The 135,701-nt window shown below is 41.5% G+C and overlaps 1 protein-coding gene across 1 annotated transcript; it reads left to right on the forward strand.

Annotated features, from left to right (window-relative positions):
- The first annotated feature begins 27,424 nt into the window (after positions 1–27,424).
- On the forward strand, positions 27,425–100,838 carry LOC139207718 (glutamate receptor 3). The gene is made up of 16 exons (XM_070837466.1): positions 27,425–27,503; positions 27,997–28,155; positions 51,233–51,472; positions 66,615–66,802; positions 76,485–76,538; positions 77,570–77,731; positions 78,468–78,635; positions 79,062–79,166; positions 81,170–81,274; positions 83,127–83,333; positions 85,480–85,853; positions 86,381–86,579; positions 93,399–93,646; positions 94,430–94,544; positions 98,973–99,220; positions 100,701–100,838. The coding sequence occupies exons 1-15, from the start codon at positions 27,425–27,427 to the stop codon at positions 99,216–99,218; spliced, it is 2,649 nt and encodes an 882-aa protein (XP_070693567.1). The 3' UTR covers positions 99,219–99,220; positions 100,701–100,838.
- The last annotated feature ends 34,863 nt before the right edge of the window (positions 100,839–135,701 follow it).

The raw sequence follows: 135,701 nt of genomic DNA on the forward strand, positions 1-135,701 counted from the left end.
AACAACAGTGTTACATAAATCTCCAACGACAATATCACAGCCACTACTTGCACTTTATCACTGCTCATTTGATTTTTTACTACTATGCGATACTTGCAATATCCCGTGCAATACACACATATATATATATATATATATTTTTTTTTTTTTTTCACATTTTTATGATTATATTTATTTTTAAATTTGTTATATTCCTTGATTTTGCACTATTTTTGTTACTGACACTTGTCTTGTTACACAGACAGAGACATGTCTGTGTAACAAGTGAATTTGCTGGCTGTGGGATAAAAAGAAAAAGTCTCTCTTATCTCTTATCTTATCTTATGTTTATATTGATATACAGTATATGGTATATATTTCCTTCCAACACTCATTCGTCTGTCAGCCATGAAAGTCTGTGATGTTGGTACAATTTTTAAAACATTGCTGAGCCCCCAGAAAGGGACATGTCATTAGAGATCAGACTTCAAAAGAAGTCACAGGTTTTATCCTTCTCTCTATCTAGCCTCAGTGTTTGAGCACGTATGGGAAAAAATGGAAACCGAAGTTAATAACACCAGAGAAGACTCAAGAGCTTACTTAATCAAAATGACAGGTGATCGTGCAGCGTTAAAAACGACAAAGCAGAGAATGGCACCAACACACTCCTCAGAAATTAGACTGATATTGTCCCACCTGCCAAGGGCTTTATGAGTCGTTGCAGACACTGGTTATACGGTGAGTGTACTGTAAGCCGTATTAATCACGCATACATTCCCATAGGGAGTATATGCAGTTCTCAGCTCAACTCTGTATCTTCTTGCTGATAAGCAGTTTGCTTTGCCAGAGGTGCAACATGTAGGAAAATCATATAATCATATAGGCTGCGCAGTTTTCAAGCCGCATCAAACATGCATTTGCAAAAATCAAATGTGCTGTACTATCATATGACTGTTAAAATTGGATAACTACTTATCAGTCAGTGTATAATGTTTGTGAGATACATTTCATGATTAACAACACAGCTATGAAAATGAAAAAAATATTTTTGAGCAAGAAAAAGACTTAAGAATTGATGAGTTTAAGGTTAAATGTGATACTGATGATGATGTTAATTTTATCAAAACAATGTAAGCCATTTTTAGCTGAAGTACAAAAATGTCTAATAATAATTGTTATAATGAATATAGGTGCATTGTTACTACTACTTTATGAGAGAGCCTAATCTCAGTGTTCACTGTTGCCTCTCGTGCATCAGTTAGTTATCAAAGAGGGCTCTCAGCACTGAAATGAATTTTGTGGCCAGTGTGCTCTAATTGTTAACTTTAACCTAACCTTTGTGTGTATTCATACATTGTGATTTTTTTACTGATTAAGTAGTTTTGATATTCATGCCCATACTTTGTTGACTGTTATTGCCTCGGGTTCGTGTAAGTTTAATAAATGAAGCTTCATATTCAGTGTTGCACGTTGTTTACAGTGACAGTGCCCTCTAAAGAGGTGACACAGAGAGAGAAAGTGCAGAGGGAGGCAGCTATAAAGAACAGACTGCTTCCAAAGCAGCAGCCAGCTAACATGTGAATCAGCTTGATATGAAATATGAAAAACATCGTCTCAGTAATTATTTAGGATGTTTTTATGGACTGTAAAAGTAACATTAACTATAATGTAGCTGACGTAGCTTTTATTTTTTGAATCAACAGTTCTAGTCTGTAAGGGGAAATATTCTGTTATATATTTGAACCTTTTTGAAATGATCTTCCTATGAGCTTGTGAGAAGTGAGTGTCCACAACCAAACACAAAGGATAGATTATTATTTGGGAAAGAGTTGTTTAATTGCTCCATCAGAGCATTAGAGACTTGGAGGATCTATGAAAAGGAGCTCAGCAGATGTTCTTGAGGCTCACTGTGGCACCACATTCAGACACTTTATGTTGGCTCTTCCTGTAATTAGTCACCCATCTGCACAAAGTCTTGCAACCACTAGCTGAGGTCAGATGTTTTTATATAGGCTACCCCACCTCTTCAGGACAATCGTCTGGGAAACTGGGACCTGACAAGGGATTGGGACGAAGACAACTAACAGTGTTGGGATGCTAGTGAGTGACGACAGACTGGAATGTTGGGGTGCACTTCTCTTATTACCCCTTCTGAGATGCCCTTGAGAAAATTGCTGAACCCCCAGACTGCACGAGAGAAGCCGCTCATTTGACAGCACATCATATGTCGTCATGCCGTGGCTGTACCGGGGAACCTCTAGTGTGTGTGACTGCTGACAGGTGTGCTGGGACATGCAACGCTTCTCCAGTCAGGACGTTTTATAAGACACTGTATTATGTTCTGTGAGCATTTCATAACAACATTTTGTGTGATTGTCTGAGTGTCTATCACACTGGTGCATACATACAGTATATTTATCTACAGGGTAGTTAAATAAGCAGAGAGTCATGCCAAAGATCATCTTAAGCAAATTGCAATGTAATATTTTGGATCAGCCTCCTAGCTCCACAGCTCCGAAGGTTAAACAGAAACTGAAACCAGGGCCTAACTCATTCAGCTCTCAGATGAACTTATGGCTTATTATCAAATCAATTAACAAATGTCACACATCAAATTAATTCATCATTAAATTACGAAAAAAAGGAAAAAATCTCTGCAAATAATCCAGTACGGTCACCCTGGTTGGTGTACAGTGTTAAACTGATGTTCAACTGATCTATAGCTCATATCATATCTTTTTTTAGCCAGCTGTGGGAATAGTCAAAGCAGATGAGGACTTGTCAGACCGGATTCAAATGTGCTGATTTTCCATACAGTGATTGACAACAGCTCCTAATGCCCTAGGATATTCTGTCCTCCTACCATTCCAGGAAGATAGGATTGAATGACGGCTTTTCTCTCTCTTCAACAGCATTTTACTTATTAATCACATTGAGAGTATGAACCGTGAAATGAAAGCCATCCCACTAAACTACTGCGGCCTTGACTAAATAAATGGTCCTCCAAGGGAAATAACTTTTCATGGGATTGGTTTGGTGGCAATACTCCGAGACTATGCAAAATACCCCAAATATGGTGTAAATCAAATGCCGACATAAACGTCGAAGAGAATTAAACAAGCTGCTCCTTTTGCACTGATTTAACAAAACTTCAGATTACTGGAGATAATTTTCAAAATAACCAAAAACAGTCAGTAGTCAGTTTAAAAAAAACAAAACTTTTTCATTAATAAATGTTGAGCTGGTGTGTACCATCTAATATGTGTGTAAAAATATGCTTTTATTGATTGAAGGATTAAGCAGATAAGACTACAAAAACTGACTTTAAAGGCAGAATAAATTGAATTTATATGGGTACTTCTGGCTACAAATAGTTTCTAAGAAAGTAAGCAACACAAAAGTAACACACCAAATCCAGTAGATGCAAAATGTTGAATTTCTATGGGTATAAAAAGACCTACATTTGAAGCCAGACTTTCAACACTTAAAAAAAACCCTCCCCAACATTTTTCCTGATAATGTAAATACAGTAGGGCCTAATACTGAGCAGAGCTTGGCATGTGCTTTGCTATACTATATGAAAATGAGTCAGTTGCATCTTTTGATTCATTTAAATGAGCTCAATGAACTGTGAAAAATGTTAATTTTCTTCATGGGGGCCTTTTGTGTTCCACATCCCTAAGGAAATGGCAAGAATACATTTCAAAAGTTGGACCACCTCAGACTTGGTTCAAATTCAAAAGTGATGTCACTCTTCGCTTCGCTTCACCGATCTTACGTGGCACTTTGGGTCCAACATAAAAGCAACTGACTTTGCCCATTGAACACATGGAAATACTCACTTCAAACCTCATATACAACACCAAACACCACTGAGCTGCACATGTTATGTACATTGTAGAATTTCACCAGATTCATGTTTAATAAAGTTATTCAACTGGTTGTTTTTGACAGTATTTTATCCAAATTTGTCCTCCTATTCAATACCCATATGCAGTATGGTGCATAATTTTACTGCAGATCAAAGACTTGTTTTCACAAGATTCAAAGTGCCATATATGCCCCTCGGTATTTCATGGACATTGTAATGCGCAAAGTGTTTAAGCTGTGATTATAAACTATGCATGTCCATAATCAACTCTGACATCTATAATTATCATTATATAATCCATCAAAGAAAACGTGACTGTGCTAAGACCTTTCATCCTTTAGTTCAAAGAAACAGTGTCACCCCCAATTGATATGTCTTCCATTTTATCTGATGGCTACATTTGTACAAGGCTTTAAAGCTATGTAAAGCTCACTTGAGGGATAATGACACTTCTCACTTAGGGCTCTCTTCTCATCACAGTCCTGTGTCCAAACTATTGTACTGTTCTGAACATATAAAACCCACATTATCACACTCTGTAGCCTTTTTTACGAGGACAGTGAATTGTAAACAGACTTAAGCAAAAAGGCTGACGTACATATGGATGACTACTTTATTTGATACAGTGATTGATGGTCCCATTTACTGACTTCCTATAAAATGCCACCACAAATATGAAAATGATTGCTTTATAGTGTTGTTAAGTTTGATAGTCACCAGGTGTGCTGCAGACAGTGATGCTACCATGCGTTCAATAGTTTCATATTGGATACTTTATGAGTCTTACTAATTTCCTTCATTGGACAAAGAGAAGGGACATACAGAAGTTATGGCCATAGTTGGTATTATGAGACATTTCTAATCTGTACCCCCATCAGGCTTGTGACTAAATTAACATGACCAGTAAAATCATAAATCATTTCATTAGGAATGTTAGGTTTTGATCCGTATTAATGAGGCACTCTGTAAAATAGACTGGCCAGACAATGCAATGGCTATGCACTGTTTTCTTTCTTGCCTACTGGGCATTGCAAGAAGGACGTTGCACACATTCATCATGGACATTCACCACAGTGACCGCAGTTGGTCATATTTTGATACATTACAATAGTGCCTTGTTCAGACAAATTTGCAAGAAAATCCAAAGACATGTTTGAAATTATCTCACAGACGAGGCTTTCAAATTAAACTCTAAATAACCAAGAGAAAGACTCCTACAGATACAGCTGCCTCTATAGCTCAGTAGCCTCTTGTGAATTATTTGCAAATTGACAATATCCAGTCACCAAATCAATTTTGTGTTACACCAGGCCCATTTCAGAGTTTTATTGCATATGGGCTGGGTGATATGGCAAAAATCACAATCATTTTCTTTTTATATTGATCAAAATCGGTATTTAGCACAATATATAATGTTATAATGCCAGTTTGAAAAGTAGAGAAACCTCAGGGTTCACGTGTAAACTATAGAATATAGTTCATTAACATAAAAAACAGAATAACATAATGTAAACATTTAACAGTGCATTTTCACACTCGGTGTGGTTGCTCACCTTTTGAGGTGATGTGTGATGAAGGTGATGGCACCGACCAACAACATACTTTGCATACAGTCTTCATCTTACCTTCAGTGCTTTTGACATATCCAAACCATATCACTTTTTCTCGTCAATGATTGCCTCAGCTTTGGAGGATAATGCAAGTTCACTTTCCTGCTCCTTGGTTCCTTTCATTTTCCACCTCCTTTCCACAGGACATCCACTTTCACCACCAGTGGCTCAAACAATGCTTTGCAGTAGGAAATGTATTCTGAAATACAGGGTGCACGGTCATGGTGTGACACATCTGCTGTAGCACGCCTGCAGCAGAGTGCATCCATTATAATCAACTGAAGCTGCTACGCTGACCACTGAAGCTGCACGCATTTACATGGGCATCGTGCTGCTCATTCCTATTTGTACGTGGCTGGTCACTTTGATTTAGCTGGCACTGTGACTGTGACTCAACAAACAAGCAAACTATTTTGTAATTTAGCAAATATATAGGTCACAGAGAGAACAATATCTAGGGAATAAGTGTACCTCTCTTTGCAGTAATATGGGTATGGCTATCATATTTGTGACATTTTGGAATTATGGCATCATGTGGCAAATGAGTATCACGCTTTTACATTCATAATGAGTTTAAGACTTACATAACCCCTACAAATCAGGTTGACAATATGTTTATAATCCTGTGGTATTACCTCTTGGACTATGTTGAACTGGCCACATCCAAACTATGTTTTCAACAAATATCCTGCAACACGACAAAACAGCCCTGTGCATCAGAGCTTTCATCAAACCTAAACAGCTGGAAATAATTGTAAGTCATTAATTTTTTGAGGACAGTTTCCTTTTAATGGAAAAAAGACAAATGACCTTTCCTGTCTGCGAGAATATTAATGGGAATTTATACCTTTAGGTAACTTTGAGTCCGGGAGTCTTGATGAATGTACACCAGAAAGCAACTCAGGAAGCCGTTCTGAAAGTCTCAGGTTTGTGCTCTTTTAGGCTCCTGTCACTGTGGATGAGAGTGGGTTCATGCAGTGCTGTCTGTGACAAGCCAAGGCATTGATGAAGGAAACAGTGGGGGCCACACACTCTACGCCCCATCTCCATGGTGCAACATATTAAACTCTCATTTAGTGACAAAATACATTCAACCCTGCTGTTAGTCACGCTAGTGCTACAACAAGTAGTGGCAGAATGAGAGATGGCCTCTGTTTGTCTTAATCACTGTTCAACATGTCTGCTGTCTACTTTAAGCTTTTCAGTGGCTTGAAGCCTAAATATGAAGTGCAGAAAGGCCACGACATATCACAAAATTCTTACTGAAAGACTTGCAATAACCCACAGGAAGGTACAGTATGCTGCTGAGCACTGCGATTGTTTTTTTTTTTGCATGTTTCACATCCAGGAAATGTAAATTTGCTCCACACATTTTGGTTCCAATGTTGATAGAGTTGCTATTTTCCATTTCAAACGGGAATTAGAGAGAGAATCCTTTTAGCAGAGCAGTCTAAATTCCTACAGTAGAGTAAGTGGTTTAAAAGCTGTGGACGGGGATAAAAAAAAAGTGACTGCCTGTTTAATGGGTGGATTTTGACATAGAAACGCCCTAATCTGCTGTTACCTCTGTTGTAAACAGAAGTATTGAAGACAGCTTTGTCAAAGGAGGCACCATCATTTAATGCTGCTGCTTCTATAACTGATCAAAATGCCTGCTTGCCTGCCCGCTATTTTCCAAAATGCATGTTGTCACAGTGCAATCGTTTTAATAGCAGAGGTTCTTTGTATGTTCTATCTTCAAAGCTCTAGTTATTAACTCTGAAAGGGCATGTCAAGACTCATGTCGTGCTCAACTGTCAAAAACACACGTCACAAAACAGTCGACAGTCAGAAAACATTCACTTACAGATGAGAGCTGTCTTTTGTCATATTTCCACACAGTGTGAATGTTCAGTGTAAGAACTAGAAAAACAATCTGGAGCACTGTGTTAAAGCCAAAACGCATGGGGCACAGGCACGATGTGTCACCTGCACGGGGCAGACAGACGTGCGGTGCCCCGTCCATGCCGTGTTTTATTTTGCCTGTAAAGGAGCGCCGATTCTTGAGTGTTTAGAAATACATTTTCCATTAATGTGCAATGAATATATTTTTACAAGATACTACAAAAGTGTCTTTGTTGTGGTCTGGGCTGCTTAGATATAGTATGGAGGACTTTTAAGTTCAAAGTCCACAGTAAATGCTGTAATATTGTATAATATTATTGTTTTCCAGTATTTTCAGAGGGGAGTTTTACTCACATAAGGGGAGAATGTATTACACTCATGTGGCAGAGGAGGTATGCAGTGGAGGAAGTGTAGTGTTTATACTTTCACACAAACATAAAACTATCAGCAAAATATACTTACAGTATATATATAAAAAGAAGTAAAAGAGCTCATTATGCAGCATGTTGCGTTCCAACATTATACGATATAATACAGGATTATTATTACTGATGCATATAGTGTAAGCAGCATTTTACAGTTGTAGTGGGTAGAGTGTCACGATTTTGATTCTAAATTGAAAGTTGAAATGAGCTCTCAGTTTCAATTTTCAAAATCCTGATAGCCGTTAGCTTGCTAACCCAGAGCTCATCGTTTGTAGTTTTACTCTCCGAATAATGTCATCGTCAACTCAGTAAATTCACTAGCAAGTGGCAAGAAGTATCATCTGGTTTCGTTTTTGTAGGCCAAGTTCTGTAAGTCTCAAATCTTCTCCCATAAAGGCAGGCTTCAGTATGTGTTTTAATATACTTGCTTGTATGTATTAATAGGTGTTTATTTATGCGTACTAATCAAACTATATCACAGTGTAATCATCTTTTTTTAACGATGACAAAGAATGTAAACATAAATGGCAGTTGTCAGGGTATGAAACCAATGATCGGTTGATCTTTACAAATCAGGACTATATAGTCTAACAATGTCATAACCGTCAGTGCTGAAGAAGAATTATTTAAGAATTATTTTATTATTTATTATTAGTTTTTGTGGATCATGATCATTAGCCCTGTTAGCAGGATAAGATGAAGCTCCTTTTAACAACTTTATATACTGTTTGTTACTCAAAAATCATATTTCATCATATTTATCAACTGAATACATTTTTATATAAAATGCACAGTTAAGATAACAGTAACAGATAAGTAAGATAACAGATAAAGTAGAATAAAGTGCAAATAGACACACTTTTTTTTTTTTTTACCTCCATGATTTCAAATTGTTTGACTTGTGCTTTTTGCATTTAGTGAAATGTTCAGATTATTTTTCCACTGAGTTGGAATAAAGCTGTCATTGCTTTGTTTTTCTTAAACCATGGCAACTCATTTAATTATGCCCTATACATAATATTGTTATTTCAGTCAATGTAAAACAATACTCACAACACACGCATAAACTCCCACATGCCCAGTTTGTAACCATCTTATGCTGAGGTGTTGGAAGACAAGTTTTCTTTTTATACTTTAATCAAGAGTGCTGTAGCAGTGCTACAGTTCTCCTGAGGTCCATAAACTTCAGGACATTTTACTCTCCCAGGGAAATCTATCTTTTAGATTACTATGTATAGGAATGCTGAGGCGAATTTTAACACAGACGAGCAGCATAGATTAAGGAAATTGTTTGGTTATATGGACTTTAAGATTACAATTGCTGCATAAATGTGCAAATTTAAAAAAAAAAAAGAAGAAGAAAAAAACGACCAACAAAAGTAGCAACAACAAACATCAAAATGCTTCTTTTGCTGTTTGTTTGCACCACTCATACAGACCACGGAGGAGACTCTGATCATTCAATAGTTTATCTTATCTTTCCTCATGCAGGCTTAAGACTGCAAGGTCTGTAATTCTGCTGAATAGTGCAACTCCAGTATTTTAAGACTGCCTTGATTCAACTGAGTCTTTTTTTTTTTACAGCATGACCAAAAACTTTTAAAGAAACCTTCGCAGAAACAAATGTTTCTGCAAGATAAACAGACACAATAGACAAGTTCAACAATAACAGGCACTGGTTCCCTCACTATGCCAATAGACTACTGCTGCCTAATCAGGGAGGAGGCTTTAAGGAGTCGTCGTAGAAGAAAAATTAAAAAGGCAAAAAATCCACACAAAGAATGACAAGGAAGAGGAGACTATTTGAACACACATTTCTTAGCTAATGGTAATGTACAAGTTTGCCTTCAGGTCCTTTGAATGTCACATATTGTTAAAAAAACAAAAGCTCTGCTGTGAACAAACTGCCCATTCACGCCCTACGCCACACTGCGTTTATGTAACATGACATTATAATTGGAGAGCAGCAGGACTAGTGATGAGACTCTCTTTATTGCAAAAAATTAAATGCAATTTCAACATTTCCATGATTCAAAGCCCAGTGTGTAATCTGTATTCTAGGCTAGAATGATTCAGTGCTATTGCCTTGTCTTTACTCATTCACCTCGTTCACAGCGGCTGTGGGTGACAAACCCCAAACAGAGCATAACACACTGAGGAGTGCTGGAGGAAGAGGGATCAGTGCCCAGGGAATGAAAGCTGTTCGCCTTAGACACGCTTATGTCAATGAACTGTGATATCTTAAAGACATGGCAGCCCCACTGGACACAGTTTGAACTGTGCAAGACCTCAAGGGGAAGCCATGCCTGATGGCGACGCTGCCAATTGTCATTTAACGCTGTATGTAAAATTCATACACACGGATCCTTTTCTGGAAGATTTGAAGCAAAAAGCACAAGATAAGCTTGTTTATTACCTGAACATATTTGTCCAATGCTGATTGGATTATGGGACTAGACAATGAATTTTCACCTGTTTGCCAAATAATTGATTAGATTAGCTAACTGCAGAGGTTGAGGGAGTAAACATTAGGGATTCTTTCATTAGGGTTAGAATTGATTTTACACAAATTAAGTGTTCATCAGGTCTTGTTTCATGGCCATAATAAATACATTTAATAGAACAGCCGACGTTGGCTTTTGAGGATAAATCTCTATACCAAGCAGTGGTGGGCCGTCAGGGCCAGCAAGGCCTTCTCTGCTGGCCTAAACTCAGAATCACTGATTTACTTTTTAATATTTTCCCATTAATCTTTTTAGATTATTCCTAATAGTCTATGCTCTTCATCTCATAGTGTCTCTGTGTCTCTGGGCTGGGGGGCTTCCAGCAGTGTATGTCTATATTAGAGCTTTTATCCAATCATATTTCAGCCATCATGTGTTGCCAGGGTCAAAGAAATCTGCCCTGAGGCCTTCAGAATCAAAAGTGCAGGCACCCGTAGCTTAAAATACATCACAATGAAACTGTTGCTTTAACCAATCAGATGTCTAGTTGGTGACCCCAGGGCCTTCTAGCAGGTGTATGATGACGTCAGTATTTTCACGTCCTCTGATTGGCTGGTCAGAGAGCTTAGCCAAAGCTAACGATTCTTACCTGTAGCGACCTGCACGAGCTAAAACTTTATCATCATCGTAAGGATTAATAGCAGTTTTTTTAACCCACAATGGCTGACGGAGGAGAAGATGTTCATTTGGTCACAGATCTACTTAGAAATCCATTTTCAAGGCGGACTTTCCAAGAAAAGCTGGACATTTTGAGGAAATGCCGGCCCACCCCGAAGCTAGCGAGCCTGTCCCAGCCGGGAAAAGGGTTCGTCCGCCACTTTCAGGTCAGCAACTACGAGCGGTACCTTTGGTTTACAGGCTCCGAGGAGCAGATTGTGTTGCTGAGAATTCCTGGTGTTGGCAACTGAACGACTCTGTGTTTGGAGCCGAGTCGGTGGTTCGAGTGTTTGCATTCATTAATGCACCACTGTTACTGCAAATGATAGGCAATGTTTAGCTGAATGTTTGTACATTTCTATTCATACTGTTTAATATTTTGTCTTCATACAACATAATATCACCTGTTGTTATTGCACCATTGGTTTTGGCCTTTGGTGGCCTTGCTCTAAAGTTAAGCTAACCAGCTGTTTGCAGTAGCTTTACATTACATGTGCAAATGAGAGCTATTGACCTTCTTACCAATACTTGTCTTAGCAGCGTTGCCATCAGGCTTCCCCTACCTCTCTCCATTTTTTTTTGTTGTCATTATGCAATCACAGTGCTGTGTATTCTTCATCCAACTGTGCTCATATTACAGTATTCAGATGGGATTACATTATATTTCTAAGCTTCGGATGACAACATTTGTCTCTGTGAGACAAAAAAGGTTATTTAAAGGTTATTTAAAACACAACAGAGGATGAGACAATAATTTGTCTTTTTTCCTCTCTTTAACAGAGAATGGAACATTTTTACCCACTGATTTAACAGCCTTAAATCTGGTCATTTGGAATAATGCACTATTTCAGTGCACAGCAGTGGGTGGCTTGTGTCATACAGTTTTGTGTTAATTCAGTGGAATAAAAAAGGTTTCACAATTGGGGTCCATGTAGAAATAAATGGTGTTATAGCACATTGGTGTTTGACTATGCCTTTAGAGCTCAGTGAAAATCCCATTACCAATTATTGTAGCTGCCTGACAAGTTACCACATGAGAGTAAAGCCTTTATTGTAATGCAGGTTCATTTTTCAGACAAACATTCTGTAACAACAACTAGGGGCAGCCAATTTATATAAATTATATTTCTTATTAGTTTTGTGAAGCAAGAGCCACGTAAAGGACAGCAACACTTTAACAACAAGTATAAACATACTTGTGATTATACTCTGTTGGTTGGATTTGTTAGGAGCTGATGGGACGTGTTTGTTTCCTGCAGAAACTCAAACACACAGCTTTTTATGTAAAAATTAGGAAATATTATTATAACAATTTCAGAGTAAACTGTACTGTACTAAAGTACATTTTTTAGGTACTTTACTTTTAACCATTTACTGCTACTTGATACTTCTACTCTGATACACTGGAGAGGAAAAAAGTTTACTTTTTACTTCACTACATTTAGATTTTTTCTTAATTTTTATTTACATTCAAAACATCTGATCAGCTTATAGTACACATTGCAGTGATTTAGATTAAACTACCTAATAAATTCCTAAACATACATATGAAGTACTTAAAATGGATCTCATCTCCATCAGCTACAACATTAAAATGCCTCTCACAGGTTAACCCTTTATCGGACAAGGGACCATATTTGGTAACTTAAGTGGGAGTTCAAAATGCCGCCCCTTGCCTCACCGTGATGCAGTAGAACTACCAGATTTCTCCAAGACAATCAGCGACAATCAGGCTACATGACAGACCGGCAAGAAACCATATATGGTAACTTCACTGACCTTGATTTTCAACATTAAATTTAAGTTGTTCTTTTTTTTAAAAACTCACAAAAGTAAAAAAGTCTTGTAATGACGACCAGTAATGGTCTAGGGTTGAAATTTTGAATTTCTAAGTATTTCAATGAGTGCCCTATAAAGGGTTAATGCTTTAAAAATTATTAGAAAACTGTAAAAAAAAAAAAAATTCCCATCACAGTATTCTACACTTCATCAAATATATTGTTGGACTCAATAATAAGACAAAGAAAAGCAGCAAATATTCACCTTTGACAGTCTGGAATAGTTCTGTTACTGTTTTTGCTTCAAAAATCACTTGAAACATTAGTGGATCATTAAAAAGCAGTAGATTACTTTTCTGTACATGAATCATTGAATCAACTAATCACTAAACAAGAAAAACCAGTGACAGAAGTTCTAATGATTATAGTCATACAGTAAGACAAAAGTCTTACTATACTGTAGCCTTCAAGCCTTTCAGACTCGTCTTTGCCAATTTTCCTAAAGTTTCATACTGTTAATGCTGTATTCTGTACTTACTGTGGTCCATCTCTGAGAAGTCTCTAGAGAGTCTGACTGGAAAACAGTCGCCAGCACAGTATTCTGTTCCACCTGTTTCAGATTTCATCTAGATGGACAGATTTTCTGTGGCAAGCTGTGTATTTATAGCGAAGAGAAAAACAGCTCAGCCGGGACGCAGAAGCAACAGCATAGACTAAAACCTCCACATATTTACTAGCATTGTCGGTCCTCGCCAACAGTGCTGCATCATACAGTTGACTTCACACACAGTGTACAGCCCAGACTGCAGTCACTTCAGCCCAGTCAGATAAGAAAATCAAGTGATACAAAGGTTTGTAAAGAACTTCAGTGTTTGGTTGAAGCATGGTGTTAGGATGCAGGTTTTTAATCTGGCGTAGAACTAAAATCTGAAAAATAAAAGCAAAAGTCTCACATAACACTTAGAGAGGGTAAAGGCTCATGTTTTTTGACCAGGAGTTCTTGTGACATTGTGTGATTGAATAATTACCTTCATAATTTAGAGATGTATTATTACATTGCTGTGCTATCTTGTTTTCCAACTTAGTGACACCAGTCTGTTTTTGTCAACATTTTCTAGTCGCATTAATGCAGAATAGACCATGTTTACGGCCGACATTTTGACTTATCATAGTAGGAAGAGCACAGGTTTTACTAATAACATTAACAACGGCTCTGTTCTGTTCAAGCGTGCCAGTTTGTTTCTCTTAGGACGGAGCTGTAGCGGCAGAGATGAAGGCAATTTTTTTTTTTCTTGCAAGCACGCCCTGCTGGGAGGTTTATGTGGTCTGCTGGCACCTGAAGGGCTCTCCAGGCCAAAGTACATACATACAGTACATCTGTCCACACTAATCAGCAGGGGAAATCTGTAGAAATTAATATCAAATACTGAAATGCATGTATATGAGATGTGGGACTCCAAACTAGTGCCCGGGTTTATCCTAATGAAGATACATGTCACCCATTTGTGTGCTGAGCTCTAGGGAACAGTCTAAGATAAGAAATGAGGACTGACATTTATCTAGTACAATCAATTTCATTGTTAGTTTGGGGGATTTCTTAGGATTTGACTATAAGAAATGTATAGAATCATCAGAATCATTGGTTTTATCCTTTAAACAGACACTGAGGTATTTTCATTTTCTAGTGAAAACCAGAACATTTCTCGCTGAAATAATGTGAAAAGTGAGGGAGCTGTGCACAAAACAAACAAACAGCTCACTTGGTCTTTTCTAAAGCTCACTGTACACTTTTACAGATCTTTTTTTTTTTTTTAGTGTTTCCAAGTTTTAAAGTCTTGGTGCATTCTTTAAACTCACATAATAATCAACCTTTTCTTCTGCTTCACTCGCGTTCACGGTCACTTTTCTGCCACTCGCTCTCTCACTAACGCTTCACCACTCACTCACTATGTAGATGTCATTTGAAGAATGAGGAGAGGGAAGATATTAGCGGCCATGCTTAGAATTCTGCAGTGGTGGTGGTGCACCACTGCTAAATGCACATAGTGGAAACACTGCAATGTGACAGCGAGCCAGCATTCACACTAAGGCTGTACTATGGCTACTGTGAGCTGTGGTAGAGTGAACGGCAGTCATCAGTGTTGTCTTGGCTTTACCCCCTAAATAACTTATTTTATTTGAAATAACGTAATTAAAAAAAACAGTAAGAATGTACTGGCAAGTCACTGAATTACTTTGAAACCTGTTATCATATGTTATCAAACACAAATGAAGATGAAAAATTAAATAAGAATGTTATCATATTGAATGGTACATAACTTTGTCTGTGGTGTGCTGTCATATCTCAGCATTTATCTCCTGCTGATCTTCACTGCTGAGCGGGAACTCACAGACAACCCAGCTACTGATGAAGTGGAGAACTTATTGCATATGGTAAGATTAATATTGAAACACTGAGGGGGAAAAAATACACACTTGGAGAAAATCCCTGTTTATTTCTGCAGAAAAGTTAGTAAAACACGTAAACACGACTGTCTTTAGTGAGAACAGCTACCATTCGCTGTGCCTGCAGTCTTCCCAGTGTCTCTCGACAACATCAGAAGGCTAAGCTGAGCAAAATCTGTCTGCTTTCAGTTTCAGGACATTTTCTGCAGGCAGGTGCCCACTCTGAAGTTGCAACAGCAGCCTCGATGGTGCTCAGGGCCAGAGCATGGGCAGATTATATAACGTTTTAATACTGTACAGCGAGGCATATGAAATCTCTCAGTGATTGTTTGTTTACCCCTTGATGTAGATAGGAGATGATAGCTAATAAAGCTAGACAAACAAAAACAACAAAAAATTCAAAAGAAGAAAAAATGCCTACAGTGCGTAAAGTCATATTATGTTAAACATGTGACTTCTGAATTTGATGAATTATATAATGACAGACCAACATGATCAGGGGCAACTAGTTAGAGCATCAGATTCTTTACTTCCAATCATCGAGTGTTCCTGCAGAGAAGTTTTTTTTTTTTTGTAGCATCTCTGCCACCAGCACTTTTCACTGGAAACACACACAAAACACACAGCCAACCACACACACCCTCAACTCCTGTGCTCCAAATAGTCAACCACCAGCAGTCTGCAAGGTGACAAATGAATACTGTCACTTGGCTAAACACCTCCTTGCACTTTTATTACAGTTATGTACTGTACTGCAGTGTTTTGTTTTGCTGGATTTTTTGTGTGTGTAAAACGCTCAAAATAAAGCTGAGCTTTTTCTTTCTCATACAAAATCCTAACCATCCTAATTCTTACACACCAAACAAGACAGATAAAAATACACACCCTGCCCTCAGCTACATGAAGAAAAGGTTTATTTTGAATAATAGTAGGACCTTGTATCACTGCTATCTAAATGCGAACACTACAATGGTAGAATACATTTGACTCGATAGAGAAGCGGTTGAATAAACCTGTAACCCCGTGCCCTTCATGCCATCCAGTTTTACACGTCTATCTGAGGGCCATTAGGGGAGTTGCTGAGAGAGCGAGTGTCACTCTGCATTAGTCCACCGGTCTCATCCGTCCATTCCATTCTGTCTGATAGGATACAGTCTTATATCATAACCCGCTGTGTCAAATCTGGAATCACGTAGACTGCACCGAGCATTATCGGCCCTGCACTGATCCTAATCACGCTAATGCATTCTTTTATGCAAAGGCAAGGCCACGATGTCTTGGTGAAAATATCAAGATGATGTCCATACACAAGGATCGTGGTAAATCACCGTATCGGCAGCTGGTGCTTGTTGCTCATTGTCCAGACAGCAACCTGAGCCCCAGTTTGGGAAATCACAATTTATCTTAAATTGAGTAGAAATGGCAGAAGAGCAATGGCTCTCCCCCTGATTGACTGAGAGAGAAGCAACATGAAATGTACCAATTTACTGTAATAATTCTGCATGTGTGACAGATAGAGGGGCAGTTCCGGTGTGGCCTGGGGCTCAGTGGCCATGATTACTGGGGTTTGTTTGTGTGGGTGATTGTGTTGAAGGCATGAGGGCACATTGTTACTCGTAATGAGATTTTCTCCAGTTTTTAGTCATGTCAACAGCTAATGTCTAATATGAGAGCAATCTGCCGAACAAACCTCTTGAACTTGTCACTTCACTGCATTGTGTGAGTGTCTTATCAGTAATGTGATTATTATGTAAGATCGCACCACTCAAATTAGATCCTCTGGAGATATAATGGCATAAAGCAACCTTACAAGAAAAACAGCCTTTAGGATGAGGGATAACTACTGTGTTTGGCCTTCTTGGATAACAACCTTTGCTGCTGTTCCTGGAGTGTCAAATCCAACAGTTTTTGTAACGGAGCATCTTTAAATTGTAGTTACGATCAGTTCTTGAGTGACTAATTCAAAAACGGTTTCATGGAATCTTCTAGCAAAGATTGTCAAACTGTAAACAAAACCGCACACATCTGGCTAATATTACAGTATTCCCTCCGTCTACCACTGTATCTTCAATCCGCTGAGCTGCCACTGCTTCCTCTAAAGTGCCTCTAAATGATGATCTAATATTTGTGAGATACGTCTCGACAGTGATTAGCTGATATTTTCTCTCTTTGAGAAGAAATTATTTAATTAGCTTGACCTTTCTAGAGAGCTTAACCTTTTGAAATGTCAGGTAAAGAGATTTTAAAATAAGTGTGTCATATTCTCAGAAAATTCCTGTTTTAGGGCCTTAAGATGACCTATAGAAGTGTGGCAAAAAAGGGTCTGACAGTGATGAATCTTACAGCTCAGAGCAATTAGTTATAGTTCAGACATGTTCCTGGAAACCCCTTTTAAAGCAGAACTCCCACTGAGCTGGACTGACCTGTCTGCGAGCTTGTATAACAACCACCTGTCCAGACTTTTTAAGAACTCTGAGATGAAGAAATTTGTCATATTAGATTTGTGCTCAATACGGCGCTTTACTTCTACATAACGTTAGACAAAAAGCTGGGTTTACTAGATGGGCAATAGAGGATAAAGTAAAACTATTCCCCTCAGTGACAAGGCCATTTGTTTGCTCTAAGGCAGATCAATCCAGCTCTATCTTCTGTGGATTTCCTCTGCCTTTGTTGTCACCACTCTAGCTGTCTTTAGTAATCATCAGCTTTCATGTCAAATAAATGAGCTGTTTTATTGCCAGAGTTGCCGCAGCTCCACGACTGGTCAAAGTAAATGGAAATGAATAAAGGTTGTATTGCTCGAATATATCGTACATGCAGAGTTAAACGTGGCCAAGCAATAACGGCTTCTGCCAAGACGCATCCGATTACGTGGATGACACATCTAGTGCACTTTGCCATTAGAAGAAAAGGAGAAAATATGTGAAAATTTAATGACTCTAAGAGGAATATGGTGTTCAGGAATAGTGAGATGAGAAATGTGATAAACTGCAGCTTGTCGAAGAAATGTCTCGAGCACAGGATGTTAAAAACAAAACAAAAATTGTGGCCAAAAAACTTGAGATTATGGTTTCAGTTTAATTTAGCTGTTATTAAAAACAGCTCCATATTGCAAGTAGATCGTTTTTTATAAAATCCTCAAACCACAGCACGCACACAAACCAAGACAGCTTTGTGGTTATCAGTTAAACTGCAAGCAGTATTCTTAATCTTAATGAACATTAGAAGTGCTTACAGAATAACCCCTCCAGCTGTCAGGTATATACTGCATGTTCTAGACATACAGTAGAGCAACTGCGTTTCCTCTGCTGGCATCAGTAAATAATGCACTCCTGAGCATCTGCAGCCTGACTTAATATATAATTCACACAACGTATGCAGTGAGGCAACCCTTATGCCATTCACACTAGGGAAGGGAGCACTGCTTAAACCCACTGCAATATGTTGCTACTGACTTTAATGTGCTCCTTAAGATGCTTCGTGGCAAGTTTGTTTTGGGTTTTTGTCGATAGAACCATTACCATCAGCTCTAACACTCACCTATTTACCCATCACTGATTTGTCTTCACATAAAATCTTAAAGGTTCCATATTGTGCTAATTTTAAAGCCCCTGCTTGTATTTGGAGGTCCTACTAGAACAGGTTGACGTGATTTAATGCTCAAAAAACATTCTTATCATAGCAGACATGGCTGCTGAAGCTCTTTTTGGAAGAACAAAACAATCTGGTGCCTCCGACATCTTCATGTTACTTGGAGCTGATGTTAGTGAGGAAAAACAACGGCGGACAGCGAGGTGGAGTCGGGAGGTTTTCAGTGGACGGCTGAAGGGCTGGAGGAGGTCACATGATTAACAGATCCCCTTATGACATCATCGTCATCAAATCTAAACAGCATTTTTGCAGACACGTGCACTGAATGGATGAAAATGGAGCAGGAGAATAAGAGAGAGGATGGACCGGGATGCATATTTATGTTGCAGAGTGTAATTTGCATAATATGGGGCCTTTAATACAAAGATTCAGTGATTAGTGCTGAGAGTCACGCACGCTGCAGGTGTTTAAAGGCCGTGTTTGCTGTTTCTGGTTGTTACTGTGTATTTCATTTTTTCCCTTCACATTATTTTATATTGCATGAGTCACCAAATGATGGAAGCCTTTCTGCTCAAGCTCTGCCACAGTGTTTCACAGAGTCACACGAGCATGCATAGATGACTTTGAGGGCCTTGTACTCCGCAGGTGGTGTTTATAGGCCTACGATGGCCTTGCAGATGCCCTAATATAATTATAGCAATAGTCGTCTGCCGAACTGAACAAACACTGAAGCCTCTCTGCGCTCCACCGCCACCCGCTGCGGCCACTGACAGCACACAACATGAGAATATGCAAATATGCATCAAAACTGAGAAAATTTCCATTAAACTTCATCTTCCAGGGTGATGTTTTCAAGGGTGATTTGTATTTGAAAAATGCCTCATTCTCAGTGGCGCGCAGACAAGCTTCCTGGGCTTGGCCTTGTCAAGCACTCGTCAGTATCATTCATGAGTGTGTTGCAGTTGAGACTTGTTGGGCTCTGTTCAGTCGGCCAAAAAGAAGTGGTTTCATTTCAACTCGCGCCGCTTAACTATCCCGTGGAGAGCATTGCATTAGCTTGATTACAGTTTTATCTGTCAAATGAATGCACAGAAATAGCTGACATAACATTATGTTGCAAATCCAATTTCGTATTGATTGACAGTGCGAGATTCACCAAGCCCATGTTATGGCTTTCCCGCACTATTAGAGCATATTGTGGTGTTATTTGCATTGGAAAAAGAGGGCATTTGCTGGGAGTAATTAGTTAAGCTCCTCTGACTCTGGAAATTTAATTGCAGGTACAGTAGAGCAGGCTAACAATGGGATAACTGAAGCATTACAGTCTGTGAGGGACTAACAAACAGCAGGAGCCTCCCTCCTGAGAGACAACACTGGAACACAGACACACAAACATACACTGACAAATACACATATACACACTTAAAAAAAGCATACATCGCCTCTTGACCTCTTGATTCTTTGATCCATTAATGACATGCAATATTCATTTTTCCAGCTACTGAATGTTTCATTAAAACTGCAGAGATGTGGAGCGCATTATTAAGAGGTATGGCACAGACTATCTACAGAATGTTTATCATCTATCATTTGCTGCTGGCTTAGTGTGCCGTTCTTGTGAAATGCGTGACCTTGAATGCTGTTTTCATGCATCCCTCAGTGTTGGATATCAAGGCATAAGGGACTACCATTAGGTTAATATCGTGTGGTAAATGTGCCCGAGAACCTGCATGCCTGTTGTATAAAGATAAATATTTTCCTTGCTCTTCTAACATCCCTGTGGTTATCAATATTTCCCTAAATTTATAAACATGTACACTTAGTGTTGCTCATCATGTTTGCTGTTCAGCATACACAGAAACGTTATGTAACGGTGCTGTTAAATCACCTTAAACTGTAGCGTTTACTCACCAAGAATATCTATCATACTTTATAATATGTAAGATTGATTTCCTTTTGCATTAGCAGGTTTATCTTCATACCCATAATGGCTGAAACATCAATCACGGGAACAGTGCTGGTAACGTGACACAGTGGACACTGGTAATTATTTAAAAGGATCACTGACTATTAATGGTATTTTGCCTCACCTTTCCCATTATCTGTGGCAACCAGTTTGTTTTCCTCTCAATTAGGCACGCAGGCAGTGAGCAACACCCATCTCCTATTACTGCGATATGGTAACAGAGGCCGTGGGGGAAGGGAAAATAACAGGCTGCCGTTGTTGTTTCCACTGCTGCTGCTGCTGCTTGTGCTGCTGCTAAGGGATTGTTTTTAGCATTTTCTTGGCTGCATTTCATTTCTTTCTTTTTTTCTCGCCATCATAACTTGCCTCCACTATTAAACCTTTGTCACTCCCCTTTGGAGGTGTAAAATGACAGGGTCACTGAAACCAAACCTCAGAGTCAGAGCGTTTTTTTTTTATGCCCCTTTGCAGTGCAGAGAGCATCAAACTGAGAAAAAAAACCAAAAAACACAAGCCTGGGATATAATGAAGGCATCTGAAATTCAGCCAGTAATAGAAGCGTCAGATTTGACATGTTCCTTTAGCTGAAGCTTTTACAGGTAGCCCTGTTTGTGCTTTGGGAAATGGGCATTTACATCAGACAGGTCTTTAATAGGCACATACATGATTACATGAAGTAATACAATATGTTCAACCATCACCTGGTCCTCTTAAGTGAAACAGCAAAGAATATTTCTATATTTTTATTTGTTAAACAACAGATTTTTTTATGAATCAAAAATCAGTTAATCTATAAAATGTTAAAAACAGTCGATAGTGTCCACTTAAAAATCACCACGATATTAATTTATAAGGATGTGAAGATGAGAAAGTTAGCAAACTAGCTAAAACTAGTATTTTTTTTTTTAGCATTTTCAGGATTTAGGCATTTTAGCATTTGTGCTTTCGTAAACCCATTAATAACATAATCAACTAGTCATAAAGCACAAGACCGAATAACCTTCTGACCGACCACACTTCTGCACCCATAGCACGATTAACCAGAAGCACTCTTTGGTTTACCTTGTGTGCATAAACACGTTTGTCCGGCACTTGTTTGTGTGTTAAGCGTGGGGCACCCTTCTGCGTGCAGACGGCCTATTCCGTGTAGCTCAAACCTCATGTGGTGAAGATGTCTTCCTGCCACGCTGCGCTGACTGCTGCGGCCGCATGGTTCTGACTCTGCAAAGCCTGAGGCGAGAGAGTGAAGTGTGTCAGCCTGTGCTGCTGATAACACCGCCTCTGTCACACTCAGGCCAAAGAGTGTTTGCTGGGGAGCCGAAGCGCGTGATGGGTTTGTGACGCAGCACCGAGCGGCATTCAAATAGTGAAATTGGGGCAGGCACTTTTTTCCTCATCCCTTGAACTATGTCACGTCATTTATCTTATGCCACATGATACGTTTTCATTTTCCTCATGGGGAGTTCACAGCAATTTCTCCCAAACATCTTTTCCATCAGAATGTTCTGCCACATGACACGCAGAGGTTTATCCCACTGGAGATTTTTTTTTTTTCACACTTTGTTAACCAAATGTGATTTCCACATTGTACAGTGTTTGCACAGAATGTTTTATTCAGTTAGATTTGTTGTTTCTTTACATCTGCGTGACACTCTACCACAATGCCAAGTGCTCCTCTATCTCCTTAGGCCATTGCCTTCCCGGAGTCTCTTTCATGGGAAGAGGCACTGACAGAATAAAGAAGAGCTCCTTGAGAGCAGAGTCTCTTATCAACCTCCAACATCTGGCCAAGACTGATGGGCTTTTGGAATAGCTCTCCAAATCATTGAGTTTGAGCCGTATAATGCTTGTTTAACTGCATCCTTCCTACAATACTAATTCAACCCCTCTCATTATGTCTTCCACCAGAGGAACCGATTTCTATGATTACTAAATTTCGTTCCTCGGCAGGGTGGGATTGATGTGAGGCAGTACGCTAACCGGTAAGAAGAAGAGAAGCTGAAAGGTGAGTCAAGTAAATCATGTGAGCAAAAGAGGTCACACTTTGATCACTGAGCTCACATCGCTAGTCAGAAAAATACAGAGTTTGCAAGCTGTTAAGTGTTAAAAGCTTTGACATGAAAATCAATTTTCTCTAATATGCACACAATTTCTGAAGAAAATAAGTCTTGCTAAATTTAAGTCATCATTGTAGATTTAAAACATACGGCCTTGATGCATTGCAACCCATTAGATTAAAGCTCCAAGGTAATCTGCAGCAGATTTAAGAATTTATCCAAGCACCTGGTTCTGTATCTGGAAGTCACTGGATGCCAAGCGTCTGATCATACATGAGGAGAGCATGAGCAGATGTGTCACATCGAGCCAGTTTTGCTCTTGTCTCCGGTGCGACTTGAGCAGGATGGACCAATCAATTAAATTCATGTGTGTCGGTTTCTCTTGATCACAGAGGAATTATTTTGTTATCTCTACAGAACACGCTTTGTTTTCTTGTGATCATTAAATAATTAGTTCATAACCCAATGACCAAAACTGCTTGTGTGTCCCCTTTATGTAAAAAGATGAATATTCTGATGCAGTTAACAGGCCACTATATTATATTCCAGTTCCTAATGGTCACCTGTAGTGATTATTTATGGCTGTGACAGGAAGTGTTTGGTCAGTTGCAGGCTCTAACAGTGTAATCTGATCATGTTTTTTTTATCTAGTGGCTTTCTTTTATGCGTTTTTCTCCCCTTTTGTGAAAGCCAAATCTCCATGTCCCACAGAACCTGCTGTGGTGACACCCACTGCTCTCCTAGGGTGGGAGTACACAGCCACGCTCTTCCTCCAATACACATGGCGCCCCCAGCTGCTTCTTCTCACCTGACAGCCAGGAGCTCCACCGGGAGGGTGCTGCACATGCAGAGGTTCAAAGAACCTCGTGCAAATCTTAACACAACCCCACAAAGACGCCCTGACCACCAGACGGTAGGAGCCACCGGTGCAGCTACAAGGAACGCTGCCAACCGGGATTTATGGAGCTGGAAACACTGGAGCAGTGGATTAAAAGATGAATGCTGCAGGGGTGTGCAAGTATTTTCACTTAATTTAGGCAATAACATGGGCTTCCCTTGGACTCACAACACTGTGTTTTTTGATTGATGGCACTTGTACCTGATGATGAGCCAATTTTGTGCAAGCCAAATGTTGTGCTTTTTTAACTGTAATGGGAAAAAAACACTAAAGGAAGCATTTTGCAGTGTTGTGAGTTATTGGGAAATTGCTGTAGTGGCACAGTTTTTGGACTGGACAAGATAAATGTGTGTGTCTTGTGCACACTGATTTCTTGAATATCATGAGCTCCCAAGATAAATCGGAGGGGTCACAGGATGATTCAAGGAAGGACAAAGAAAACCCAAATATATCTGTTACACAAAATAATTTCAATTTCATCCAATATGTCTTTAATTTGTGCTTTTCTTCTTGCCAAATACTAGATAGATACTTTCATTTCCTTGGGCCACTAAAAGTCTTTCAAATTAAACAATCTGACAATGGAAAACTACTGCCTGGTTATTTTGTATCTATTTATCTTCATCTGAAAGTAACACTGTAGAGAGAGGCAGAAAATGGGAGGATGCTGCAGTTATACAGCGTTCAGTGCTCTAATCATCAGGCTACATTCACGTAAACACCAGGAATCTTTAGACACTACTTCATTTCAGAGAGCCATCACCACATTTTTACTTGATTTGTCCACTGTGTTACGGCCCCAGAGCCTCAGCTATAAAACGTCCCTCTCAGTATAAACCTGGGGCCGCTGAGGCTACGGAGGTGAAGTGAGGTGTCCACTAATCAGAAGATCAGAGGTTCGATCCCCGGCTTCTCCAGTCCACATGTGGAAGCGATGCTGAACCCATACTGCTCCTGAAGGCTACACATGTGGTGTGTGAGTGTTGCTGATGAGCACGTTGGCACCTTGCATGGCAGCCTTTGCATTCAGTGTAGGAACGTGTGTGTGTGTGTGTGTGTGTGTGTGTAGGTGCCATGGCATGAAAAATGCTTTGAGTGGCTGGACGACTAGAAATATGCAATCTAATCTAAATGTAGTCTGTTTACCACGCACCATGGTCACAGTTCTTTAATAACCACATTTTATATGGGCCGATAAAGCATTATAGAATAAGTCTCAGATTCTCAGATATGGACAGCATAGCATCAGTGACAGTGAAAGGCTGGGAATCACTGTGATCAGGCAAGCTGTGGCAAAAGTGTCCCTCCATCTGCTGATTACTATGATTACCACATTATACATGTTTTTACCATATGATCACAAGAGGACAGTTTGTGTTAAATCACTATTTTGTGGCCACGAGAAAGCACAAGCTTGATATGTCAAGGTGACAGAATAATTATCTGGTAATCAAGAGCAAATCAAACCAGAATATCATTACATCTGTGTCTCCTGGACCCCACATAGCGACAGAAGTTCTCCTGTTTTTTAATAAATGTTATAATTTCTGACTTATTTGCTCTCATTTCGTCAAAGAGGCAAAGATGGAGATTGCGCCCTGTTGTGTTGAGAGCAGAAAGCAGAGAGCAAATGAATAATTCTTGCTGGTGAAGCTTGCACTGCTCAGAGCTATAGTCTGTGAATCATCACCATCATGAGATAAAAGGCAACATCTTTTCATCTATTTTTCAGTCTTTTCATTTTGCCCGCTTGAGTAACACTCTTGTGACTGTGCTCAAATCCAAAAAGGCATATCATATAATTATTTGTTTTCATATAGATCATATCTGTGAATTTTTACACTCAACCAAATTGAATTCCTGCAGAGGTTGAGCCTTGAGGATAACGTAGCATAACCAAAATGTCCTAATTGCAAATAATGCAGCAGAATCCTCACCATTTAATATCAATTATATCAAAGCCTTATCTCCACTCTGGCTCCCCTTGTAGTGAATAATGTTTATTCTTTATGGGTTTTGTTTTAAATGATACATAATTAGCTCAGTTCACACTGAGAGACAGCGTGCTACTGTAAATTACCAATTAAATGGCTTCTTTGGCATTCTTTCAATTAATTCTTTTATATAACATTTGGGCAAATCACAGTTGTCTTCCTACTTCCACTAAAACAGCCATCAACGAGTCACATGTGAAGCGATGAGAGTTTGTGGAAATGGCCGACCAGTCAGAAGGTCACAGTTTGACTTTGGTCATTATGACTTCAGCCACTGAGGTCAACCAGTCGACGTCCTGCGACTCTGACACAGAGGCTGCAGAGACCAGAGAATCAATGTGATGTCATCCCAGATTCATCCCCAGAGAGCCGGTGAGTTGTGGGAGTATAGATCAACTTTGACCCCGAATGGAAAGGAAATCTGCTCCTCTGATGACGAGGTCATACCACAGCATTACTTGATTGACAGGAATGATTAAAAGCAAACCTTCAGACACACAACCCCAGTTACAGTGGTGTCATTCAGTCAACGTATGTGTGTCTATATATATATATATATATATATATATATATATATATATATATATATATATATGTTCATCTGTTGATGTGCGGCTTGTTTGTCAGTGACGTTTGATCAGCTGCATCACTTTGTAGCAGAGCTCTTATTTCTACCATTCATTCCATTTTTTCTTCAAGATCAAGTTACACTCTGTTACAGTGCACATCTGTCAGTTCTACAAAGTTGAAAACAGGACACACAGTCTGTCCCACGTTGATGGGAACTCAGTGCATTGCAGTATCAATAGCCAAAGACTTTGTCATTTGCAATGCAATTAAAAACTCAATTTTCAAAACGCTTTGCTGAGGGTGATAAATGGGCCAGTAATCCTGTAATTGTTCTCTCTTAGGCAGAATCACAGGAATGACAGATGTTTCATTAGAGACAGAGTAAAAGTAAATAAAATGAGATGCAGGTTTACAGAGTAACATCAGACAGTTGGTTATGATCAAATCTCCAAAGAAAACTGAAGGTGTTCTTTTTTTTTTTTTTTTTTTTTTTAATATGTTTGTATCATTTCTGGTGAGACAAACAAAGTTCCTCCAGTCACTTCCAGGCTTCCCACGATCACTTTCAGGACCAGAGACAGCTCTGTTGGCTGTCAGCCGCCCTGGATAGAGTCAGGTTGCAGAATGAATGAAAAAGAGACAACACGGGCGCTTGAACACAAACTTTTCAGACCTTCCTTTAGCCGCAGTTCTCCGTGATCGCTGGCACGGAGCCTCTCCGCAGGTCCTCCTGATATGCAGCAGCTGGAAGTGTCCAGGCTGCTCGGAGCCATTGGCCACCTGAGATTGCAGTGTTTCCATTGATTGGGCCAGCAGAAGGCTGATATTGACAAGTGCAGCTCTCGTTCCGACTTGTCATAATGTAACGGGCCGAGGCTTTTTAATTTAACGTCAGATCAAGTTTGACCAACACTGGCCCGCCGCGACGGGTCCAATCGGAGTTCAGATCAGCTCCCTCTCCCCCAGCCACCCCTCCCCTCTCTCTCTCTCCCTCCCTCTCCCTCCCTCTCTCTCTCTCTCCCCCTCTCTCTCTTAGTTTCTCTGCAGCTGGGCTGCACCTCAATGAACCTAATTGGTGCACTGTGAGCGACCATCATCTTTCCACTGGATTTCCATCGCGCCCGGTTTCCATCTAGAACATATGAATCTGCTGAGACAGACCCTTTCACGGAGTTGAACAGATAGGTCGGAGAAAATGGCACAACGCGTGGTTTTGTTTCTACTGTGGCTCTTTGACAGATCATCCGCAGGATTCCCAAATCAGATCAATATCGGTAAGTGTTTGCCATGTTCAAAGGCTGCAGATTGGAGGGGGTTTGTGTGGAGTAATCAAATGCAAGAATGCAATTTTTTTTTTTTTTTTTTTTTGTACCGGAGAGACCCGCATGGAGCGCGGAGCTCTGCGCAACCATACAACTTGATTTTATATGTGCTGCAAGCGTGAAGCCGCTGATTGTGTAAAACTATGCAGATTAAAGCTCCATTTAATGCTGACTGTGCCACTGTAATCATTGTCTGAGAATAAGTGGAGTGTAGCCTTTAATAAGGGAGACGACCAGGTCCCCCGTTTGATCCGGAGAGTTACAGACAGGCGCGCTGGTCAGAAATGCACGATAGTTCTCTGAAATGACAACCAGCCTGCTTTATGTGACAATGGCACATATGGAGTTCTTCCCTGCTGAATAAAATGTGGTCCCAAACTGGACCAAGTGGCACGGATGCGGCTGTGAAAGCGTTGGTACTGATCTTGGTTTTCATCTCTTTAAGGGGGACTGTTCATGCGTTCCACGGTGCAGGAGCACAGCGCGTTCAGGTTCGCCGTCCAACTCTACAACACCAACCAAAACACCACTGAAAAGCCTTTCCACCTCAACTACAATGTCGACAACCTCGAGTCGTCCAACAGCTTTTCAGTCACCCATGCGTGTAAGTGTGCTCCTGTTTCAGTCCTGTCCACATTCCCACCACTTGTGTCCACGCAGAATGAGCAGAATTCTTGATGTCACACTCCCACAGCTTATAGAGGCTCCATCTCAGTTCCAGGAGAAGCAGGCAGGTTCATCCCACTTCACTCTGGTTCCCTAAAGTCTCACTGGAAATCATGAGAACACTTAAAAATACTGACTTTTCCAATCCACACAATGTTTGTCCCCTATTTATTCTCTATATATGTCTAAGGTGTTACCACAAAATGCTTAAATCCTTTCTTTAGAAATATTTATTTATTTTCACAGAGACAGGATCCATGGTTGGACACCACAGGACTGTTGTCACATTTACGGCACTTGTGTCCAGCTTGAGTTTTACAGAGGTGATATTTTGCATATCCATGAAATCCACAATATAAAATGTGTTTCTCCGGCCACATGCTGCATACATGCTGGCCTTGAGGAGAAAATGCTGCCATTTGCGCAATGTGTCAAGGACTCGGCAGGAGGAGATCACATGTTGAATTACGGAACAAATTGGATGGAAGCGCTGGATTATAAAACTTGACAAGTGTTTGATACATATTTTCATCACATTAAAGATCCACTATTCAAGATGAAAGGATATAAATTGGTTTTATAGCCACACTTGAGTTTCTTCATTCCCTCTCAGTGGGTCTGATTATTTGGTTGTGGCCCTATCCCATGGTGCTACTGGTGCAGTGGCATATCCAACAAATAACCTCTGTTTTCTATACCCCCATCTGGCTGCAGTTGCAGAGTGGACAAAAGATGAAGAAACAGGCTTGAGAATGTCATTTTGCAAACTCAGTTTAAATGATGAGTTCAGTTTGCTGCTCGTCTCCAGCTGTGGAGACACGGCTCAGTGTGACTGGTGCGGCTGAGTCCCTGTAACCCCTCTGTGGCACACTCATAATGGCCTCTCTGACTCTCCTTGTGGCAGAGTATCTCCGCCTGCTCCGTCCTCTTACTCCCCCTGTGTTACAGAGCATCTCCCCCAGCATTGCAGAGTCAGCTCATTAGCACCCAGCCCTCATAGCACCTCAACGCGCTGTCATTGGGTGAAAGGGGGGAAAAAAAATCCATAGCTCCCCAACCAACGCCAGCAAATGAGTTGGGCTTAGACCTGCAGAGGAGGTGGGTCTGAGCTGTGAGGGAGATGAAGAAGAGCGTCATATCACAGGCAGCAGAGCTGCAAGTGCCCTAACGAAGGCATCCTTAAGAAACAATAAGCAAATGAGAGTGAATAAATAATAGATAGTGCCATGCAATTTCACGCATGTTGAGGAGGAAGGGAAGCATAGGAGAAAAAGGCTTGATATCAGAATCTAATTAAATTCAGGGGCAGACAGAGCTTTAGTGAGAGGAAGGGGTTCCTGTGGGAGCAGTGGCCCCATTTCTTGTTTCTTGCTGCCATGTCTCAGCATCTCCATCAAGAGCACTGTCTCAAGACTGCCTTGAACTTCTGGTGCAAGAAAAACTAGGAGATTTTAAAATGCAAAGAAGAGCTTGGAGATGCAAAGATAGGAGAGCGATTGCCAAATGTCATTCGAATGTCTGATGAGAGCGTCTCTTTTGTTTTGATGTGCTTATTAATAATTTGTTCAGCTTGAAATTTCTCCTCTGTGCCGAATGTTTAGCCTGCCACATTATACAGGAAGAAGTTTTATACCTAACGCTCTAAAAGTCCTCCACTTAATTGAAAAACAATCAACAAACTTTGAGTACAGGCTGGTCTTAGAGCAGCCCGAGATGTGATTTTCTTTCTAATCTGTTTTGTGTAATATGCGATCTGAGACTTTTTTCATGGTAGTGCCCTGAGACTCTTGTCAAGCTGAGCTCGCAAACTGCAGACAGCTCATGCTGAGCTCACAACAGTGCACAAGCACCTCAGATTGTCTCTACCAATGTAGTGAACAAAATAGAGATGACGGTTATTAAATATCACTTATCCGCTGACTTCCAGGCCTTCCAGGCTTTGCCGCTGGTGTGTGAGGACCTCCCGTGCTCTGGGTTTTAGATTTGTCAGCGCTGTTGTTTGTTCTGCAAGCTGTCACAATTATTTAGTGGACATTCAAATTTCCTTTGTCATCAATAGCCCCATGTGGATGACTCAGACCTCTGTCAGCAATATCACACATCTATTTTATGATCGGGAGCTCTGAACTAAGATTTTACAAAAGCGGCATTTATGTGGATTTGGGGAGTAAATCTATTTTGAGGCAAGCTCCATTGCTTTGATCAAGATGAGATGTGGCTGCCTAAGGCCTCGCACAGTCGTCAACATGACAGCATTTCTCATGTTCTATTCGGACTCCGCTTTCCTTTAAGCTGATGTTGTTTTGCTTTAGTGTATTCGCCCTTTACTCTGGGACACTTACTGTCAATGCTCTCTCCTCTGACTCATCATGTAGATCACTCCCCCTCATTTGCTGTACACCCTCTTAAAAGATGCAGAGGAACAATGGTATATGCATATAGTCATTCAGATTAAACTTTCTATAAATATGAAAATCCTTCGGCATGTTGAAGGCACAGTCCTGTGTCAGAACAATTTCTTTCAACTCAGTTTAAAGCTGTATGCTATTAATTGAATTAGTGACCGGCAGCAAAACAATGTGTGACTTCAGTAATCCTTCAGGCTTGGCTTTGTACTGCAGAGGCATGGTGTGTGCTTTGGTGGCAAGACTGTTGTTGCTTTGAAGTGACATCAGAAATTGTGAAATGTGTAATTACCAGTGCAGGGTCCATAATAGCTGTGGAAGCTGGGAGTCAGGTATGCTCGCAGAGAAGACAGGAGGAGTTCAAAGCAAAGGGTACTAGTTTGAAGAAAGCAAAGCAGACAGCATTAATGTTCCTGATGGTCACGGCTAGCCAGTTTAATGACACCGCCATCCTTTTCTCTCCTGTTTACCCTTCTTCTTCTTCCTCTTCCTTTACCTGAGGCGAATAAAACATCAAGCCCCCCTCCGCCTCTCCTTGCCACGCTATTTATTAGATTACTCGCCTTGATTCCTGTTAAAGGCAAATTTTGCAATGCTTGGCTTTTGAATCTCATCTCCCTATTCCTCATTCCTCATTCTGTCATTAAGCTAATGGTCTGTGTCCTCTTTGCCAGCCTTTTTACATGTGCCTACCCCCCTTTTATTGAATCCTCCAGGTCCTTAAGCCCTGGCAGTAGCAGATGCTTCTTTGGCTGTACTGTTCAGCCACCATCTCCCACCCCAGTTAGTTACTGGGAACGAAAGTTACTGGGACGAAACTGCTTCGCTCCAAGAGTATGGATTAAAAGACGCGCTAAAACAAGTCACTGTGACTGCATTTTTCATTTAGAAAGAAGAACAAGAGATAAAAGTGGAGTGATTGGAAGGTGCAATGTGTCTTATTTTAAATGGAGATAAGACAAGGTTAAAGGAATAGACTGACATTTTGGAAAATACGCTTATTCGCTTTATTGCCGAGATTTAGATCAGAATATTAACGACACTCTTACGTTTGCATCTGTCTAGCCTGGCACAAAGACAGGGAACGATGGGAAACAGCTAGCCTGGTAGCTAGAAAAGTTACAAAATCTGCCTACCAACACCTCTAAAGCTCCCCAATTAACATGTTACATCTTATTTCTTTAATCCAAAAACTGGAAGTGTAAAAACAACAATACGACCCCTCCGGCCCCTTATTTCTGGGCCAGAGCAGGCCAAGAAACAACTGCCAGGCAACCCATCAAGACTCCAGGTATGCACTGATGCCGGCCAAGAAATAGTTGGGAACATGACCCCCTATTGACCAGCAAAATGTTGTTTTCATGGGTACAGTGTCCGGATCAGACAATGTGTGGAGTCTGTATAGACGATGGCATTTCTTTTATCTGTCAGGAAGAAAATTCCAGCAGCAGTTTATTTACATGGTTTATTTACATGTGGGATATCCACATCACTGATTAGGATTAGCATGAACACTCAGCAGCGTAGGACACAACACAGTTTTACTTAGACACAACACATCCTCTGAAACATCTTCTTCACTGACCTTTACGCCCACCCAGAGAGTGCTAGCTCTGCACATGTTGCCCAGAAACACCAACAGTCTCTTTACTCCAGCGGCCTGCACTTTGACTGAACTCATGTGGCAAATGGCATATGTTGCAAAGCACGGACGAAAGGGCCCTTACCAAATCTTCACATGTATTGTTGTGCATAGCTTTTGGGGCTGTTGTCGGTGGTGGTGGTGTGTGAATGAATGGTAAACAAAGCGACAAGCAGACATGTTTTTTTGCAGACGGGCTATGGTTGAGAGAAGCTCCTCAGGTGATTGTAGTAGCACCACACTTCTTGTCCTTGCAGGCTGTAACTCAGCTTGAAAGGTGTGACCGGGGAAACGTAGCAGGAGAAGCTCGCAGAGAGAGAGAGAGAGAGAGAGAGAGAGGGAAAAGTGAGTGGTAGGAGGATAGAGATGAAGACTGCAGCAGGAGAAAGCAAGAGAAAAAGGAATTTGATTAAAGAATGTTTTAAAGCCTGCTTATACAGAGAGTATGTGTGTGTATGTGTGCAAGTGTGTGACTATGTGTGACTGAGAGAGAGAGAGAGAGAGAGAGAGAGAGAGAGAGACTTCTCCGGGCTATGGGGGTTGTACCAGGACATGCCATCACAGTCCAGCTGTGTTGGAGGCACAGATGGAGTTTTGTTTATGGCATGTGCATATGCATGCATGTGTGTGCACATATGTACAGAGGAACACGCACACAGACATTGTTGCCGTATATAGTCACACATGTACAGGCAGAGACGTCCCACCTCCCTTCTTCACATTTTTTTCCTGCGTTAATCTCACTGTTTTGTACTCCCATGACACACTTCATCATTCATCCAAAGTAAAGGTCAGGGTAAAAATAATACTGGCTCACCCTGTGTCTCCTTGTGCAAACAGCTAACACAATTTTGGAAAATACCATTTCTGAAATATACTATATCCAGGGTTGCATTTATGTCAGATGCAAAAAATAAACGAGCATCGAGTGTATTTGATAGTCACTGTGACTGTGCAAAAGCCTCTGAGAGAAACATGAGCCACTGTACAGTAATGTAATGGCGTGATTTCGAGGCCAGCAGGCCAGGCGGTCTCAGAGGCCTGTTGAGGTAGCTGGATGCAGGCCTCAGTCAGATGAGTGGTACAGTAACTGCCCTGCATGAGGTTATATGCTCTGGGAACTGCAGGGCCTCTGAGACGGAGCCGGACGTCAGCAGAATGGGGGGTGACTGACAGCAGAGTTCAGATGAGGCAGAGGAATAAAGGGTGGAGTCACACGTTATGATCTGACCTCTGGCAGAGTTATTACTGTTTCTTTAGGAGCACTACAACACAACTAATAGCAATTGTTACTAGAGGTGCTACACTAAGTGTTACTACTTTACGGCAAAACATTACACGTCTCACTGAAGCTTGGTAGTGATAAAATATCCGACATTTTCTACCGTTTTCTTGAAGTCTCGCTGGCATGATTACCATCACTGGTACAGTTTGTTGTGGCCACATGAGGTTAAAGCTTTTCATACAGCAAACACATATAAGGCAGGGAAAAAAAATTCCCAAGGCCAAACCTCCAATGGGAGCATTATTTTGACCTAATTTTCTGGCCACGAGATGCCCTCTGTTGCATTTTTATTTATTTATTTATTCTAAAATCAGCCACTCAGCTGAAGCTGTAATGAGATTCAAAACAGAAAACATAGAACGCACTCCAAGGCAGATTCAACACAATGAATTTTTAATCAGTATATCAAAAGATCCTCTTAAACCCAACCTGAGGAGTGTTGCTGTCGGAGTGTTATTTGTCTTGGAATCAATGACGCTAGCAGATGTTGTTTGATAAAATAACAGCTTTCTCCCCTCACTGCTGTGGTGGCTTTGAATTTCCATATAGTTTTCACAAACACTGGGCATTTGGCCATTTCAACAGCTATAGATTATAAAAAGCATATAGGGTAGGGACAGATTTTTGATTTGGAAGATTACTAAATCACATTTACATCGGTATTTTGAAAGATTGCCCCAGCTCTGGCTGTTATCAATTTTTTGTGGTGTGTTCAAACCTACTGTGGGGATGTTGGGGTCTTTGAATTTCTTATTGATTTCCTTTATCTATCTGCTCAACTTTCTAGGGCAAAAGTGATGAATTGCAAGTGAGAAGAGGGATTAAGGTGAAATGATTATGGATGAACTGTCACGGCTCCTTGAAGATATCATCACCTACAGCCCGCAATTATTTCTAACAGACAACACAGCCGACGTAGAATTACTGTATATAGTATTGTATGAACATGATAAATGATGCTTCTTATATCATACATGCTGCAGGAGTTCAGGGACGCCAAAGTGGGACATACATACAGATTGCTCATAAAGCTTTAACAATTGAATAGACTTTGTAGATAAAAAGATTTCCACAGCTATAAACAATTTACGCCACCGCCGAGCAATAAAAACCATGATGTCACCATTAACCGGCCAACCAAGGATGGGTTTCACGAATAATGTGTGCAACACTGACCCATATGTGAGCTTTATGGCAATCCCATGAATGCCAGACGTACATCAAGCCCCTTTTTCGTCAGCAGACATGATGCAACATGACAGCCCATCCATGCTCCACACATCTGTTCACCACTGTTCAAATAATAGGCTGGTTTCTGAACTATAAGTCAGCAATGACAGGCAAAGTCTGTGTTCAGTTATTGAAGATGATATCAGCACTGCGTTGTGACGAACAAGAGGAGCTGGCTGACCATATAAAAAGCAGCAATAAACACTGTGAGGGACCACACAGGGGGAGATACACAAAATATTAGTGGGGCATTACAGACATTCTTTGCTGTGCTCCATGCGAGGAAATGCTGTTTATGATAAGAAAAAGCCTGTACATGTGGTGCATTTCAAATTTAAAATGAACAAGGGGCAGGCTGCTATTGTGAACTATTCATCTCAGGTGCATCGGGGATATGTCTGCCAGCAGCTCAGCTCCACGTGATGGCTGCTATCCCTTTTTTTCCCTCAATGAGCAAAACCTCTCAAGGAGAGTGGGATATGTCGTTTGTGGCACGGATTATTTTTCATCTCAAAATGTCATTTAGCCTCATGCACTAGTTGTGAAAAGGCAGGAACTGGGTAGGTAAAGGAGAAAAAAGGGAGAGCATTTTCAAAACTTGTCACCTGTAAAGATCTCTCAGCATTTCTTACGTTCACTCCTCCTCTCTGTCTTTCTCATTTCCATCTCTCTCTCTCTCTTTATATATATTTAATCTCTCCCTCAAAGCCCATTACAGCCCATGTTCCTGCAGCGGTTGCAGTCACACTCAGCTAGCTATTGGCCATTCACTAGACTCCCCTAGAATACCCATAATCACTGAATCAGTAATCCCCTACTTGAGCCGGAATAGCACATCCGCATCGTGCCTCATCGGAAGTTGCTGCATGGGCCTGGCTTCACTGGGTCCAAAAGAAAAAGAGCGTACTCTGTAGTCTTCCTCAATAGGAGGTGCTGACTGCATTGTCCTAACCAAGGTCATATTATTAAAGAAAACACTTTTGAGCCTTTTAATATTTCTGAAGAACCCAGAAAAAAAGTATTAATTGGCACCTGTGTGCTGTCAAATCTTGTTGGTCCACTTCGACTGCATTATTGTCTTCCTTAGTATGCGTGTGGCGAGGTATGTTTTCCGTGCTAAAAACAGTCAAAAATGAAGGGGGACTTCAGGGCGGCGTTGTGATGAATACAAAACCTCAACAGGGAGTGTCACAATGTACTCCCCCAACTAGTAAATATTGGATCACAGTGCGACAGGGCTTCCAGCTTCCAGCTCTCCGTCTGCCGACTGAGCAGATTGATCCGCACGTTTCTGGCCTGTTTCAAAAGAGGCAGTTGCTAGCAGAGCCCTGCCAAAGCTGCATGTCTGTGCAGAAACAAGGGCTCCATCATTACTGATTGCTTGTGACAGTTCACAGTCGCCGGGCCACTGAAGCATCATAACCTTGTGAAACTAGAGTATGGGCACTCTAGCATACAGGCTGAAGGAGAGGAGGAAGGGAAAAATTGATATTAGCATATTCTTTGCAGTGAGACAGAGATAAGACATGCTGCACCATGAATAGCCTCCGTGGTTAATATTCACATCTTATGTAATGAAAGACATAATGCAGACCAACACCTGTGGAGACCGCGTGGACGTATCGACAATTACGGCAACTGTGATTGCAGTTGTAGATTGAAGACCCCAGCAATGCCAGAGCAGGAACTGTAGTTGTGTTGAAATAAACTGCTGATGACACTTGAATAGAAGTATCTTCTGGCAGGCGAACCCCAGCCAGTCAAATCACTTAATCTGTGTTGTCATCATCACAACAAGCGCCAGTATATTTGTGATTGTTCACTGATTCACATTGAATGCACGAGGTTAATCAAATCTGCATGATTGCTATTAAGGATAGAATTACAATCAAATGGCCATGAATAACATGCTTGGAATTCGGTTGTAGGCGACCATAAAGCTCCAAGGTGCTTTGAGTCATCCGCTGCTCGGCCTCAAGGAGGCGGCTGCCATCGCTGTCCATCAGTTTGTCCAACTTAAATTAAGAGGACATATTTATAGACGGGCAAGAGGAAAACATTTAATCGTGACGCAGTGGTGTGGTCTTACTTAACATGCTTCTTACCGCGATTCTCCTGTCCTTAGTGCTGACTATCCCCATGAGTGAGAATTAAGTGAACATGATGTGCTCGCTCAACCATGACACTCCTCTGTTTCTCCCTCCAATGGTTAATTCGGAGAGTGCTGTTGTGTGGCTCTTGCCATTTCACACATGGCTACATAAAACCTGTGGGCGGTTGCTCCCAGGCCGCTGTCCGTGTTTGTGTGTCCATGCATGACTGTGTGATGAAATATTGAAGTGTTCTATCATCGACCATTGGGTAGCCGCCGGCACGATTCCCGTCCCTTAATTTTATTTTTCTTTCCTTCTTTATCTCGGTGGCGTGGCTTTATTTTCTCCGGCATGGCGTGCAGATCAGGAAGGCAAACCTCATCTGGACCCATGACAGAGCTAATCCATCGCAGCTGCAGAATGAAAAGGCCGTTTGGAGTGAATCCATTCCAAAGGCCTCAATGGGAAGCTTCTCTCAGATGCCGGTGCCCTTTGCAGCCCTGACAGTGCGAGAATATGATGAAAAAGGCCTTGGGAGAGTTCAGTGGCTTAGCTATGTTTATGAGAGAAGGGAAGAGTGAGAGCAGGAGAGCGGCGCGCTTCTGAAGATGGAGAGATGAAGTGACCAACCACTGCGTTCGTGTTTGCCTGTATGTGTGATGTGAACTGGATTGTAAGTACATAGCGCAGCAGCTTTTCCCTTCTCTCTCTCTGCATACCTGTCTCTTATACTGAACTCAAGCAAGTTAAATGTCCACTGTATGCCGTCTGAGGATGTGTGAGGTGTTACGGCTGTAGTGGAGCTGCACACTTTCAATAGCATAATGGTTATGAAATGGACAGTGGCCAAAAGTAGCCTAATGTCCACTTTGAAATTAAAGGAATGTGAAATATATGTGAACGGTTGAAGAGACATAGCACCTTGCTCTTTCTAGTGTAAATGGACAGTGAGACTGAATAACATTCCTTTCTTGAATATGTCAAGGTTACAGACAAGTCTCATCAGTTCTCTTGCTTTCTTCTGAGCACTTTGTGCAATGTATTTTCCTCCTGCCCTTTGTAGTGCAGCTACTGCTGCTGCTGCTGCTGCTGCTGCTACTGTAGTCCCATCCCTAAGCTGTAAGGGGATAGACTTTGGGTCTTTTATGCATAAAGAAGCTTAAGTTTGGAATTCACTCTCAAGTGGCCGAAGTTTGTGGAAAGTCAGTGAACATTTCACTCCCAATTTCAGGGGTTTGTCTTGGAGTAAAGCTTTTTAGCCTTAGGATGCCGTGTAACTGAATGAAATGTTTAGGTGTAATAAAGACTCTTGTTGCCTGATGAGTTTCCTGTTGTAGAGGTTGTTTAGAAGCCATGTTATTTTTCACAACAAGCATAAAATCCAGATATAGTTTTAAAAATGTATAATACAATCTAGGTTTTTTGCGTCCCCCCTCACCTACAGCCAGTGATATCTGCCGTGCTTTTATTAGCCCAGGTGTTGAGATATCTATTCAGATTTCTGCATCTGCCCCAATACAGAGGAGGAAAGGAATGTTCCCTTTACAAAACACACTGTCATAACATTATATACAGTAATAACATTGTATTCACCAGAGTAAATACTGAGAACACAGCAGCATTTGTAAGAATAGGTTCAGCAGGGCAACAAATACGAGCAAGCGGGCGTCATAAAGGTTTATAGCAAAAGCTGAGATTAGTCAAATGTATATGAAAGAGAGAACGAATGGTAAAAGTTTGAACTGTTTGTAGTAAACACCCACCGTGTCCTACTGCACTTAGTTGTTTGTACTCACTTTTTTCTCATATAATAAGGCACTATTATTGATATTACACATGCACTCACTTGTTTTACCTTCAAATAAAGTTGTATCTAATATTGGAAAAAAAAACATTGGCTTCATGTTGTAAATGTTCCCCATTTTAACGTATTTTTAGCATGTTCTCCATGTCCAAAATCTTTGCATTTATGTTACATATAGCCCACTGAAGCAAAGGTCAAGACGTACAAAAAGCTCAAGTTGTGATAATATTTTTCACTTACAGAAAGATTTTCACAGAGATTATTTCTTTGGCCGAATTAAGTTTCAATGAAGTCTGTTTTAAGTGAAACAGAAGGGAGCACCATAAGAAAAGTTAAACACCGCATTGTGTTTGGGCTGCAGGAGAAACTGCAGACTGGCTGATATTTCAAAACACATAAAATGGGAAAATAATGCTGAAACTACTTGTATGGCCTGAATATCAGAAGTGGTAAGTAAGAAAATGTGCCTCTTTGTTATTTGGTTGAACCAACCCTTAAATCATTTACTTTCCAGCGTTTTTCTTTTGCTGGTCAGGCCACCATGCTGATCCCATACATTTCAGTGTCGTACTGTCATGAGACTGATATCTCTAAACCTGGGACTTATTCTCAGTTGACAACATTGCAGCACAGTGACCATATCAGATAGCACACTGCCACCAAATTAGACTGAAATGTTTCTTATCGGCGCTAGTGCCCCACACATATCCAGACAATGAAAGGTCCACTGAGAACAAAATGGAGCACATCTTTTCATCTAATGCAAGAAAACTTCTTGCCCTCCTCTTTCCAAGTGACTATATGAAATGCCTCTACAGCGAAGCCCCTTGCTGAAAATCTTTATTGGTTTTTGAGGGAAAATGTGCTTTAGAAAAGTAAGGTGAGTAAGGCAGATTCAAGGGTTTGTATGACGGGGCCCTGGTATATATAGGATTACAGCTCACTCACTGTCATAGACCTCTGTTTTCCATCTCTCTCCCTCTACTACCTCCAGCATTATCATTCAGGGATGCAGCGCCGTCTCAGCAAGGGCACTAATAAGATGAAAAGTGGCACTGGACTCAACATACTTAACCAGGCCTGGATTGAGGCAGAGATGGGGAGGGAATTCTTTATGTGATGTCTTCAAGGTTAAACAACTGGTCCCATCTCCTGTCCTCATTGACTTATTCCATTATTCTGCGGAGAAAGGCAAAGAGCTGGGAGAGGCTGGTCCTGGAGAGGTGCTGTTTTAGAATTCAGCCCTGTAATCAAGCTTCACAATGCAAATCCCTCAATGGCTCGGCTTAGTTTGTTTCATCGCCACTGGATATGAATTGTGACATGTAATTTGATTAGTGACACCGGAGGCAGAGGCTTAGTTTACATGCGCAGGAAGTTGACCTCGTCAGAGAGGCAGATAGCCATCCCCTCTTGGTGGCCCTGTGCGGCACACTCTTGGCATTGCATGTGCATACTCTATAAGCTACACGCGAGACACACAGTTCAGAAATCTCCCTAAAGGACAGACACAACCAGTCAGGAAGCATTTAACTCGGCTGGTTTGCACTTTAACTGGAATATGGTAATTTCAAGACTCCTCGCTGTTCTGTCTTGCAGATGAGTTAAAGTGAAAATGACAAACAGAAGCTAGTTTACGGAGAAAGACCGAAGAACAGACGGAGCTGATGGATACAGGAGGGCAAACAATCCAGCGTTTTAACATTGATGGAAAAATATGTGCGCCTGCCAGACATCCACAAAGTTTACTCTTGCTTGTGTTTTATTTTTTTTTTTCAATCATCCAAATCAGAACAAGAATGAGAGTTTTCAGCTGCCAGGTATTTTCCCTGCTGAGTAGAATTGGATTCAAAACAAGTCAGCCCGGTGCAGCACTCCAAACCTGAAATACCACCACAAATCTTTACCCAGGCATGCCCAGCTCTCCTGTAGTCAGGTCGAATCATTTAGAGGCATCCTCTTATACTATTCTTTTAATCTCTTTGATATGGTCGAGACTTTGTTTTTGTGTGCGTCTTCATTTCTTAAAGGCGTCTGTCATAGAGTCATGCTTCCTGTGATTCAGCAAAGCTAATCTGCACTGTTTGTTGTGAAGGCAGAGCCCCAGACCACTTCTGACAGCAACAGTTTGAATGTTTGCTGTTGTGGTCTGACATGTTGAACTCTGTCACCCTTGTTCCTTTTCGCAGCTGTCCCAGACGCCCTGCCTCCTCTAACTCGTCTCACTTCCAGCGCGGAGATAGTGATTAGACCGTGTGTTAGGACACGTTGGCATGCCTTCAGTGGCTGTCTGTCCTCGTGCAGTCATGGCGCGATCCACACCCCTCTTCATCTACGATCCCCTTGCTCCTCCTAGCCCCATGCTCCATTCTCTTCCCTTCCTCCTATTCATCTGCAAAGAAGAGCATGCTTTTGGCCCGCATTGCTGATTGGGAGGATTAGTGGTGTGTGAGGGACTTTGTCACCAGCTTTCTTGGAAATCCAATTACAGAATATCATAAGCCTTACATGTTTCATACTCTGCTGAATCCTCCTTTAAATTGCACGCAGTCACACTCAAAGGGTCACTTTTTTGCTGCCGTCCTCACTGCGCACTGTTGTGGCATCCTCCTGAAGGTGAGAGGCGTGATCATCTTTGAAAGGATAAGACAAGTCCTATAGCCCTCTTCTCGCCTCTGCATTGCAGCAAATGGTGGACTGCAGGGATTGTTATTTGCTCAACGTGATGTGCCGGGATCTTGAAGCACGGCTCTCGAGGTGAAGCGAGGGCCAAGGGTTTAGGTCTGCTATCTGCTCACACAGATAGGCCTTAATTGCATGTGTCAAGAAAATGACATGCTGCAGCCGAGGGCATGCAAAGTGAGATTTCTGCATGTATTGTTTGAGTCCTATCAAACTGAAATTCCCCCCAGAGTTATTCAGCAAACCAATCTCATAGCTGCCATTACAACTTTAGTTATCTGAACTTTTGCCAACGTATTGAACATTTAAACAGTGTTCCTGTTCAAACCTCTTGCTCTTTTGCTCTGCATAATGATTGTTGTTGGTCAAACAGAGAGCACTGCCATGATAATGAAGACATAACCGCATGCACAGGTCGTCTATGGCGTGCAGGTGTGTTTGACCCGCACAGCGCTTTCAACCCTGTGTGCTGCTCTGTGTTCAAACAACATCATGATGGTAAGACCTTGAAGGTGAAAATATCTGTCAGAAGGAGATGGATTTGAGAGTCATTGACTCCCTTGGGGAGTGCTGACCACTCCACTCTCACAAGTACAGGACTATATCATCAAGATTGGTGGAGAGGAGAAGGAACTGCTGTTTGAAGGACTGCAGAGGAAAATATAAGAGGAAAGAGAATAGTTAATGAACTCCAGTGATAGGGAAGTACATGCTTGTGGACTACGTCTGACCTCGGTAACGCTGATTCTTGAATCGGTTTCTCATCTTCAGGCCACTATATACATAATATATATAATTATATAATTTTGCAGCAGTTGAACCTTTGATATCTCAGGCATTATTAATGATGAAACAAAGATTCTGAATGTAGACCATGGATGGCACTGAATCCTGTGATTTTTTTCTAACTATGTCTATGAAAGGAAAACATGTGCCTTTAAAGAAAGCAATTGTACTGGCCAGATTACTTACAAATGTAATGTACACAGGTAAAACTGTGATATGTGACAAGAAGTAACCCTGACTTAAGTATGATTACTAAATATAAATGATGTATTGCTTAGGATTAACATTTAATAAGTTAGCATTGTTACATAGTGTAGATACTAGTAGATATCTCTCCTAGTGTTATTGGTTATTAAATTTTAGCTGTCTTTTTAAAAAAAAAGACTTCAATAATAATAATTATGTAATCCATGACTGCTAGCTGACCATTGTAATTCAGTCACATCTCAAAAGTGTGTGTTTAATTGGCACAGTTTGAAAAGTTGGCAATTCTAGTTTGCACAAGTAATCCTCCCTTGATTTACTTTGGCAAGTGTGCAAAGATTTAACAAACAATGTCACATAATTCAGATGTCACATCTCAACTTTTAATACAGTCTTTCTCAGTCACATCTTATTAGGACTGACTGGGGTCTTTGGTTGTATATGAGCCTTCCATCAGAATACTCTGATGCAGTGTGGTATGGGATATGTAGTTTTCCAATGCACGACTTTTAGGTCCAATTCTTGCACTTCAAAGAGAAAGTAATTCATGCTAACTAGAGTTTGAAGCTTATGCTGTCACATAGATTTCCATAATGTCCTTCTCAAGTGGATACATTGCTCTGCATCAAGCTCAGAGAAAAAAAAACAACCCTGAACTGAAATGTAAATGTTTATACTTTCATGCTAATGTCTATTAATTCCCCTGTCTAGTCACCTGATAACCATATAAATCTGTCAACATGTTCTTAATCTAAAAATAGAAGTAACTTCAGTTTTACATAAACCAAAGTGAATATTCTATAACTTATGCCATGCTAATAAATACTTCAAAAAGTGACTCATACTTTCTTACACTACTTTCAATATGAAAACATTTCTATATATTCTCACATTACATTTGGATCAAACTTGTAACTGTGAGCAGGAAACTTTTTTTTTCTAACTAGTTATTTCTTCGTTCTCCATCTATCCAGGCAGTGGAGAGAGACACATTTATATTCTCCTCTTTTGTATAGAGCCGGCATTAGAGGCAGCCATTCAGCCCACTCTTTGATAGAGACACACTAATTTGAGCCATTAAAGTTACTGGCCAGTAACCTTGTTTGATGTGACTTTTACTAATGTATCTAGTGGAGAAGGAAATGTATGAGGTGTTCACAGTCTGCAGTTGAATGCTCTATAGACATGCGCTCTCCAAACAGAAGCAGCAGTAAAGCCAGTCTATTTATATTTTTTACACAGAAATGACTCATTAAGTGTGTATGATATACAGGAAATGACTTAACGGCTGCCAATGATCTTGGTCACCCTGTCTGCATTTATTTTCTAGTACCAGCTAGCAGTTATTTAGTAACTTTATCCCTTACATAGCGTACTGTAGTCCCATATTATACTAACTCAGTGAAAAAGTCAAAGTTTAGCAACGCTGGTCTGGGTCCTAAAAACTTAATTCCACAATGAGAGCTCACCATCTTCTTTTGCCTGTGGTTCAAATGGCTTGATCCAAAAAGAAAAAATGATAGAAAATATGAGGAGGAAACCACAGTCCAAAGACACGCAGGTTAATTGGTGACTCTAAAATTAGGTGTGAGTGTGAGCGTGAATGGTTGTCAGTCTCTATGTGTCAGCCCTGTGATTTACTGGCGACCAGTCCTGGATGTACTGCGCCCCCTGAGACTGGCTGCAGCCCCCCCGCGACCCTGAAGGATAAGCGGTATAGACAATGGATAGATGGATGATAGGAGGAAAATTGACCACAGGAAACCTGTCCTCAGTGCACAGGGATCGTGATCTCTTTGTGGGTGAGCTCCAGGCTAACGGGCCTTGGTGACAGAGCATCCCCAGGCCAGGCTCTTTATCCCTCATCATCCATCATACAGTCTAGGACACACACATACTTGCATTAGGGCCCACACACAGAGCCACCTCTGAACTCATCAGTGGATTGCTTGTACTTTTTTTTTTTCAAATCCTGTAACTCTGTGAAAACAGCCCCTACACTTTATATTATTGGAATAGATGATGTACGTGATTGGAGTTTTCTTGTAAACAAACTCTCTCTCTGTTTACATTCAGTGTTATTCGCCAAAACTCATCGCCTGTGTACTTGAGGTCGAACAAACCTCAAGGATACACAAGGATAGCCTCGATGCAGTTCGATGCAGTTCTTTCCCCATGAAACCTTTTCTTTACATCCTTGTTTACTTGCAAGCAGTTTTCTTCTTCCCTGCATTTTACCTGTGCCTTATTGTGTTTGCTGCCATCAGTGGGATGTGGATTTTGTAGCAATAAGCCAGACTGTGTTTCGTGTCACCCACAATCCACATGCACGCGCCTGTACGTCCATAGTAAAACTGCTCCATTGCACAGCTAGTGGTCAAAAACTCCATCTTCAAGTCAATGAGGAAGATATTTTGTGTCATAGCTTTGACAGTTAAGTGTGAATTTACAGTAGTAAGGAGTGCAGCTGTGGCGTATGGGTAAGCTTGGGGAGTAACGAAATACATGGTTTACAAAACGCAAAAGGTAACTGTGTCCTGTAAAAGTTGCAGAGCCCCATTAAAGTTCAGGGCATGTGAAGTCGAACTTCAGCCTCTGCAACGCTCAGGCTTCGATTTTCGCGGCCTGTCCGCTTTCATCGTCCGACTGTGGCTGGTGGGTCTGCGGTTGCCCTTGAGGTGTGGGCATCATGTTTTAACCCCCCACCCCTTACTCCGGAGAGAGGCAGGGGGTTCAGTATCTATTTATGAGGGTTTATGGAGTACGTTTTTCTGTTGTCTAAAGTAAAATTCATCTTATTGATAATTCTTTCTCTTGTCTTTATATGCATATTTGGTATTGAGGTAATCCAAAAGTAACTAAGTAATACTACTAACTTATCAAGTGTTGTTGTATTAATATTGTGATACGTGGATAAGGGCAGTACTTCGTTTTTTACAGGTAATTAGTAATTATGTTGGAATACGTTTTTAGAGTAACCCTCCCAACCCAAGTTGCTGACTATAAAATGCAACCTCTTTGGTTTCTTGCCAATCTCTCTCCTTCATTTCCTATAGACTCCCAATAAAATAACCCCCAAAATGGTTTTTTTTTATATAAATTACAGTCATATTACAATAGTGAGATCAATATATATCATAATATCACAAGCAACATTCAAACTAAACAAAAAAAACACCCCAAAATTCACATAGAAAATGATAATGAAAATATACGGTAATCCGTCTCTCATGCCAACAACTAAATATGTTTCCTGTATTTAGTAAGTGTGTGTCTTTGCTGTCTTTCCATGGTGTGTGTATGGGTGTCATTTAGCAGCAGATAATTTGAAGTGTAAATAGATGTCTGACGTTGATGTAGAAGGACTAGTAGCAGCTTCTTTTTAACGTTTCACAGCACCGTTGCAGTTGAGACTATCTTGAATCTGGGTCTGCCATTTGAGTTAACAGTTTGAAGCACCACCACATCTCTATATGACAAGAGCTGATGCAATCCCCCAGGGCACTTAAGAGCTATCTACCAGTGACAGCATCCCTTCTTCAGAGCAGGCTGGTCCTGATGTAGGCTGTTGGGGTGTGGGTACCAGGAAGAGGGGCGCGTAGGACCAGAGGGAGAAGGGACAGAGGAGACACAGGCAGGAAATGGAGGACATGTGGCTGTGAGGAGAAACAATGGAGCCAAAGAGAGAATGCGGGTTTTGTGAAAGGGACAAGGAAAACAGCTAAAGAGATACAATCATCGTTGACATTTACTGTTCCCAGCCCCCTTCCCAAGGCTGTGCAAAGCTCTGGCTCATGGACCGCGAAAGAACATGGAAGTCCTAATACTTTGAGTGCATGAAAAGGTTTTTTATGAATTAGCCCAGCATGCCTGCAGGATACCACATATCCCTCTGAACTAGCATTCGAGGCCAGCCATCTCAAGTGATGCATCAGAAATGTAACATCCCCATAGCACTGCCAAGTGTCCTGATTATAGAAGGGAATGAGGGCGGCACACTGTGTGTGTTTGACCAGTGAACTGAAGATGGGATGCATGGTTCCCTGCAGCAGGAAGAAGGAGGAGGAGGAGGAGGAGGAGGAGGAGGAGGCACGGATAGCTGCAGAGGAAGAAAAAAAAGGGAAAATGAGATTGGAGAAGAAGGGAAAGAGAAGGAGCAGATGAGAGAGAATTATCTTTCTGTTGTTTACCATTCAGTCCTCATGCAAGCTCCTCTAATGACTCTGTGTATGTGCGCGTCGTTATCTGTGGACTTGTGAGTAAATTAGTATTATAGAAATTCAAGGTGACACTCACACAATCATTGGATTATGTTAACTGATGTGTTATTTCTTCAGAGTTGGAGACAGGTTGAGCTGCTATATTTCCACCTACAGCACGGCATTTATTTCATTTTTATTTAATTACTGAGAGAGATGAGGCCAAGGCCGGGCTATTTCTCCACAGTTGCTCTCTCCTGACTGTACCCTGCACTTTTTCTTTTTTTTTTTTTTTTTTTTTAACCAAAGTCCAACACCAATCTCTGCTCCACTGATGGAGCGGGCCGATATTATGGGGGAAACAATATGAGAGGGGAAAGAGAGAGGCACTCAGGTGGAGAGAGATACTGCCACGCTTGAAGAGGATGTATGCTTTGGGGGATGACCAGATGGCTGAGGCAAAAGACGGGCAACAAAAGGAGAGGTCAAATATAGTGGCGAAGATAGAGGAGAGTGGAGAGAGACAGTGAGGCGTTGAAAAAAGGGGGGGTCAGTACTGCATGGAGAGACATCTCTGGGAGAAAGTGAGTGAAATGTAGGGATACATACATATACAGGATATTTCCATACAGTACAGTTTAGAAAGTAAAGTTAAGAATCACAAATAATAGGAAACTGAATCCATAATAGACACAAACAGTCCTTTGTGTTTAAACTATAAACAGTTTTTGTTATCAAAGTTATGAAATCTTGGTGCAATTGACTTTCTTTTTCACTGCGAAGAAACTTAAAATTCCTCAGTTCAGCTTGGTCAATATGTTTCTGTTGATTGCTGTTTTGATTGCTAGTCTTCTTAATAAACACGCTGATGTCTTTGCACTGTTCATTTGTTCTTCTGTCTTGCTATTAGCCCTTAACTGAAAGATTTAGGGTTTATCAAAAATATAAATGGTTAATTTACATTTACTGCAAATTAGTGGGGCAGCAAATTGGTGCAGTTTGTAATTAGAAATTTTTTTTTTATACACCAAAATATGTGCTTTAAAGAAGTAGTTTCAAAAACCACTTGCTCATTCCTCTCTGGTGATACCGGCTGTTTGTGATAAGAGGCAACACGTCTTTGTTTTTCTCCACCAGCACAGGCTGAAAAAGCAAGTTGTTTTCCACTATTTTCTCATAGCAGTTTGTAAAAATTATGGCTGTAGCTGTTTATCCTGCCAAAGGAAGGTTAATCTTTACTGATGAGATGACCCATTTGCTTAATCAGTCATGATCAACAGCACTGCTAGCTCCACCTGAATGTCCAGGAGCTCAGATTTACTATCACCTCCAGGCTACCGAATAAAACCTCCTTCAGAACCCACGAATCCTCAACATCTGGTGTGCCTTATTAGCCTTTGACCATGGAAATGTGCAAATGTTGATTAAGAGTGAGAAAACCAGGCTTCGGCACAGTTTATGGCACTCCAGAGCACCCATTAATTTGTACGTAGTGTTACACTAACTCTGGTTGGATCTAGGAATGGTAATGCACACATGTGACAGTCCTGTAGAGCCACATCACCTATCACAGACCTGTGAGGACGTGCAGGTGGAGAATTGATTTATTTTGAAGAAAGGAGTGTGGCAGGATCACTTTTGTCTGAGGGGCAGAATTGCAGGATGCTGCATCTGGTGCAGTGAGACCGACTAGTGCAGTAAGGGTCATTCTTGGGGGTCCATGGGGGAGCCTGTGTGGACCTCAGATCACTCTGGACGGTATAGCTCCTGGTATAGCTCCAACACACAAAGCTTTCCACTACAATAAGGTGGCGACCCTGAAAAGGGTGCAGCACAAAGACAGTGTATCACTAACGGGGGCAAGATGAGAGCACAACAGGGGAGGGCATGGAGCAAGAGGAGGGTGTGTGGACATATCTGTTATTGAAGCTTAGGCTTGCTCAAAGCTCAACCTAATAAGCAGAGGACAGCCGAACAGAGAGAAAGAGACTGCCAGATCTGCTCCCCTAGGATAGGTTCTGTGTCAGTACTGGCCCAAATTAAGAGGGAGTGCAGAGAAAACTGGGCCTCACCGAGGGCTGGAACTCCTACTGGCTCCCATTCAGTGAGGGAGATTGCACCACTCACCCTGCAGCACTTACCCACAATACTGCTGTCCATCTGTTGATACACTTATCAGGAAACACTGTTTGTGGTATGTGAGTGTGTGTGCATGCTTGAAATCCTGCATCCGCGCGTGCATGTGGGCTTTCCTCTGTGTGTGTGTGTGTGTGTTTGTGTGTGTGTGTGTGTGTGTCGCTGAGAATGAATGCTTATACCTTGGGAGAGGTGTCTGTACCAGGACAGATAGGGAGGGAATAGAATTAAAAAGGATGAGGCAAATCCCACCAGTTACTAGATCTCTCATTCACACAGCAATTGTGCATAAGAACCAAGTACGTGAGCACTGTCATGTTGTCGTCTGAGCTCCTGAAAGGTTTGCACATACTGTGGCACCATTCACACAGACAAATGAATCGTCATGGGCAGAAAAAAACGAAACCAACATGTTTGTTGTGCGTACGCGTGTGAGATCGCATCTTTTGCTTGATTAGTACGAAGACAAAAATACAAACTGTCATGCTGGTGATGAATTGTGTTCAGTTCAGCATAAATAACCTCAGAGAATGCTAAAATGTCTTATGTAAAGCAGTTTTTAAACAAGCTATATTTATGAAGCAAATGAACATCCGTCAGCCAATCAGAAACAAGTATTTACAACAGCCATAACATAAGATTAGATGAAGCCTTCCCCCCCGTCATCCAACCATTGTACTGGAATATTCAAAGTATTTACGGATGTTAAGAATGCTTGATTACCCAGCGGGAACACTTGAGAGTCAATCAGAATGAGCGAACAGCCAGTCATGATAGGGTAGGAAGGCAAAACACATCTGTAGCTCTAGTTTACACATTAATGGCTTCTGACTGAATGGAAGTGGTTGCAGCCTGACAATTTACGCTGTCCCACTAGAGTGTGTGATGAATACACAAACAAATGTTGGTTTTTTTGTTTTTTTTTTCGCCTCTCAAGAAATGTCATCAGATGCACACGCTGATAAAAACAATGCTTGTATTACTAAGATGTTCATTCCCCAAAGTGGTTGTTATAGATTTGTTACATCGACAAAATGTTCAAATGATTATGTACATGTTTATTTTCTTTAACCTTCTGCCACCTCAAATAGTAATTTCACTGAAGTGTGTCTAGTTATTTTGTGCAGGGTTGTTTTGTTTTGTTTTTCATTAAACATGGACCTTCTGCTTCACTGATTTCTACATGTATACCTGTACACATTTTCGCCTTTTTTTGTTTGGATTATATCCTCATTAGATCAGATTTATCAAGCCGTAACTGACAGCGTGGCATCAGCAAAAACAAACGTTGTGGGTTTAAACTCAGAGAAAGTGAATCTGTATTCACTTTTCACTGGAGGCAGACAGAGTTGTCTTTTTCAGCTCTTTCGTGGGAGGCAACAGAGGCGACGACAGGCAGCGGTACCACTCAAAGCTGCTGTGAATGCTGCAGTGAGTCTGAGCGGTAACTGGTGGGGGCTCCTGGTAGGAGCTGGAGACCTTTGGTGAATGCCGTGACGTTTCTATCCTTTGGCTGCCACTTTCCCACCAATGCAAGCAAACACTGTGCCGTTTGAGTTTACACCTTTCTGACGCAGTGCATGTTGTCTTTTTTTACATGCATTTCTCTCAGACAGGTTATCCAGATGCTCATAATGAATGTTAATAGCAGGGGTGAACAGGAGTTTATATTGTGATGATTATCATTTACGACTGCAATTGAAATCTTTTTTCATTATTGATTCCTCTGCCAACTATTTTCTCAATTAAGTGGGTACTTCAGTGAAGTTGAGGGACTCAATACCAATATAGACAGATTAGATAAAAAGGCATTACACAGGCTGAGTAGTACCCCCTAATGACAAGTAAACTGAATTTGATGTGTAAAAAGAGGTGCAGATACATTTAAATGACAAATTGTTAAATCTATAAAATGTCAGAAAATACTGGATAATGCCCTTAACAGGTTCCTTAAGCCCATTATCAGTTCCGTTTGTCAGTCCAAACCCCAAAATTTCTCAAAAGACAAAGAAAGGCAGTAATTCCTCTAAATCCTCGGTGTGTGCAACCACTAGAAGATTTGTTTTTTGATTCCATACATTGAGAAATATTGTGTTTTATCAGAAACCCCCCTTTTTTTTTCATTTATCAAAAGATGCAAATGTTTGGTGTCCAAACACAAACGACCATAATTTGTCATTTCCATCATTTTCTGACATTTAATAAACAAAGTACCGATATGTATAAGTTGAGGAAATAACTGCCCGATAAACCTATGACAATAACATTCTTTTTAACAAAGTTATCATAATTGTTATTACTATTATTAATGATACTACTGCTACTACTACTAATAATACATTTACAGGGTATGCAGTACTTCAAATGCTTTGTCAAGTGCACTGTGGGTCATTTAGATCCCTTAATTGGTGGGTTATTAGTGGTGAGTCAAACAACCCAATCGATATTACTGCCTAAATTGATGATGCACAGATGTGACCCTGCATACACGTATTTTGCTGAATAGTGACATAACACTCATGTCCTCTCGCCCTCTGCTGTCCCTGCAGTTTGCTCCCAGTTCTCCCGCGGAGTGTACGCCATCTTCGGATTCTACGACAAGAAGTCCATGAACACCTTGACCTCGTTCTGCGGCGCTCTGCACACCTCCTTTGTCACACCCAGTTACCCCACCGATAACGAGGTGCAGTTTGTCATCCAAATGCGCCCCGCCCTCCGGGGTGCCGTCCTCAGCCTGCTCTCTCACTACAAGTGGCAGAAGTTTGTCTACCTCTACGACACCGAGCGAGGTAAGTGCCAGTGCGGGCCTTTAGTCGGGACTTACAGCTTGAATTACAGCGTGGAACCGCAGGAAATGCTACAGTGACTCAGAATAGCAGCTATACACCAGAGTTAGCAGAGGATAGATTTACCCTGTAATACTTTATGAAAGCCTTGTAAATGCTTGAACTGTTAACACTGCACTATTTTATACAGTAGTTTGGTGTTATGTAAATGTGAAATATATTCACTTGCACCTCGTAGCACTTGTAATAGTACATTACCCACTAAGAAGCGACGTACCCTATGAGCTATAACCTTTTGATTCTTCTAACAGTGGGTTGGCTGGTGTCAGCTAATCTTCTGTTTAATCATGTTGTTGATATTAGCCCGTCTTTCATCTGAAATGGGGTATGTCACAGCTGCTACTGAAATGTTTTCTACAGAAGTGAGAGTCTCCGTCTGCCCGTGGGGGCTGCTTATTGTGCGGCATCAATGGGGTTTTTTGTTTAGCTCCCAGATTGCATTGCCTCGTTCACAATAGACACTGGTTTAATGCAGCCGCGTGTATGACAACCTGTCAACATGGCGAAGTCTTCATTCCTGGGTGTTCTAATGTCAAATGAGAAAATGAGCTCATTATCTCTCAATAGAGTAACGATCCTCTCCTCCTACAGAAACTTTAATTTGTTCAAACAGCACCTAGACAGGAGAGACGGATATGTACAGGATAATCAGACAATGTCTTCCTCTTTGTGAGGGTGCCAAAAAGCGTGGCTACATATTCCTCCTTAACTGTACATAGCAGTTTGGAACTGCTGTTTATTTGCTCATTATAGGAAGGTCCTGACCTCCAGATATGCTTCAAGCAACCGGCCCTCTCTGCAGCATGCTCTCTGCTCTCTGTATGGCTCACGCCCCCACCTCTCTGTGTCTTGCTTTGAGGCAGAATATGAAGTGTGCTTTAGTACAGAGTCCTCTGTCTTTGGGTCTCCAAGCCTGTTGGGTCCAGAGCTGAGGGCCTTAATCCTCCGCACAGCCTGCAGATAATATGTGGTTAATTAGGGTCACTCTGAATAGAACACTCATTGGATCTTCCCTGCGGATGCTAGCAACCCACACGTCCTTCAACACAACCAATACCGCCCAGCTACCGGTCCCCATCCCTCTGTTTTTCCTCCTCTGTCTGGCAAGTGAGATTGTCTGGGGCACAGTTGGATACATAGCGGAGGTGGGTAAAACGGACTGAAATACGGAAAAGGAGGGGTGTTAGAGAGAGAAAGAGTGATGACAAATACTTTAAGAGGGACAAAGGCCAAAAGAGGGAGGGGGAGTGAGAGGGAGGAGGAAGCAAAACACCAATTCAGTCCAGCAATTAAGGCAACAGCAGGCGTGTGTGATTTACACCCTGTTACCTGTGTACAGACAATTCCCTGTGTACTGTACATCCCCGTGCCGAGGCCCATGCCAAGCCACTTTTACCTCTCCCCTTACTGCCAGTGGTGTAAGACGATCCCTTATTAGTGGGAGGACATTGGCCCCAGGAGGGGATTAAAGTCGTTTATTGATGCACTCCATCCAGCACTTTGGGGGGCTTTGACACTTGGCTCATCAAGCAGAGAGATGTGTCAGAGAGCCTCTACCTCCGCTTATCAGGTAGTGCAGCTCCCCTGGCAATATGGACACTGACTGCTGGCTAAACCAGGAGGAGTGACAAGGGGAAATAGTCTTCAAGGATGTATGTTTTTTTACCCTCTGGCTTTTAGGCCAAAGGAAAATTCAGAGAGCTGCTTTGTGCTTTGTGTCGGATGCTTTTGAGATATTTATTCGTTTTAATGGTTTCCACCATGTCAGATGAGTTCAAGTGACTGAAGCCACCCAACACGTTCCAAATGTGTCTATCAAAGGGGATGTTAAGTAACACCAGGTAAAAGTGAATATTGTTACAATATTTACTGTCGAAGTTTTGGTTGGTTTGTCCAAGTTTGTCAAAGAATGACAGAAGACCTTTAGCCAATCATGTCTTCTTTTTATCCTCTAGTTTTAGCTAATTATTTATACTGCATATCTCATACTCTTTTTAACTGTTTGCCCATTACTATTAGCTATTAGCCATTACTTTTAGTATTTCAATTATTTTAATAGCTAATAATTTTAACTGTATATCAGTTAAATTTAGCTCATCACTTCAACTGATCATCCTGCTATAACTGTTTAACTGTTTCTAAATTGTTTTTGTCTAACTATTTAAACAATTTATCCATTACTTTTTTCTATTCTAATATCAAATTAGTTGAGCTACTCCACAGTGTATCCATGTATCCAAGTATACCCCGGGGTACAAGTATCCTTGGCTGGGAGTCACTGATCTATTTGGTTCTTTGTTCTCTCTCTGACACTGCTGTGGGTCACCTAATTGACAGTGAATGAAACATCATTGTCTTGCAATCCATCATGTTATTGCTCTACTGTGATTTTCCTGTGTCAGCATTGTCTGAAAAAGCAAACTGACATGTTGATAAAGAGATCGCTGACCATAAATGTTAACAATCAAAGTAAAAAAAACACATAACAACATAACAATACATCCCCATAAGAACCTTTGTCTGGCAGATTTTAAACTTTGCTGTAAATAAACAGTGATTGAAGAAAATAAGTCAAACCAAATTACAAATGAACCTCTGTGCAGCACAAAGCACCTGTTGTGATGGATTGCTTTCTTGAGCGCCTTTTTGTCTTCTGATTTGTGTTTGATAAAAGTGTTGATCATCCACAATCCATGGAAGCAACTTTGCAATTATTCTCCAAACTCTTCTATTAGAGAGCGAAAACAATGTTATTCACTAGCTGAGTTCCACCAAGAGGTTTTATTCAGTCAATAGAAAAGATTAATTACAACCACACTATTCATTTGGCTCTCTTATTAGGCGGGCAAAAAATGCTTTTAGGCCTTAGTGCAGCGCTTTCAGCCGAAGAGTGATGTACCATATGCTTCAGGCTCAAATGTATTGAAGGGAAATGGAGGCAAATTTGTACCCTAAATGCCAGTATTAGACAGCTGTTTGAAAGCAGACGTTATGATGAAGGAACTGCACTGGAAGCAAATGGAGCCTCCGCAGGCCGTGTTATACCAACTTAATGAGTGGCTACTCTTCTTTTATCTGATGTCATATCTAGACAGGGTATGTGTGTGTTAATGCATGAGTGGGTAGAGAGAGGGAGATGAAAGATCCCAAACAGATATCGGCAGTCGTTCTTTTGAATAGCCCTCAAACATCACACGTGGCGCACTTTGAATAACTGACACTGCCCGCAATGTTCCTTTCTACCAAAACCTCTTCTTCTTCTTCTTCTTCTTCTTGGCCCTCCAAGTGAGTGAATATTGTTTTTCCTGTCCTTTCAGTTTGCATCAACAGACAAATTCCCCCCCTAAATCTCTTGAGCTGTATAGGGTGAAGGCAGATGGATCCTGCCCTTTCTGTTCTGGCGGTCAGGTATGGGCACGTAATTGCCAGATCTCTGCAGCAGAGACAGATGATTACAGTCTTTATTGTCTCTCCCAGGCACAATCAACCCTGATTCAGCAATCTCACCTCTACTTGATTTATGAGTTGCTCCCTTTCTTTCTCCCTTTCTCTCTATACCTCTTCTTTATGTGCTTTTAGCTTTTCTTATACTGTATCTCCTCCTCCTGTGACTGTAGCACCACAGCAAGGTGGTCAAGACGAGATCATTTCTACGCACTGACCCTTGATTCTGCCTTCCTCTGGCAGCTTTTCTCTGGAAGACCTACACTGTGGTGGATGTGTTATTTGTGAATACACATTCTTGTTAAATCACCTACAACCCTACAAACTAAGGCTGTGTTTAGACTCACTTCCCCTGTGGGCGATAAGCTAGTTAGCCAGACATGCCAACATGTCTTGTAGCTTACATTAGAACAGCTCTTGCGTTTCTGGGTTTTGAAAGGCTTTAGAAGGACGACGACATCCCAACACTTTAAATGCAGAGTATCGCTCTAAATCTAAAGCTTGTCAAGCCTGCTGTGCCTAGTTACCGTTGCTAAGCTATGATTGGACACTCACCGTTTGGGGGAGGGGTTTATCAAAGGGTCAGTTGTATTCCCATCCATCCTTCAGCGCTGCTGTCTCACTCTACTCCATCAGTGCTTGATCCCCTGCCTCTCTGCATTATTTTTAGTCTTGGGAAAACCCAGTTCACCTTGAGCTGAGCACCGAGTCAAAAATTAAACGAGAACGTATGAATGAAGATGTAAATATGACCGATTGAGTCCTCTGAAGGTGTAAAAGCACTTAAATTTTCCATTGACATTTTGTGAATACCAGACTGCAGAGAGCAATGCCTGTGATCTTTTGTGGTGAGACCTGGAGCTGCCACCTCTTTATGTCCATGATGGTGTTGTGAGACAGGATTTGAGCCTGCTTCACAATATCCAACGCCTCACCAAGGCGGTGCTGACATATTAAGAACAATGCCAGGTCTCCTGTGGTCTTTTGCCATCATTTCCTCTGCCGATCAATATTCTGAATGTGATATAGTTAGGAGGAAAACGATCCAACACGTAGCTGCTGCACAGAAAGCACAGAGCTATTTGCTTTTATCATTTAACTGCTGACAGTTGAAACTGCGGTTGAAATAGTGTTCGATGTCATAGCCTCATTATAGCACCAGGAAGTCAAATGTTCTTTGAGCAAAAATCTGCCAGGTGGAAGCTGTTTTCCAGCAGTCAGTCCAAAGATATCTCCAGGGCATTTTTTTGTATTCACTCCGTCAATATTGACAATGCAGAGTCAATTGAGCAAACTTATGTGGAAGAATAAAGTGCGTGTACAGTATTGATCATTAGAGGTTGCTGCTGTATTTGTAACCACAAAGGGAACAACTTATTCAAAAACATGCAAATATGTGCAAATTCTGACCTACTATATAGTCTCCAAAGTGTATTGTGGCATTAATACACTATTTATTTGAGTCAATTGCATGTCACAATTATTGGTAGAGATCTTACAAGAGTCAATATTGAAGTCATGTAAGTACTAATTAGCAGAAAAAATAGAAAGCCTTAGTTGAACTACACCAGACCTGTCCTCGAGACAAATATATTTACTTTCTAAAAGAAGTTTCTTCTTCCTTCATTATCGCTCTGGCAGCTGTCTTCTAGGCAACAGTCTGAGTCTAAACCTAATTCAAACAAGCCAATTTGGGTCTCTCGCTGTGGGAGCATGATACACTTCTGTTGTTTTTAAATAAATTGATAAAAATAATTTGACCTTCATAATAACAAATACAAATTATGCAGATATGTGCTTCTGTTCTTTTTACAGTGAAATATAGAGTTGCAGGAGTTAAAGCTGTGGGTTGCGCAACTGAACTCCAACTCAAAATGATGGAGTGACTGTCAAGTAATGAAGCAGCAAAATAAAAAGACTTATTTGCGATCCCAAGCACAAACACATACAGAGTTTAGTAACGCAAGTAAAACTGCTGCTGATGAATTGGATAACAAAGTGAGGCTGACAGTGAGAGACTGATCAATTTAGATACAAGGTGCATAAGTGTTGCATTTAAATACAACTTACTACACGTTTTAGCCTTTTTAATGGGGACATGAAAAATGATTTTTCAAGTTTGCAGTCAGCTAATTTGTTGTCATTTACATTATACAATCCCAACACTGAGTGACTGTACAATAAAAAAAAGAATAATTCATCATTTATTTTAAGTTCCTGTTGTGTATTGAAGGTCTTTTTCCTCAGTCAGAAGATTTTGACTGCATGTGACAAAAATGACTGAGTGGAGCCAGTGTGACACCGACAGAGGACACACACACACACACACACACACACACACACACACACACACACACACACACACACACACACACACACACACACTGCTGACATGCTGCTTGTGTGATGTGGCCTGTGTAGCATGTGAGTCACATGTAGTAACAAACAGTAGAACTGATTTCAGCTTTTCAGCACGCTGTGAGGAATAAATACAGTAGACTTTATTATTATTTTGAGAGGCTAATGTGCAACGATCGTGACTCACTCAATATCGTCCTAACCCACTTATTCAAGTATATTAAAACTCACTTCTTTTCTTATCAGGTTCAAGAAAAAAACATGTCTCAGTATTTCGTTTTTCATTTTATTTCATAAATGATTGAAAGGGCAAATTGCACTTCGTAGCTTGCAATTTCAATTTGAGTGTATTGGTTTAACTGTTTTAATACCAGTTATGATGACATTCGTCTTGCCTTTGTCCTGACAGAGCTGTATTTTTTTGCTAAATAGTGTTGGTACTTGCAGACATCCGGTGTTTGTTTTTCAATAAACGGTACAGACCAGATTAAAGTCTGTTATATATGTTTTTGGCAGTTTTCTTAAATGAAAATGGATGAGAATTCTAGATGCGATTATCTTTGTAATGACCGTTTATGTCAGTGAAATTATTTATCAGATTTATAATATCTTGGCTGCATCAGTCAAAGGCCACTTGGCTGTGTATTAAACCCTCATAACTCACCACAGATACTGTTGATCAGCTGTTTAACAGACAGACAAGATTACCCCAGCCTGGCACAATTGGCAGAGTGATGTGCCAGCGAGGCCAAGAGGCTTGTGAATGGGAGGATTGAATGAAGGCACATAGTTAGCCTCACTTCTCCTAGTTCCTGCCAAGCAACTGTAGATAGAAAGACAGAAAGACAGATATGGTGGGGCAAGCAGGCAGAGTCAGATCCACTGTAACTAAAGTGAACCTTGCTCCCTATTCTTCAGCAACCCCTCTAATTGGCTATCCAGAGACGGTTCCCTTTGTTCCCTAAAAGAGTCAAATAATTAATGCCTCCTGCTGCTCCCCTGGATGCCTTTGATGGCAGACCAAATCAAATCTGTCCTTTAGTCTGATTGTAGTCATTTGGCATTGCTCTTACTGTTGTAAATAACATAACAAAGCAACAGACGGGGTACACTACCAAATACACCAGTGATTAAACACATGAAGGCAGCCATGAAATGGCTATCGCTTTTATGTCTATACAACCACTTCAGAAGGTATGGTGACATGTTTTCATGTGCAATGTCTCTGTAGTTTGTATTTTGGCCTTTCACCACTATTACTTTGCACATGTGCAAACCATGAGCCGCTTTTTCTCTTTCGATTTGTTACACAAGTAAATTTTATGCCATTCTGACACTTTTTCACACAAATAATGTCTAGTGAAGTGCAATATTGTCACCCACAATTGTTGATTTATACTCTGTGCTCACAATGTGAGATAATAAGTGTGAATGCCAGCTCTCGACTGCAACCATGTCTATATCATAGACTGCAGCTTATTTCCTTGGCTTTGTGGTCTCATCACAGCCAATATAATGGCGCATCAGCTGCACCCAGCTGAGACTTTATACACACACACATATGCCTCTCGTGCTTTAGTGGCCCTCTCCTTCACGCCGGCTTCATAACAACTAAATTATGCATGCATCAGGAGAATAAATCAGCTTGGACACGCTGACAAAAAAGGGCACATCAGACAAGCCATAAAATGCACAAGAAAAATAATATTAAAGAAATATGGATGAAGCCATGCATCACTGGCATTTTCCTCCCTTTTTATTTTGCACACATAAACCGGTATCACTGCCAAAGTGACATCCCAATATAGAGATAGTTCAACCTGCAGTAGCAACCTCTGGAATTCAGTAACCCCTTGAAAAACTACAAGTCAAGCACCTGTGCCTTAAAAAAAAGTGATATGAGTGCCATCATCTGTCACAATAAGCACACAATAAACCTCTATGCTCTCCCAGTGTCCTCTTTTAACTGAACCTGGAATAAAGCCATTTTACCACCTACCCACTGCTAGCTTCAGCAGCCATGAAATTACTGCTGGGAGCTTTTTTCTTTTTTCATTATAACAAAATGTCCTGGCCTTTGCTTCAAGCTGCCATACTAGAGGTTGATTGCTTTGATGTTAGACCATGTCACAGGGCCAATTTGTTTGTAGGAACAACAAATAAAATATATATGTCAGTCTGCGGAGTAAACGGCAGAGTAAAATAATATTTGGCTTTTTTTTTTATTCATTTATGAAAAGTGAGCCTCTCTTTTTGTAATTTCTCCTCCAGTTTTAGCTGATTAGCCCAAAGCTGCCCAGAGAGTTTTGTGCAGCCCTTGATCAATCCCCTCACACACACACACACACACACACACACACACACACACACACACACACACACACACACACACACACACACACACACACACACACACACACACACACACACACACAACTCTATGTGTGTGTATGCTGATATGTCACAGTATGTAGTGTGAGTGAGAGAGAGACCAGGGAACAAAGACAGACGGGGAGAGATGGAGAAGCTCTGAAAAGTCTGTGGGTGGATTTTCACAGCGGAAAAAGCGCTACTCTCCTCCCTCCTGCATGTATGCACTTCTGAAGATACAGACGGCATGCTGCTTCTGTTTGATTTGACATGCGCTGTCTTTTTGATTAGGACAACACTTGGCAGTGAGACTGTTTTGGTTATAGGCCTACTGTAAACATCACATCAAAGCCTTGGCTACACACTTTTGGGCTACTTTGGCACTCGCTTCACCGTGAATTCCACGTTTCTACCATCGAGGTAAATGTCTAAAGCTTCCTTCTCCCGTGGGCAAAGAGAAATGGAGGAGCTCATGCTGTAGCTCTGACTGATTTCACTTCAGCTTTAACATCTTTTTCTCCCCTAGATTACACAAATGGAACGGGCCTGTTTTTGAGTCTATATTTTCTTCCTCGTTTAATTGTCAGGAGTTAAAGACTTTCCTCGAAGGCACCTCAATTACCATGTATTTACAGCTGCTTAGAGATTCTCATCTCATTCTTCATAATCGGTCAGACGTTGATTGCACTTCACCTGTGTGGTGCTTCTGTATATAGTTCCCTGGAAAAGTCGAGTGCACAGGTCATATGATCTGAGCAAACCTTAGACTATCTTATATAAATTGTAGGTCTATGTCTGATGACTAATGAGAGGAAAAGCCCTCTTCCTCTCCCAACCCAAGACTTTGATCTCCACTGCACAAACACTGGAGGGATCCTCGGAGCCCTGTGAGCATACGTAGCCCAGAGGCAAACGCTCACAAGGCCCTAAATACTGTTAGTATTTATTTTGGCTCCCGCAAAAGTCAATGGAGACAAAGCATCCCTGGGAATACTTATAAATTAACCATCCACAGTTAATGAAGAATGAGTTTGACAGCTGAAGATTTTTACATTTCTAGTGTACACAGAGGGTTGAAGGAGGCTCTCGGCTGTTGTTTTGCCATATTCCAAGTTCCAAGACTACTTAGTTGCAAGACTACTACTAGGCAGGATTCACAGTATTGACAAATGTTTCATTTACCGACCTGATGTCCTAATTCACGGCACACACTGTTAACGTGCTAAGACAGTTAAAGGTTTGTTTCCATCCAGGTCTGCAGCCTTCTCTATAATTTGTACCGTGTTTTTCGTAAACCTTCGTACACATTGAATCATCACATCTGTTAAAACTTCTGGATGATGAAAAATTAGAAGAGTTGAAAGCAACAAATAAGTTGCAGGAGCATCTTCATCAAGTCCACAGTGGCCCCAGAGGTTCCAGGCATGTGACAAGGACAGCTTAGAGGAGCTTTACTATCTAGTTCAGATCAAAGGAACTAACCTGGCACGAGGTCAACACATTTTTAAAGAAAACGAGAGGAAAATCAGCCCCAGGGCTACATTGCATTCTGCACAAGGTATTGCAAAAGGCTCGGGAGATGACTGTGGAAGTTACTGAGGTTGGTGTGAACTTCTGTGCTAATGGTTGGTGTGTTGGTTTGGAAGAAAACTCCACAGCAATCAAACAATTTCTTACCAATTTATTTCTCAATGTGAAAGATAAAATCTTCCGGCCAGACATGCAACTGTTTGGACACTTCATTTCAGAGAGGTGGAGTTCCACGGGTAACTGGCTGTCTTGAGCACACCAGTGTAATATCAAAGGATGCAGGATGCAAAGAGGGACCGCAGCAACCTGACAGTAATGTGGCTTGATCAAACTAATGCCTATGGAGCAGTACCCCACAAGCTAGTGAAATCAACACAGAGCACTCACCATGTCCCAGAGCAATTCCAAAAGCTTTTGCAGTGCTACTTTGAAAAGTTCAGCATCCATTTCACCGCTGACTGTTAGAGACTGGAGGTTGGTGTTGTCACTCACCTCAATGAAGAGTGTGAAGGAGACACTCAGCAAGTTGCAGCTGCCAGTAACATCTGTCCTCAAGGGGTATAAGGCAGTAGAATTGGAGATGGAGAAGCCAGGGAATCACAATTTCCTCCAGTGTTACCGAACAATAAAGAAAGTTTTGATTTTATTTGCCAATATTTTGAGATCTTTGACTGTAAAATTTCAATTTCCACCCCAGTAAAGGAAGGGTGGATGGAATTTAGCTCCATATCCTTAAGTAATATAGATATAGCAAGAATGCAGTATATTTATACGATATTTTGTAGTGTGTGTAGTGTGAGCTGACGCTTTAAGGAAATATTTTATATTACCTTAATTACCTTTAAGGAAATATTTTATATTACAGCATACCACTAAAAGGAAATTGCATCGGTATCTGAAAAGTTTGCTTTCCGTTTTTCCCCTAAGCTCAGTATCAAGCCAACCCCAAAATTATGAGTGAAAGCCATTATCTTTGTGGTTTCAATTCAGTTGTTTCTGATTCCCACTGAGACCCTGGTCAGTGCTCAGCAGGGCGTTTCGGCCCACCAGGGACCCTCATTTACCAAAGGATTGGCAAGTTAGAGGGGGCAGCAGCCACATTTACTGTTGGCTCAGCGACCACCACCTCTTTTTCGTGTGTCTGCTTTAGATTGTGATCCTTCAGAAATGAGTTCAGATTGTGTTTTTTGTGCTGTTCACTTCTCAGGCTTTGCTGTTAGCTGGCAGAGTCAGTTGCCTTTGGTTCTCTGTGTTTATTGTGTATTGTAGTGTGGTTGATGGTGATTTGTTTACTTACATTTTATTATTTGATTAGATTAGTAGATTAGATTTTGGATGGATGTGGATTAGTGTAATACCAACGCTGATACAGTGTAATGGTACAGTGGCAGTCATATGAGCAAGTGGCATAGTTGTGGCTTTAAAACTGAAAGTCAGTTGCCGCTAATGCCGAGGTGCATGCTTAGAAATGTGCAATATGGCTTCTCTGATTTGCCTAGTTAGCCCGGATCAGCCGTGAGATAGGAGAGTGGGTTGTGTGTGTGTGTGTGTGAGAGAGAGATGGAGGCTTGTGACACTCTGCACCGTACCCTAATGAGAGGCAGGGAACCAAAAGAGCTGGGCAATGAGATTAGATGCAACTCAATTCAATTACTGCTGAGCCGCCACGGGTGACGCTTCAAAACTCATCCTGTTAAGATCCGGTTCACAGACGAAGAAGAGGACTGCAGCTCTCACTCAGCTGCTGTATGCCACACTGCCACAAGATCTCATTCGCAACAGCTCTGATTCATAAGCGCACGGAGCGTCATTAGGCTCCGTCGGGATTTGATAGCAGACTCTGCAATGTTCTGATATAGATTTAAAGGAAAATGCAGAAATAATTGAGTTTTCACCCATTGCAGCCGTTTATACACTGCACCGCAAACTCCAGTTGTCTCAAGTGTGTGTCCAAGATTCAAGAGAAACTGAACACGCTGTTTTAGCTTGAACACATACAGAAAGAAATGCACCCAGACCTGGACACACATACCCGTGGCTCTGCCCTTGCTGTTACCTGACATACCCACTCCTTTTCTCAACTCTCTAGGATAGTTTCTCAAGCCATATTACACTTCACTGCCCCCTGTGCATGTTTGCCTCTCACTCTTACACCGTAATCCTACTCAGTAACAACAAGGCATATGAAAATGAACACACATAAATACCAGGTCTAATATCAGATCTTGTGTAACTTGACTTAGCATAACCATTGTGCGTCACTGTTTGTATGTTGAGGGTGTCTACAGTGAATAATGCATCTGGCGGCAGCGAGCATTGCAGCATGTTCAAACTCTCGATGGCATGATTAGCTCTGAGGAGCGTGATCAGCAGAAGCCGCTGCATCTGTACAGCAGGGATTTATAGGTGGTGATAAGGAAGCCTTGTTGTTGTCTTCCATAATTTATGTAGCTGACTGTATTACATTTTTAGATGCAACACAGCTGTGGGGTTCCTGAAGGCCTAGAGGTGAATGGGATTTATAGGTTTTCTCCATGTCGGAAATAAATATCACCAGCAAAAGTCTTTATGAGGGTCTCCAGTGCTGTTAAGGAGGATGAATCCATTGATTGGCTGAAGCTGAAATAGACTCTTGACTGGCACATCTATGCAGAGAACCATGAAATGACAAAAGTATACATTATTTTTACTTGCTGGTAGAGATGAGAAAGGAGCTGTCAGTCTTGTTGCTGCTGTCAGATTAAGTTGCGCTCAAAGGATTTTGTTCATTTTCGATTTTGAGGTCTAAATCACTAAACATAAACTTTTCTGCTGACTGTAGAGAAAACAGGAACAATCGTAATCCATTTCTGGACGGACTATTTACCACCACCAGATTCCATCTCTTAATTTCCATACAAATGTAAAACTAGGCAGGCATGGAATCTTCTGTGAATCTTAAATGAATCCAATTGTTCCAACACAGTTCAGGGTTTGCCGGAGGCAGGAGGAGATGAGCGCCGCGCGAATCAGCAATTTCAAAATAAAAGCCCTGTGTGATTCTAATCTGATTGACAGGACATTGTTTCCTTCTTTCACATAAGAGTTAGCATAATTCATGTTTTTCTTGCACCTCAGACCTCTGAAATGGAAATTGGAAATGCACAGATTTTTTTTTTTCAGACCACTACAGATAGTCATACATGAAACACAAATCCCTAGAGCATTCCCCTCAGAGCATTTTTCTTTTGCCATTTAAAATCTTCTGAGACATGTTATTGTGCCTTTCAAGCAACACAGGAATCTGAGATTGTGCTGATACCAGCAGCCTTAAAAGATATCCACCCTATCAATGTAACCCATATGCATGGCATGTTGTACACTCAGTGCGACCAATGTGTGCTAAGTGGTTTATTGGCATTTGTACCTTTACCAACAGTTTCCAAACCAAGAGAGACCACTTTGACCCAGTTAATCTGCATGACATTTCTTAATGTGAGGAGCTTTTATTGCTGGGAAGACTGCCATGCTATCCAGCTGGCTTGTGGTTGGTGAGGTTCTGAACATATGCCTGAGGAAAATGAATAATGCATCCATGTTATTCAAACCTTCATTCAGTAACTTTTGCTTTAGGTAGGAGAGATGCGACAAGGTAAAGCACATGAGAGGCCGATGCTGCCGTGCTCATGTAAAAATGATGATACTTCAGAAAAGCGTCAGATACTTTCACTCAGAGGAAATTGTGGCTTTAGTCCAGATAAAAATGCTAAGTACAATTGTATGCCTTCAGACTACACACTTTCATATTCCTATTGTCCCATGGTTCTTCACTTCAGATGTGTTGCCACTTGTGTCCCGATCTGCGACCCAGAAGCCACAAAGGGACTACATGCGTATATCTACATGCCCTCAACGTCTCAGTGTTGTGCTACAAGTTACATTCATATACTATTCGCTTAACTCCTTGGAGATGTGACCTTATAACCTGGTTGCCAGATAACCTTGAGGTCTGGCAGGCTGATGTCTCCAGGCAGCACGCCATTGCGCCTCTGGACAGATGACACACTGTGCGTCGGTTCCCGCTACTTGCTGTGCCGCTCGCTGAAAGATCATCTAGTAGAGTGCAGACACACGGCGCAGCAGTCTCAGAGAATTTTCAAATCAAGAAAAAGGCAGCTTGACCATTCAGATGGAATGGAAAAGAAGGGAAATGCAAAAGCAGAGAAATGAAGAGAGTCACAAAGTGGTTTTCTTGTTATAGCTGTTGCTGTGTCTTTGGTCTCTGTGCAGGCTTTGTTGGCTGTCTGCAGCCGGTTCAGAGAGATAAGGTTGTATGGAGAAATGGCTCACAGTAAAAAATATATGACAAATGTTGACTTTGCCCACTGCTGCTCAGACTGAGTCAGACAATTTGCATAATACCCAATCACATGCAATGATATTAATCGTCATATAAAATCTGCATATGTCTGAATGTGTGCCAGGATTTGCTGATGCTGCGAGTTTTTTTTCTTTCCCCTTTTTTGTATCAGTTAACCATGTGACGTACAAAGAAAAATGAATAGAGATATGAAAAAGAAGCTTATTGCACATACAGTTCAGCTTGCAATTGCATTGTACATGGCTTAATGAAATACCAGCAGTGTGCTTGATTTTCATTAATAACCTTCATGTTCATTCTGTCCTGTTGTACATTGGAGAGGAGTTAAGCCTTTTTTTTTATTTCAGCTACGTGCTATGTGCAATCTATCCCTCCAGAAATAGGACTACATTATTCATTCTGTGGTATGTGATTTGACCATAGTGTTTCTGAGCGCTCAGTTAAATGAAAATATTTCACGTGTGAATTAATCATTAGAAGGGCTCATTCTCTATTCTTCTGGTAGCATAATGATCTCTTTTTACCACTGGCCTGGATGAATCTTTCATTGTCTTTATCTTTAAATGACTTGGCACAATCCTCCAAGGAGACACGGGCAGCGATGTGTTTCACCACACTGTCAAAGTTAACATGTGGCTGAGCTAAATGCTATAATTTAATTGATGCCAAGTGCAATAACATCACCCGCTGATCTTTTAATAATATGGAGATACGATTCCTGTCCTTTCACTTCATTATGATATTGCCTTCTCAATATGCAAATGTAAATTCACACACACTTACACAGTGGCACACAAAGTCTAGACTCTGGACAATATTTTAGTGGGCCTGGAGACTTTGCAATGCTATTTTAGATTGTAATGAGATGACCTTTAACCTTTGGATTCAAGCAAAAACCTCTCTAGAATAAATTAGTAGCCACTCAGTTCTTGCATAACTGTTATTGTGTGCCAGTCTCTTTTTGTGTGTTTAATCCTGTGGGTCTCTCTCTCTCTCTCTCTCTCTCTCTCTCTCTCTCTCTAGGTTTCTCTATACTGCAGGCCATCATGGAGGCAGCAGTAGCCAACAACTGGCAGGTGACCGCTCGCTCTGTTAGCAGCACAACAGACGCAGCAGAGTTCAAGCGAATCATTGAGGAGATGGACAGGAGGCAGGAGAAGCGCTTCGTGATTGACTGCGAGGTGGACAGGATCAACACCATATTAGAACAGGTGAGGCTCAGCGTACATGCAGCGACGCCTGCAGATTATATAACGAAACACCTACACTGTCCATCTCGCACTTTTGTTTCCTGATTTAGTCACATAATTGTCAAGCAGATTGAATTAACAAGATAACAAGAATGAAAGGGCCTCTCCACCAACTCCACATGCCAAAGTTTAGTAGTCCCATTGAACACTACTCAGCCTGGGAAAACAGCTGCATCGTGTCTTCTGTTGCTTTGGGGGGTGAATGTTATTCATATTTCATCACAAGTTATCTTGTATTGGGCTGGGAGAGTGCAAGATTTTAACAAAAGCTGAAAGCACTAACTACTAAAGATGTGGTTGTTTAAAAGGTAAGGATGCAAAAGATGCTTTTCAGTTGCATTATGGGAAATGTAGTAGGGCTAAAAGTAGATTTTCACCTTTTTGTTTTTTTTTAAAGCTGCCCCGATTCATATGTTTACCATTAATAAAGGATTAAATATCTATATGTGAAAGGTGTCGCTTGTAGTTACAAGCTCTATGGATCATTTAGCATCTTTTAACTCTTTGTTTTGTTCTTAGGGGGTGCAGCTTTACTAGTCTAGTTAATTCTCACTGGGCCGTTTTGGGCCGCAGCAGCACAAGAACCCGAGTATTTGCTGCCTGCCCAGCACTAATTGATACACTGACAATGGTAGCAACTAGCTGATAAACAGAAACGAGCCAGATTATTCCCTCAAGAGTTGGTGAAAACCAAGCAGTGCAAAAAGAAGAGTAAGTGTTGGACTCAGGTCGATGTGTAAATACCGCTGTTTGCATATCAGCTTTTTAAGGTGATAATTTGTTGACATTTTTCCAAAATGTTCATCAGTTCATCATTGATTTGAATATGTGTCCCCTAACTTTATAGAAGTGCACTAGGAAATTGCTGAGTGTCCCTTTAATTTGAGGAGTCATTTCAACTATAAAACAAAATCTTAGAAAACAGAGGATTTTGTCATGTGTGTCATGTCTACAGTTTGCTGAGATCTAATTTTGGAGCAAACCGGTTTGTTTTTTTTCCCCGATACAAGTTGCGTAACCTCATTAAGGTTTAACGGTGTGTTAAGTTGAATGTTGGGCACGGCAGCGTTCCTACCTACTGTACCTGAGGAGCTCAGTTTGCTGTTGTTTGGTTGCTAACGTTGAGGTCGGCTTGTTTGAAAATCAGTGTGTGGTGAAGCTCCCCGGGAGCCTGAGGTTGAGAGGCCTGAGCATGAGCAGCCATTTGGAGAAACCACTGATGATGCATCCTCTTTAATCCTCTTCTAACAACCCCGAACCCCTCCGTTCCTCTCTCACGTCCGCTGCCTGAGGAGGAAATGAAAGGTCCACCAGTCCTTGTAGTAGGGGAAACACAATTACCATGAATAGATGAGTGGCTATTATGCCATGCATCTCCTCTGTTCGCCTGCCCCGCTCCACCCTACACCCCTCTGTTTGCTGCTGCCTGCTTCTAAGGCAATCAGCTCCCGAATTGGATTCTGCTCGTTAACATTCATTTAGATATTGGCTTCTCTCTGCTTCACAATATCCCCTCAATGACTGTTAGTTTCACTTGTTTTTTATGAATCTAATTTGATCCCAGAGTCATAGTGTAAAGCAGAATGGCTTTTAGTATTAATTTGCTGTGTCTAATTTAATTCTTGTGCTGTAAATTTCCTCCCTTTACAATTCAGGGACTATACTGAAATCTGTCTCATTTCTGTGTTAAGAATATTCATCAGCTTTTAAGAAAAGCTTAGAATATTCATTACAAGTCACATGTGAGACATATTAATGGTTGCGTCTTTAATTGCTTTTTTCCCTCTCTTGCAAACAATAATAAGGATGCAGGGCAATAATCTGTTTGATGTTCTCCTGTCTCCGTCTTTGTTCCTGTTAATGAATTATTTCTTTTTCTTGTAGAGGGAGCTTGTTCCCGTCCTCCATCTCCAGCTGTCACCATCATACATTTTTCCGTCTAAACTTTGTTTTGGTGCAGAAGGGGAAATAAAGCTTTACAACAGCTAACCTTCAAAGCAGCAGTGGGCTCAGTTTTGCCCCTTGTTTCAGTGACAACCTCAGCGTGGGATTTTTTTTTTATCTGAGCTAATTGAAATAATCTGGCCAGCTCTGCCAATATGGATGACTCACAGCATTCAGGGAAGCTGCTGGACCTCACTCTGCAGCCGCCTCCTATTGGGTCACACCATTATGTACTGAAACAGGGATGGACTGTCTCCCATGAGGGCAATCACACCAAAAATGGCACCCACTGTCGGCTGTGTGGAAGCCCACTGCTTCTACCCGCTGTTGTAGTTCTATTAACCAATGACTGGAGACGGATAGAGTTTCATCTTTGGAGGACAGGAGGGAGTGTTTGAACAGAACCTGCGTGCCGAGGCCAGTGTCTGTGTGTCGCAATGTCGGCGCGTTGCTTCAATCCATCAAGGTCACTGCTGTTGAAAGAGGATCATGAGGCAGGACAGATTCAGCTAGCTGATTGCTGGGGGAAATGGGAAACAGCTCAGTGGCTTAGTTTTACGATTTCACTCGGAGTAATCCCACCACAGAATGAATGTCTTTATACCGGGCAATGAAGTTCATGGAGTGTATAGTTATCTTCAATAGGAAAGTGTTGAGCTTCCGTAATTTGGTACAATTGTTTGCACACAAAGAAAACCCTCCATGCTGCTCTTCATTAACACCACACTCGATCCAGTCACTAATGCTTCGGTCCTGCTGAGACCTTTCTTGCTCTACCAGTTCATCGCACTGTTAGAGGTTTTCAGTGTTTCAGGGATGCTCCTAAACAGTTGGAGGAATATCCAGTGGAGCTTTATTTACTCAAGTGCTGTTACAATTTACAACTACTGGATTTCAGAGGAGGAAGGATTGTACATTTTGTTATTAACATTTACTTGACTGTGACTTATTTTTTTGCCTATTTTGCACATTTTTCAGAACATGTGAACTGTAAAACTAGCAAAAATAGAAGAAAGTAGCTGAATTTAGCGCCACTGCAACCGGCTATATCATTAAAATGCTGCTTACATGTTAATGCAGGATTGATAATAATATTCAATATTCAAATGTATGCACTCTGCATGCTAAGGACAAATGATTTAGACTGAAACGATTTTTCAATTCTTAAGAGTTGTTGCAGTTTTATTTTCTGTCAATTGGCTAATCAATCAATTGCTGATTAATTATTTATACTTTAATGCCTAACTGTGCATAGGTGTGGGCCAGCGCTTCCTTTAAATGGACATCACATACATACAGAAGTAGTGGATGTACCTCCTCGTCACTCATAACGAGCACACTCAGCTGAATGTCGCTTTTATTAGCTTCATTTATCACTTGAGATGTTGCTAACATGGTAAGAAAAGTATTTGCATACTGCTGCATCAGGCGCAGTTTTGTTTGCTCGTATAAGAGCAGAGTGAGTCTCCAAACAAATTTGTTTTGGGGTGCTGAGGAGAATGCTACACCCGGGCCATTATCATTTTATGCTGTAACAACCACTCAGGATTTATCGCCCATAGGACTTTTCCATCAATACACTGCACTGCAGATAAATTAACCCAATGGCAGTCCTTCCCTTACAACAAAAACGGGAGAGCCTCTGCCAGCTCTGAATCGCATCCAACAAATGTGTTCCATTGAACCATCAAGGTTTATGATATTATATGCTGAGAAAAACGTTTGCAGCTTTAAAGAAACCAGAACTATGATTGAATATAAGTTAATCGTCTTTGCATTGCTACCACTTGTCATGATGATGATCTTTTTAGTATGTGTATGGCGGTCTCCGGTATATATGTACGCGCGTGTAGCTGCATGTGTGTTTGACTGAATGTATGCTCAGGCCTAATCTGATCCATCAATGAGATTGCACATACAGCATCATATCTGCCTTTGTGCTCCTTCCTGGCCCTCTTCCCTCCAGGGATTTCTGTGCTGGAGTCCGCTCAAAGGCAACAACCTGCTCATCACTAGTGTAAAGAGAGGCGGGCAAATAAATATATAAATAAATAAATGAATGGCGTCTGGGACAGGCCCAGGGCACGCAAGCTGTTCAAAGACAGGCAGGCAGTGAGCACTCTGCCAGCCACAAAGCTGCATTTTCATGCAGGAAAAAAAAAAAAAACAATGAGAAGCGAAAAGGATTCACAGAAAGAGGAAAAAAAAATGAGAGGTACATCTGGGGATTTGTTAGAACAACATTCTGCCGCCTGTGGAGGCATGAAGGGTGGCCATATTGCCTCCCCATGGAGAATTGGAGATCCTCCATATCCTTCTCTCTGCTCTTGAATGAAGAACTCTGAGAAAAATCCACAGTTGGATGTATTATGAAATGTGAAATCTTTGTGCTATATCAAATTTAAGAAAGGGAAAGAAATCTGACCATGGGAGATAAGAAGTCGTGGAGGAGGGAGAGAAGAGCGATAGATTGCCAGCAGCTGATAGAAAAATGTCAGCAATAAAAAGAAGGTCCTCAGTCCTCAGTGTTTTGGATCACACGGTGAAAAAAGGGAGCAATAGTGGCATTCTGTAAACCGCGGGATGACATTTGTATGCTCATGTAACATATTGGCAAACACAGATGTAACTATAGAGGCATACAAACTGAAATAAATGTACTCTGGCACCCTCAAAGTTACAATACAACATTTGCCACATAAAACCCTCTTAGACAGTCCTTGATTACTTTTTTCTAGTAACACTACCTGGTATGTGTCTCTAAATGATAGAAGAGAAGTAAGGAAGTGACTTAATGTGCAGTATCTACTGATATGAAATGTGCCCCTGATCTAAACATCATCTTATTGTCCCCAGGCTACTGAGGGGAAACATAGCCAAGCCTTCCTGCTCGAAGTAAAGCCGGGGATACGTTATGCTTTCAAATCCCTGGCACCAGTCATGGCTGTGGAGGGCCATTTACTGACTGCGATTATAGAATTAAATGGGATTAAGGTGTTATCATTAAACAGAATGTGATCTCCACAACTCCACGACTGAATGAGAAGATCAGTGTGCTGTGAATCTGACAGTTTGAACATGTAGTTATAACTGCATGAAGAATGCAGTCTTATAATAAAAAGGCCTGTAAACCAGAGAAACATTTTTCCATTATCAATCAAGCAAATTACCCTGAAAACAGAGTAGGACGTCTTGCTGTTTTAAAGCCAAGCTTTGGCACACGAAGACGAGGGTGTCTCACCTGCAGTGTCAGTGATTCCTTCCTCCCAAGGTATCAGGTCTCACATTGTTCTCGTATCTCAGAGCAATCAGAGACATAATCATCTCAATATGAGTCAGGTGTTCCTAAAATGTTGTGCATTTGGGCGAAGGCCAACACTAGATGTCCCTGCTCTCTTCAGGGGCGTGTATGTATCGGGACTGCCGAGAAATGCATCTCAGCCACAGTCACCACTGGCTGTTAATTAGGGAGCGCTCCACCAAGAGCACTTCTACCAAGAGCATCGAAGCAGAAATGGAGACTGAAGAAGAGGAAAGTCCTTTTGTATCAAAATATATAGCTGAAATTCACCCTTCTATCCCATTCTGTGTGAAGTGAAGCTCTCTGAAGCCACTAAATTACATGTAACAGTCAATACAGCTTGTTATTAGTGCTGTGGGTGATATGGAAAAATGATTTATTATGTCATTCTCTGCTTCAGCCAGAATGCACCATTGCAACAATGACCTCCTTTAAACAAAGTGCCCCGTCACTAAAAGCCGGACTCTGCGCCCAGTTATCCCCATTAAATAAAGGGCAGGATCAATGCTGTTTGCTGGCTTTTCATTTTGACATTTTTTAATCTATATAAACATTTATTTAGTGGGTTAGCCTAACTGCAAAATGAAACTGTACACTCAATATGGTTTGCAAGAGAGAAGCAGTAGCTTAGTGTGCATTTTCCTGCTTTGTATGTCAGTGACGGTACTGACTGACAACCAACACTAGTGGATAATAGATAATCAGTGGTACTTTTAAGTGTATCGCATCAATTTCCTATCCTAACCACCTTAATCAGAATGCCTGCAGCTTGTCCTGTCAGTCTGTGAAATTATTACATTCTTGTAAATGTCAGATGTGACTTAGCAGCAATTTGTTATTATTACCACAAGTAGACACCTACATAGCAGTCACCACTAATAGTCCCACTTTTGAATATAATGATAAGAATAATGAAAAAGTGATTGAAGGTATCATGCTGAAGCTGTTCTCGCTTAATGTGAGCCACAGTGAATGTCTGGCTGTCTAGATGCACATGAATTTGACTTCTAGCAAAATACTGATACTGAATATTTTGTGAGTGGCACAGTGAAACACTGGCAAAACAAAGATCCCCAATCCGTTCACCCTATTTTTGATATAATAATCAATAGTTCTATGTCTAATATAATTATATTATATATTATATAATACACTTTTCACTGTTTTCAGATCCTCCAGTGTGAGGACTTGCTGTCTGTGTGGTCTATGAGTTTTCGTAGTTCAGGAAGATGCTAAAAATAATTGCATCATTATTTGCTCAGCTTTTATATGCCTCAGTGAACGGTATGTTATTTACAAACTCTGGGGAACCTATCATTTTCAGTCTGCTTCTTCCTGTGCCGCAGCCAACTCCGCAGTGGAAAGGTCAAACTTGGAGGAAAATGGTCTGGCGTTTATTGAAAATGTGTAGCTGTAGTTTTACATTTAGGGCTCTCTGTCTGGTGGGGCTGAGGCACGGCGAGTCTGGTTGAGGGTGAAGTCAAGGTCATTCTGGTTGTCTGTCCCCATCAGGCTTTAAAGAAAACTCCAGTCTGCAAAATGTTGGCTCTCCTTCAGCAGCAGAACAAAAGGTGGTGGAGCCATTTAGTGGATCAATGTGCAAGAGGGTACACTAGGAGAACGAGGAATCGCATTATTGAAGGGGTAGCACACTAAACACATTTCTGCTCTTCGGTTTCACTGGGAAACAGAATAATGGGTTTGTAGGCCGGTGTTTGTATGTATGTGCTCCAAAGGCGATTAACAGCAACAGAGAATGGGAGGCGAGAAACAGACGGTGATGAAAATCCAAGGTGTCTGAATGATTTTTGAAAGATAATGCAAAATGTCTGTGCTTTTGGGAAATATCCATTTCATACTGAGGATGATTACCAAAACCAAAAGTTAGCAAAGTTAATGAATATTTTGGCATTGTGGGAAATACTCTCACGCAGAGATTGATAGTATTTTAGCTTAGCTTAGCATAAAGAGCATAAAGAAGTTTCCCCTGCTTTCAGTCTTTGTGCCAATGAGTCTGTCTGAACAGTCACAATGATGACCAGATTACTTTGCATAATTGCTTAAATTTAAATCTTCATATTTAAGTAAATTGTCCTAAGCAATGGATAAATAACACGTAACCTTTTTAACCACCTCTGGAGGGAGGCCATATTTTCACCCCACTGGAGGGAAGCATTAACCTTGATATTAACATTTCAGGTTGTGTACAGATTAAACATGCATAAACACTCCATAATTAGTGAGCTTTAGGTGTTAGTAGATGTATCTTGGAACTGTGAACAGAGCCAGGACAGTTGTTTCCACTCTTTATGCGAGGCTAAGCTAATCACATTCCGCTCTCAAAAAAAAAGTGTATTTCCCCAAACTTTGCCTACAAAGATCTGTAAGTTAACAGTAGTTTGAACTGCTGCTTATCCACATAGACAACTAAGTCAAAATTTGCTTTCCTCTTTCTGATTTAAGTAAATTTTGTCTCTTTGTGTTATTGCTTAAATAGTTTGGGATTGTAAAAGGATAAACAAGAGAATCAGAAAGACACTTATTACCATCTGCAGTATCTGAGGGTTTTGCAGACAGGGCAGTCAGCAGTACAGCACAACTAGTAGCAGGGAAATCTGTCCGTCTCAACTGGAGTCGGCTCTTGCCGTCTGCCTAATTGAAGAGGTTGAGGGGAGAGGCTGGTGCGATCTGGCCGGAGGTGCTGTGCATCTCTCTGTCATCAGTGCCTTGCTGTGCTTCATCCTAAGGTTGCTGCTTGTAACCGTTGCCAGGCTGGCTGTGAGCTGCGGGGAGCAGGCGGGGGGCGGTGAGGCCTTTCCGTGCCCAGCTCCAGGGCAGGTGTGAGGAGGCTTACGGCCACAGTCAAGGTTAGCACACGGTGAAGGAGTGTGCAGCCGAGGGGTTTGTGCAAGAATATGCAGCAGGGCTAAAAGTTGGACTTAATAACAATTACAGTGGGAGTAGCTGTGATTCATCTAGCTCTGATATCACTGTAGTAGGAGTGTTGCAGAGATTTCTTTCCATGGAGCTTTCTGTCACTTACTCATTAGATTGATGGATTCTAAAAGCCAACTCCTGCTATTTCTGCATCATAATCAGCTCGTTTCCTCTTTTCTGCCCTGTTCTATTGCACTTTCTTGGTTTGTTCTGACATCCTGCAGTATTGGAAGTTTAAAGCCTTAATGATGGGGAAGCTGTCAGAGACGCGCTTGTGCACCCTCGTGCGACGGCCTTTGTGGAACACACCACCCACCACCCTTCCCTTTTCGTGGACAACCTTCACATGTCCACGAAGGAGGGAGAGAAGTGCTTCGTTCAATTTGGGAGGGTGCTCAACCCAAGCGAGGATGATTGTTAAATCGTTTTGTGCTACTGTATACAAGTATACCCCAGGTCAGTTGGAGTTCACAGTCAAATTAAGAGCTGTAATTGTAGTTGAAATGAGTGAAACTGAAAACGTCCTTCAAAGATTTTTTTGCAGCCTGAGATGTGAAGATACAAGTTTGCTTTTCATCATTCTCTCCTACTCAGCGGGAATGTCGTAAACGATCCACAGTAACAAATATCCAACGTCCCCGGCCTAACACGCACACACAAACAGATGATAAACTGACAGTTTGTTTTTGTGACAGAGCCAGAGCCAGAACATGTGCAAACATGCTGATTTTGCTGTAAACTTGTGTTGCTGTGTTTGTAGAACGCAGATGAAAACCGAGACATGGTTGACAGGTTTCTGCATGGCAGCCGCTCAGAAGTCCATCCACAGCAGACTGCAAACTCATAAATAACAGACCTCACGAGGCCCAGTTAAAGACTTCGTCCAGCATGTGATGCGCAAAGAAGCCAGGACAATTTAGACGTTCACTATTGGATTTATCTGTAGGCGGAGAACAAAAAGGAAGAAGAAAATCTAGGATAAAAGGCAGCATATGGTTTGTAGCACTGTGATGGAATGGCTTAGAAAACCACTTACTATTTTCAGACGGGCTGCGTGGGTTGAAACATGCTGTTATGCTCCCAAGGTGTGATATTTTCAAAGCAGAGCGAGATCTACATCTTACCGTCTCACTGTACATTCCTTTGAATTTTTTTCCCCCAGTTCTACCTTCTGTCCAACAGCTTCTGTGAACTCGTGCACCTGTACCATGAATGACTTTCAAGCGAGCAGAGTATTCAAGGATGTTCCACGTTGTTCCTGTTTCTCTCTCATTACCATCTCCCCCCCCTTAATGAACACTCCCCCGCTTTTGTTGTTCCATAGTCGACTCCCCTTTGTTTCAACTTCAGCCGCATCCTGCGTACTGCATTTACAGAGATTGTTGTAGCCACTTACACAAGCAGTGGCTCTTAGTTTTCATCTCATGGGTGGTTTACTGTATCGATGTTTTTCACCCATAGGTTGTGACCCTGGGGAAGAACAGCCGTGGTTACCACTACATTCTGGCCAATCTCGTGAGTAATAACCGAATAACCGAGCCGCTCCCCTGGGAGGGAGTGGAACCTGCTTTTTGCTTCATGTAACTGGACTCTCAGCCATAAGCCCAATTGTGCATGTAAAATAAGTGGATTAAGGTATTTTGTATGAAATAAGAAAAAAATGACTGTTTATATTTCTCTATATTCATGTTCATAAGATAGATAGATAGATAGATAGATAGATAGATAGATAGATAGATAGATAGATAGATATATGAATCACAATCTGGCAGTCAGATGACCAGATGACACTGCATATTTAATTCAATGAATACATTCATTTTATTGGTAATAAATTGATATCCTAAGCAAAAAACAAATAGCATTTAACCATTGTAACCATGTTTGGCAGGCAGCCATCTTTTTCTTCCCGGTCCAAGGAGGAAAATGTTTATTTAGCCTTGATATTAACATAAGGGTTTTAAAGTGGAGGCCGGCCCTGCTCTCACATGCTGATCCCCGCTGCTGTTTCCCTGACTCTAGAAGACGTGATTATGCAGCAGTCAGACACATGTCCTTGCACGCCATGACACAATGCCGCACTTAAAAAACAGCAATTTGACCATAAAAAGAAATAACTCCATGTCATGGCTCTAGGGTGAAGAAGGAAATTTAAAGGCAGCTGAAGCAGCAGAGGTTTTTGAAATGCATTAGATTTTTTTTGTTCGATCTGAATGAAAGTAGGCCAGCTGGTTCAAGTAAAATATTTAGTCTTCTCCGTGATCTGACACAAAGTCTAAAGTATCTACTGGAAGGTTGTTTATCTGTAAATTAATTCAGGTTACACCACGGAGTGTGAAGAGAAACATTTGCCTCAGTGTAATGGCAAACACATGTCGCTCTCTCAAACAGCAGTTATGAAGAGTTACTAATAAAAAGCACCTTGCATGCTGCCTGAATAGCTGCTAATATTTTGTGGTGCCTCACCCTAGGTTACAAAAGAAACTCTAAGAGAAACAATTGACAAGTGTCCTCTCTTCCACTGTTTCCCTTTTGTCTCATCTCAGGGATTTTCTAATGTGAGCTTGGACAAAGTCTTCGCCGGAGGAGCCAACATTTCAGGGTTTCAGATAGTCAACCCTGAGAACCCGATTGTGCAGCAGTTTATGCAGCGCTGGGAGCGACTAGATGAAAGAGAATTCCCAGAAGCACGAAACACTCCTCTGAAGGTACTTTGCTCACAAGGCCTTTCATTGTGCATGCAGAGTACAACGATCATCCTTTCTGAAGTTCTCTCTATCGGTTCCTCTCCTCCTCTCATCCTCTGTTTGCCTTTGTCATTCCTTCTTCCTCCCACCCCTCTTTGCCTTGCATCCCTCCCAGCAATCGATATATTGATAGGCAGTGCAAGGCAAGGTTATAATGCAGCTTCAATTTACATCTAATTAAACAATGATTAAGAAAGAAATGGATTTTGAATGGCATTTAATTAGATTTTGTCATGGTGCAGTGGTCAACAAACAAGTGGCTCAACCCTCAGTGGTGGAAAGGTCAGGCGGAGTTGGAGGGGAAGTGTGTGGGAGATAAAATCATGCTTTAATGCTCTATTTTCACCCCAACTCTGCACTAAAAGTTTTGAAAGAGGTCCTGACCGTCAAACAAGTCCTGGCTTTTCTAATTAAATCTGTTAAATCAAACTATTTTTATCATACACAAAGCGGCAGAGCTTTGCATCCTCACCCGCCCACACTGACCTGACCTGGGGGCAATTTGTTCTCTGAACAAGAACTCATGCAAAGAAATAATTTGAAACATGCAATTATCACATATTTTACTCTCAGTATAAAGCTATTTCGTCCTAAACAACCAATAAAGGCTTTTCATATCCCTCCACAGTTCCGGTTTATCATCTTATCTTCTGCCTCTCACCATGTGTCCCTGTCTCACTGCTGTTATTTTGTACAGTACACTTCAGCTCTGACCCATGATGCCATCCTGGTGATAGCAGAGGCCTTCAGGTACCTGCGGCGCCAACGTGTGGATGTGTCTCGCCGGGGAAGCGCTGGAGACTGCCTAGCCAATCCCGCTGTGCCTTGGAGCCAAGGCATCGACATCGAGAGGGCTCTCAAAACGGTAGGGGGACGGGAGGAGGGGGGGGAGGGGGCGAAAAAGTCAGAGAGAGTGGCACGCTGATAACTAAAGAAAGGGCTAGAAGAAGTGAAGCAGAGATAGCGAGTGAGAGTGTGATAAAGATGGAAAGTGACAGAGAGAAGGGAAGAGAGCGCGGAGCTGTTCTACTCTCTCTGCCCCCAGATATCTGTGCACAGAGCTCACTCAAATCCAGGCCCTCATTACCATAAAACTACATCTTTTATTAAAGCGTATCCAGTTCATCATTTGATTAACAGACTGTGCACACTCCAGTAGCTCCATGGACACAAGCACCTTAATACCAGCTATATATGCAAAGTGATTGCTATTACACATTCCCCTGTCTGTCTATCTGTCTGTCTTTCTGTCTATCTATCCATCTGTCTGTCTGTCTGTCCCTCGTGGCAGGTCCAAGTTAACGGTATGACTGGGAACATCCAGTTTGACAATTACGGCCGCAGGACCAACTACACCATAGACGTTTACGAGATGAAAACAGGTGGGCCGCGGAAGGTAAGTCACAGCGGTGACCTCTATCAATCCTCGTCCATCAGCTGTCAAAGCCAGACCTGATCAAAAATCCTGGTCTTTATCAGAACACAGCTAACAGCTGGCACACATCAAGGTTTGGTTTATTGCTTGTCAAAATGATGGAATTTGGCCAACGTGTAATTTTAAATGATTCATTGATCATCTGTGCTAAAGAGCACTGAATGTTGGCCACATGTCGAGGCGTGCCAAAACTTTACCCTGCACTACTTTGAGAGAAATACATTTGTTGTGCTTGAGTAGAAAAGAGTTTCAAACAAAGACCTCGATTTATTAAAGTGCTGGGGGCTTTTGCAGTCATGTGGGACCAGCAGGGCTCACAGGACAGTGCAGAGTAATACCTCTGTTAGGTTGCAGCACTGATGAGCTGTGCCAAGCATCACAAGTCCCACAAATCACACACAGCCTGCAATCTGATAGCTAAAACTGTCCTATCAAAAGAATGATATAACATCATTTCCGTGCTGTGGGGTAGTGCAGATATGATTTGACAGTAATTACCATTCAAATAACCAATTACTATAAAGGAGATCCAAGAATTCCTCTGGCTCCTCTTCAAAATGGCAATTCCCAGCGGTACATTCACATTATAACCGGTACCATATGATGACCTCTGGTTTTATTTCATAACCTCACTGAGTTCCAAGTGACAGCTGTGAATTTCTCGTTAGCTGGATAAGTAGGGGCTGAGTCTGATATGACGTGTGATTATGCCGCCTGCCTCCCAGGCCTCTAAAGCCCACACTTCAGTTAGCATCACACGGCCCTTACAGCCATCCCCACACAGCCCAGCAGAGCTGGAGAAAGAGTGGGAGAAAGGAGGTCAGAGGGAGAGAGTGAGGGAGCGAGGGAAGATGAGACAAGCTGGGTAGCAGTTTGTCAGGACCTGAAGCCCCAGTCACCCCACTGACAGTTAGAGGATGAGGGTTCTTAGCTGCAACTGTCACGAGTGATGTATGGGCTGATATCTGTCCCAGCTGCTCAGGGTGAGATCAGGACTTTGCCTCTGGAGCAGCGCTCCACGACATAGCTCCCCACAGTGTCATCCCCCGAGCTGCGCTTCTCAAATATCACTGTCGGACAAGAGCGCGGAATAAACATTTAAAGCTTTCTCCAGTCTGGCGAGTGCACTTAAAATACATTCACAAGTGTGACCACAGTTTGAAGCTGAAGTTTGCTGCTTTCTAGCGCCTCCACTTGGTGTTTGAAATCTCTGCACTGTTATACACCTGTCAGGCCCAAACATTTAAAGATCTGAGGCGAAAAAAAAAAAGAAAAAAAGAAATGTGCACCAGATGTGACGGGGAAGGTCCTAGCCAGCAACAGTTACACTATTGGCAGCAACATATGCAACACGTTTCATCGTGAGCCAGAGCAGCCATTATTTCAGATGGGCAAACAAACACTTGACACTGGTTTGACTTAAGCATCTGTACAGCAGAATACAGAGCAACTGCAATGGCAGAAGACTGTGCAGAAAAAAAAACTGTGGAGCCACTGAAATATTATGCTAAATTATTAAACGTGTATGCAGTTCACAGGCCTGAATATCAATTATTTACCATAAAACCTGGGAAGCTGAAGGTGGGAGGGATTGAAGTTGTCTGCCGTATGCTTATGAAGTTCGGTTCCTGCACATGAATGAATGTAGAGCATAAAAACCAATATTATATTTTCATAATATCTTTGATCTTGACACTAACTGCATGTTGAATGTAGAAATATCAACTCTTGTCAACTGTTTAGATTACTGAGCCACTTCTGCCGTTTTAGTATTCTGCTCATTCGTTGCTGTTGTGGTTGAACTTTGGGGCAGAGGCAGCAGGCTTCTGGGAAATGCAGTGTTGTTTTAATGAGCCCCGCACCATGGCAGCTCCCAGTAATACTTAGAAGTGTTCCTGCTATATGCTAACCTACATCAGTCAGTGGGCTGGAATGCTTCACTCACCACTGTTCTCTCTTTTCAGATCGGCTACTGGAACGAGTACGCACGATTTGTAAATATTATGGACCCGCAGGTCTCCAACGACTCCTCAGTGGAAAACCGAACGATTGTGGTCACTACTATTATGGTACACTTTCCATGCAGTTTTAAATGTTTCACGTATTCTGCCACTCAAGGTCATGGTGTTGATTCCAATGAGTGATACATTCTGTCCTGGGCGGGTAGAACCACATCTTTTTTGTGTTGCTTTCCATCCACTCACTACATGTTGAAACAGTCGGTCCAAAGCGGGGGAGTGTTTCAACTGTATCCGTGTGGGTGTCAAAGCATTTTGATTTTCCATACTTCAGTGGCCTGTCGTAGCAGTGACATCACAATAATGGTATAAATGATAATGGTTGAATTCATCAATTACAAAAAGCATACAAACGCATACGTAAGTAGACCTGTCTGTCCTCATCAAGTAAATGTTCAATGACACTTGGGATAGACTGGCCGAAGAATGACTAGAGGATGATACTGCAATGGTTTCTCGAGCCGGGCAAAGCAAAATAAACAGTATTGGAGGAGGGATAAGAAAGTGTGGTATTTTTCCTTGTTATCGCCTCTCCAATCTATTTTGTATTGCTCCTACATGTGTTCTGTGTTGAAGTATAACTTCCAGTCAGTGATTGAGGACGCATGACTTTCTGGGCATTTTCCCAGACCAAAGTTTTAGAAACAAACAAAATACCTTAGATGTATTTGTTTTCAACTGTATTTACTCAACTAAACGTTTCAGGCTTTTTGGATAGCTTCCATTTCAAATGTATTTACAGGCTGTATAATGGCACTGTAACGACCTTATGCACTACCTCATTCTCCGTAAACAAACATTTTAAAATGATAAGGAAAAACGTGATAAGGATCTCTGCTATTATTATGCACTGTTAGATTTCATTTGTATTCCAAGGCATGAGCCGGTGCCACTCAGTAGCAAGAAGAAACATTTAATGTACCGTAATGTGAAATACAGTCAGGAGGTAAACATGTGTTAACTGGTGGGAAACACTCAGAGGATTCAAGGTGAGGGGATACGTTCAGCACAGAACAAACAAACCATTGCTCTCCTACTTGCACTCTAATTGTGTGTGGCTGTAATGACAATGCCTGCTCTCCTGAGCAGTCCTATTGTTTGATAATGACGACGTGCTCAATAAGAGAAAAGACGAGCTGCACCAGCGTTTTGAGGAGGAGAGGAAAACTAGCACGCTCCTGCTCTCCTGATGTAATTATTTCATTTATGGAGTATTTTTTTTTTTTTGCATTTTTCTGGATAGCAAATAACAGCTCTTTTTTTAGTTTTTATTTTATTTGTTTACTTTTTTTTTTTTTTTTGGGAATGAAACAGCCTTTACTTGCGCATTGGTGCAATGTGCTTGGATATGTTGACATACTATGGGCACTCTCTGATCCCTCTCCTGTCACTGGCATTTACTTATGAAACCCACCCCCATTCCCATCCCCACCCACCTCTGAGCTGACCCACACCTCGCCTACCGATGACTCCCAGCCCTGTCAAAACTCATTCTGGCCTCCTGTCTTCTCCCACAGACATTTAAAACGTTGTTCTCCCTTCCCTAAGCCCTCCTTTGTTATACTGCAGAGTTGCACCCTTGGGCTCAAAATGGGTTGGGTGCATTGGGCTTGGTGTCTGCTGGCTGCCACGGCTTTGATGAAAGCAGCGTGACCACATGATCGCGCTGCTGTTATCAGTGTATATTTGTGCATTTGCGGGGGCATCATCCGTGTATGCATGACTGCATGGATGTGGTTACAGCAGCTTATAATATTTTGATTCTCTCTTTGTGTGCGTATGTCTGCGAGTGTGAGTGTGAGTGTGCACGGGCACATATGAGCGCATGTATGCATATTTCTGTATAACTGAATGTGTGCTAGGGCATGGGAGTGAATAAACCAGCGTGTGTTTGAATCAACAGGAAGCTCCTTATGTGATGTACAAGAAAAATTATATGCATCTGGATGGGAATGACAGATATGAAGGCTACTGCGTCGATTTAGCATCTGAGATTGCCAAACATGTTGGAATTAAGTACAAACTGTCTATAGTAATGGATGGGAAGTACGGAGCCCGAGACCCCGAGACCAAGACGTGGAACGGGATGGTGGGTGAACTGGTCTATGGGGTGAGTACTGGGAGCCTCGATTTCGCTGATTACATGACAGTTTGCAAGGAACTTCAACATGAGAGGAGATCTCATTTTTCTGTCTTAAGGTTATCACCAACCCGTTGAGAACTCATCAGCTCTTGCCCAGTTCAAAGTCTAATGCTGTCTCAGGAAGCTCAGCTGTGAGTGAATTTGTCAAATGCAGCCTCAAGCATTGGGGAGTTGGTGATCATCTTGAGACGGAGAAAATGAAATCATTTCTCAGTGCTGTTCATTGCAATTAATCCTTCTTGCTTAGCCTAGAAAGCTCTCTCTCTCTCTCTCTCTCTCTCTTTCAGTCGCAACAGAGGTAGGTACATGAAAACAATGAGTCCATATGGCAAACACACTGTAATCACTTTTGATGAATGAAAGATTGTATGCCTTTGAAGTGATTGTGTAATTATGTTCAATGTTTGATGTGTATGATGAATATGCCACATTGTAAATTCACAGCTGAGAAAATCTGCTTTAGAATCAACAGCTAAATGGTGGCTTGCGGTCTGAAACAACAAGATCCATATGTGTTGTGCTCTATAAAGGTTGAACCTCTCACATTAGGGAAGGGTCATGCCGTGTTTTACATCTGACAGAGTGCTCGGGCTCTCGCAACTCCCCAAGCATTCCGAAATTACCCCCAATCTCCCCTCCCTTTCTCACCTCTCTCAGAGGCCACAATAGGGACAGGGACCAAATACAAAATGCATGAGGGTTAGGCTTTCTCATCTGTTCAATTTCCCAACTATCAGCCTGAGAGATTGCTTGGTTTGATGTGCTATCGCCAACAAATTATCTTTCAAATGGGAAAAGTCCACTCCCTGCAGATGGAAGGAGAAAAAAATATCCCAATCACGTCGCTGTCAAGTCTTTCCAGTCCTGTGATTTTACAGCAGGTGGGCCGAGACTAATAGTTTTGTACATTTTGACCTTTTGACCAGTAAATTAATTTGATTTTAGTTGTCTTTTAAAGGTTAGGCCCGAGGCTGCTCTTTATTGCTTTGTTTCCCCCACCATTGATTGAGTGCTGCTTACGCCTGCACGAGGATTAAATGGTTATAGCCCTACACAGTGTTGTGTTGACAGGGTAAAGAAAACAGTCATGTTTATTGGGTCTATTTGTGTTGCTCCTAGTTTGACCTTGTAAGAAACATGTTCTGCCTCGTGCTGCTTCAATCCAATGTTTTCCCATTTTCGACATTAAAAGACAATACAGCACAATACAAAGAATTGGCCCTCATGGAGTTGCTCCTTTGAAGAGGAGCAGTTATTTAATTAAACACACACATACTAGCTGCAGTAACACTGTCTAACGTGATTAATGATTTTCTTCTGCTTTTACAAAGAAACCCATTGTGATTTCTAAAAAGGCAGCACCACCTCCATGGATGTGTTTTGATAACATAATGTGATTGAAGCAGCAGAGCAAAAGGAGGGAGATAAAGAGAAACAGCTTGGAAAAATAAAAAAATAAAGCTAATGCCAGAATAAGCTGTGTTTGGGAAATCCAGCCTAATGAATGGCATCTGAAGAGGTTCACACAGCCAGGGCTTACTGACTTCTTGTGCACAGCAACCTGTACTTTATTGGACATTCTGCAGTTTAAATTACAGCAGTATAATTACAAAGGTTGCGCTTGTTATGAACACAACTCACTACCAGAGTATCGTAGCATGATGTCGCATAAACTTGCTTATTTTTAGGAGTCAAACAATTGAAAAGTTTTCTCCTCAGTTATTTCCTTGGGTCTTGCTTAAGGAAGCATTTGGTCAAACATGACTCAAACACCCATCTGCCTCGGTGGATTTCTTCCAAGCTGTCTCTCTGAAAGTCCTACAGTGGCCTCGTGAGCCTTTCCTCCCTCTTACATCCCGAAGCAGCAACATTTGAGTGAAAAATCAGACTCGTCTTTTGAATCTCAGATGTATTAGTTAATATCCCAGGTCATAACACTGCCTTCAAGTGTCACAGCTGGTGGCCTATTTCTGATAATCATGTGTAAAATGTTTTAAACATTGTTTAATTCTCTCTCTCTCCCCAGCTCCAGTCATTCACACATACATTTTAAACGAGCTGTGTCTTCATGCAGGCAATGACTAATGCTTACTGTGCATGTCCCTGTTTCCAGAGAGCAGATATAGCTGTTGCACCTCTCACCATTACTCTGGTTCGAGAGGAGGTGATAGACTTTTCCAAGCCCTTTATGAGCTTGGGCATCTCCATTATGATAAAGAAGCCGCAAAAGTCCAAGCCTGGCGTTTTCTCCTTCCTGGACCCTCTGGCCTATGAGATCTGGATGTGTATAGTGTTTGCCTATATTGGGGTGAGCGTGGTCCTGTTCCTGGTCAGTCGGTTCAGTCCTTATGAGTGGAACCTCGAGGAACAGGACGAGACCAAAGACCCCCAGACACCTCCCGATCCCCCCAATGACTTTGGCATCTTCAATTCTCTCTGGTTCTCACTGGGCGCCTTCATGCAGCAGGGCTGTGACATCTCCCCCAGGTAGGTCAGCTCCAATAAACACCAGGAGTGGACAGCAGAAAAACTACTACATGAAATTTTAACTGCAAGCAATGAGAAGCTTTCTTAATAAATACAGAGGCACTCCAGCATGTTCATTTCCTGTCCTCCTCCTTAAGGTGTTCATTATTTGAAGCTAAGCTCATTTCACATTTATTGCAGCTATTATATGTGTAATTGAGTTTCTCAGTTTGTGTGCTGAAATTACTATCACCAAAATGGTTTCATCAATACTTTCTTCAGACTACGAAATGATCTTTGACCCTGTTGGTTTCATAGCCAATGAAAGACAGTGTAGGTGGCAGTGTATTGTAAACAACTGCTTTCCGTGGAAATGTGCTGTTTTAGCGCGTTGACACAGCATTCACGTTGATTTACAAGGAAATCTTGATGGCCGATGCAATTAAGTACTTTAAACACAACTGGTAGATCTTAGTAAGTTGATAGGCACCATATGCCATGGTGTAATTATATCCTGTGTTTCCCTGTCCTCACCCACCCTCTCGCAGGTCACTGTCGGGCCGTATCGTCGGTGGTGTGTGGTGGTTCTTCACCCTCATCATCATCTCCTCCTACACAGCCAACCTGGCTGCCTTCTTGACAGTGGAGAGGATGGTCTCTCCTATAGAAAGTGCCGAAGATCTGGCCAAGCAGACAGAGATAGCATACGGCACTCTGGACTCAGGCTCCACAAAGGAGTTTTTCAGGGTGAGTAGCATCGAAAAACTGGTTTCACATGCACAGCAGCATACTAATCAATTTGCTTTTAGCTCACATGGCAAAACATGCAAAGGCCCAAACATTTTCTACTCAGACTTGTTGCATCTTAACAACTACTCTGTAATGTCCTTGATAAACCCCTCCCCGCAGCTTTTCCATTTTGTACGTTTAGTACAGAACTCTTGACCCGCGAAAGATTGCTCCAAATGAGGCATGTTGACAGAGAAGCAGTTCTTGAACTCTTATGACATGGAAGTGAAATTTATGCGGCAGTACTGCAGTGTGCAACCTTGAGGCACTAGGGCTGTCAGCAGAAAGTGTGATAACAACGTGGAAGACTCAGAGGTGATAAAAACAGGAGGCTAATCAAAGCACCCGCATCAGGCTGAAACTCAGAAGGGTCAGCTCATGAAATATAATTAGCTAGCCGGCCATGGCTGGCAAATTGGACCTGATGAAGAAGAGCCCTGTAGGTCAAACAGAGCAGTCTGAAAGACGGTTCAGATGGAATAGGCAATATGTCTGTCGGCATGAGGGACTATCCTGGCAATTAAGTCATAAATTAACTAAAATCTGAAGCGAAAGTATATTAGTCTCTGAAAGGCAAGCACATGCTCGCTGAGCAGGAGTTAAATAGCGCTGCATATCTCTCAGGCGATCTACCTTCTGCTGTGAAACTCACAGATGTCTCTACACTTGTGACATGGCCACATCAGCAGTCCAGTCCTTTGCATTAGCAGAGCGATGAGTTGAAAAAGAATAAATGAAACAGCACTCTGCGTGTGATGACGAAAAGGCAATATGAGTCTTTTAACTTACACTCTCTCATTACTCATCAGCAGGAGAAAAATAATTCATATGTTTCACAGCTGCAGCCTGTTGGCAGAAAGAGCAACTCATTTGTATTACCCCTGGGTTGAATTGCTCAGAGCAACAAAATGCAAAATCAAATCCATGTTTTTTTTTCGACAAAGAAGGACAAGATAGAGTCAGCAGAGTTTGTTATTTAAAAGAGTTTTGTTTTGAGGCTGTACTGCCGTAGGAGCTGGTTGTTAAAGGCTGTGCACTGTGAAGATAATATATCCTGGGAAATATGGCACATGATATGCATGACAGCAGCACTTTATTCTCCATACAACACTGCACAAAGCCTGTCATCACTTTCCCTTTGATCAGAGATGCTGCTTAGGTGTATATACAGTACATGTCTTTACGTCAGATACATGATGGTTGCCAGTTACAGATTAGGTTTCCAGCCTGACAACAGAGTCACTACAGGTCTGCTGATATAACAATATGAGAGTTGGTCAGGGAGCTGCAGTTTTCCTACTCTCTATAATGAGTATCCTAGTTATATCCCAAAGTCTTCAAATAGGAAATGGCATGTGTGAACAGCTATTCCAAGAGTCTTTTAATTAAAGCTGTAGAGGGCTAACAAGGAAAAAAAAAAAACACACTGATTAATAGGAGTTAAAGTTCTATTTCAGAGCTGTTTTTCAGGAAATACATTCGGGCTTAATTAGACCCACATGGCATCAGCCAGCTGGAAATCTGAAATCAAGTCCAGTGTTTCAAACAGGACATATGTCATCATCTCTGACACCCTGGGGTCGTTAATTTTTGATGAGTTCACCTGCTTTATTTTACAAAGCTCCCTGACAAGTAAAGCCAACTTAGTTATGTTTGGAAAATAGGCTTTTTTCAAGCAGAGAGCAAGAAATAACATACATAAACGTGAATATAGCATTTAACAAAGAGCTACCGAACCTTCTAGTGCTCATTTTGATGGTTTTCGTGTGTTCCTGTGATTTATGATATTCCTCCAAGGCGTTTTTTCTTTTAAGCTCCTGAGAAAATTGACAGTTTGGACATACATATGGTGACAGTCTCGCATTACTGTGTGTGTCTTCATCTGGTGCTGGGAATGAGGAGAAGCTATAGAGGAATTTTCAAACAGAGAGGTGTTAGAGTAGATCCCTTAGAAAGCTCCGATTCTGCTGCTCACAACCAACTAGGACAGCTGGCCTGGGAGCCCGTTGACGTGCCCAGTGGAAGCGTGAATGGCTCCAGGCGCTTGGCACTGCAGCTCTACCCGCACTTGGCTCCTCTTCCCCAGACTACCGTGCTTGTTTGGGCACCCTCTTCATCCTCTGTCTCCAGCCTGTCTGTTGCTTTACCTTGAGACAATGCGGAATAGCTTCAAGCTTTGTGTTGCTCTTCCTCGACGTAGCAGCTGTCGTGTGCCGCTGCACCACTGTGATTTGTTTCATCATTTTAATTCCTGTCATGGATCTTTTCATGCAGTCAGCTGAATATTTGTGTTTTGGATGATTAGAAAATGATGAGTTGTACCAGCGAGGCCATGTTTATCCTCTTGATGAGGTTTTATTCCATCAAAAGGCTTGGCTCAGTCACATTTTGAAATGTACAGTGAAGGAGAAGCTGCATCGTAATAATGGCTGAGATGATAAAATAGGCTGATGTGGCTGTTTAATTACGTGTAAAGACCGGGGTGAGACCATCAAAGACAACCGCACTGCTGTCCCATCATGCACCTCATTTAACAGCGTAACAATGAAAGAATGATAATTACGCAGAGAAATGAGACCACAGCATTGTTTTCTGTCCCTATCATAAGATTATACATTACCCAAAGCCTCAACAGCAAACATCATGCATCTTGCTGATCTTCAGGTGTGGTGGAGATGGGAACAACAGCTTGAGTGCAGTCGCCAATGCATTTTACTAACCATGAAAATCAATTTCACGTCTCAGCTATGGAGGCACAGACACTAGAGCTTCTTCATGGTTGAACGCAGTGGGTAATAAGTAGCTTTTTTATGCAGAGCAGACCTGCATTGGGCCAGGGTTGCATGAAGAGGAGCTCGCAAGGAGAAATCTTTAGGTTGCCCTGCAATCATACGCAGCACGTTGTAAAGCAATTCCCCCAGCTCTTGTCACTTTGTGGTTCGGCACAGTGTTGAGTGAAGGGGAAGCTCCCATAAAGATTAGAGTCTGTTTGCATAAAAGAGAAAGCTGACAAAAGTGATAGTTTTTGACTAGAGCGAGATAGGCATAACCTCTAAGGGAACGCGCTGTCCTCAGAGGGCCTTGTCGAGCTTTATATGAGCAGCAAACAGCAGGCGCGAGAGCAGCTATTGGAGTCCAGCATCAAGCATCAAAGACGAGCGATTTGTATTCAGGACATAGCGTGAAGCACTTCAATGACAAAGTACACCCTCAGACCCTCAACTTTCATTTCTGCCTACTTGAGATACAGGTAGTCCTGGCGTACAGGATATTGGGGGAAAGTGGTGATGTCCACAAACAAAATGGAAGGCAAGTTAAGTAGAAGGAAATGTAGCGGTGGGTGTTTGGAGATGGCATTTAGATATACAAGCAGCGGACTGTATTTGGGAGAGGCCATAATGAAAGCAGCCCGCGACGCCAAAGGAAGAATAAAAAACAGGCTGCAGTTCGAAGGGCAGTGGACAGAGGTCTGGAAATGCTGCATAACTCAGGATCAATACAGATTAAGTGGGGGTTTAGAATGGAGAGGGCAATTTCTTTGACTTTGGACTTTAATCACTTCTCCCTTCTCAGACATTTTAATGTCATTGTTGGAGAGTTAGGGAACAACAAAATCTAAAAAACAAAATATAGAAAAGTCTGTCTTTGTCCTCCTCTGCTTTCCCTCCTTCTGTCCATTTCAGTGAATCACAGAAGACTTGAAAGGTTTACATTTTTCTGGTTACTAAGCATTTAATCTCTAGCCTGTGAAGAGATACTTACAGGGTGTTCTGTATGTATCTTCAGTGTAGGCCTTGTGGCCTGTGGGCCTAATCTGACCCTCCATCAATAATATTTGGGTTGGAAATAAAGGGGTTTGCGTCAGGAAAGAATAACTGGCCAACACTTGTACATGATCAGCGACCCCTGCCACAGGGAAATTTTGATTCGTGTTTGCATGCATTAGTGTGCCTCTGCATTCATATCTGCATGTGATTTGGACATGACCTGGACGTGGTGATTCGAACATGACTCCCCAGAAGAATTAGAAGCACCCACCAGTTTTCCTCTGGCTTCCCTCTAACCTCGGCTTGCTGAAGGCAAGTCTTGTTCTCTTTGTCCCACATCTCAGGTCACCGGACTGGAATAACACACCTAAGTTTGTTTTTTTCTTTCTTTATGACTCCTTTATGACAGGAAACTCTCTGTTTCAGACTGATTTGCAGGAGGAACGCCTACACAGATGATGTAACCGTGCTTAGGTAGGAGGGTTGGCTGAGATTGACTATTTAGGTACTTCATTATGGAACAGATTAACGTTATGATTGCTTTAGTATAATATGAAGACATCTAAAAGAGGATGATTATGTCGTTTGCAAGTTTCCCAACAAAGACTTGTGTTTTCCTACTTCATACAATAGCTATCAAATATAGCCACTCCCTGATAATTGCCTGGAAGCTCATTCACCATACTGCAGTATGTTCTAACGGGGCCATTATAGGGTGTTAAGGACAGCCACATGTATAAAGCTGTATTTATGGCAGTACATAATTGCTCAACAAATTGTCTGCTCATTGATGATGGACTTTTGCAGTCATTATTCCCTAATTGAATTTTAAATGACCACCATAGACCGGAATGTGAATGATTACATTTTAAAGCAGATGAGAGCAGACTTTCAATGCATTATGGTGGGTTCACGTCTGTGTGTGTGCTTCTTTGAGTGTGCATGTGTGTGTGCCAGCAGTCAATAATCAAATATCTCTCTTTCCCTGCTGGGCTTTATCACTGTATCTTGTTGTTTTTTTTTTATCTCTCTATCAGAATCTGCCGTAAGCATCTTACTGGTGACTGTAGTTGCAGTGGAATCAGCCTATTTAGGTTTTTGGTCGCACTCCGTCTCCGCTCTGATATTGATGAATTGACTTCATAAAGCACTGAGGCAGCACACTCTGTCGTTGGTAATCAATGCCGAGATCCATTCTTTTCTCTTCATTTGAGGAGGCATCTGGAGCTTTCCCACTGCAGAGCAGATGAGCCCCGGCTCTTTGGGGAAATTGTCCTCCAAACTAGCGTCCTCTCTATGATGCCTGGCACATGCAAATTGAACATATTTAACAAGATCATCAACAAAAACATCGCAACTCCGACTACCCCCCCAGCTTTTTCCCCCCTAGCCATTTTATTTGCATAAAAATAGAATAAGCATCGCCCCAACTTTGAGGCTTGTTTCATCTGGGCAGAGAACATTCATCATGCAGACTTTTTAATTTGTGTTATGTTGCTGTCTCATCTCATCCTCTGACAGATGCCCACAAACAAATTGTATATGATTACATAAAGCCAGAAAAGCACTTTCATTAGGTCAAAGTTAATGCATTTGTTTATTAATAGGAGTGCATTAGAGATGAATATGCTCTCGTTAAGGGAGCTTTTACCAATCCACTTCGGGACAGCGAGGAGTCTGCGTACTATCAGTGTGCTACAGGCATAGTCCCACAGTTATCTAAGTGGACTTTAGATATGTTAGCATGCTGATGTTAAAGTTCAGCTGTAAGCACCACTGTGCCTCACAGAGCTGCTAGTTTGGCTGATAGAGATGGTTTTGTAGTTTGATAAATGACTCCAACAGTTATCTAACTATAGAAATGTTGCTAATTGTTGTTACGTCAATCAACTAATTAATTAATTGGCTAATTATTTTGACATTTTACTGATGACTTGTGTCTTTGTGAAGTGAAAAAAACAGCAGGGAAGTATCTCAGATGGATGTTGGTATATCAACAGCTTGTCCATATTCCATACACAATCCCTCTGGTTGGCAGCAGACCTTCTGCTTCAGCCAGCTCTTGAAAGCCTCCCAACCCCTTCGTCTCTCTCTGGCCTTTACCAAAAGAAAATATAGTTTTTATGTGGGATCCAGACTGCAGCACACACAGTGCCACTCGGGAAATGGCTCATCACTGCTTGGACCAGGATCTGTTCAAAGTGTGAAATGCCTATGCCAAAATAAATCCAGCGGCATTGAATAATTTAATTGATGCTTATTATAGATAGCGCTCAACTCCCACAGATTTTACAGGCTCGCTAAGCCTGACCCCAGGCGCTGGGAAAATGCTCATCTGTGTCACTTTGTGATGGGTTGCCTTGTGTCTGTATAACCCGCTTTCTTGTTCACTTCTCTTGCTTCTTATGAGCATTGCCTCTGAGTCACAGTAGAGATGTTACATTAAGGACAGTGTTGGTGAAATGAATGACTGTAATAAGTTCTACAAGCTAAATTAAGACTATAAACCAAGACTCAAATTCACTAAGAGATTGGTCCCAAAACTTTTCGAAGTTTCCACATAAATGATCCTTACCCACAAGTCACTGTTAGAGAAGTTTAATTATCGAAGATATTTTTTCATAATCAAGTCCACAAACGGCAGTTATTTCTACTAAAACCCAATTTGCATGACATTACGCACCGTACAGGTGATGTGCGATCCGTATTCTCACTCAGTGAATTTGAGCCTCAAGCTGCAACATAATATTTGAAGAGTACATTTATGCCAATGAAGAGAAATGGATTTTGTAAATTCTTGTACTTCGTGATCTTGTAAAAGTCCACCAGCTATATTTTCTGGAAGTATTTAAAGATATCACACTGCCGCTTTCCGAGATGTCTATAAATACTTCATGATGCCAGCTCAACTGAGGTGATCATTAAGCACAAAAACCCTACAAAATCCATTTAAAGTATGTGATTTTTGGATTTCTAAACTACTTCTCTTCTCCTTCTCTTCTCTGCGCAGCGATCCAAAATAGCAGTGTATGAGAAGATGTGGTCATACATGAAATCCGCTGAGCCCTCAGTGTTTGTTAAGACCACGCCAGATGGCGTAGCCCGGGTACGAAAGTCAAAGGGCAAGTTCGCCTTTCTCCTCGAGTCCACCATGAACGAGTACATCGAGCAGCGGAAGCCATGCGACACCATGAAAGTTGGCGGAAACCTCGACTCGAAAGGCTACGGTGTGGCGACGCCCAAAGGCTCAGCATTAAGGTGGGTGGAATAATATAACAATATTCTCCATGTTGTTATAGTATTCCACCTACCCTGATGTCCCCTTGTTGTCATTGTCTTCTCTTCCTCTTCTTGTTTTTTTTATGGACACAGAGGTAACGGTAGTATGTCTTTCAGTGTGCTTGGATACAAAGGTTAAATATTCATAAGCAATGTCTTTTCATATTTTTCTATACATGATACGAGTCGCTAATTTGTAGTCGAGGAATCAAATCCTGATACTAAGGCTAAAGCTAACAATCATTTCATATTTATGTCTCTCTTACTGTTGCCTTTCTCTCTCCTTCAATCTCTCCTTCTGTCCCGTGTGCTGTCCTACCTGACTGTTGTGTTGTCACTTTTAATTTAACAGTTCAATGGTTTTTCAATTTAGCCTTTAAAAGCTGCGCTGTCACTTGTGACGAATGTTAATTGCATGATGTTTGTTGTTGTTACTTTTCTTCTCAATGACAAGTGTCCCCATCCCGCACACTTCAGTTCTAAACTACGTAACCCTTCATGCCACCTTTTCCAAGATTTAACACTGTCTTTACCTTATATGAGCCTTTCTTATCTCTCCATATTCCTTAAATTCTTAAACAATTTGTCCTTTCCCAGACCATTCTGATTAACAGATAGCATTCTGTGCATAAGCCCCTGCTTTGACAGTGGTAGTCTCACTACAATTACCTATCATTATGATGCTTAGTACAATTATTACTTTGCATTAGATTTCTCACGGACCTGTGCATTTTCTTACAAGTTATGTTTTATCGTTTCAAGAAATGCTGTTAACCTGGCAGTTTTAAAACTGAATGAGCAAGGCCTCTTGGACAAATTGAAAAACAAATGGTGGTACGACAAGGGAGAGTGCGGCAGCGGGGGAGGTGACTCCAAGGTCAGCCTCGATGTCACCACAATCGGGTACCATAGTGCAGAGTAATCGGCAAGGCTGTTACGACAACTCAACCATAACCAAACCAACTGTCTGCCCCAACCAACCTGCTGCTACCCCACGGCAGATTACCGAATTCACTTCTACTCTGACCAGATGTCTTAACAGCTCAGATCAAACTAAGGAGCCTTAGCTTAGCCAACAGAAAAATAAGATTTGTGATTTGTGATGTTCATTGACATAGCAAATAAGAATTAGGATATGATTTGTCTCTGTATGAGAAACTTTGAAGTTACAGGCAATCCTGTCCTTCTAAAAAAAGGGGAGACTACCAGGTGAGTGTGGCTGCTCTGCAGTTGCGAAAGGTTGAGCTTTATTTATTCACCCTTACACATATGCAGGGCAGATCACCTAATCTCAGATTTTAGGACTTTGCTTAGGAAGCTTTGACAGTTTGAGAAAAACCAGTTGATGAAGTCGCACGCATGTAATTCAAGAAGAAGCCTGTGAGTTCTCCAGTGATAGAATATTTCATATTGAAAAGTCCGTAACCTCCAGCCTTCCCGCCTGAAGGTGAAGTATGCTAATCCTGCAAAATACATGGCTTTGCAGTACTTCACCGCACAGCTGCTTCACATCCACGACAGTGGCCCAGAACCCATGAGCTTTAAAGCCAGCATGATGAATTCTGCTTAACGGCAGAAACCTCAAAATGGGCGCTCAACTGAGGCCGACAGGAAAGCAAGGGGAACAGCGGCGTCTTGAGGGGACTAAGCATTGCAGGCAAACGTGAGAATTCTAATTAAACAAAAGACTAATGATTTTCTTTTTAATGAGTCATCTGATAAACCAGCTGCGATTTGTTTCCGCTACATGCAGCTCCTACCCCAACTCATTATTAACCCAGCTGTGACCCCTTTGACCATCAGATCTCTCCCTCTTCTTCTGTGGTTAAAATGATGAATGATTTTTCCATTATGGAAGCTAATGGTGCAAAGTGTGAAACCCCAGTCAACCATGGCAATTTAGTGTAATGTTACTTAGATTATGTGCCATGAAGCATTGTGCTATCATTGTGCTGCATTATATTCTTTACAATGCAGGTCAGTTTAATGACAAATGACGCTGTCAGCGCACGTGGCGATATCGGTCTGGTGTGGGTCTAGATTACAGACAAGCTGCAAGGTCCCATGGACTGCAGATTGTGTCATTAAGCTCTTAATGTCATTTGTCATGGATTGGCCAAGACCACAAAAGGCTGCACGAGGCATAGATCAAATAGTCTCATAGTAAATGCCTGTGGCTCATTTCTGAGAAGGATGTTTCTGTAAAGTGTTTGCATTGCTAACATTGCTATGTTCTGTAGCCACTGAGCTCAGGAGGCCTGCCTGTGCTACTGAGGCCTCATGCTCAGGAGCCATTTGAAAGCACCTGTCTCTTGTGCTGTCGTCATGCACAGGTATGTACTGTCTGTCTGTTTCCTGGCTTGTTTTGGCTGCCCAGGACTCAGTGGAAAGGCCCGATGAGGTGGAATAAAACGGCCTGGAGCGCTCTGTTCCAAACAGCCCATCACTTGGCCCTGTCCCGCTCACAGCTCCATGCTCCAACAGACATCAGGAGATGCACATATTCATGCACACAGCTGCATGCACGCCCCCCCACACACTCACACACACAGTTTACACAGCTCTTTTCTGCCCTCAGGCACAACACAGTGCAGCCTTGATTGAGTTTCAGACACAGAGCATGTTACAGGGTAATTGTATTGTTAATCAATGTCTCTCTGAGCCAAGACAATGGTCTGGTCTTCACAGTCCGTTTCTCTAGATTGGCTATGAGGGATATACAGTGGAGTAATCTTCTCTCAGTGCATTATGCATTGCATGGATCCCCTATGGGGACATTGTTCCCAAGGAGTAGTTAGGCCGCTCATTTATCGATGCACTATATTTCTTTGTTTCCATTTGCTTTTCTATTTTACACAGAACTGAACCACAAATGACCCTCTGTTGTATTATGACTACAAAATTTGATCTTTATCCAGCTTCACAGACGTTTTCTTTCCTGAAGTAATTTAGTGCAATAGAATATCATGATCATTACTATGTACGTACAGTGTTTTGACATCATGATATAACTCCTAGAGACATCAAATGGAAAGAAACAGCTGTGTCAGACACTAGATTATGCAGCTACAGGCAAATATGAGAGGAATTATTCCACTGATACTTTTGAGCTTAGTCTTGTAGCTCCATGCAGTTTGGTTGGGACACACTTCATCTGACACTAATCTGGTGTAATTGGGAGATAAGGTTTTCTTAGCGATACGTCAGGACAGAACACGCAAGAATGAATTAAGCCTTCACTTTTGGGCATAGTTGCTTGGATATGAAATTGGTTGTAATACCTCCAGAATTGATTGTTGGCATGCTGGCGACAGTAGCATTAGCTATCGCAAGATTACACTGATATTGTGGAAACGGGAAGGTAGTGTCTGCCACTTAGGTTTTTCTGTTTGTTAAGAAAAAGCTCCTGTTGGACTGAATTTGTTAATTGCTGGTCAGAAAGCCCCTGTGATCCCGTACCTGCCCCCCAAAACCAATGTAACCCGATGCTTGTTAATACTCATAGACTTGCAGATTGTACTTTCAGTACCTGCTCGTCGGCCTGTAACAGCGTCTGCCGATTACTCAAAGCGATATGGGTAGGTCCTGGCTTTAGACTAGGGGTTATAAGGTAATAGGTAGAATGCCTGCTCTCTGTGATGTTGACATTGCCAGGAGCCCTGCTTTATCGCTTTGTAAAGTATGTAGTAGTTTAAAAGTTGAATAACATAAAATAACATAATATAATGTTATTTATGTTATTTCCCACGTGAAGAACTCCTGTAAACCTTGCAGTATTGAAACTCAGTGAACAAGGCATCTTAGACAAGCTGAAAAACAAATGGTGGTACGATAAGGGTGAATGTGGAACCAAGGACTCTGGAAGTAAGGTCAGTCGCTGCAGGTCTTTTGTACTGATTCCAAATTGCATTTTGACGTACTGTTCATATGCAAGACAAGACTTCTCTAACATCTATAGTGTACATTTTGTTCATTTGCTACACATAATTTTTCTTTTTTTAGTATTTCAGTTTTTCTGCCACGAACTGCAACACAGTTAACCTGTGGCTTTAACACCAGGCGCTGCTTCCCCAAGTTCATTTTTTTCTTTTATGCCATGAAAATGAGACACTTTTTGATGCAATTTAAAATGTAGAGACTCTCCTTTTTTTGTGAAAGCTGTAATGATAACACTGCGGGGAAATTGCTAAAGTGCCTTTCAGATACACTATTTCAATTGAATCACAGCAGTTAACAGTTGTTTATAAATGCTATTTTTGCTCATTTTCACTCTTGACATTCATGATACTTTGACCATTATGCTGCTGTTTCTATTTACCAAACTGTTAATGAAAATTTGATTTATTTGTGTTGTTACTAGTTTGCACCGAGATGTGTCTATTAGATTCTTTGGCCTCCTGTGGTGTGACGAACAAGCAAAGCCTCTTATTGTGATGAGTTACTCAAATTCAACTTCTCTAAGCGGCGAGAGCGCCGTAGGGCGTCCTCTAAATCTTGCGGCTGCTCGGAGTTGAGGTTGGAGGCTCTGTTTGCACATTACAAGAAGTTGAGGAATGTAATAAACCCACTATTTAACCCTCTGAGACACAGTCAAAGCCTCAGATTACAGGTTAGGGCCGCTAGATAGCTTCATGATATCTCTATGCTCATAGGGTTAAACTGCAAATAGTAAAACTCTAATGAACAAATTTTTAATGAATATGTTTGGTAGGTAAGCAGCAGCAAAATGGTTTGATCTTTAGTGTTTTTTTTAACTTTAATTGAGCTATCATTCATCTATTATGAATTTGACTGTACTGTATGACAATGTTGCCATGAGAGTTATACGTACATGTCGCTAAGAGGATTAAAAAAAGATAGGGATTTTCAGAGCTATCGACCTATGCGATACTGACCAGCTTCCTAACATGGTCAACAGCAGAAGCCATTGTAGTGCAGGGAAGGGAAAGGTCTACATTCACCAGCAGATAGGCCAGTAACAGTTGGCTTCTCTCCCCTTAGTGGAGTTTGGTTTGACTATGGCAGTCTGAAGTTCCTCACAACTTTGTGACAACCATAGGAAAATCAGTTCAGTATGAAAGTCTAGCCGTAGCACCTCATTACATTTTCAATTTTTGGTTGCTTGTAGCTGTTAGTATCCATAATCTGCCATATGTAGCACCAGTGAGATAGGATATGATGACTTACTGAAGCAGTTTTAAGTCAAGGCAATGTGAGGCTTAGTTTGAAGGATGCAGGCTGCATTTTGTTCTGCTGTCCTTGCTCCACTGCAAAACTCTTAACTATGTTATTCACTTTCCCCCAGGACAAGACAAGTGCTCTCAGCCTAAGCAATGTGGCTGGTGTCTTCTATATTCTGGTTGGAGGGCTGGGGCTGGCCATGATGGTGGCTCTGATAGAGTTCTGTTATAAATCACGACAAGAAACCAAACGGCTGAAATTGGCCAAGAATGCCCAGAATTTTAAGCCGGCTCCCCCAACAAACACCCAGAACTTTGCCACATACAGAGAAGGCTACAACGTATACGGAACCGAGAGCGTTAAGATCTAGAGGTACGTCACCTCTCCTTACCATCCACACAGTCCCCGAGCACTGCGGGAGATGAATCATTTCGCTTGCTGTCATATCAGTTCGAGTAAATTATTTAGTTGTATGTGTTGCCGTGTAGCTGCTGCTTGTGAAATTGTTTGTGCTTGTCATGTTGGGCACAACAGAACACATATGCTAACTCAAATACAAACCTCTGAGATATTGTTTATGCCTGTAACGTATAGCTGCATGGATAGAGCCTCAGGCTACAGTGCATGATCTTAGCAAGTTACCAGACACACAGCCTTTCTCTTTGTGCCGCATCATAGAGCTGCTGTGTACAGTTCTTCTTTTACAATTTCCCAGTGTCTGTCTGTCTGTCTGTCTGTCTGTCTGTCTGTCTGTCTGTCTGTCTGTCTATTTTACAGTGTAAGAAATTAAAACGTGTTTTGATGATGATGTTAATTACAAAGTTACAAAGAAATAACAGATTTCATCACTTTACCTCTAATGGAAACAGATATTTCTGGATGCAACAGTGCTGAAGGGAAAAACATAACATTTACATACTATGACTTTATAAGGTCATTATGGCAACAAACAGTCGTCTATTTATACTTACAGCAGACAAGGGGCAGTTTTAGTACTACTTTGGTGAACGAATCCAATATTCACTCTGTAAAACGTAAAGAGATAGAAAACCAAAACAATGAGCTAAAAGACGCTAAAATGCTCCATAGAGCTGAGGGGAACTGACAAGATGGGTGATAATTGTCTGTGGCTTCGTCAATATGAGTGACCCCTCTCACATTACGTGTAGTCATTTAACCCATTGTTAATATAAACAATATTGATTAGTGCGGCTCTGAAAACCTCTTTCTCTTAAACAGAGCACACTTTGATACATACAGCTCCACTGAAAGCCTTCGTACCCTTAATACTACTGCAGGAAGGAATTCACAAAATATCTCAAACTACACAAAGGGCAGAATGCCTTGATAAGTACACTGCTAAATAGATTGTTAGTTTTGTATTTGATTGGATTGACTGCATGTGTGTTCTGCTGCGTCTCGTTAAAGTCAACTTGTGAAATATCTGTTTACAGAAGGACAGCTGTACAACAGAGCAACATAAATTAAAGGCCCTGAAAACATATTTTCTCAATCACTTTCTTACTGTCAGCGATGAAATCCACCATGAACTCACTACAGTATTTTCTGTCAAATTAAAAAGAAGTGTTGATTATTTACGACAGATTTCTGTATTTGTGTTTGTGCTGCTCTCACTCGTCCAAGTGGTGGGAGCCACTTTGAATAAAGATGAAATATCTGAACTTTATATTCAGCTGTTGCTTATTTAGTGACAAATATTTTTGTTTATGAAAACTAACGCAAGTTTTTCTCATATTTTTACCCAACATGACATGCATATGTACGTTTTTCCTGAAAGTCGTGTGAACCTCAACTCTTCCCGTGTTTGCTTCTGTTCTGTATGTTGACACAGGTTTAGGAAACATTTCCATTGTCCCTTACAACTGTGACTAAACATCTATGAAAGGACAGGATCACGGGGATGGAGCTCCAAGCCAAATCCTCCCGGGCGGATACGGCACGATAATCTGCAATGATGACACGACTGGACTGGTCATGGGAAGAGCCAATGTGGTTCCCTCCTCACAGTGCCTTATGGAACTCTGAGTCCAATCAATGCAACTCATTCACAATGATATTGCTTTTTGCTTGAAACTCATACAAAACAGAAGAATGGTGCAGTGATTGATAAATATATATATATATATATATACATATATATATATATATATTTGACACATTACTATGAATGAGAGAACTAAAGCCATCATTTGCAACCCTAAGCACATTTTGAAGTGCCAGAAAGAGGACGAATCTTATATGACAAGTGTCAAATTGGTTTCTTGTAATCAATATGATCAGATTACTCTTCATCCTTCTGCTGCCAGATTTTCACTGGTTATATGTGTTCAAATAATTTTATTAGATCTATTCAGTGCACTGTAAGACACTGGTTATTAGACAATAGCTTTTATACTGCTGTAAGTCACTGATAGTGACCTTGTACCTGTTTTAAAAGACAGATTGATCTTATTGGAGCAAAATGCCATTTAGCCCAAAACAATTATGAGTGTGTTGTTTGTACTCCAAACTCTGGTGCTGCTGCCACTGTCTTCTGAACGTTTGATGGGATTCATGAAGATGAGAAGATGACCTGGTTTGGCTTTTACGCACCACAGAACCAGGTCATAATTCGCACTTCCAATACTGCCAAGAGTGTGTTTTGTATGACAAAGTGTGTGTAAAGCAACGTATTAATGCTTGAGTGAAAAAAAAATCTTTGTGATTTACAGTTTGTAAAATATCAAAGGAGCACTGGCTCGCTAAGGCCAGTCGCTCCAAACAGTCTTTCCCTGAAGCCGAGAGTCATTCAAGTCTTCTGTACATGAAAGTAAAACCAAACAAAAAGGGTAATTCAATTGTAGATTAACTGCAGTCCAATTAAAGGATAACAGTAATGGCTTTTAAAACGTAGTATTTTGAATTACCTTACCATATTCTTTTAACAATTGCACATTTTACAATGAGCTGTGGTTTGCTTTTAATTTGATTTCCTTTAATGAGCATTACAGTGTTTGGTGACTTCACTTAGTAAATTAAAATGAAAAATATATGAATACAACGGAAAATAGATTTATAAAAGGTTATACCAGGGCGAGTCCTGATGCTTAGCACATTTCCATATTGCTGTAATAATTTTTTTTTTCTTTCAAAAAGACTGTGATTCCATAGGATTTAGGAAGATAATTATCTAATCACCTGAAACTATGGGCAGATAGTTTTATATATAAAAAAAAAAAAAAAGAAACAGATAATGTGAAGAAAAATAAAGAACGAATTGAGAAAGATGTGTACATTTAGATAAATGAGAACTATTTATATTACACGATGAAATATTGGTTTGCCTTTTTTTCCCCTTTTTGGTTATTTTGAAGAAATTGCATGTGAAATCAGTGATGCTTGATGAGCTCTGCTACTCACACACCGACCTTAGGTTAACGTTAGAAATCCAGCCCTGGTTATTCTTTTGTAAATCAGTTTCACCTTTTTCTTTTTTGTACGCCTCACCTTCTGCAGAAACAAAACTTGCCAGGCGTAGTAGTGGGTACAAAAGAGCAAGAGATGCATGCATAATTTGCTGAACCTCATTAGTGAGGCGCTGTACAGAGAATTTTAATACATTTTGTAAATAAAATGTACAGAAAGACTCGTGTGTCTGTGGTCGTGTCATTTCAGATCGCTACTTGAACCTGTGCATGCTGGATAAAACACTTTGAAGCCTGTAGGGATTACAGGAGCACGTTTGTGGCTCAGGTTCAACACCCTGCAAACTTTAACTCCAGGCTGGTCCTGATGGGGTGTGAGCCGCCCGAGCGGCCCCATGCAGTTAAATACACAAAGAGAGGAGTTTTTCCTATAATGGTCCAATATTGAGCCATTAGTCAGTGGAAGTGTGTGTGCATGCTTTGGATCAATAGTAAGCACCATCTGCCTCACTCTCGCTCTCCTGCCTTGCATCCCCTGATTGAGGGCTCCATTGACAGCTTCATCTGGCATGTGATGTTTCACTCTCTCACTTGATAAGATGCTTTGTGACACAATCAATAACGTATTATTATAACCACCAACTGCTTACAAAACACACTGCACACGGACACTGTGTCGCTTACAATTCCAGCACAACTTACAAGCTTTAAAACTAGATTTCAGGGAGGACATTTTCATCAGGCTTTACGTAAGTAAACACAGCAAAGGGACAGTTAATCATTTAAACCCTGCTTATTCCCATAGTGCAAAGTCTCACATATACAGTAAATCAGCACAATAGATTGCCCAGACGGTCTGTGTCATTTTACTGGTCTCTGGGTCTGCATTGTGTGGTAAAAATAAATTTCTTATTCCAGAGATACAGCCTGCCACCGCTCAAATAACAAATCCAACAAACATGGCAAAACACCAGTTGTTTTCTTTTTTTTTTTCATTTTTGGATGCAGACTCTATGATTCAGGATTTATTCACTGCACCAATCCTGTGGAACAGACTCAGGCCGTATAAAATGCTACTGTACGATCCAAACAACCCATTTCTGACAAAGCATGAAAGGATATTGCTTTTTTGTTCTTCCTTTGCTTCACTGCCTCGCCTTTTGTGTTTTTTTTTTCCCTTTGTTATGCCTGGACTGCTTTCAACCAGGAACAAGACAACGTGGGGGACTGGTGCGTGAGGATGGCACTGCGCTGCAGTGCACAGTGCTCATGAGGCTATTGTTTGGAATTAGTTTACTCACCTATCAAAGCGGGCGACACAGTGGCAGGGCTTGTCCTGCAGGAAGGGGAGAAAAACAAGAGGCAACAAGCAATTAGGGTGAGGCCTTTCATTCAGAAAGTTGCACAAGAAAAGGAACTGTTAATCTAATGACAAGAGCAGGAGAGCACATCTCCTTACACCAGAGGACAGCTAATCATGCCACACTGTCGCTGCACACTTCTAGCATGTGTCGAACTATGCAACTATAGGCTGGCATGCTCGCCGTCTCTTCAGGCCTGTGGCTGTGAAAGTTAATCTGATCTAACATGGGCTCTGTCACTAAGGGGATGACGGTTCTGTGTGTGTGTGTGTGTGTGTGTGCGTGTGTGTGCGTGTCCATGTCCATGCGCGCGTGCGAGAGAGAGAGAAGAGACAGCAGAGTGTGTGCATGAGAAAGAAAGAGAGAAAACTCAAATGGCAGAAGGAGGACGTGTCACTGGGAGGATACTTTCATTACAGCCACCGAAAAGAAAAAAAAAAAAAAAGCTTTCTGATTCACTGGCTCCCTCACTTACTGCAGTCTTTCGCCCTATCTCTCTCTCTCTCTCTCTCTTTCTCTCTCTCTCTCTCTCTCTCCAAGGACATGAATGAATAAATCAGATTCCAAACTCGGTCGCTCCATTTCCCTCTTTTCTCCACTTTAGCTCTTCAGCTATCTTCAAATGCACCTGAAGAGACCTGCACTTGACATTCAAGTTCAGTTGACACTGATCAGCTTCCAATAGTGCGCTTTTACGTACAAAAAAAAAAAAAAACAGTTCATCGTCATAAATATTTTATGCTTTTGATTAACTTTTGACATTAGCAGTGTTTCATTTTTATTGCTATTTAATCTGTTTGCCATACTTCCCTCATCTGCTTTTTAGAACAATTCAAAATTCTGTTTTGCTGTTGATTCTGCTCTTTAAAGTACATTTTAATGACTGCAGAGATGTAGAGGGATGACACATGGGGTTCATATGTGAAGCCTTTAGGGCTTGACTGAAACAATGAGATATGCAGAAAACAAACATTAGCACAGAATCCTTATTAGCGCTCTTCACTGAAAAAGACAATTGGCATGAACTGTGGCCCATAACTCATTCTTTAACTCTGACAAAAAGATGTACATTTGCCATGCTTTGTAGACACGTCTCCCATTTATGCAAAACCCCACTTCTCCAGACGGTGAGTAATGCTGCCTGGTTTCTCTGTGACTCACAGAAACCATGCAGATAGTAAGAGGAGATCTTGTTACTGTGACTAAACCTGAACGGGCAAGGCTCATGCTTCTGATCACCGGCGATAGACGTGCCAGTTCCAGCATCTGCAGAGACGTCCTCATGGGAGTTTTGTGCTCCACAGATTCAAGGTTCAGGGTTCATAGAGAATGAATGCAGCTATAAACAAAATACAGCCAGTCCTGACACCAAAAGCACCTCAAACAGAGAGGTCAGATGACAGTGGCAAGGGTTGCTCAGGCTGATTGGAAGACCACATGCATGCAAGTTGTAGCTGAAAACATAAAAAGGCACCGTGCCCAAGAAATGCTGCTTTCTGCTGCTGAATGCTGATAAAACACTAAAACTTAAACGTGTGCACACTTGAACATTGCCTAGCACTGTTGTTATGCAGGTGGCTTTAGTCTGTTTTTGCCAGAAGGACCCTTCAATCTATAAGGTCCCACATCAAAAGGCACGTGGTCTCTCCAATTTCAAGAATATAACAGTGGATTAAAGAAAAAGTCCACTTTCAGAGACTCCAGCTCCATAAGGTATTGTCAGTGTTTTCACTTTCCCTGCATCGGTCACACCCCGGGTCATGATTTCTCTCATTTCCATCTAAAAAAAGGACAAGTTGTGCTCGGGGAGTTCATTGAAGATGCTGAACCTCTTGCTCAAAACACAAAAAATATCTTGCGGCTGTATTGATTGTTGAGGCTTTGTGGAGAAATTGGTATCTCTTCCTCTATAGCGATTACTTTTCTCAGTAGTGGAACTGATGCAAAATGCTGAAGGCGGGACGCCTCGGCTCTTTAATTCTGGGGGACAGAAAATTAAAACCTGATGGTCAAACATCTGTCTGGTTAAAGACCACTGTAGCTCTGCAGGGAGGTTACCTACACTGGACCCACTTATCTGTAACCTCAAAAATAAAAACACTGCTAACACTCTCTGTGCAGTTCTCAGTGGATGGAATGACGTTTTACAGTGTTTATTAATGTTATCATTAGTGTTATTAACAAAGTTCTAAGAAGCCTCTGTATTTGGTGTGTAAACAGTTCATGATTGAATGATAACGTGTAATCATGTTTAATAATTTTGATTATTATTACTGCAAAACTGCTTCAAAATTCTTAATGGTGGGTTCAAGTTAAAGGGAAATTTCACTATGTTTATGTGGATGTTCAATCATCAGTGTTAATGTTAAATGTAGTCATCTGAAGCAATAAATACCTCAGTGTGTTTTAAAGCTGAGTTCTCCTGCTCGTGGAGCCGCCCCCGCAGAGCCTACTGTGGAACAACGCATTCACACTGCCCAACATCTGAATGTCATTCTAACACTCACTACTCAACAAGCATTCAGCGTACAAGGATTTTAACAACAGACAGCAGCGACCATAACTCACAGAAACTTTTACGTACTATTACAATTAGCAAACACAGAATGAGCATTCAAATTGGCTAACATAGGAATGACGGCCACTTTAACATTCATTACTCAACTAGCATTTGGTGCTCAAAGGCATAAACTATGGAAGCCATTTCTGACATTGTGATGAAAAAAAAAAAGATCCTGTAATTTTCTTGAAATAATGACTTGGTATCTCAAAATAATGAGAAACTTAACCAAAATTATAACTTAGTAGTCATTGTTTTCACATAGAAAAGAGAAGTCATTATTTTCAGATACTAAGTGATTGTTTCGAGAAAGTTTCTCATTATAACGACTTATATAATCTCTTTTTTTTCTTGCATTGGTGGAAATGGGTTTCCATAATAAACAACAGGAAATATTAAACGAAATGCACAGAAAATGTAGCTAGCAGGATGTGGTAACACAACTCTCACATACCACTATGATCTTCCAGCTAATACTGTATTGGCTCTGAATCATGTCATGTAAACAGACAGAAAAACAACAACTAACTCTGAAAAATACAGCCATTGCTAAATATAAACGCAGCGTAACAGTCACTTATTGTCGTGTTTATGTTACACACATAAACACGACAATAATTGACTCATATTTTAATGGATGCATTGACAGGTTTGGCTGCAGGAGAACTCTTGGTCAAGATAGCAGACTGAAGTATTAATGGATCAGTTCACTACATTTACTGTCAACACTGATTTGACATATTGGGCATGAAATGTCCCTATAAGTGTTACCAATGGACTTGGGGTTGCAAATCAAGTCGCCAGTAGGTGTTCTAATGAAGAATAAAGGAATAGTTTGACATTTTGTTGACAATGAAATTGTTACCAGAAATAAGGGGAAACCGCAAACCTGCCTCTGTCCAAAGGCAACAAAATCTGCCTACCAGCACCTCTAAAGCTGGTTAATTATAGAGATACATGTTATATCTTGTTTATTTGTTTCTTTGTGCTATGCTAAACTAGCCAACAGTAGCCTTATATTCAATGGACAGAAATGAGAGGGGTGTCAATGTTGTCATCAAACACTCTTCCAGAAACTATTCCTTTAATTTACAACACTTGAAACATACTTAAGATGGATATTTAAATCTTTATCTGTGGATCTACTCCAGTAGTTCACAGATTTTCACCAAATAGAGCAGCTTTGATACGAAATCTGTCCTGTATGACAGCAGCAAGTCAGCACGGACCACCATCCCTGTGGAGCATTTCTAGCGTCTTGCTGAATCAAAGCTTTTGATGAATTGAAGTGAGCTGTTGGGCATATGAACTGATTTATGGCAGCTCTGAGTGTTCATGTATGTGGTTTTGTACTTTCACTAAACATGTGGAGGACAGCGGATGGCACCGAGGGGACTTGCAGTGTTGGATCAGACAGAAGAGAACAAAAAGTAGCAGGGGTTGAAGCCCTGCAGAGCTTCATTAATACGCCCCATTAGAGCTGACAAGTAGCTCAGTGTGACTTCACATCTGGACATTGCATTTCTTCATTACAGCTTAGAGCAGCTTTTTTACAGTAATAGATTTGGCATACAGCTGACTGCAAAGATAGCCCCTTTGAAACAGAATTCATGTTGACCCAAATATGTTGCACGGCTCAGTCTACATTTATGAAGTGAAATGATCATCACTCATCATCTGCCTCCATGCAGCAAGTTGTTTTATTTCTCACAAAGGGAAATTGCTTTGGTGGCTGTTTGTTTGGGTTGTGCTGGTCACTGGTCCTTTGGCTTTTCCAGTCTAATGCGTAATCCAAACATCATAACAGGTTTTCTATGATGCTGTAATTGCTCCCCACAATAACAAAAGGGAATACGAGTCAGCTGTGGTCCGTCCCTCTAGAAACCGCTGATTGGCTTTTGATGAAAGTTCAAATTTATGTTGTCGCTCAACTGCATTTACTAAATCACACTGTTTATCCTGGAGGGGGGCACTTTGTAATGAATTTTTACCAAAGTGTGGGGAATATAACGTTCACACATTTTCATAAATAAACAGATCAGCCCATAGAAAGGTCGCTACATAATTTGTCGATTCATCCGTGAGTCATGTGCAGATATCCGAGACTGATCTGAGCCATGATTCCAACAAAGTTTAGATGATTAAACAGTAGCACATAGACGTACAATCATACTAAGACGATCTTAGTCTTGAGGGAATGGTTTGACATTTTGGAAGATTCTCCTTCTTGCCAAGAGTTAAAAAGCCCTTTAACATGGAGAACGATTTGTAGAGCGAATTATTATTAATATCTAAAAACACATCATTGAATGTGGCAACACACATGCAAAGAAAAACTTCAATATGGCATGTTCAGCCAACTGCAACAACAACCACGTAACCTTATTGTTGGAGTACATTTTCTTATAAATAGATGCTCACATGTTCATGAAGGTACTCAGGTACTACACATATAGGTTAACTACAAAACTAGAAAGCAATTTTACAGTATGACTGATGACTAAATGAATCTTAGCACAGATAGATTGAGCCTTTTGTCTGGAGGCAGGCTGGTGGTCTCTCTGGTGCAGTGGCTCATGTAATATAATGGGCAGACCTGCCTTAAATCAGCATTGGTTTAAATATAAGTCATTTAAATGTGACAATTTTTTTGTTTCCTTTGTTTGTTTTTGGTGACTTGTGACTTGGTATGTATGGTGCTGGAGCTAAGTGACGGTTAGCCTAGTCTAGCATAAAGACTCATAACGAGACATAACACCGTCTCTACAGTTTCATCTTTTGTTTGAGGGCTAGTATTTGAACTTTGGACAGAGGAGGTCGTGTCTTTCACCCTGCCTAACGCCTTTCAGCTTCATATTTAGCTGACAGACTTCAGAGTGATCTGAATGTTCTCACTGAAGTCTTGTCAATGAAGCAAATGTGTTATCCTTTATGATCGTCAATTGTTACATTAATAAATCAATTTATTTCACTTTACATAATCTATGTAATTTACAGTGTACTTCTAGAGACCATAAGAGCCCTTTGTAAATGTTTCAATATGGTTCTTTGGAGGAGAAAGTATTGATGTAGTATTTCAGTTAACAAAAACTCTATAAACATTAAAATGACAGGAAATCAAAGCACATTTTTACACCCTTGGACTTAGTTAATGTAGACTCTTCTCCTCAATATTAGAGTTGTGCCAGGCCATTAGGAGCTCAGTGTATCAAAACCGAAAGGCTCTGTCAGTATCTGACGGCGCATGAAGTCCCATCATTGTTTTAAATACCAAGCTTCCACTACAACTCCTGCAACAAAGTCGAACGAGCTGCAGGCCGAGACATTACTTGTACAACTGTGATGAGTCATTTCATTCGTTCACCGAAGCATCAGAAGAGAAAACAAGACTGTGCAAGTGTGAGAGGTAAAAGAAAATATGTGGGAATATGTGTGTTTGTTTGATGTTTCTATTCATAACTGACAGCAGTTACAAGATAATAGCAGTGCTTTTTAAATTTGACAATACTTTGAGCAAATAAAGAGGATGGACTACCCTGTGAAGGTGAAAATGTAAAAAACAAAACCTGCTTGAGGCAAACAGAAAGGATGTGCCCAGCTCATTACTGTTGGAGGGGAAAAAAACACGTGTGCAGTAGATGAGCGACATAGTCCGTGTCTTTGAACAGGAAGTGATGTTCCTGTCACAGTCGCTACTCTAGAACCTAATTAGAGCTTTAGAGGCAGAGCGGCTCTTTCTTGTCACCCAGTTATGTAGTGTGGATGTACCTCAAAACACCTTTGAGAAATCATCAAAAGTTCAATCAAAGCTTCACTTTAAATTGCATTTCTACACCCTTTTAATGACTCACATGAGGTTACAATGGATGAGATATAAAGTGCAAATATCATCTCTGCTGCATGTTTTGCATACAAAGCAGTCACTAATGAATTTTATTGCAAGCTCATCCATGAGAAAAGGATCTATTACCAGGAAAGTCTACATATATGTGTTTTAAACGTCTACGTTGCTACCATCATACAAATATACTGGCACTGCAAGGATGCCAGCGGTTTTTTAATGAGATGTTTTAGCCTCTGCATGAATATTGATGGTGCTTAATGCTAAAATGCCTTTGGTTTTGAATGGAAAATTAATGAGCGGCTGTTTTATTCTCATATTTTTAGCAAGTGAAAGGTGTTAAGTGGCTCTTAACCCAAAGTCCAAGCTTTTCGCTCTCCTTTAAAAGAGGCATGAGGTCAGGGTAGCAGGGTTTGCCAGGTTTAGTCTCAGCCTGTACAGCTCATGTTGCTGACACAGGAATTATGATGCACTATAAAATGTTTACATCCAGATGTTTATGTATTCCCATGTTGCTCTGAGGACTGACTGGAACAAACCAAAAAACTGAAATCTAATAGTAAAAAAAAAAAAAGAAACAAAACAAAACACTGCAGTCATGTGGGGTCAGACTCACATTGCATTCATTGCTTTGCGAAATATAATTTTACAATATTTCCAAGGTGAAATCTCTGCCAACATCACAGGGAAGCCTGTGAAGGAGTCGGGGGTGGGTGGGTCTGCTGTGTCTGTGATGGATACACTGCCTCTTCTAAATTCAGAGGAATTGCTGTTTCAAGTGGAGTCATCAGCATATTTTCAAATTCACTGTCATTTCCTTCATTGACCATAACAGCAAAAACACTTCATCTGCTCTGCCGCTTGACGGGCGCTATTCAACAGGGACCGGCTGAATAGAAGCGCCGAGACGGCAAGAAGGCCTCGTCCAATCACAGGGCACGGACAGGCATACCAACCAGAGAGAGAGCCGGAGCAGCAGGAGAGATATTCTTGTTCAGAAATTGCATTACAGGAGTATGTGATATAATAATAGGAATGGGTCTGGCCAATATATTCTCTCTAAATGTCAGAGAGGCATTCTTGGTTACCTCATGCAAAGTTGAGGGTGTAAAGAGTTTTGAGGAAATGAAGATTTAGCTGGTACATAGGTTAAAATGCATATTAAGAACGCATAGTCACAGCTAACTTTATATACTGTGGACTGGAGAGTTGCAATCTTTTTCTTTTTCTTTAACACAAAACATTTTCTGCCCTCTCTAGGTAATGAAGAGCGGGAAAAGAACTTCAAAGAAAAAACCCTTTAGGAAAAATGTTTTACAGTGCCAAATGTATGGGATTTTTCAATTGTCTGCGCATAACACCCGTGTCTTATGTGGAAGGCTATATTTGAGCCATCTCCCTCAGCAATAGCTCAATTTAATAGAACAGTAACGGGATACTAGCCTAGAACACTGTTCAATTTGATTACGCAGTTCATGGGGACTGCGGACTTTGATAAAGGATTGATTTATTTTGCAGGGAGCTTGAAATAATAATCCTCTGCTAAACCTTCATGGCCTCCAGGCTCAAACTTTTAATAACGTTATGAGAGAGATGAGAATAGTGCATCACTCCAGGCCTGCTGCGGCTCTGCTCAGCCGTCCTGTACAATAGGCTCTTCTCTGGTGTCTCTGCATGATGGGTTGTTTGTTTTTGTTTGTTGGTAGGCTTCTAAGCCATCAAGGAATTTGCCCTTGGGTTTATCTTAAAAGTCATGTGTGCACTTATATAGCCTGTGCCATGAATCATAGTGGTGTTGAGTGTTTACAAAGACAGTAGTTCCTTGTAAAGGCCGCAGAATCCTTATAATAGTTGTGAGGCTTGTTATTAGAAAACAGAAAGGAACACAGGCGTTATAGGCTTCACATGCTGCAACCAAATGCAAAATTAAGAAAGGCTGGGATAAGGGCACATAAGGGAGATTGCGATATAAAGAGGCTGAAACTGCCTTGAACTGCCACTGGGGGCTCATAAAAACTGAATGGAGACTGTGGTTTGTGTGAATTATTTAAATCTGGAGGGCAAAGACCATACAGATGCTGCATTCTCAATGAGTACGTGTGGGGACAAACATCACTGCTTACATGACAATTTCTGTATGGTAGCCTATATATGAAGCTTCCACCAGCAGCCCGTTAGCTTAGCTTAGCATGGAAACAATTCCTGTACTATAGTGAACTATTCCTGCAGCTGTTGGAAATATCAAGAAACACTCACACACACCAATATTAGCCCAGTTTTGATCTAAACATGTAGATCTCTTGGGTGTGAGGACAGAGGTTATCAGATATTGTATGGATCATAAAGCCAAATAATCAGATCAGCGCTCACTGGGGTGTTGAAACAAATGCATTAAGAGATCATTTGGCCACTTGCAGCCAGTAGAAAACAAACACTGAACATGTGTGTTGAACCTCTTCCAGCTGTTATGGAGCAATATTAGCAGTCATTTGCTGTTGTGTTTCTCTCCAGTTAATGAATGCAAGTTCAATACTTACTCTCCTTTTGGCTCTGTTTCACTAAACTCCTGAAGGATGGGGATCTTCAGCCGTTACGTGCTCTACTATGTTCACACACACACACACACCGTTAGCAACAAAGTTAGCAACCAGATAAATGCTAATTTTGTTAGTTGATTGCTGGGCAGGTAGCTTCCAGTGGGTTTTACTGATCTTTTGAAAACTGCTGTCTGCTGCGTATGAAAGGGATGCTGATGAGACAAAGTGTACAAGAGCTGTTGTGTGGTTGTGAAACGAAAACAATAAGCTAAGAGATGCTAATCCTCAGGAGAGCTGAGGGGAAATGCAGAGCTGGGTGATAATTCTCTGTGGGTTTGTCATTACAAGCTATCATTTTTCATTTTTATAGTCATTTGATCCATTGTTAATATAAAAATATTGATTCTCACCGCTTTGAGAGATGAACTCAAATATGATTTCCACAAGGAAGACTGTCAAATGAAATATCATAACCACTATCTCAATGCAAAACGCATTGCGTACTGATGTTTCCATCTGACCAGTACTGAGTTATGATAACTGTATGCCCATACTACCATCATATCATTAGGGCACAATGAGATAGGTGTCGGGCCTCACCCGCTATCATCCGACCAAGATGTTATTATTTCACCAGCCGGCGCCTGTCTCCCACGGTCACAAAAGCTCATTACGATTGATAACTGATAGCATCGCTTAATCATGACTGGACAAAGGCCATGGCCATCCAAACAAGTCCCTCGATTGAATTAATGGTATTCATTAAGCCCCAATGAGAGCCTTTACAGATGCCGTGACCATTATCCTGCCACTTCATCTTCTTGGGGATTGACTGAGGTAAAGCTCAGGGAGGGAAATGAGAAAGGAAGAAGGAAAGAAGGAAAGAAAGAGGAAGATAAGAGAAGAGTCCCAAGAGGGGGACGAAAAAGAAGAGTATAAAGTATGAGAGATGCTCATCTAACTGCTGGTGGATTGACACATTCCCACTTGGGGAATGGTACCAGCGAAGATTGTCCCTGAGCAGATTACCATCAGCTTGAGCATGTCTGGACTAATGGCCCTCCAATGCCACATTTCATCAAAAGTCTCCTGAAACATATGTGAACAACATTACAGTGAGGGGCAAAATCACCTCTTCCTCATTAATAGGACTAACCTGAGGCATAATATCCGCTCAGGGACCCCAGACCTTGAGTTAGAGGACATCATTCAGCTGCTGCTTGAAAATCAGCTTTAGCATGAGCGTGCCTGCCTGTACAATATGAATCATTTACAGCCAAGCTGTAACTGCCTGCTAACGTGCTACGGCGCTCTCGGACTCCCTCAAGCAAACCTGAACCAGTAGCTCAGGAATACATAATGATTTTGACCCCAGAGGTCCACACAGAGAAATGATGTTATGTAGTTAAGGCAGCATTGCACACTGTTCACCCCGTTGGGGGGGGCTTAGTGTTAGGTCTGGGCTGACTGCACTCGTCTGCTCCTGATGACGCTTTGGACCTGGTTTAAGCTTTATCGCATGTGCTTTTGAGACTTTTCAAGAGCTCACAGCAAAAAGAAAGACATGACAATTTACTCCCAGAAATTCTGATTATTTTTATGTAGAATTTGATAACGAGAATTTGGAAAATGTTTTACTTTACATTTCACTCAATTCTCACAAAACATCATCATTCAGGTATGACAGGAGCAGTAATACTCATGTCATATGTAGGAGGACTGAGTTTGTTTACTGCAACATGGCAGACAAGACAGAGTGTGCTCTGCCATTGGGATGAGTTTTCACTAGATTTGCTGCTGCTCAAGACATTTTCTGAATTGTTTCTAAGTGAGCCAAGCGACTTGCAAAGAGGTGTGAGAGACACTAGCAGGCAAATGGATGAAAAACTGCAGAGGAACAGAGAATAATTTAATGCTACTTTGCTCTGACGCTAAATGCTACATATAGCAGAAAGCTACAAAATGCTACGCAACCACAGAAAAATGAGAGAAAAATGCTCAACAACTTGAAAAAACGTTATATGAGTGCATCCAGTTCTTACTGAAATCTACTCCCTAGAAAGATTGTTGTCGAGACTTTTGTGTAAAAGTGGTGTGTGAGGCTTTACCCAGACATGAGACACACATGTTAAGATGCAATCCCATTTATTTAATGTGGTTCATGTCTGATCAAGGATCTATTAAAAACTGGTTCTGAATTGAACCAAAGTGTACAGTGCAACCTTTTCTCCATATTTGACTTTTTGGCCCTCTCAAAAAAGATGAAATGGCCTACTCCCAGCAAATATAAAGTGATTTAATTCTGGACAGACATTTATGGAGGCAGTGAACATAGAAAGGTTTTTGACAGGAATGAAGAGGATTGCATTTAAAGCAGTGATGTGTCTGTACAATACAGATAGCAGTAAAACATGAGTCAGGGGCAGCAGGGTGAGTAATGATTTATGATTAGCTTCATTAATAGCCCAGTGGCTCTCCACATGGAGATATAGGCCAGGACCCCCTTAATTTAATGCAGTATGTCAGGTGAGCACAGCCCTGCTAAAAACCACCAAAATGATCTAAAAACACCCACACAAACATGCTACCATCGCCTGCCACTGCAGAGACACAAATGTGTCTCGCAAGTGAGATTAAATTGAATACATCTGCACTTGCATTGTTGCACATTGCTCCCATGCTGCGCCCTCACACTGGATAACCTGGGTTAATCAAATGTGTGTGGAGCTCACACGCCCGAGGATCTCTCGCTGCTGTATGGCGCCCTCTGCTAAAACAGTGTCACCCCGCTGCTGGCTTTGTTTAAATATTGATTCTTTGAAGTGAATACATTTCTTTTTTATTATGAACTTGATGTACAGACGTTTGCATATGAGAACAGACAGGGAGCATGTGTGTGACAGACAAACACAATTTGAGTCTGTAGTAGATTGCAAAGTGCGCTTGTGTGTGTGTGTGTGTGTGTGTTAGACAACAATTTAGGCTGACAAATAAATTCTAGATTTAAGGTTTGGGGACAAATTGCCCAACTGTTGTACACTACAGCCATTCATCAATGTCAGCAGTCAAGTCTGTGAACAAACAGCGCTCCCCCCTTATGAAACATATAGTTGACTAATGCATGTGTGGTAAACACACAATTTCGTTCATTTAATCACAGCTCAGTCTGTAATTACATAGAGGGATGGCTATCAGAGTAGCACTCATTGTCTAAAGCTTTAGTGGGTCATCTGCAGTGAGGCAGAAAAGGAGCAAGAGGGAGGGAGGGAGGGAGGGACAAAGTCCTGTATAAAGCTTTCAGGGTATCAGATTTGCAAGCAGCAACGGGGAGTACACAGGAGAAAATGAGGAAGCATGTGAGCCAGCTAAATGTGTTTGTAATTATCGACTGAGTTGTCAAAATGCTGTCATTAATAAACAACCATGCTTGGAAAAATTGCAGTCACCTGTGAGTGCAATTTTATAGCTTCTGTCTCTTTTTCGTGCACATGAAAGTTAATGAGTGAACCATTTCTACAGAGGCTCTGAAGTTCACAGGTCAAGCTACTATATTTTTGCCCTCTGCTTTTTTCGCTGTCCTTTTTCGCCACTGTGACTGGGTGAGACAGCCGCGAATCATCTGTGAGCCTATTAATTAGTCCAATCACTGGCAAACAGGCCTGTGTTATCACTGCAGCACGACAGTCTTTCAGAGCTGAAATTAAACCATGCACACTACTGTTTCAGTGCCAAGGGGAGTAGAGATTTAGCTCCACTGGCACCGCGCATGGATAAATCACCACCACTAAGCAGCCTGTAGCGGTGCCACGGCAAATGAGGAGAGGGCAAATAAAATGTTCTGCTTTTTATGACAAAAAGACTGTTATATATGATGACAAACTAGTGATGAGCGCTTTGGTTCAAAGAGAAACCACTCTGCAGCTTCAAAAGAGGAAATGTCTGTCAGAATAAGAGTGGAAAGACAAAAGAAAAAAGACAGAAGAATGTCAGTAACAGAGAAGAAGAGAGATGCCAAAAAGAGCTCCGGCAAACCAAGGTCTCCTTTTATTGAAGGAGAAAGATGAATGGCAAAAGATGTGAGAATTAAGTGACAGAGAGAATGAAGGACATGGAACTGGAAAAGGCAGTGATTGGAAGTGTGTGCACCGATGCGTGTGTGTGTGTGTGTGTGTGTGTGTGTGTGTGTGCATGTGTGTAATAGGCATGTTGACAGCTGTGTGCGTGCCCCGAATGTTTCTGGCCCAGACTTTAGGTTGTGGGAGTATCATGAAACTGTGTTTCCCAGCTTAGGCCTGTTTACTCCCCTTAAAATGCAGATGTTGGTAATAAATCCTGCGTTTGCTCATTTATTTGGGACGACTGCACCTTGCTTTATTAAACCCATCTATCACTCAGGGCTCCTGAATCAATGCAGAGGAAAGCAGTGTCAGCACAGAGGCACGCAGGGAGAATACCAGCAGCCTGTACAAGTCAGAGGAGAGAGGAGCATTGAAGCAGGAATAGATCAAAGCATCTGTCACACATTGTGAATGCGTGGTGACAGAGGTCAGTTTCTTGTATGCATTAATATAAAAAAAACATACTTTATGGAGCCGTGTGCCATCCATTTTAGTGTGGATGAGACATGTAGTTTAAATACTGCACAACCTGAAAAGCAAACTCTGTCAAAAGTATCAGGTGTCCTATGTAAATAAAGACCTAAATGCAGTCAGGTAATTAATTGCACTCAATCTGCATTTAGTATTCAGATATGCAGTGTTATCCCGTATGGAGCTCATCTAGGGGAACCAGGGGTGAACTGCTTCAAACCGAGCCCATCTGGAGGCTCCCTCCCTGGGATTCAGTCTCCTGTGGTAGAAAGGGCCACATCAACCTCTTTTCCACAGCTGCCACATCCACCGCCCAGCCTGCCAGGCACTTGTTAAATAAGTCTGTCTCAGCTTGCAGACCTGAGCAAAAGGAATATGGAAGAGATCTGGCTCAGCAGAGAGAAATGAATGCGCGATGAGAGAGGAAAGTTGGAGAGCAAAGTCAGAGTGGGAGGAGATAGACAGGCGGGAGGGAAAATACCAGTCTGCCGTGAGAGGCGAGAGAGAGTTGCTATGCAAACGGACATCAAAGGCTCAAAAACTGGTTTTTACTTTTTAGTGTTGCTGCTAATCGGCTAACGGACCGACACAGCCTCTGCTTCAACTGGAAGGGACACTACCTGAGCTGCAGAAAGTCTCCATCCATCATTCATCCTGAGCTGGGAGTGAGCTGTCAATCTCCATAGACAACATTCAGTAATCTGTCAGCGACTCATGTGTCGGTCCACCTCAGTCTGCTTGTTTATTCAGACAGAAAGACGTACAGACTTTCACCTGAGCTGGAAACTCTCTGGATTTGACACTGAGGTCATACTTAAATTGCATGAATTGATTTTTGGGGGGTAAGCACAACAAGCTGTGAACACCAAGCTGATGCATCACCTTCCAAAGTTGATGCGGTGAACAAGTTAGCAAGCAGTTCATCCAGCAGTCACTAACGTCCACGGTCATGTGGGGTGGCGTTTTTTGGTCAAGCAATGAATGTAAATCAAATATTCGCTCATTTTCTTAATCTCTATCGGCTAGTCGCTACATTTCTCTGTCTGGTGCTTGGTAAGGTAGGTATAAACCTGCCACTGTCCAACTATTTTAGTTGGAATTCTCCTCCTGCTATCAGAGTGTTACCATCTTCAAAGCTGCTACGTGCAACAACCACAAACTCAGAGCTACCAACCCACACATTAAGAACAGCGATGGCAGTTGGAGTTCATTTGGCACATGTTTTTACACTGACAGCAGCATGCACCACTGACATTGAATTAACCAATGTTCCACTTCACACAAGCTTCTGCTTAATAGCATTCTGCAAGGGCTACATACAGGTATTAACTCATCTGTGGTTTTAATGAGTCCTGTGAGCTCCTCCAGTGCTTAAGAGGAGGCAAGCCTCAACTCCAGGACACAGATGATCAAGTTCTATTTGTCTTTTTTTTATCAGTAAAAGTTGTATCACATTGTCAACATGCTGTACATCTTTTACTGTTTAATGTGGTGTTTTCTTTTGCAGGGATTTACCCATTTGGCTTGTTACTCAGAAACATCTGGGAAGTCTTCTGTAGAAATTGTAGAGGGGCAAATACTTGAACAGGTGACTGGATGAACAATCTGTCTAACACAGGCTAACTTTACACAATCAGATCAACGTTCCAAATAAAGTAGTTACAGTTTTTGTCGAAGCTAGTCAGGAGTGGTGTCACTTTTTGCTCTTATTTCAATGAAGAAATAAGCTGCTTGGCATTGTAACAGTAGGAGTGAGCTAACACGAACACCAAAACACTGAGCTGAAAGATACTAAAAGTTCCACAAGCCTGTGGGGAACTGTGAATTCTGGTGATAATACTCTGTGTATTCATAACTATGAGTGACACTTTCATAAAACATAGTCATTTGATCCATGGTTGCAAGTCACAAACTGTTCTTGACTAGGGCTGGACTCTCTGTGGGACTTGCTTGAGACTTGCCACCCGAGGATTTTGGCTTGACATTAGTCAGCAAAGACATTCAGGTTCTCCAGGTTTGACCTGATACAATTTTATAATAGAAAGAAAACTAAATTTGACAGTGAAATACATACTGTGCATAGCTGCACAGCTTGCTTATTTAATTATTTAAGCATTTTGCTTTGAAAGGTCTTACTTATGTAAAAACTCTACAGCCTTGAAAATGTTCAAATGCTGTGTCATTTTAATGGTCAGCATTCAGGCCTGAAAGACATCATGACTTGCAGTTTGCCTTTGGAGACCTGAGACTTCACTTGGACTTTCCTCTAAATTTGAATACAGCTCTGGCTCTCGCACCCACATTGTTTAAAGTACCTGACGTAACATATACCTAAGTAGTGTGCTTAAGAAACCTTATAAGGAAACTGTAGTTTACTTCACTACTTCTGTGTTATGCTACCGTATTATACTTCTACTCCACTCCACTTCTACTTTATGTAAATGTATACATTTAGTAACAATTAGCTCCATCCCTATCAACTGGAACAATAAAATTCACAGTGCTATTTCACAACACAGTGCTTGAAACATGAGTATGAATGGAGGAGTTTTATTCAGATGAAGCATTTTGACATTTTGGTATTTCTAGGCTCCTTTAAATAAAAGGTCTTGATACTTCATCCACCTCGGAACACAACAGAGTCAGGCGGCTGTTAGTAAAAGACAGCAACTGCAGGGAGAAGCTGGTGGGAGGAGTAAGCAGAGCGGTGCATCCTCATCCATCAGGCCTAACAGGAAAACTCTGGGGCACGCTGCAAGAGCCGCACACACTGGGGCTGTCTGGGAGGCCTTGTCTGTGTTTATCGAAGGGTCAACACCCTCATGAGATGAGCTCACTCGAAGGTCAATGCACACATCACTCCTGTGATTCTCATATAACCATCAATCACCGTCCTAATTCAAGTCTATTGCTGGCAAGTCAGGCAATTACGACGGCCTAATTGTAGGTAATGTCAGCGAAAGCCCAAAGTCAAACAGAGACATGCAACAAACTGAATACTGAATGCAGGCTGAAAGCAACATGACAGCTTACAACATGTTTCCTAATGGCTTTGTACAAGCATTCAGTAAATATTCAAACAAACAAGCCACTGTTATCTTATACTCCCACGTTAAACACTTATTCAATTGCGATCCAACACATTCAAGAATGGCCCTGTGAGTGATGTAGTCGAGTGCCTTAAACAAACATTTGGAGAACAGTGACAAAAGCTCCAATTTCAGAATTTCAAGGACTTCTATTGGGCGGGAGAGTCTTAAGGTGCCATGACGCTCATGCATAAATCATGCAATTATCATCAATGCATATTCAGAGAGGCTGTATCGCTCTGCTTCTCTATGGGAGATAAGAGAGAGCCCGGACTGTGACAAAATCCAGCTGATTGTAATGAGCTTTTTTGAGGCTTCCTGCGCTGACAAAACAAGCCTAAATTAATCATGATACCACCCTCCTACTGCGGCAAGGAAGCCTTACGCTTCCATTGGCGCTCCCTGTTGTAAATTGGACCCTGAGACAGAAATTTCTACGATGCAAAGTGAATTAGGCAAAACGCTTTAATTTAAGTCATTCATAGGAAATGGGTGAAAGAATATGTTTTCAATAATTGGCTTGCCTTCATGAAACATGACTCAAATGGCTGCAGTTTGTTTGTTGCACCATCTGCAGTGAAAGGCGTTAGATAAGTGAGAGGGATGAGGGAATAAACAGAAGCAGAAATACACACTGAAACCTACAGCTGGCGTCACAGGAAGCAGAATGTGAGCGTGTGTGTGTGTGTGTGTGCATGCACTCAAATGTGCAGGCAGAGATTTGTTATTTTTAGATTTTTTGCACATCTCTATTAGTCTGCATTGACTTTCTGTCTTCATCTGACAACTTAAGCTCCATCCATTACCTCAGCATAAATGTTGGATTTTCAGCTAGTAACTGGAAATTTCACCAAGGGAAACCTCACTTCTCAGGTAGAACTTGTCAACCGTTTGGCACATGATACTTTGTGTGGTGAATGTCCCCCTCAGCTACTGCTGCTGCTACGCCTGTCAAGCCTTTCCTTCTCAGACGGCACATGTAGTATACAGTGATAAAACAGTCTAGGATTTACAATTCACAATTCTGTAGCTGTAGCTAGCGAGCTAATTAAGCCAACATTAGCGCCACGAGTTGCTTGAAAGCACTTTCTCAGGCTGGTTATTTCTTGCTGACTTGCTTTAAAACAGGTGCTCAGTAAAAGGAAGGTACAGTTCTTGATGACATACATATATCATATGAAACACTGAGGCCAAAACTACATGTCGCAGGCAGAAACCAGCATCCTCACTGAATGACATTCCATAGAAGATATGGAAATAAAAGAAACAGTGTTGTTCCTGATTTGCAGTGTAGACCTAGTTAGTTCTGGTACTGAAAGTATGACAAGGTCGGACTCTGAATTCTACCACAGATTTGTTATTGCTCTATTGTTTTAGAGCATAAAACTGTTCTGTATTTTTATGTTTTACTTCACCAAAAAGTCAAACATAACTCTTTCAGAATGAGGACTCAGCACTGAGCAGTGCGTTTGCAAACATAATGCTATCATAATGCTGTACTGCTCTTACTAAAGGTCCCACGCACACTGCATCAACATGCGGACATATCCAAAGACTGACATACCTAGGTCTGGTTGTTAAGTTATGACTCAGGGAAGGTTTTAGTGAATGGTCAAATCACCAACATTTTAATTTGGCGCCAGTTTTGCCCAGCTGTGCGACAGCAGGATCTCATCTTTAATATGCGCTGGCTGCCTTTTGGGCTGCCAATAACAGAATTAAAATTCAAACACAACTGAAAACCCTTGACAGTATTTTAATTGCACTATTAAATCTCCCCTAATTGTATTGCAGGCAGTGAGAACTGATGGTCCAAAAATTAAAAAGTTGGCAGCTGCTTCAAATTTGTAAAATGTGTTATTTCTGTCCGAACATTATCATATAGGTAATGACATTACCTTATCAGCCTATCCGCCAGCTGGAAGTGTCCTCCTGGTCAGGGATGATGACACTGTGGGGGCTGTGATTTGACAGGAGGCTGAGGACACGTCTCATCAGACTCTTTAGTCACACTGAGAAGAGACGCTCACATCCTCTATGTCTAACTGATACTTGCCTCATGATTCCATTACCCCGAGTGCCAGAGGGCCCATGGGACAGGAGCCATCCACACAGGAAGCCAAGAAGCAAGTGAAGGCTGGGCCGAGATGAAGGCAGGTGCTCAGTGGACGAGTGCAACGTGAATATATCAAAAAGACTTGAATGTCTCTTTCCCTGGCAAACAGATTGCCTGGGTTGGGTGGATTTCATTCCAGCCATATGCCTCAAGGATATACTGGGTCTTCTCATTTTAAGGCTCATCTTCCCATTTTTGCATGTTCATCATTTTATGATAATAGCGAAACTGGGTCAAACTAGCACTCTCACATTCCAGTCACACAACTTCAATGGAGAGAGAACTTCTGAGCATTTGCATTGTCCTCTCGGGTGCTGCAAAGAAGAGTTTTAATTCAGTGGTTGAACTTTGGCGACTTCTTGTTTTCCGGCGGGATATGGAAGGAGTCTGTGTCTGACCACTTATGGAGCTGCAAGTGTGAGAACAGGAGATGGGGAAATAGTTGGAAGAATTACTTCTGCCTCAAGGACAGGTTATCAAATCCAGAATCCCACAATTGCAATAAAACTTGCTGTGCTCAACATAGAACAAAAGTAAGAGAAATTTACACATGCGGGGGGTTCAATATGAGTGCAGGGATGCCCCAAAGTAATTTACCCAGAATGACCCACACTGTAGCACATGAATAATTTACAAAGGCTATAAAATGGCAAAAAAAAGAATGTTAATGGTTTTACCTCGCCTCATACAAACTATCCCAAGAGATGTGACATTACAAAAAAATCATATGGAAGCAGCAGCTACCAAAGCAATATAAGCCATAATAAACTTGCTGACTGCAGTAAATCTGACTCCCATCTCAGCATACAGTCTAACAGGTACTGAAAGGCACAGAACTGAAGACTATACAGGCTGGAGTGACTGTCACAGAACTCGGTAGCCACGTTTATCAATGCTGATTCGTCCTTTAAAGAACGCTTTAACAAATATTTCCCAGGTAGGGGGGAACAGGCGTTTAGGGAAAACGAGTGGATGTGTGAAAGAGAAAGTAGGAGGGGGAATGAAAGGGGAGAGGGGGTAAAAGTAGACGGGGGAGGCAGTGAAAGCACAGGCGCTATGACTGAGCCTTTCTAACTGAGTTGAAGACTATAGCTAGCTATTTGGACGCCATCCAGACACCTGGAGCTGTTATCAGGTTGCGGTGAGTGGGGCTTTCAGAGGGTTGTGAATGGGAAGCCGGAGCTCAGCACTAACCCGCATTTCAGGGCTCTTTTTCTCTGATGATGGTGCCGTTTTAAAGCAGGTCAAGCTGACAGGGCAGTAGCCGGGACCCCGGTGCCCTGCTCCGCTTGGAGGAAATCAGACTGAAGGAGGGCAGGACTGGACTGTCTAACTGCCAGGGCAGCTCCTGGAGCTACATTACACACACCAGGGAGCAGAACAGCATGTTCAGCTAGTGATACATTTACAACATCAAGTATCAACTGTAGAGAGACCTACACACCTACTGTAAATCACTAAACAGTCAAATAGAGGCAGTGACATTCTTCCTCTGGTATGTCCTTTTAGTGTGCAATGAAAAGTTCTGGTTGCAATAAAGAAAAAGTACTTCAAAACAGTATAGCATAAAATGAAAATGACATTTCAGACGCACACCTCTCAGGAAGGAAGAACAACTGTCCTAAGCAGAATAACTTGTACTTGTGTAAAATTACTAAAGTATTTGCAGCAAAATGGAACTAAAGCACCATAAATAAAAGCATTCAGCATGACGAATTCAGTCAGTGTTATATTACAATGAATTATAACACTGGATTATTATCACTGTTGCATTGACATGAAGGAAGCATTTTAATGTTATAGGTTGTAGAGATGGAGCTAAAACAGTTTTATTTAATGTTGGCCAGTTTAATCCAAACTAAAAATGCATCAGATTTTAGAAGGCGACCATATGTTTCTGTTTATCTTCAAAGTAGCTGTAGCTGTCAGGTATGTGTGGTGGCTATATTAGTAAAGAGTGCAATATTTGCCTTTGAAACGTAGAGGAGTAGAACCATTAAGTAACATAACTACTTCGCTTGAGTAAGTACTCCAAATTGTACGTGGGTACAGTGCAGGAGTAAATACTTTCACCACTGGTAATTGGTCTAACCCTTTTTCGTGACCACTAAGGTCACAAATAATTTGCCAAATTTGGAGAAAACATGATGTTCTTATGACAACAATAATGGCAATGAATGTGTGAAATATGAAGTCTTTGCTGCAACAATGAGTCCAGCTAAAACGGACCAGACACAAGGAAAGCCTGACAGTCGTTCATCTTTAGCTGGTTCTGGCTGAGTGGAGCTGGAAGGAAAAGCAGAGGGAGGAAGAGGAGAAGGAGGAGGGTTTTTCCACTGAACATTAGTCCTTGGTTCTGTCAGTCGGTGCTGATCCAGCCTTTTTGTTTCCTAGCTGATTCCTCTGCTATTCCCTCTGAAATGCTAATATGGCAACTTGTGCACCAGCGTCAGCCTTTCCCAGCCTTCGCCTCAACATTTATATATCTCCTGGATGAGATCACTCTCCTTCCTCCTTCCCTTTCTGTTCTGTCCCTCTGTCTCCTCTTCTAGATGTGCACAAAAGCATAGTTTAGCTCCGGCTTATTTGACAAACCTACAAACGTGGGAGAAGGTCAGCGGCCATGTACATTTTGCATCTTCCAAGACGAGAATTTAAATAAATAAATAAAATAAAAAAAAACAGCCACATACTATTAAACACTGCACCTCGTCACGATTCGCCAACGCAGTGACCTTTCTTTGTGCCGTTCTGAAAAGAACCAATTTCAGGCACCTTTATCCGCTTTGCATGTGGATGAAAGCTATAATTTCAGCTGTTTCTCAAAACTTCCTTTGACAGTTCTCGCAATGTACCTGAATCCCCGGGGTGTTCATCTCTCAACACACTTCTTCCCGATGCAAATGCGCACAGAGGCATTTACATTTTCCAGACAGCCACATCTAACTGTTCATCCATCCACGGGAAAATGAATGTGATGACAATTAAAAAGGCCTCCCTGTATCAGTCAAAGCCAGTGCACAAGGAGCTCAAACATGGGTGTAACCACAGAATCTGAAGGCGCCGCCGCTGTATCAAAACCTCAGATCTGACTTGCCGAGAAACTCTCAAAATTACACTGCACGTTATGATTACAGTGTGCCACGTCTGCACTCTATCGGATCTGCTCTTTGGTTGGCTGAGTCCTTTCCCAGTATCTATTCTAATAAGTGGCAGAGTTAATCGAGAGCATAGACCAACACAGCTTCCCCTTGGGAGCAGCCAGGCAGTGCTGCTGACTGTGGCGCTGACAGCCAGAGAGCATTAAGCACAGGGGTACTGCCGCCCAGTGCAGGCGCTCAGTGAACCATGACGGTGTCATTTCTTTTAATAGGGCTTCTTTCTTTCTCTTTCTCTCCATTTCTTTCCCTCATAGTTAGTTTCCTCCTCACTCTCCTCTTCCTCTGCAATAGTTTCTTCCTCCCTCCTTGCGTACCGCAGTGCACGAACCCTTCCCCAGCCTCCTAAACATCCTCATTCCTAGCCCTCACTTCCTTCCTTTCTTTAATCCCAGCCCTCGCCTGCCTATTTAAAATGCAAGACGTGGGGATGCAGTTGTTGCTGAGAACCCCAACGGCGTGTGGGGAACTCTAATTGGTTTGCTTAACCTTCAGAGCACAATGAGCAGGCTGTAATGAAGGCTCATGATTCATGGCCAGGTAATAAAGCTGAAGAGGGCCGTTTACCCAACAGCTCACACACACACACACACACACACACACCTTAAGACGCTTTGAATAACACACAGCTGCATATGGGATTTAACACAACATCAGGAGTGTGTTGTCAGACAAGCGTATGGTCCCTAATAAAGCTCTAAGCTATTCTACTGAGAGACTATTGAAAGGCATTCCTTCTTGGCAAGTGATTTTCATCAAAAACATGCAACCAACATGGCAGCCAGGTGCAGGCAATTTAAACGCTGGATGCCAAAAGGGAAAATTATCAGGGTATGTGACAGTTGATGACATAATGTGAACGTTTTCAGGTCAGCAGCTCTGCTTGTGACGGACCAAAGCTGCACAGGTTGCGCACAGGTTGTGGACAGCACATTTCCAAATGTGCAGAAAATGTTACCTCACGGCAGCAGAAAGGTTTTTTTTTTTATGTTCACACAAGGGCCTTTAAGAGGGGACAAGATCTAGATCTTCCACCCTGATACAACACTATATATGAGAGCTAAGGGAAACTTGTTAGCACCACAGGGCAATGCTTCTCAGAGAGCTGAATTAGCTTGTGTGTGTACACCGTGTGTGTGTGTGTGTGTGTGTGTGTGTGTGTGTGTCTCTGTGTGTTTGTGTTGTGCATGTTTGATGAGGTTTTTTAATGAACTGGCGGACTCCTGGTGGATATTGCTGTGTCAGGGTATAGTCTGCCTTTTAAAGGCTTCTGAATAAGTTATGATATTTGGAGAGATAATGAGATGGAGGGAAGGAGATAGAGGGCGTGAAGCAGCTGAGATCATCAGCAAAAAAGTCTTAACAGAAACTGACAGTTGTGAGGTTTGAGGCATTTTTCAAGGTCGAACTGAGATAATCAGAGCGAAAACTTCCAGTCTTGACAATTTTCTGCAATATTGTTTGATCAAACACAAGGGAACGGAGAAATTGGAGACTGCATGACATAATTTTTGCCTGTATGAGGACTTGTAAGACCTAATGGTACTGCATCAAAGTCTGACTCCTGTACTTCCCCCTAAGCATTGGGGCTACATTTCAAATGTACTCTCCTTTCTGCCTGTGTTGCCACAGACACACTGCAAATCAGAGGAGCACTGATACTGATGCCCAGATGCGCTGTGTCATATAGGTGCTATGAATTATGGTCATTGTGGTTCACTAACAGGCTCTCAGGGCTTGGCAGCAGTAAATCTTGATAGTTTGAAAACTACATCATCAAGAACTTCAGGCTTCATGCTTCACGGCAGCGGTAATAAATCTGAAACAAAAGTTAGCTTTTTTCACTTTTATTGGATAGTTAATGTAGCTGCTAATACATCCTGTGATGCCTACAGTCATCTATAAATAACCACCGCATTTGCTAGGTCAGAATTAATAGAATACTTGTTTCCACCAGTCACTGCCAGTAAAGAAGAATGTGGAAGCGGCTTTACCTACTTAACCAGACAATGACGGCTGGAGAGAAAAAGTGCCTCCCGCAGAGATGCTTGATATTCATCCTCTGCACTTCCTCCACAATGTAGAAGCGCATTTCATCATTCAACCATTCAGTGCCACAGCAGATCCAATAATACTAAAGCCAGAAATTATTGTAGGATCTTTTAGCACTTTCACGACGACATAAATCCTAAAATTAGTCCACGTTATATCCAGGTCTTGAACTTGCCCCTGTGTATGAGATGTCTTACAGGAGGTATTTTATTGACTGAGTCGATGGGATGACTTCACAACGACTAAAAACCTGTTAAAGGTTAATTTCCCATGTCTTGATTGCCAGCAGCTTTATTTCTGGGCCATGAACCTGACGTCGACCCACTCTGCGATGTTGTCATACTGATAGCATGCACCTTGCCACTTCACAGGATGTATTACTGACTGTAATTCATCCATCGACTGCCTGTTTGGCGAGCCCGCACTACATTTTTCCCCCAGGCACTTCAAGTTTGAGTTTCTTGGTCATACATACAAACAACACAGGGGGAGATGGTGTGCATTCCTTCTCCTTTTTTCAGTAGTGTGGTGTGGTCCAGACTGAACTACCTTGGATTGGATGGATTTATCACACGTCAGGATGAACTGTAATAACTCTGACTTTTCAGCTAGCACCATCATCATTACGTCAGAATTTGAGTGAGTCTCATAGACTGTATTTAAGAAGTGGACGTAGCCACGGTGACATCACCTATTGGTTTGTGGACTGCAAATGCTAGCATGCTATTAACTAAGATGTTTAACATGGTAAGCCTTACCTGCCAAACATTAGCATGCTAGCATTGTCATTGTGAGCATGTTAGCGTGGCTAGCGTGGCCACAGACTCTCAGTCCTGCTTGTGTCACTAGGCATATTATCTTGTAATGAAGTGACTAGTATGCACCCACAATGTCACCAACATTATGACCATTAACTGTAAAACTGCATGCACAAATGAGTGTAGTGGTTAAAATTCAAATCAGGCAATAACTGGTCATGATTAAATATTAAATGTGTTTAAAAACCCACCATATCCCTGATGTGGCTGCCCTATACACTCACTTGTAAAGCTGCTTCTAGTGGAATCATCCCTTCATCATACTTCTCAATGAAGTTGCTATAAAAATAACATGAAAGCTATTAAAATAAGACCAAAGTTATGAAAACAAAATTAAAAAGTCCGGGGGTTCATAACCACTGCTGAATATGTGTATTACAGAAACACTGCCCTAGACATCCATACAAGGCCTAGACAGAGGAACGTCAACATAGAAAATATAATTATACCACCCATTGAGAAACTGGAAATGCAGTTTATGGATATAAACACTCACAGGATATGTTTTCGACCCAAAACACAGGCACTATACAAGAGCTTTCACCATGAAAAGCTGGACTTAATAGTGTTGGATCTTTCTCTCCCTTGTCCCTCCGGTAGCCTTTGGTATAAACCATCACAGATGAGCCAGGTTTGTAGACCTCCGAGTGCTGTGTGTAGTTTACTGACACCGCATGACATGATGTCTGGGTATCGGAGTACACATTTTTCAAACAGCTGCCTCATGCTGCCTTTCAAAGTCGCCAACGTGTGACGGTACCTGGTGCAGCAGCATTAATGCTGGTCTTTGTGTTGAAAGTGTTTGTGGGGAAATAGAGTCAAATAGCAGAGAATTCATGCTTTAAAATGAATTAGTTCACTTGGGGTGATTGAGCCAGTGCCACCTCTGCCTGGGCAATTTGATAGGTTGCTCTCACGGTGTGCTGCAAACAACTTCTTTGTAAGTTGTTTTCTTTCTCTCTGGTGAACACAACAGCAATTACTTTTAGTGGTTGGCCTTTTCACACCTTCCATTCACTTTTTTTGAGCCCGTCCATTCAGCTGTTTGGAGCTGGGGGCGTTGTATTATTTTGTTTAACTACTGCCGTTTCCCAGTGAGAGCACTCAAGTCATTCATCTTGTAGAGCACAGGTGAATTCACCCCATAAGGAAAAAAAAAATATGAACACTGACCCGAGCAAACGGATATTTTTCTTCCCAGCAATGGCTGTGCTGGGCCTCTAAATTGAGAATAAGAGTGAGATTGAGGGTGACGGGGGGAAAAAAAAAAAAAAAAGATATGTGGCAAAGTGCACGGTTGGCAGTATATGAAATGGACGGAGGTCACTGGGTCCTGGGTAGGAAATGGAAAACCCTGGCATATGAGAATGTCAGTTGTCATGATATTGGTGAGGACTCAGTCGAATCAGGGAGGTGACGCTGCAAAATATTCTTCCCATTCCAAACCAGGAGAAAATAAGCAAGTAAAACACAAAAGACAGAGAGAAATAAAAAAAAGAGAGTGGCACAGAGAGAGGCTGAGGGGAAGATTACCTCTGGGTTCACCTCAGGTGTGCATCTTGATCACGCTGTTGGTCTGGCTTAGAGGTTTTGATATGGGTAGTGACTGTTTATTGAAGCTGGCAGAGATTGTGCTCTCAGAGGTGGCAGCCTCACATGAGCCTCAGAAACAAGCAGTGTGGAAAACATCCAGGGAACAGAGAGGCCGTAAACTATCATCCTGGCACATACAAAGTCTCACATAAACATGCATCTCACTCATATTTCACCTCTTTATTGGACTCAGCTTCAGAGCACATCCAAGAAATACAAGTGTCTACAAGAAGATAGTCTGAATTATCTCTCGATCACTGTACCTGCTCTGGGTTACTGAGCAATTTGATGCCTAAAAACCCAAAGTGTAAACATTCCTGCGATGATGGAGCTGGCAGCAAAGCATGAAAAGTGGGATAATGCCTTAAAGTATTCTGATTCATATCTTATGAATTCTTTCCGGTGACATACTTGTCACTGTCATTTTCTGAACTCAAACACAACAGACACACAGAGAGAAACTCTCTCTCCATACATTAATTTATTTTTCTATTAAAACTATTGGGAATCATATCAACTTCATTATAACTTTATTAAATGGCAGTATATCAGTGGACAAATAACTCAGATATTTGAGGTTTTAAATACATTAAGGCAGCAATTATTTATTTTGTTAGGGGTTGATTGGCAGGTCACCACAAGAGAAATTATTGTTAACAGTACAACAGTTTATTATCCAAATTAGTTTTCATGATTGAATGGGTCATTCTTAACTTACATTATAATTAAATATTACCAAGAATAATGCATTTTAATGGGTAAAAACATGTTAATAGTAATTAATTAATAGTTAATCATTGTTTAAGCATTAAAAAGTGAACAGTAACGTGTTATTCTGGTTTCTTTTGATATTCCTTATGCAGTTGATCAGCAGTATGGTTGTATTCCTTTGGGGTTTCCTCAGCTTTCACTCGGTGTCATGTGAGTGTGTGTGTGTGTGTCTCTCAGGTCCTCTGCTTTTCATTAATAAATACATTTACAGAGTCGTGTCTGTGCTGATGGTGCTGCAGTGTAACCGTCAAGGTTACTCACAAAGGAGTACCGCTGAGCTTGAGGCAAGGCAAAAAATTACAGCCTTTACAGCAAAACCTCAATGTTTAATAAACTGCCTTAAACAGTGAAAACTTGGCACAGGAAAAAATGCTTTTAGGCGCAAGAACTTTCATTAAAGTGAGCACAAACTACACAAAGCACAAAGTACTAAAAGAAAGTCCAAATGTTAAATGTATGGAATTTTACTTCAAACCTGCAGCGCACAGCTTTTAATTATGCAAACACTGTTGTTGCATGCAATGGCAGTTTCATGAGTTTTTTTTTAATGTGTGTACTTATCATGAGGTTTTTTGATCTGGAACATTAGAAACTTTACATCTTTCAGGTTTTCCCACCATGCTCCCAGTGGATGTACCCTACTCTGTGACTACGGTTGCTCCCCCCTTCAGCTCCGGCAAACCAATCCTGATTGACATGAAAAACAATCTTTATGTTACAGTCATACATTTTCTCTCTCTCTCTCCCTTATTTCCCACTTAATGAGCCGACTATGGGCCTATGGGTGTTTACTCTTTCAGTTAAATCAAACAGATTCTGTCGCAATCTGTGTCAGACAATCAAATCGTTGCTGTCAGATTTTAAAATCTGATCTCCTCTCTGCTGCTTTCAGCTGTCTTTTCAGTGCAAAATTGTTGTGGCCCTCCAATATCCCATTCACCTCCAGTTTCATCACATCCAGCGCCGACACTTGAGCTTATAAGAGGACCCGCTCCACATCACACCCATCCGGATCCAGATCAGGGCGTATCCTATACTATTCATGGCTTCACCGCCTCCTACACATACATGATAATGTCATGATGTGGTCTGACTGCCAGAGACTCTTCACATTGCTCATCTGTTTTGGGCACGTCAGTTAAATATTTGCTGACTCTTAATGAAGCCTCTCATAACTGACCTGAATTACATCTGAGCTTCCACCTTGAGATCCTGAAATCTTTATCAATCAAGAGAGGAAACTCTAAAGCTGTACCAATCAGTATTTTAACATTAAAAATCGGCCACATGATTATGTGTAATATGAAATTGCTACCAAACTCTGCAATTCCCCTCAAATCTGTAAAAACAACTTTCTTTTGGTTTTAAGGCCCGAAACTTTGCTGTTATGATTCAGTCTCACCACTCTCATCGTCACTTCCAGCAGAAGCTGTTTTTAAGTGAAAAAGCTCTCGAAAATGACGACATGTAAGGCACCATAAAGCAGGCACATAAAGTTAGCAACTAGCTGGTGAACATAGTGGAGCGTTTAGCAGCTGAAGAGCCAGATATTTCCCTCAGGAGCTGGTGGGGGCCAAAACACGGCTAAAAGAAAAATCAATACTGTATTTACATTCAACGGGTGGACAAAAACAAGACTCCAGATGAATGCTAATGGTCTATCGGCTAGATGAGTAATTAGGCAACTGTTTGCTAACACATATCTGCTATCAACTTTACAAAGTGATAACATGTCAGTGTTGTGTTTACAGCTTGTTCTGCTGCCCCCAAAGTGGTCAGAGAAATAAATTAACACTGCATTATGTACAATTTGGAGATACTTTAATTTTACACTCATTGCATGACTAGTAACAAAATAATAAAATGTTTACGTGTTAAATATATTTCTGAATAATATTTCTAAAATACAGTATAATGCTTTGTTATAGCTTAAACTACCCAACAGTATATGAAGCAGCTAAAAACAGTCTCACCTCAGCCAGCTACAACATGCTGCTCACAGGTTAATGATTCAGGATTAATTATCCAATATATATACTGTCATTGTTTAACACTGTGTATAATGAGTGGTTTCACTTTTGATTCCTTGAATATATGTTGCTGGTAATGGTACTTTCAAGTTACACTTCGAATGCTGGATTTGTACACTGTTGTGTTATTGCTTTCACTTCAACAGTTACCATACAAGCACATCTTTCCTGGTTAACTTTTAGCTGAGCTTCTTTGATGAATGCCGTAGCACTCTCTCTCACCCTATGTTTCCTGCCCGTAGCTACACTGCGCCTATTCATAACGGCAAAATGCCCCAAATATAATGCTGAAACAAAAACAGCAGTGCAACTCTAAAATGGTATTGTTTACTGATTCCCCTGAACATGGTTGCCTTGAGAAAACACACAAAACAACCCTCTGCATGCTAAAAAGGCCACTCAACTGCACCAATTCTGTGTGAACTGAAAAAAAAAAAAAAATCAATTAAATTTATCCAAACAGTTCCAGATAACAGTCAACAAATACATGGAAACGGAGAGAGTGAGGTGAGGGCACAAACACAGCACAGCGCGAAAAGAAAGGTAGAGAGAGAGCTCTGATCTTGATAAGGACTCTTAAGACAGACGCCCGCAGTGAGAGCGAATGAATCATTGTTCAGGGAAATGGGAGACGTGGTCCAATTTACAGGAGATTTATAGGTAGGAAATCAAATGCCACAGCATATCAATTAGCCAAGGGTACACCTCCACAATCCAATGTGCAGAAACAATGACTCCGGAGAAGGTAACGTATGGTGTGGGGAGGTCTAAAACAAATTCACTGTAATATGTAATGGTGTTATTATATTAGCTATGAAAGTCGATTTTAATTTGTACTCTTTTATCAATGGGTGGGAGAAATTTACAGGCCGGTCCGCAGCAGCCATCATCTCCCAACAGCTTGTTGAAGTCAGGAGCTGCAGCCCACCACTCCGCTTTCCATGGTAAAGTATAAGAGTGCCTATTCCTCCTGCAAAACTCCATCATCTGGCAGGGAAAGCCTCTAAATCTTGTTATAAGCTCAGAGAGGATAGAGTGGCACACCATTTATGAACGCCGCATTGATGCCCGGGGATGCTATAGGAATTATTCCTCCTCTTTTCGATGCCGGAAAACCCAGCACAACAATACCGGTTTTAATTGTCACAGGCTTTAGAGATGTGCTGTCAGAAACAAAAGGCAGCCGGTCCAGAGGTGAAAGTGGCATGGTGTTGAGTTTGACCTTTACCTCAGGCCTGAAGCTCCTCTTTCCACAAAAACAAACAATTACAAATGATTCAAAGTAAAATTGAGTGAACAGCCTAAAGAAACTCCTCATATACGTATACGTATATATACATATACACACACACACACACACATAAAAATAAATATACAAACCTCAAAACATTTTTTAAAAATGGGTTGAAATCTTAGGAGACGCATGTGCCTAACTATTCCAGTCCTGAATTATCTGCTTCTCAAAGTCATTGTGCCTGCTGCTTGGATGAAAAGCGTGGCAAACGTGCTTAGGCTGAGCCCTCAGTCAGTCACAGGCCCTATGAGGGTTACTGTGAACGTCTTTCCCTCTTCGATTTCACTATCTTATATTCTAACAATGGAGAAGCTACTTCCCGAGAGAGACAGGCAGAGGATGCTTAATACGTGATCAATAGTCCACAGAGAAGCTATTCAAAGATATACAGAATATAAAAATAAGATGTTACTCCTCTATTCACCCAATACGACGCTCTTTTAAGTTCAAGTTCATCAGGACACTGGCATGCAGCGTTATTAATTTATGGCTTGGCAATGCTGCCCTTCAGTGGCAGCTGACTAGAATCACTTTTTCCTGCAGATGAGTTGGAGGAACGAAACAGATCTCTGTGAGGAGAAACAGGTTGTGGTGCAGCAGCACTAAGAGCAGAATCGACCGCTGGAAAAAAAAAAATCTTGTAATGAATTTTCACTTTTTTGTAGCAATCAACTTCATGTTGTGATGAAATACCCATATCCTGATCTCCAAAAGCCATTCTTCTCCATTATTTTCCTCCGCAATGCCAAGTGAAAACCGGCGATTACTCAGTGTCTGGCAGGGTAAGCTCACATTATGAAAGAGTGCACCTCTCTGTAGGTCAAGTGCACTCAAATGTCAGGTTTTGTCCCACAGAAATAAAGACAGATGTTTTGTGGCACTTGCCTGAAAACTAATCTAAGCTGGTGATCCATCAAGCCCCCAAGTTTCAGCCCCGCTCAGTGCACTGGTTTCATCATCTCTGAGGCTCAAGGACGGACTGATCCACCGGCTACCTCTGGATCCTCGCTCCACAGATCAAAGTGTCTCCATCTGAAAAGACCAAAAGTAAGGTCTGCTTTGGATGTTGAAAATGTAGAAACCGCAATGCCACATTCAATCTTGTTAAAGCCTCTGTCTTCAGCTGGCTTTTTCGTAACATAAATGTCAAACTGCTCACCAAGTCCAGCTGAGTGACACGTGTTTAGAGTATTTGATGGTGCTGTACACAGAGCGGGGCTGACCTCACAGCGACATCGACTCTCTTCCAGGCCTCCTATCACACTCTTCAGCCTGACAGGGCCCAGATGTAATTAAATATAATTGTATAATGAGTGGTCTGTTTAAGAACATAATTTACAGCACTCCTCCACTCTTTGATGATATGATGAAATCATCAACCGCTTGTTCTTTTTTTTCCAATAACAGCACTGGGCAATATTTACTAGGGCTCTGAATCAGTTCTTCGCACAGGGCCGCCGCGTGATGCACCACCGCCCATGTGCCACCCACATAACAAAACAAAGTGCCAAACAAAGCGCACCAATGAAAAATAGCATGTCCAAAGCCTAAAACACATGAAACACATGCGTAAACAATATACATTACATAAGTGACCACCCCTCCTCATGCACTCTCAC

Source organism: Pempheris klunzingeri, chromosome 9, assembly GCF_042242105.1.
Source record: "Pempheris klunzingeri isolate RE-2024b chromosome 9, fPemKlu1.hap1, whole genome shotgun sequence".
In the NCBI taxonomy this organism is placed as follows: domain Eukaryota; kingdom Metazoa; phylum Chordata; class Actinopteri; order Acropomatiformes; family Pempheridae; genus Pempheris; species Pempheris klunzingeri.

Excerpts from the sequence above, each read along its gene's own strand:
- LOC139207718 (XM_070837466.1), top strand. The coding sequence starts at position 27,425 with ATGGCACAACGCGTGGTTTTGTTTCTACTGTGGCTCTTTGACAGATCA. Across the intron at positions 28,156-51,232 it reads CTTTTCAGTCACCCATGCGT|TTTGCTCCCAGTTCTCCCGC; the intron begins GTAAGTGTGCTC and ends CTGTCCCTGCAG. Across the intron at positions 78,636-79,061 it reads TCGAGAGGGCTCTCAAAACG|GTCCAAGTTAACGGTATGAC; the intron begins GTAGGGGGACGG and ends CCCTCGTGGCAG.